Raw genomic sequence first — 109,802 nt, 5'->3', positions numbered from 1 at the left:
TGCATAATATTCCATTGTGTATATATACCACCTCTTCTTTATCCATTTATCTCTCGATGGACATCGTGGCTCTTTCCACAGTTTGGCTATTGTGGACATTGCTGCTATAAACATTGGGGTGCACGTACCCCTTCGGGTCCCTACATTTGTATCTTTGTGGTAAATACCCAGTAGTGCAATTGCAGGATCGAATGGTAGCTCTAATTTCAACTGTTTGAGGAACCTCCATACTGTTTTCCAGAGTGGTTGCACCAGCTTGCATTCCCACCAACAGGGTAGGAGGGTTCCCCTTTCTCCACATCCCCGCCAACATCTGTCGTTCCCTGACTTGTTAATTTTAGCCATTCTGACGGGTGTGAGGTGGTATCTCATTGAGGTTTTGATTTGGATTTCCCTGATGCCGAGCGATGTTGAGCACTTTTTCATGTGCTTGTTGGCCATTTGGATGTCTTCTTTGGAAAAATGTCCGTTCATGTCTTCTGCCCATTTCTTGATTGGATTATTTGTTCTTTGGGTGTTGAGTTTGATAAGTTCTTTATAGATTTTGGATACTAGCCCTTGATCTGATATGTCATTTGCAAATATTTTCTCCCATTCTGTCGGTTGTCTTTTGGTTTTGTGGACTGTTTCTTTTGCTGTGCAAAAGCTTTTTATCTTGATGAAATCCCAATAGTTCATTTTTGCCCTGGCTTCCCGTGCCTTTGGCGATGTTTCTAGGAAGAAGTTGCTGCGGCTGAGGTCGAAGAGGTTGCTACCTGTGTTCTCCTTTAGGATTTGGATGGACTCCTGTCTCACGTTTAGGTCTTTCAACCATTTGGAGTCTATTCTTGTGTGTGGTGTAAGGAAATGGTCCAGTTTCATTCTTCTGCATGTGGCTGTCCAATTTTCCAAACACCATTTGTGGAAGAGACTGTCTTTTTGCCATTGGACATTCTTTCCTGCTTTGTCATGGATAAGTTGACCATAGAGTTGAGGGTCCATTTCTGGGCTCTCGATTCTGTTCCATTGATCGATGTGTCTGTTTTTGTGCCAGTACCATACTCTCTTGATGATGACAGCTTTGTAATAGAGCTGGAAGTCCAGAATTGTGATGCCGCCAGCTTTGCTTTTCTTTCTCAGTATTCCTCTGGCTATTCAGGGTCTCTTCTGGTTCCATACAAATTTTAGGATTATTTGTTCCATTTCTTTAAAAAAAGTGGATGGTATTTTGATGGGGATTGCATTGAATGTGTAGATTGCTCTAGGTAGCATTGACATCTTCACAATGTTGGTTCTCCCAATCCATGAGCATGGAACGTTTTTCCATTTCTTTGTGTCTTCTTCAATTTCTTTCATGAGTATTTTATAGTTTTCTGAGTACAGATCCTTTGCCTCTTTGGTTAGATTTATTCCTAGGTATCTAATGGTTTTGGGTGCAATTGTAAATGGGATCGACTCCTTGACTGGTCTCTCTTCTGTCTTGTTGTAGGTGTATAGGAATGCCACTGATTTCTGTGCATTGATTTTATATCCTGCTACTTTATTGAATTCCTGTATGAGTTCTAGCAGTTTTGGGGTGGAGTCTTTTGGGTTTTCCACATACAGTATCATATCATCTGCAAAGAGTGAGAGTTTGACTTCCTCTTTGCCGATTTGGATGCCTTTGATTTCTTTTTGTTGTCTGATTGCTGTGGCTAGGACTTCCAATACAATGTTGAATAAGAGTGGTGAGAGTGGACATCCCTGCCATGTTCCTGACCTTAGGGGAAAAGCTCTCAGCTTTTCCCCATTGAGAATGATATTCGCTGTAGGTTTTTCATAGATGGCTTTGATGACATTGAGGTATGTACCCTCTAACCCTATACTCTGAAGAGTTTTGATCAAGAAAGGATGCTGTACTTTGTCAAATGCTTTTTCTGCATCTATTGAGAAGATCATATGATTCTTGTTCTTTCTTTTGTTAATGTATTGTATCACGTTGATTGATTTGCGGATGTTGAACCAGCCTTGCAGCCCAGGGATAAATCCCACTTGGTCGTGGTGAATAATCCTTTTAATGTACTGTTGGATCCTATTGGCTAGTATTTTGGTGAGAATTTTTGCATCCATGTTCATCAAGGATATTGGTCTGTAATTCTCCTTTTTGATGGGGTCTTTGTCTGGTTTTGGGATCAAGGTAATGCTGGCCTCATAAAATGAGTTCGGAAGTTTTCCTTCCATTTCTATTTTTTGGAATAGTTTCAGGAGAATAGGTATTAATTCTTCTTTAAATGTCTGATAGAATTCCCCTGGGAAGCCATCTGGCCCTGGGCTTTTGCTTCTTGGGAGATTTTTGATGACTGCTTCAATTTCTTTCGTGGTTATAGGTCTGTTCAGGTTTTCTATTTCTTCCTGGTTCAATTTTGGTAGTTGATACATCTCTAGGAATGCACCCGTTTCTTCCAGGTTATCTAACTTGCTGGCATAGAGTTGCTCATAATATGTTTTTATAATTGTTTTTATTTCTTTGGTGTTGGTTGTGATCTCTCCTCTTTCATTCATGATTTTGTTGATTTGAGTCATTTCTCTTTTCTTTTTGATCAGTCTGGCCAGGGGTTTATCAATCTTGTTAATTCTTTCAAAGAACCAGCTCCTAGTTTCGTTGATCTGTTCTACTGTTATTTTGGTTTCTAGTTCATTGATTTCTGCTCTGATCTTTATTATTTCTCTTCTCCTGCTGGGTTTAGGCTTTATTTGCTGTTCTTTCTCCAGCTCCTTTAGGTGTAGGGTTAGATTGTGTATTTGAGACCTTTCTTGTTTCTTGAGAAAGGCTTGTATTGCTATATACTTTCCTCTCAGGACTGCCTCTGCTGTATCCCAAAGATTTTGAACAGTTGTGTTTTCATTTTCATTGGTTTCCATGAATTTTTTTAATTCTTCTTTAATTTCCTGGTTGACCCATTCATTCTTTAGTAGGATGCTCTTTAGCCTCCATGTATTTGAGTTCTTTCCGACTTTCCTCTTGTGATTGAGTTCTAGTTTCAAAGCATTGTGGTCTGAAAATATGCAGGGACTGATCCCAATCTTTTGGTACCAGTTGAAACCTGATTTGTGACCTAGGATGTGATCAATTCTGGAGAATGTTCCATGGGCACTAGAGAAGAATGTGTATTCCGATGCTTTGGGATGGAATGTTCTGAATATGTCTGTGAAGTCCATTTGGTCCAGTGTGTCATTTAAAGTCTTTATTTCCTTGTTGATCTTTTGCTTAGATGATCTGTCCATTTCAGTCAGGGGAGTGTTAATGTCCGCCACTATTATTGTATTGTTGTCAATGTGTTTCTTTGCTTTTGTTATTAATTGCCTTATATAATTGGCTGCTCCCATGTTCGGGGCATAGATATTTACAATTGTTAGATCTTCTTGTTGGATAGACCCTTTAGGTAGGATATAGTGTCCTTCCTCATCTCTTATTACAGTCTTTGTTTTAAAATCTAGTTTGTCTGATATAAGGATTGCCACCCCAGCTTTCTTTTGGTGTCCATTAGCATGGTAAATGGTTTTCCACCCCCTCACTTTCAATCTGGGGGTGTCTGGGGGTGTCTTTGGGTCTAAAATGAGTCTCTTGCAGACAGCATATTGATGGGTCTTGTTTTTTAATCCAATCTGATAGCCTGTGTCTTTTGATTGGGGCATTTAGCCCATTTACATCCAGGGTAACTATTGAAAGGTATGAATTTAGTGCCATTGTACTGCCTGTAAGGTGACTGTTACTGTATATTGCCTGTGTTCCTTTCTGATCTATGCTGCTTTTAGGCTCTCTCTTTGCTTAGAGGACCCCTTTCAAGGTTTCTTGGAGGACTGGTTTCGTGTTTGCAAATTCCTTTAGTTTTTGTTTGTCCTGGAAGCTTTTCATCTCTCCTTCTATTTTCAATGTCAGCCTAGCTGGATATAGTATTCTTGGCTGCATATTTTTCTCGTTTAGTACTCTGAAGATATCTTGCCAGTCCTTTCTGGCCTGCCAGGTCTCTGTGGATAGGTCTGTTGCCAATCGAATGTTTCTACCATTGTAGGTTACATATCTCTTCTCCCGAGCTGCTTTCAGGATTTTCTTTCTGTCTCTGAGACTCGTAAGTTTTACTATTAGATGTCGGGGTGTTGACCTATTATTATTGATTTTGAGAGGGGTTCTCTGTGCCTCCTGGATTTTGATGCCTGTTTCCTTCCTCACATTAGGGAAGTTCTCTGCTATTATTTGCTCCAATATACCTTCTGCTCCCCTCCCCCTTCTTCTTCTGGGATCCCAATTATTCTAATGTTTTTTCGTCTTATCGTATCACTTATCTCTCGAATTCTGCCCTCGTGATCCTGTAGTTGTTTCTCTCTCTTTTTCTCAGCCTCTTTATTTTCCATCATTTGGTCTTCTATATCACTGATTCTCTCTTCTGCCTCATTTATCCTAGCATTTAGTGCCCCCATTTTTGATTGCACCTCATCAATAGCCTTTTTGATTTCGACTTGGTTAGATTTTAGTTCTTTTATTTCTCCAGAAAGGGTTTCTCTAATAACTTCCACGCTTTTTTCAAGCCCAGCTAGTATCTTTAAAGTCATGATTCTGAACTCTAGGTCCGACATCGTACTAATGTCCGTATTGAGTAGGTCCCTGGCTGACGGTATTACCTCTTGTTCTTTTTGCTGAGGTGATTTTTTTCGTCTTGTCATTTTGTCCAGAGGAGAATAGATGAATGAGAGAACAAAATGCTAAGAGGTTTACAACGTCCCCAGCAAATATACTGTATACAAATCAGAAAAGACCTGAAACCAGGGTAAAAGAAAGGGAAAGAAAGAAGAAAAAAAAAGAAAAAAAGATAAAAACAAAAACAGAACAATACAAAAAAAGCAGAATATGATCAAATATGATCAGGCTAGTGCATAGATCAGTGCCACACACTAGATTTTGGGTGTATTTTGGTCTGTTAGAAAAAAGTGCCTCCTAAAATTTTAAAGGAAGAAAGACATATATGTACAAAATAAGGGTTGATACAATGAAGGGATGGAAGATGACTGTAAAGATGAAAATTATAAAAGATTTTATAAAAGGACTTGATAAGAAGTTGTTTGAAAAAAGAAAGAAGATTTAAGGGAAAAAAAAGGAAAAAGGGAGAGACTGTGATCAGGCAGGAGACTAGAACAAAGCCATACATTAGTGATTTAGGGTATATTTTGATCTGTTAGAAGAAACTGTATCTCAAAATTTTAAAGAGAGAACAACTTATATATATATATGCCAAAAATAAGGGTAACTACTATGAAGGGATAAAATATGACTCTAAAAATGAAAAATAAAAAACGTTTTTTTTTTTAAAAAGGATTGATAAGATGTTCGTTGCAAAAGGGAAAAAGAAAAATAAAAAAAAAGTTAACAAAAATTAACTTTGATGAACTAATGAATCATGGTAAAAAAAAAAAGCCATGAATTCTATGTGCAGTATTCCCCTAGCGCTGGAGTTCTCCCGTTCTCCTTGATCGGTAAACTTGGTCTTGGCTGGCTGTTCGTGCTGATCTTCTGGGGGAGGGGCCTGTTGCTGTGGTTTCCAAATGTCTTTGCCGGAGGCTGAATTGCCCCACCCTTGTCAGTCCGGGCTAAGGAAGTTGCTCGGGTTTGCTCTCAGGAGCTTTTGTTCCCTGCAAGCTCTCGGTACAGCTTTGGAGGACCAGGGTGAAAATGGTGGCCTCCCAATCTCCACCCGGAGGAGCTGAGAACTCGGGGCCCGGCTCCTCAGTGTGCCCCCAGAGAAAAGCAGTCACTCCCATCTCCCCGGTCTCCAGCTGCACTCCGTGCTCACCCGGCCTGTGATCGAGCGTTGCTATCTCTGGCACCCTACCCCGTATGGAGTCTCCAAATCCAGCAGATCCCTGCGGTGCCTTCCCGCGCCGCTCCTCCCCGGGAAGGAAGGGGAGTCTCCCCAGCTCTGCTGCTTGTTGGGTCCCTGCTGGAGGCGCAGTGCCCCGACTGGGCCGCGGATCACAGTTTATGGCCACCCCGAGCTGAGAGCCCGCGCCTCGGCTCCGTCTCTGCAGCCGGCTTCCCCGCTCTGATACCTGTGAGCTCTGGTGCACTCAGGCACCCCCGGTCTCTCTGTGACCCCAAGGGTCCTGAAACCACACTGTCCCGGGAGGATTCCACCCCCCGCTTAGCCATTGCAGCGACGTCCCTCAGCAGAGCCGACTTCTAAAAGGTCCGATTTTGTGCTCCGCGGGCTCTAGCACTTGCCAGAAGCGGCCGACAGAGGCCCCGCCCCTGCCGTCTATCCTCCCGAATATTGCCTCGGATACCCTTCTCCGCATGTCCTACCTTCCAGTAAGTGGTCGCTTCTCTGTTCAGAGAGTTGTTGCTACTCTCCTCTTCGATCTCCTGTTGAGTTCGTAGGTGTTCAGAATGGTTTGATCCCTATTCAGCTGAATTCCTGAGACCAGACGAAATCCAGGTCTCCTACTCCTCCGCCATCTTGCCAAAGAGCCCACACGGGATTTTTAAAAATGATCTCACCATTGTTTTAATTTCCCTTCCTTTATTTATAAGTGTGGTTCAGCAATGCCTTTTGTATTTCTGTAAATCTCTCACTCATATTTCATGACCGTTTGCCCTTGAAACGCAATGTGTGCTGGATCCAGTGTTGTTAACAGTAGCTTGAAAGCAGCCATTGTAGGAATATATACAACATTAAAATCATCTAATGCTGCGGGTGCCTGGCTGGTTCAGTCAGAGGAGCGTGAGCCGATCTCCATCTCCGGGTACTGAGTTCGAGCCCCATGTGGGGTGCAGAGATTACTTAAATAAGTAGAACTTAAAAAAAAAATCAACTAACCCTGCAAATAAGGGCCCTCACCAGTCCCCATCCCCTCCAAAAGTTGTTAAACGTTTGCCAGCATGATGCTACTCGGATTGTTTATTCTTTTTTTAAAAATATTTTATTTATTCACTTGAGAAGGAGAGAGCACAAGCAGGGGAGCAGGAGGGGCAGAGGGAGAGGAGGAAGGAAGCAGGCCCCCCGCTGAGCAGGGAGCCCAACATGGGGCTCGATCCCAGGACCCTGAGATCATGATCTGAGCCAAAGGCAGGTGCTTTACAGACTGAGCCACCCAGGTGCCTCTCTGATTGCTTATTCTTGCTTTATGTTTTGGAATGAGTTCCTGTAATGAGGAAAAATGCATTTTGGCTGTCATGTGTGTTGTAATAAAGATAATTCTTTCTGTTCCCCATTTGTCTTTTTTTAAATAATAGTTTTATTAAGATACAATTTACTTACAATAACATGTACATATTTATTTATTTATTTATTTATTTTTAAAGATTTTATTTATTGAGAGAGAGAGAACATGAGTGGGGGTAGGGGCAGAGGGAGAAAGAGAGGGAGAAACAGACTCCCTGCTGAGCCAGGAGCTGAACAAGGAACTCAGTCCTAAAACCCTGAAATCATGACCTGAGCCAAAGTCAGACACTTAACCGACTGAGCCACTCAGGCAGCCTTACACCCTTTTAAAATGCACAATTCACTGAAATCATCACCACTAATTTCAGACATTTTCATCATCCTAAGAAAGAAACCTGTACCCATTAGCTTTCACTCCTCAAATATTCCCTTGCCCCAGCCCGTGAAAACCAATCATCTATTTTCTATTTCCATGGATTTACCTATTCTGAACATTTAATATAAATGGAATGATATAATATATGGCCTTTTGTGACTGGCTTTTTTCACTTAATATAATGCTTTTGAAGTTCATCCATGTTGTAGCATGTATCAGTACTTCCTACATTGTTGGTGGGATTCTAAAACGGTGTAATGAATTTGGAAAACAGTTCGGCAATTGCTCAAAATGTTCAACAGAGTTACTGTACAACCCAGCAATTCCACTCCCAGAACATACCCAAGACAAATGAAAACATATATCTACAAAAACCTTTATAGGAGTGTTCATAGCACATTATTCATAATAGCCAAAAAAGATGGAAGCAATTCAAATGTATATCAACAGAAGAATGGATAATCAAAATATGCTATATCCATTTGTAAAATCCATTTGTCTTTTGATGTTGTTTTCCCACATTTTTGGCATAAAGAAGTTTTTTCAATTTTAAGTAGCCAAATTTATCACTCTTTCTGCTTTCTTTTACTATAGCCAGTTTAGAAAGATTAAAATTATATTGATTCATGCTTCTTATTTTAAAAGCTGTTATGGTTTCATTTTTTAATTTAATTTTTTATCCAGCTGGAGTATATTTTGGGTTTTGGAAGAAGTTAAAGAATTCTCCTTCATCCTAATGATAAGTTTACCTTAATAGTTACTGAATAATCCTTCTTTCACTCAATAATTTGAAAAGCCACTCTCATAATAAAATCTCCCAGGTTTGTGTCTTATTCTAAACCTTTAATCCATGCCCACATATATTTCAATTAAAATCACATTGGATTGGGGCACCTGGGTGGCTCAGTTGTTAAGCGTCTGCTTTCGGCTCAGGTCATGATCCCAGAGTCCTGGGTTCGAGCTTCCTGCTCCGCGGGAGGCCTGCTTCTCCCTCTCCCACTCCTCCTGCTTGCGTTCCCTCTCTCACTGTGTCTCTCTCTGTCAAATAAATGAATGAAATTTAAAAAATAATAAAATAAAAAATAAAATCACATTGGATTGATAAAATAATTTAGTGGAAATTAACAAGTTTAGTACATCAAAAATTCCTATTCAACATTATATGAATTTCTTTTAATTTAATTTTACTTTATTTACATTCAATTAATTAACATACAATGTATTATTAGTTTCAGAGGTAGAGTTCATCTATTCATCATTTCTTATATTATACCCAGTGCTCATTTCATCACATGCCCTCCTTAATGCCCATCACCCAGTTACCCCATCCCCAAGCCCCCACCTCCCCTCCAGCAACTCTCAGTTTGTTTCCTATGGTTAAGAGTCTCTTTTGGTTTGCCTCCTTTTCTGATTTCATCTTGTTTTATCTTTCCTTCTCTTCTTCTGTGCTCCTGTTTTGTTTCTTAAATTCCACATATGAGTGAATTCATATGATGACTGTCTTTCTCTGATTGACTTATTTCACTCTAGTTTCATCCATGTCGTTGCAAATGGCAAGACTTCTTTTTTTGATGACTAATATTCCATTGTGTGTATATATATATATATATATATATATATATCACATCTTCTTTATTCATTCATCTGTCAGTGGACATTTAGGTTCTTTCCATAGTTTGGCTATTGTGGACATTGTTGCTATAAACATTGGGGTGCAGGTGCCCCTTCGGATCACTACATTTGTATCTTTGGGGTAAAGACCTAGTAGTGCAATTGCCAGGTCATAAGATAGCTCTATTTTTAAACATTATATGTGTTTCTACTTACTACAGACTTATTTTATGTCTCAGTGATTTTCAGGTTTTCTTTATTTACAACTTGCCTATTGTATATTAAACTTCCATTGTAAATGGAAAGGAGAGGGGATTTGGGGAAGATATCTTCCTTTTTTTCCAATTCTAATCTGTCCCTTGTGATAGGTATATTCTGAGGTTGGGAGGCAGCTTGGTGAAAGTAGGGTCCTGAGTTCTAGAGGGATACCAGCAGAGTAGATTTCTCCTTTATGCATCAGGCTGGAGCCTGGAGATCAGTATCTAAGAACTCTGAGACATGATTAAAACAAAGTGCATCCAGGAGAAAAATAAAATATAAGAATTTAGCATTGATATTAAGAAATTTAAAAAAAAAGGACAACAAAATAAATAAAAATAACTTAGAAAAAAAGAAAGCTGAAAAAAAAAATAAAACTAAAGACAAAGATAAAAATATAGGAAGTAAACAAGCACCCATATTAAGACATATAATATTGAAATAAATATAAATTGAAAAAAGGGCATTGATGAAACTAAAATAAATAAAATATAAAGAAAGTATAAAAGACTTGGTTTTTTATAAAACCCAAAAAATTCCTCAAGAGTCTGATTAAAGTAAAAAGGTTAAAAATAGGACTAGGAATGAGAATGTGATGATAAAGAAGAAAAAAAAATTTTAAAGAATAACCACCCAGGAATCCCAAAATACCTACTATTTTAAAAGTCACCTCAGTGATACGTGCTTATAGGTATTTTATCTTATCTATTAAGAACAAACTGTTTCAGTCTTGCTCATGTTTTTCCAAACCGAAGAAAAAAGTGAATGCTTCTCAATTCAGTGTGTTAAGCCACCATGACATTAGTACAAGAAGAGAAAACTATAGACCAATCTCACTAAATGACCTTAGAGGCAAAAAAACAAAACAAAGGCTAAATGTTAGCAAATACATTCCAACAAGGTACCAAAATATTATGTATTATGACCAAGTTGGATATGTTCTGAGAGTATAAGGGTGATGATTCAACATCAGGAAATTTATCAATGTAATTCAAAATCAAATAAATATACTAAAGCAAATTAATTTATGATCATATCAATAGATACTAAAATGTCACTGAATAGATACAGATAAGACATTCAGCCAAATTCAGCAGCTGTGCTTTATTGTTTTATTGTTTATAAGGAAACTAGAAAACAGAAATAGAAATTAAATTTTGAATAAAAATACTAAAACTTAAGGCAAACTTAAAAACAAAAGTATATATTATTCCTCTTGGGGAAACACCAAAACCTCTTCAGTTAAAACCTCTTCAAGTTAAAACTTGACAACTTAATGAAAACTACTATTACTTTTACTATTTACCACTGTCAGGATAGTCCAAGCAAATGCAGTGAGAAAAAAAATTTAATAATTAGTATTAACACTGGAGAGGAAGATATAAATCTATTTTTATTGATATCACTTAAATGTGAAAATTTGGTGCTATCACTAGTTACCAGACAAAAAATAAAAATCAAAAGCTTTTTTTCAAAACATGGTCATATGTATACATAAAGAAACTTCACAATCAGTTCCACTTAGTAATGAGGTCACCCATTTTTATGTGATTGGCATATCTTCTGTTTGCTTTAAGCTTCATGCTTTCCCAGTTGGGGGCTGAGTCAGGTAGAAAGTCTAAAGTCAGAGAAAAAGGAAACTTAAACCCTTCCTCCCCTTTTGCTAACTGCAGTTCCTGATTGTTCCACATGTTGCTCAGGGAGAAAGGAGACAGGAAACTTCTTTCTTGACTAACAAGGTCACATTGATTTTGCTTCGCTGCCCTCTGGATTTGGCAAATATTTAAACCAACCTTGCTTATGGGGCACTGAAATGGGTTCTCTGGAGACCTCACTGTTGGTCATCTCTCGCAAGCAATTTTCTTTGCCATGGGAAAAGGCATCTTTGTTCCATTTCGCTGTATCGCCAGGCATCTAGTGACACCTCCAGCGTTCCCTGCTGAGGGCTCTTCACCTCTTGAGGTGGTTCTTTTGGTCAGAACTTAAGAAAATCACCTCTGTGTCTCTGTCCCACACGTGACCCACATCAGACCCAAGGCAAACATGTCCACCTCTTTTTGCCGACAGCCCTGGGAAGTTGACCCATCCCAATCAAGAGTCAGACTCTCATCTGCTCACTCCCTCAATGCAGCCAACCAGTCTCAGCTCTCAGACTTTCCAAGCAGGAGTCGGTCCACTGTGTCCCCTCACCTCAAACTTCAGAAACACACTTTCACTTCTACAGGTTATGTTCCTAAAACCCCTCTCTCTTGGTTTGAGGTGAAAAGTGAAGGAAAGGGACTCTTAAGTCTTCCATACCCTCAGCTGGTAAGAGAGTCACCAGCTGAGATTCACCAGCTGATTCACTCCCCCTGTTTGTGTTCTCTCTCTTGCTGTGTCTCTGTCAAATAAATAAATAAAATCTTTTTTTAAAAAAATCCAGTACAAATATCTTTTAAAGATTTTATTTATTTATTTGAGCTAGAAAGAGAGCAAGCTAGAGAGCGGGAACGAGGGAGGAGACGGAGAGGGAGAAGCAAGCTTCCCACCGAGCAGGGAACCTGATATGGGGCTCCATCCCGGGACCCTGGGATCTTGACCTGAGCCGAAAGCAGACGCTTAACGACTGAGCCACCAGGCGCCCCATCCAGTAAAAATATTTTAAAGTGAAGAAATGTGAGGACAACTTGCCTTGCCAGATAAAAGAATGCACATTAAACCACCATCATCATCATTAATATGGTCGTGCCCTAGTAAAATACAAATAGGACGGGAGGACAAAGAGACAACCCAGCAAAAGATCCCAGTATATATGATAATGCAGTAGATGACTAAATTGCTGGTTTATTCGATTCTGAGAGAATGTCTTACGTAATAAATGGAGCTGGCACAACCTGTTCTCCAACCGGGAAAAATATTAAGTCGGACCCTCTCTTACATTATGTACTAAAATGAAATCTAGAATTATTAAAGACTTAAATATAAAATATAAATCAGTAAGTAGCTTAGAAACGAATCTTGGAAACTACACGTACAATCTATGGATGAAGGAAGTCTTCTTAATTAAGACAGAAAATTTTGGAGCTGTAAAAAGAAATATTTGGGGCGCCTGGGTGGCTCAGTCGGTTGGGCAAATGCCTTTGGCTCAGGTTGTGGTCCTGGAGTTCTGGGATCGAGTCCCGCGTCGGGCTCCCTGCTCAGCGGGGAGCCTGCTTCTCCCTCTGACCCTCCCCCCTCTCATGCTCTCTCTTTCTCATTCTCTCTCTCAAATAAGTAAATAAAATCTTTAAAAAAATATTTGGATAACATTTAAAAAAATAAACTTTTGAGTTGCAAGCAGTATCATATCTAAAGTCAGTAGAAAAACAATAGATTTGGAGAAACTGTTTGTAATGTGATAGAAAAAGAATATAATATTGAGAGAGTTCTTAAGAATTCTGAAAATAAACTCAAAAGAAAAAATGAGGAAAGGATACTAACATATTTCACTAAAGAGTACACAGATAGCCAACACGTAGAAGGTGTTCAAACTCACCAGTAATTGGAGAAATGTGATTGAAGTAATGTCTAGACAAATCACTCTCATCAGACTGTCACAACCTAGAAAGAGCAATGACACCTATGACTGGAAGGGATGTGAGAAAAATATTATACGTATTTTTGATGGAAGAAACAAGAGTTGTTAGAGGATTTAGAACGCAATCCGGCTGCATGTGGAAATGGCTTTGGCAGAGGACTCTGAGGCCATGCAAGGCTTCAGCATTGACTTTGCTTAATACGAATGACTCAGAAGTGGCCCTTCTGACTCTTCATTTTCCAGGGGCTGCAAACAGTCCTGACCCTTGATACAGTCTCAGCGCTGAAGGGGGACCACCCACCCAGCCACCAGTGGTAGGTTGATTACGTTGTAGTAATGGCAAGAACTTGTCCTATTATCCTGATCATTTGCTCTACCAGTCATGCTTCTTCCAGCATTTCTACTGATAACTCAGTCCATATGGTGTGAAACATCATGGTATTCTGAGCAACAGTGTTTCTAATCAATGGATTTTTTTTTTTTTTTTTACAGAAAAAGAAAGAAATCAAGTAATGACAGATACTGGTCTTATGAAACTTAGCATCCAAAAGCTGTTGGGTTTTTTTTTTTATATAGTTGACATGGAATATTCATTCATTTCAGGCATACAGTGCAGTCATGCCACAAGTTTATACATTATGAAATGCTAAACCACAAGTGTAGCTACCATCTGTCACCATATAACACTGTTAAAGTATCATTGACTATATTTCTGATACTGTGCCTTTTATCCCTGTGACTTATTCATTCTGTCCTGGAAGCCTGGATCTCCCGTGCCCTGTCTTCCATTTTGCTCATCCCCCCATCCTTCTCCCCTCTGACAACCATCAGTTTGTTCTCTGTATTTATAGGGGTGATTCTTCTTTCTGTTTGTTCATTAGTCATTTGGTTTTTTTTTAGATTCCACGTATAAGTGAAATCATACGGTATTTGTCTTTCTCTGGCTGACTTATTTCACTTAGGGTAATACTCTCTAGCTCCATCCATGTCGTGCAAATGGCAAGATTCATTCTTTTCAATGGCAGCATAATATTCCATTGTGTACATATACCACATCTTCCTTATCCATTTGTCTATTAGTGGACACTGAGGTTGCTTCTGTATCTTAGTTATTGTAAATAATGCTGCAATAAACAGAGGGATACATATATCTTTTCAAATTAGTGTTTTCGTTGTTTTCAGGTAAATACCAGTTGTGAAAAATTGGATCGTATGACATTTCCATTTTTAATTTTTTGAGGAACCTCCATATATTTTCCACGGTGTCTGTACCAATTTACATTGCCACCAACAGTGTACAAGAGTTCCTTTTTCTCCACATCCTTGTTAACACTTGCTATTTCTTATCTTTTTTTTTATTTTAGTCATTCTGACAGATGTAAGGTGATATCTCATTGTGGTTTTGATTTGCATTTCCCTAATGATCATTGATGTTGAGCATCTTTTCATGTGTTTGTCGGCCATCTGTATATGTCTTCTTTGGAAAACTATCTATTCAGATCCTCTGCTGATTTCTTAATCAGGTTTTTTTTTGGTGTTGAGTTGTATAAGTTCTGTATATATTTTGGATATTAACCCCTTATCAGATATGTCATTTGCAAATATCTTCTCCCATTCAGTAGGTTGCCTTGTTTGTTTTGTTGCCTTTTTTTTTTTCACTGTGCAAAAGCTTATTATTTTTGCTGTAGTCCCAATAGTTTATTTTAACTCTTGGTTTTTTGAAAATGGCAAAATAGTCTATGACAGCACCACCCGGGCCACCTTTCAGGGTCATGATGCTGTTTTGCAAGATGCCATGTATGCTTTGAAACCATGACTGATACGTAACGCTCTATCTCCTACAGCCATGTTACACAGATTCAGAGACCATGGGGTTGCAGAAGGCTAATCCCTCTCATGATTACTCCTGAAGACCTACTCACAACTTTTCCCTTTTCCATGAGTCTGAGCTCCACTAGCTTAGAAGCTTTTGGCCTCCAAAAGAGAAAAGCTCTTACCAAGAGACCCAGTGATGTTCCCATGGAATTAGAAACTACAATAGCCACCTCCTACTTTAGGCTTTTCATGCACTTTGTTCATGTACAAAAGGATTTTCCTTCAACTGAAGATGTTGCCCAGAGTGACTGATCACAATAGGCACAGAATGGAGATTCATGCATCCATTCAATACATGTGTATAGAGAGCCCATTATGTGTCAGACACTTTTCAAGTGTTTGGGACACAACAGAGAACAAAAATGAAATCCTTCCTTTCACTTTCATTCCATTGTGGAGTGAGACATGCTAGGAAATTGTTAAAAGATAATGAGTACTAAAGGGCAAACAAACAAAACAAACAGAAAAGGAGAGAAGAAAAAGAGAGAAAGGAAATGCCAGGGAGAAATCAAGTTGTTTTATAAGATTTAAAGATTTTTTTGATGATGGATGGATGAAAGGTGGAACTTTTGGCTATTTGCAGCTCCAAACAAAAGAAGGTTGTTACGCAAGGCCACACACTGGGTTGTGTACCAAGGACAGAGTACCAGCAAGCCAGAACTAGAGAAGACAGTTTAGCGACGTCTGGGGTGGCTCAGTCATTAGCGTCTGCCTTCGGCTCAGGTCAGGATCCCAGGGTCCTGGGATCGAGTCCCGCATCAGTCTCCTTGCTCAGTGAGGAGCCTGCTTCTCCCTCTCCCTCTGCTGCTCCCCCTACTTGTGCTCTCTCTCTCTCTCTCTCTCTCTCTCTCTCTCTCTGACAAATAAATAAAATAAAAATCTTCAAAAAAAAAGTTAAAAAAAAAAAGACAGTTTGTATGTGGCAACTGGGGTGAGTTGGATTTCAAGGGTGCCCTGTGGATTGGCTATCTTGAATATAATTTCTTGGGCTTGTAGAAACAATGGCCGTTCCTATTATCTGGTACCTGGCCCCAGGGGATTAGGGTGATACGTAAGTGGTCTGGAGCCCAACGAGAGAAATGTTTGCGAGTGTGGACTCAGCTTCTCAAGAAAGGAACTGACTAGCCTCGAACCAGGGCCCCAAAACTGGGTCAAGGCAGCATTTTTAAAGTTATATGGCACAGGGGAAAGGTGCAATTGAATATAGTGGGCAAAGAAGGGGAAGATAGACCTTAGTAAGAAGGGAACGTTTAAGCCAACACGGAAGTGGAGAATTAGCTCTCAGGTGAGGGAAAGTATTCTGGTAGAATTCGGGCGACTCTCTAGGTCAAAGAAGCTGTGAATGTGGATGAGGAAAAAAGAGTACATCTTTTTACCACCTCCAACAAAAATTTAACAAATTCTTAATTATGAATGGCAGCAACAAATCACAGTAGTATCAGCAATAACTGTGACTTTCTCGCTGAGAGAAATCAGATGTTTATATTACAATTTGTTGTACACTATATTAAAATAGTTTTGTGTGCCTCACAATCTGAAATTGCTGGGGTTATTATACCTGCTGCTCGGTCTTGTTATTTATATGCATTACGAAAGAAGCATAATTTTACTTTGTTACAAAGTTGTTATATTTTATCAAGTATATTTCCAAAAGGTGGCTTATTTTATAATCCTATGTATTTTACTTCATTAATCTAGAAACATTATTCTCCCTTTTTTAGATTTTTATTTACTTGAGAGAGAGGGGGGATGAGTGGTGGGGAGGGGCAGAGGGAGAGGGAGAAGCAGGCTCCTCGCTGAGCAGGACCCCCACCCCCACCCCCACCCCGATGCGGGGCTCCATCCCAGGACCCTGAGATCATGACCTGAGCTGGAGGCAGATGCTTAACCGACTGAGCCACCCAGGCGCCCCTAGAAACCTTATTCTGAGGAGTATTGCCATTGGCTTCACTAGCCTGCTACTGGAGGCCATGATGTAGGTGTGAACACACATGCACACACACACGTGCACACATGCAAAAGTGAGATGTCTGCTTTGGGGTTCTGCCTCACACATCTAGTGTTAAGAGTTGACAGAGGTCTCCTGAAGCCCTCGACAGCAGGCCCACCATGGCTGGGGCTCTCAGGAATGAAGGCTTGCATCACCACACCAGGCATAGAATTTCATCCGCGTCAAGGCTCCTGTAAGAACACGGAGGAAAGAATTTGAATTTGTTTCCCCTACCTGAAAGGAGACAGCATTCAAGGAGGGGAGTTATAAGACCCGAGGTGGCCTCCTGACCAGTTCTGGAAATAAGGACTGTAGCCTCGCAGTTGCTTTCATGGCAATGTGTGCCGGTCATTTGCCTGTTTTCTCTGAGAGCTATGCCTCAGACATGTGCAGACTTCATTTTCCCTACCAGAGGAAGAAGACCGGGGGGTAGGAGGAAGAGAGAATCCAGAGTATTTATCCCTCTTCCCCTGCTTCTGGTGGCTTGCCTACCAGTAACCATATCCGCTATGGTTCCAGGCCTCCCCACCCGTGGTCCCTTGTCCTGAAGAGCAGCCCGAGTGAAGGCTCCAGCTCCCACCAGGTAGTCTGGCTCTTGGGATTTTAACAACACTGGGTCTTCCCCTTGTCCTGTCAGCCTTAGCGATGGCAGCCACCTTCAATTGTTCAGCTGTCGCCAGTGTCTGGGTGGCCTCACCATCCCCATTTGTCTTTCTGGTTCCCCCATTATAATTAGCTATCCATATCAAGTTCCTTCCTGTGGAACCCCTCTGTGGACTCTGATGCACAGCAAACCACAGCAGTTTGAGCAGCACCGTTGATTTTCTCACCAGGAAAAATCACACATATCATTACAATGGTCATGTGCAGCCTGGTCTCTACGGAAAGTACTTGGGTTTAGTAACTGTTGAGACCTTATCCATAACAGGATGGAATCACAACATAAAATGAGGAGAAATGGCCACTCTGCCAAGATCTTGGACTTGGAACAAAATGCAATAAAAGACAAGACTTTAAAAAGACTCCATTTTGGAAAAGAGAATGGCTTTTAAAAATTATATAGGATTGTTGCATTATGTCAGAGGAAGTTTTTATTTTGCTTTGCTTTCTGTTTTTATTGAGATATAATTGACATATAATACACTATTTCAGGGGTACAGTGTAACAGTTCTGTGTCTGTATATATTGCAAAATGACCATCACAATAAGTCTAATTAACACCAGTCACCATGCATAGTTATAAAATTTTTTTCATATGATGAGAACGTCCAAGATCAACTCTCTTGCCAACTTTCAAAGATGCAATACAGTATTATTAACTGTAGTCATCATCCTCTACAGTACATCCCTGTGACTTATTTATTTTATCACTGGAAGCTTGTACCTTTTAACCCCCATTCACATGTTTTGTTCCCCTCCTCCTGCTTCTGGCAACCACCAGTCCGTTCTCTGTGTTTACGAGCTCGGTTTTTGTTTGTTTGTTTTAGATTCCATACATAAGTGAGATCAACAGTTTTTGTCTTTCCGTGTCTGACTTAATTCACTTAGGTTAATGCCGCAGGATCCATCCATGTTGTCACAAATGGCAAGATTTCCTTCTTTTTTTATGGCTGAATAATGTTCCATTGTACATATATACATCACATTTTCTTTATCCATTCATCCAACAATGGGCACTTAGGTTATTTCCGTATCTCGACTATTATAAATAATGCTGCAGTGAAATGGAAATTGGGTCTCCTTTTCAGTTGGTGTTCTCATTTTAGAATTACTGGATCATATGGTTAGTTCTATTTTTAACTTTTTGGGATGCCTCCATGTTGTTTTTCATTGTGGCTTCACCAATTTACATTCCCACCAGCAGCTCACAAGGTTGCCTTTTCTTCACAACCTCGCCAACACTTGTTAGTTCTTGTCTTTTTGATACCAGCCATTCTAACTGGCATGAGGTGAGATCTCACTGTTGTTTTGATTTGTATTTCCCTGATTAGTGATGTTGAGCACCTTTTCATGCGCCAGTTGGCCATGTGTATGTTTTCTTTGAAAAAATGCCTATTCAGGTCCTCTTGCCCAATTTTAAATCAGAAATGTTTTTTTGTTATTGAGTTGTATGAATTTTTTTTATATATTTTGGATATTAACCCCTTAACAGATTATGATTTGCAAATATTTTCTCCCACTTAGGAGGTTGCCTTCTTATTTTGCTGATAGTTTCCTTTGCTATGCAAAAGCTTTTTAGTTTGCTGTAGTCCGGCTTGTTTATTGTTGCTTTTGTTGCCTTTGCTTTTGGTGTCAAATCCAAAAAAATCATTGCCAAGACCAATGTCAAGGAGCTTACTGTCTATGTTCTCTTCAAGGAGTTTTATGGTTTCTGGTCTTACATTCAAATCTTTAATTGATTTTGATTTTATTTTTGTGCACAGTGTCAGGTAGTGGTCTAGTTTTGTATGTGGCTGTCTGGTTTTCCCCGCACAATTTATTGAAGAGACTGTCCTTTTCCCATTGTATATTCTTGGCTCCTTTGTCACCGAAGGAAGTTTTAATTTGAAAATGCAGGTACTAGAGAAAGAATGCAGATTGACACTGGGTCCCCAAAGGTCTCTGAGAGACATCTATTGGTTATTGTGTTTTGTTTTTGTTTTGAGCTACACAGCACTTCCTTCTTGTGTGCACACACATGACCTAGGATAGGCCAATGAGATACCCCAAGATACAAATGTTAAGAAAGTCATCCAAAGAGAGAGCGATACTTTGAAATTATTTGTAGCTGAGGTCGCCACATAACTGTCCCCAGTCCTAGAGGTGACAATGACTGCATCCTGATGACACTGTTCACACAATGTGAACTTGAACTGCCTAGATTCCTTTATTTCAGCCTATTTCTACCCACTGGTTCTCCAGTCTTCCCATTGATTCTATGAGCTAGCCTATCACCTTCCCATAAATTCTTTTCCTGCTTAGGATAGCCAGGGTTGGTTTCTGTTGACTCTAACCTTTAAGAAACCTAATAGGTAAGTTTTATTCCAAGTATTTCATGCTATAACAAATAAAATATTTTATTTCATTATGTTTCCTGGTTGTTGTTAGCATACTGTGTCTCTAATTCTTAATCTTCTAGTCCTTTTTGTAGTTTTGTTATATACCATTATAGTTTGAATTAGGCACCTGCTTACTATTAGTACATGAAGTCTTGGGGCTTTTATATACAACAAGATCTTGTCCATTCAAAAATAATATTCCTGTACAAAATTTAAATCCCACAAATTCTGGCTGATGATTTTTATTTGTTTTATTCGTAATATGACTTAGAATAATCTCTCATGCCATATTTATTAATATAAAATCTTTCCTTTATTATATGCGTTTGAAACATCATGTGTAGTGGTCCCCAGAAATAGGTTAGTATTTTGCAGTATGCTGCTGCTTTTTTCCAACACTTTAACAGCTAAACCACAGATGTCTTAAAAATAGTTTCCCACTATATCTCTAGTACAAATTTCTTAATTCTCTTTCTCATAGAGTACGTCAGCCTTTTTATTTTGATAAATCAGTTTTATTGATAAATCATTCTTATTATTTGGGTCCTTTTTAGATTTTGCTTCTTCTAAGCTATTTCTACACAATACAACAAAATGAAAATTATAGTTAATTATCTGGAATATATGTGTGTGTGTCTGTGTGTGTGTGTGTGCATTCAAACACTTAGAAAACTTTACAAACATAATCTTTTTTTTTAAGATTTTACTTATTTATTTGCCAGAGAGAAAGAGAGAGAGAGAGAGCACAAGCAGGGGGAGCGGCAGGCAGAGGGAGAAGCAGGCTCCCCCCTGAGCAGGAAGCTCGATACGGGGCTCGATCCCAGGACCCCGGGAATCATGACCTGAACCCAAGGCAGGCGTTTAACTGATTGAGCCACCCAGGCATCCCAACATACTGATCTTTTTAACCACTATTTTTCACTTATATTCTTTGCATATTATAAAATAATTAAATTCCTATTCAAACTTATCTATTGATAAATTCACTGGTATATATTGAGTACCAGTTAAACGGTTGGCACTGCAAGGCAATTAAATGTATTTACATTTCTATTAAATATGGAAGAGGGACTATAAGATTACTGCCTTTTTTCATGAGTCCATGGACCAAGACTTGGGCAAGGAAATAAGACAAATTTGTATGAAATCAATTTGAGTACAAACTTTGATAATATAAATATCTACCAATAGCTTTTAATCAGCCAACGTCATGAATATCCCAGCCACCATCAGAAAGAACACAGAAGGCTTTGGAGTCAGATGAATTGGGGTTCAAATCCTGACTCTGCCATTTTATAGCTGTGTGACCTCACCTCTCTGAGCCTCATCTATATGATAGAAATACAAGAGTAGGGCACCTGGGTGGCTCAGTCAGTTAAGCAACTACCTTCAGCTCAGGTCATGATCCCGGGGTCCTGGGATCGAGTCCCACATGGGGCTTCCTGCCAAGCAGGGAGCATGCTTCTCCCTCTCCCTCTGCTGCTCCCCGTACTAGTGCTCTCTGTCTTTCTCACAAATAAATAAATAAAGTCTTAAAAAAAAAAGAAAGAAATACAAGAGTAAGAACATCTCATGGGGGCACTCTGAGAAATAAAATAATTCCGAGAGGGCACCTAGCAATTAGAATATAGGAGCTCATATCATTGCTGTTGTTTTTATTACCTTGGAGTATATAAAAATATGTTTATATATCCATAGCTTAAAAAATAATAGATTAAAAAGCTTTTTTAAAATTTCCCCTGAACTTGAATGATGACCCACTCCAATCTTGATGTGTCTTAATTTCTTAACTAAGAATCCATTAACATGAAGAAACTCACCACTTAGGAATGAGAAAAGTGTTCCAAACACATCAGTTCTCAAATATTCCATGTGTGGACATCTGGGAATTTTACTTTATCACAATAAACTACAAAGCATATTTAATCTGGGATAAATCTGCATTGTTTATGTAATGTGAATGATAGATACAGGATGCCCGAGACCCTTCTCAAAGTTTATGCCATAAACTGTAACACAGATCTACAGTGTGACCCATATCTTTTGGAGATTTTTCTTCTTCTTTGACATTTCATGGTACTGTGAAAAATCTACCATTATCTGGTTTGGATTGAAAGCAGTACTTTGAGAAGCCAGAAGATGGCACTAATTTCTAAGAATTACACATCTAAAAAGAATGTGCTGCTTTGGATTCTGATCAGTTACCATTTCTTTTGCTGGTGGAAATAATGATGCTCCATATTTTCATCAGTTTTCTTATCTTAATGTAAAATTCTGTTTGTTCTTAGCTTTTTGCTGACAATTAGAGAAGTAAGAATGGTAGAATTCTGTATCTACACAGAATGTTTGAATGATTTAGTATGAGCAGGAATTGGCAACCAATGATACTTATTTCATGTTTATAACTGAGGGTGAATTGAATATTATATATCCATTTGAATAGAGAGCTTGATTTTATTCATGTATTGAGTATTATCTTGAGTTCAGAAAGAATAGGCAAGTGTGTGTTTTCTGTACAAGTCACCATCACCTATTACTGTTAATAACATCTTAGAAGAGACTTATTTTTCGCTTCCCTTTAAATGAAAATCACATTTGTAGGTTACCACTTTTTTTATTTCTGAATGTTAATGCTGAACAGTATGGAAGCATGTTTGACAAGGAGCTTATTCAACAACAGAAATAGAAACAACAGTGATCATATATATGGTTTTATACCCTAATTGCACTTATGCAGGATACTGAGCTAAATCTATTGCTATCTTACTAAGAAGAAGTTAAGAACAAAGAGAGAAGAAAGATGTTTACACTCAAATCTACAAAAGAAAGCTGGAGAGGTGAGCAGTGGTCTTGTACTTTTGCAAATTTACCCATCTGCCTAAGGGTATATGAATTTTTTCCTGGCAGAGTTAAATGTGTATTTCGAGGTAGTCTATGCTGCTAAACACCATGCTTGCAAAACTGGCATACCGAAGTCTTTCAAAATCAGCAGTTTCCAGGGGAAAATCCATCTACCATCTGCTTGCTTCATTAAAATACATAATAGAGGAGGGAAGAACTGAACTGCAGTTTTACTAGCTCAGCGCTCCCTGGTGTCCAGTCAGCTAAGGTTATATACAGCAGCCTATATAGAAAACAGAATCCCAGTAAAAATCAACCACAGTTTTATTTTGTTTCCTTCTTGTCTTTTGTATTGAGCAATGAACTTTATTTCCGAAAAATAGATTTAGACAAGACCGTCTATCCTGCAAACATTGTACATTTTCAAAAATTCTTTAATGAACTTAAGGAACTTGAGATTCTCAAGTCCATACTGTAAAATTTTAAACAAGATTGTGAGGGAATCATACAGATATTTTGTCATGTAAAAGCCAAAAGTTTCTGTCAAAAACTATCAATTGCCCCAATGGTATTTTTATCTTACGAGTTCAAAAGACATTATTATCAAATATTAAACATAAAACAATTTTAAAAGAAAGAACTTATGAAATTATAGTTATATTTATTCAACTTAGTTATGAAAAACAACTGATTTGTGAAGTTGGGGGTGTCTTCCTTGATTTTCAGTATCAACATAGAATATATTACTTGAATTTTTGCCCACCCTTGAAAAATTAAGATTCTAATATCTTTGCAAAAGTCCAGAGATATTCTTATTCTTTAGAAGCAAATGACTAGAAAAATGAAAAAAAAATCAACCAAGCAATGGTTAGCATTGGTGTCGGTATAGAAATTCTTTTTCCCAACTTCATCCAACAGATCAGGTTCTTTCTTTTGTGACATAAGAACAGAACAATAAGATATTAAATAAACAATAACAGCAGAAAAATTACATATCAGTGTCACCATTTTTTCAACACAATGGTAAGCCCCTTATATGTATCCACTCAACCATTTGATAAAGATGTATCCCATACCCATGTGAGTCCAGGCACTGTTGTACATCCTGGAGTTGACAATGGACAGGCAAGCTCTGTGCCCTGATGAGCCCTACAATCTAGGGGATTGAGACAGTAAAAAAATTAAACATAATTGGGGAGAGAGACAGTAAGAAATAGACAAATAGCACATTATGTAATTAAGCTGTAGTAAGCACAGCAGGTTAAAGAACTAGAGAGTGATGGGGGTAGGAGGAATTAATAATTTCGTAGGGTGGTCAGGGAAGACCCCTGTGACGAGGGGACACTTGTGCAGAGTCTTGAAAAAAGTGAGGGAGAATATGTTTCAGGCACTGGAACTAGAGAGCAGAAGCCCTGACCTGGGAGCATGTTTGGTTTAAGAAACACAAAGAAGTTAGCAAGGCTGGAGCAGAATGAGCAAGAAGAAATGCAAATAAAATAAATTCAGAGAGTAGGGGTTTGAGGCTATGCTAAAGAGTTGGGTTTTTTTTTAATTTCAAAATTCAAGGGAAAACACTAGAGGATTTTGAAGTATGCAATTAATATTTAAAGGCCACACCGGCTACAATATGAAAAAGAAACCGCAGGGAGACAAAGGTGGCAAAGGAGACCAGTTAAGAAACCAGTAGTAGTCTGGGCTAGAGAGAATAGTGCAGTAGATTTTGGTGGCATTGATGGAGGTGATGAGAAGTAGTGAGATTCAGGAGATATTTTGAAAATGAACAGGATTTTCCAGTCAACCGGTTGACATGGCAGAGAAAGAAACAATTTAGGTTATGATTAGTTTTTGTTCTGAACAAAGACAGAAAAGATTGGGGAAGAGATGTGGTTGGAAGGAGAGGTTATAAGGATATGAGAATAAAGAGTTCTGTCTTGTGTATGTTTAGTTTGAGATTCCCATTGGTCATACAAATGTATGTCAAATATCTAGTAGGTAGTTGGATATATGAGTGTGGAGCTCTGAAATGAATAGAAAAAAAAAAGAAGTCAAGGATAAAGATTCTTATTTAAGACTCATCTTCCTGTAGGTGGTACATAGGAGGAGATAGAGAGTGATGGCAGATGGACACAACTGAAAGAAAAGGGGAATGGGGAGCAGTTGAAGGCAGGAAGAATGCTAACGGAGAATGATACCATGACGATCAAGTGAGGGAAGCATTTCAAGAGAAAGAAAGAATCAACTGTCAACTGCTCCTGAGATAACTGAATAAGAAAACAGAATCGGCATTGAATTTAAAAAGATGGTGGTCACTGGTGACCTTCACATCAGAAGTTTCAAAGGAAAGAGAGAAGATGAGCTGACTAGAGTGAAATCAAGAGTGAATAGGTGGTAAAAAAAAAAAAAGAAAAGAAAAGAAAAGAAAAGAAAGAAAAAAAAAGTCAACACAGATACTTTTTAGAACACTCTTACTAGGATGATAGGTAGAAAAACAAGGAGCAGCTAGAGAGGACTGTGGAGCTGAGGAAAGCAGTTTTTTCAGATGGAGATATCTCAGCATATTTGATGTTGAAGGGAATGATTCAGTAGAGAAGAAGAATTTGGTGTCTCACCTGGGGAAATGGGAAAGAATTGCTGAAACAATGCCCTTAAGTAAATGAGGGGTGGATCTGATACCCAGGCAGAGTCAGCCTTGTAACCAGAGGGAAGGCAGAACATCTCAATCAAAATGAAAGATTTGAGGCGGGGAGGGTCTGATGGCCGAGGGATGGGGTAGTTCTCTGTTTTTAGTTTATTTTCCTCCGTGAAATAAGAAGCAAGATCATTAATTGAGAAATGATGAATGTTAGATGTTGGAGGGGGAAAGAAGAGGTATAAATTAGTTGCCTTAGTGACTTGACTGGGAGAATGTAGTAGAATTACAGAATTTGTGCAAGAGGCTTGCCCACTTGAGATCTGTGATTAGCTCAGATGTGTTTCCTTCAGCCACCTACTTTTCTCATTCTTCACACAAAGTTGGATATTCTTACCATCCTCATTTTACACATGAAGAAACTAAAACAGAGAAGCTACCTTGCCCAAATTTACATAGAAAGTGAGGCAATCCAAAATGGAGTCCGAGCTGGGTGCATCCAGCGGCCTCTTCTCAATCACCGTGACGTTTAATGCCTCATACGTCGCGGCCAGTGGGCTTCAGGAGGCATCACTGGTCGCAGAGTTGAAAGGAAGGTGTTCTGTAGTCTGAGCTCTTATATATGTCTTCTTCCCACATCCCAAGAGCTCATCTTGGTCACTTCTATGCATAAAATGTCAATAATTCAGGTAAGAGGACTAACCACAGAGTATTTTTAAAAGAAAAAAGTACAGTTACATTTAAAACATTCAAGTGCTATATCTCTGTCCCGATGGGGAATGAGAAAATTTTGCCATAGTAAATTTTCCAGAAGACAGAAGTTTATACCCTTTTTGTGGTAATTTTTGCTAAGATGTACTCTGTGAGCATTGTGATATGTTGTGCAGAGATTCCACATGGAGCCTGCAACCGAGCACTATATTATAGAAAAGGTAACGACATTTTCCCATCATTGAAAGTTTGTAGAATTTTTAATGACCCTAAATGATGTTGAGATACATAAGGCTTTTTGACTGCCTGAAATGTTCTCAGACTGCTGTTAGTGTTTTTGATTTTGCTCCCTTCTTCCACACACTAAATAATTAATATTCAGTTCAAATCCCAACATCCCCCTTCCTTCCTCATGGTCCCAATCTATTGCTGTAACTGTAAAAGAACTGAAGAAAAAAATGCAAAAGTTCACATATGGAAACCATGAGGCAACTAGGGATTACAAAAGGAAAAAAAAAATCACTTAATAGCCCTAAAATATTCCCATTACAATCTGTTCAATCTACTAATTTGATGACGACTGACGCTTCTAGAAGTCTGATCTGGGAATTCGTGTAATAGAGTAATCAAATTAACCAAATGTTGCCTGGTTGAAGATCATAAAGGGCTTACTTTCAAGAACTGAAAAGAATCATTTGTAAGGTTGAAAGTCCCCTTTCTCTAACCTGGGTCCCTCCACGTTCTCCTGCCTGACCCAGCGGGATGAGGGGGCGGGTGAGGGCAGGGAAGGGGGTTGAGGGTGAGAACACAGGAGACTCTTCATAGTGGGATGGACGTTCTTTGACCCCTTCTCCTGATTCCTCCTCTTCCCCTAAGAAACCCTGTCTTTTCACGGCTCCTAGAGTTACCAAAAGACAAAGCCCCTTGAAGTAAATCACAACTAAGGGTCTAGAAACTCACTTACCTGCCCAGAGACTGGGGGTTCTCTCTGCAGTGTTCTTCAGTAGAGTGTGAGCTGCCTATGTAATTATGTTTTTTAGTAGCCATGTTTTTAAAAATAAAAAGAGACAGGTGAAATTTATTTTAATAATATATTTTATTTAACCCAATATTTAATGCGTATAAAATATTATTAGTAAGATATTTTACGTTCTTGGGGCTCCTAGGTGGTGCAGTCTGTTAAGTGTCGAACTGTTGGTTTTGGTTCAGGTCATGATCTCAGGGTCATGAGGTCGAGCCCCACATCAGGCTCCGTGCTCAGCACAGAGTCTGCTTGAGACTCTCTCTCCCTCACGCTCTGCCCCTCCCCACTTCAAGCGCATGCTCTCTCTCTCTCTCTAATAAATCTTTTTAAAAAAAAAGATATTTTAAATTCTTTTCTCCATACTAAGGCCTCTCAGTCAGCCTAGCCACAAGTCAGTACTGACAGCCACATGTGGTGAGTGTCTACATTATTCGACAGTGTAGCTTTAGGCTCAGAAATGCAGAGTGTGACAGGCCCTTTCCTGTGTGCATGGTTATCCTCAGTCTTCAGTATACATTGTACTTCTTTCCAGTAGTATGAAATTGTGTCATAAACTTATTCTGATTGGATACTAGCACCGATAACACATTTCTCCTCACTGTTTAAATAAATATCACACTGTTATCTTTTTCCATGACTGACCCATAAATTTCCTCACATTTACAATTCAGTGTAAGCTTAGCTCACTACTGGATTTCTTGGTATCATCAAAATCCTCATTTTTGTTCTTAACAAAAGTTTGGTCCTCCAGCTTTCCCCATCAAATCCAGCCTTCACATTTCATCCCTGGAGTGGTATTTCTAAAAGGCAACTCTGACTTTGACCAACCACTCAGAGATTATGGAGAAAGTATCAAGCCCTTCATAATTGGACCCCTGTCTGACTATCTCATTACATTTGCTTGTACTTTTCTTTTTTATACTTCATTCTAAAAGTGACGTACTCCATGAGTTCCTTGAGTATGACACGCTGTTTGGGCCTCCCTACCTGAAAACATGCTCTTCTTTCAACCTGAAATTATCTTTCCTTTTTATCTGCCAGGTGAATTGCTGCTCATCAGCTTTCAATTCAACTTTCCATCCAGTTCATTTGGATCAATTAATTGACCACACACTAGTTCCTTGAGGGTTGGGATGGTGCTTTATTATCTTTGTGTCACCAGTGTCTAGCACAGTGTCTGACAGTGAAATACATATAAGGTGTGTATCTTATATGTATTTCATATTGTATGTATATGTATATGTATTTCATATTGATTTAACCTGAATGTACTACCAAACTTTTAAGTAGACCCAGTTATTGTAAACTATTAACAGGAAGAAATATTGTTTAAAAAGTCATTCCTAAAAAACAACCCCCAATTCCTCTATTTTAGTATTAAATTTAGTTGAATTCTATTGGTTTTTTTTAATGGCAGCATCAAACACTGTCAGTTTTTTATTTTGTTTCAATTCCACTACATTTCATTTCCTTCAACTATCCTATCTATGGGGCTACTGCAAGTGAAATCCCTGCCAGAAAGAGCCTAGCCTTATTTGTCTTTGGAACACAAACCATAAATTACTTCATTAGATAAAAAAATAAATGTAAGAGGTGGAATGTGTCAAAATCATGCTTCAGATTTTGATGAGTTTTGAGAAAAAGAACACTTATCCTAGACCATACATCCCAAGGAATAAACTGGTAAGATTTTAACAAAATCTTATTCTGCTGATTCCACACAGTCACCCTACTTGAACTGTATATGAAACAAACCGAAATAAATCCTCTGATAAGTAGAATCACTTTTCCCAGGATAGTACAATTATTTGCTGTATAAACAATTATAACCAGACATAACAAGCTCTTTTGTTTTAAGCATTAGGTACCAGAGTGAAGATATTTCTTAAGGCTTATAAAAATTCTAGTTTTACAACTTCCTAGGAGAGGCAACGTATCTAGAGAATAGGAGAGCAATATAAGGTAATCAAAACAAGCTCTTCTTCCCTCTGCCAAGCTGTCTCAAACTAATAAAAATAGATCCTAGGAACATCTTTTAATCTGGGAACACCATCCCTAACAGACCGGGATAGGGATCAAGGGCCCCCTTCCTGTTTCCTGTGACCCTCTCAGAGTGGGGGAAATAGAAGCCAGTTAGGACTATTTACAAACAAAACAGAGCAATCAAAGAGAAAAGTTGGAAGCAAGATTAGAGGCAGGACGAAAAGAGCCTCGCTGGCTAACAGGACCCCTCAATTAAATTCTGTTCTGTCCACACTGGCTCTTGAACTTCTTTTTTAACCATTTCCTGTTTCTACTAAATCTCCCTATAGTTTCAGTCCTATCGAAACCTATGCTTTCATTTTTTTTAACAAGCATCTTAACAGAGCAAGAATAAACGTATTTTTTTAAACAAAGATTTCTACGAAAAGAAAAGTTCTGGTCATTAACAAACAGCATGGTGTTGGAAACTGACCTGTTGCCTGCCCATGTCTTGGCCTTCCCACCCCGACCTATGGCTTTGGCTTTTCCAGAAGGGCAGGATTCGAAAAGCCCAGTTTCAAAGCTGCAAGTTCCTCTCTAAATCATGGTCAGTGTTCAGATGCCAAATCACGTTTACAAAGCACCTGGGCAAGCACTTTGACCACCAGTGATCTTTCTTATTTCGAAAATTACTCTTCAAATATAGGGTTTTGCTTTTTAAGTCAATTCTTCATTATGTAAAAAGGGTATGCGAAAGCTTTATATACAGGACCTCAAAACACTGCACTTCCTTTGTTCTGGTTTTGAAACTCCCCATTGAGTCACTTAGTTGCTCAATGCTGAAGGGCACTTAAGTCTAATTAACGTGATAGTAAACAGACTCTCTGGCCAGATGCATCAGCAAAACATAACCCTCCTTTTACAAGTACATGCCCAGGTTTATTTTAACTATTTGGTTTGGGTTTTAACAGAGCTATTGCAATTTCTCAGCCCAGGTTCAGTGGCACAGATGCCTTTGGATACACTTCATTCCTGGCTTATTCACGGATCCCAGACATCGGCTCCGGTTATGAATTCCACTTGAAGTTTCGGCTGGCAAATAATCACTCGGCACTGCAAAATAACTTAATATTTTTCACTGGACAGAAGGGCCATGGTAAGATTAATTGAACCCTCTAGGACTTGCTTAGCTTCTTTTAAGAGTACTTTAGAAATTCTTCAGGGATGCTCTAATTAGCTTCGGATAAAGGACCCATTTGCCTAAATGCAGCCTCCTGCCTCGAGCATGTTCCCTGTAGTCCAAAGTGTTCAGACGTTCCCTGACTCTTTCCAAAGCCCTGTTCACACCAGGGCTGCTGCTTCTCATCAAGGACAAGAATTCCGGCAGGGCAAACGTGAGGGCAGAGAAGGTGAATACGTCATGTGAGAGGTCAGCTTATTGACTGTCCTTTCCTCTGTTTCTTTCTGTTTTCATACAAAAGGAGAGAAGGGAAGTTCTCAGAAGGTATTTCACCATGTGTTGTGAAATGGGAATGGTTGCCCTGAAAGGAAAACCACTCCAAATTAAAGAAGTAAGGAATTAAGAAAGTGCCAGGCCTGTAATAAAGTCCTCCAATGCCCTAGAATTGGTGGGAAATCAACCTATAAGTTAAATTTGTCTGTCTTAAGTAGAAACCAGTTATGCTTCTGTAGAATCAAGGAAAAGCACATATATTTTACCTACTTTCTCTGAGTTCAGTATTCTCATCTGTGAAATCAACATATTACACCAGAAAAGAACCTTTCTCACAACCATCAAGAGTTCTCTTATGCTAGGGTAAATAACAGACTCTCTTTTTGACTTGTTCAGTGACTGCCTCTAATTCTGAACAGTGGTTTCAGTATTAACAAGTGTCTGAAAGGAGTGCACATCCCAAGTGAAGGGTGGTGTGCCAGCCTCCGACCATTTCCTGGGGCGGGGCGGGGGAGCACTTCCATCATGTGAACTGCTGTTCATTCCACCGCCAAAGTCCGTTCGAATCTCGGCCCCATCTCTCCTGCCAAACTGCATGACCTCCTCCAAACTGATCTCCCTCCCGCTGTTGCTGCCTGCAGATCAGTCTCCAAGTTACAGCGAGAGTTACTTTTTTAAAAAAACTTTGCTTAAAACCCACCTGTGACTTTTCACTGTACTTAGAATGCAATCCAGACCTCCCTACCGTGTCCTCAGGGGGCCTTCAGGATCAGGCCCCCGTCTCCATCTCCAACCTCAAGCTCTCTCAGTCTCTGTGCTCCTCTGGTACACGTCTTCTTCAGTGCCTTAACCGTCCAGCCCTGCCCTGTCGCAGAGGCTTTGTGCGGGCTCTTTCCTCTGCCTTGACAAGAGATGGCTGTCAGAGGGGTCAAGAGAGCAGGCTGTGGGGCCCAGGCATATAGACTTGGATCCAGTCTCCACCACCTACAGATCATGTGTCAAGTTACTTAATGTCTCTGCCTCAGTTTCCTCACTGGCAAATGGTTTAGTAATGGTACATTCTCTAATGGAGTTGTGAGGATTAGCATAGCTGATACAAGAAAAGCACTTAAAACAGAGTAGGACTCGGTAACACGGCAGCTTAGATGTTCTCAGGGAGGCCCTCCCCAGCCACTTTCACAAAAGTAGATGCTATCACACTGTACCCATTCTCTACCCCAGTTTCTTATTTATTTTCTTCAAAGCCTATACCTCAATTTATAATTTTTAATCTATTTTTTAGATAATTTATTTTTGTCTGTCTCCGCTAAAAGAATGGGAGCTCTATGTGGTTGGAGACCAAGGCAGTCGTCTCCAGCTTTAGACACCTACATGTAGCACACTGCCTGACGCGTAATCAGTACCGAAGGAACGAATACGAGAACCACCCGAAAAACAGATCATTGTATGATGTGTAAGACAGCAACACAGTTGCGCAAGGTTTTAAAAAGTAGCCATTTTAGAGGTTTCCAGTCCAGATGGCATCTTCTCCGTTAGGATCTTGCCAGTGGCCACCCTCTTCCCACCACTACGGGCAATCTCCCCTGCCTCTGAGCCTTGATAATCGCCTGCCCTGCACGTGGAGCACAGCCCCTCGCGTACAAACTTTGGTTGGCTAAATTTCTCTCTTCCTTCATAAAAACGGTGTCCCCGGTATCACTACTTTGCCCACGAAAGCTCTCAGGTGGTTTTAATAAATATCTGTTGAGTGTCTGCCAGAAGGCAAGGAGGAAGAAGGGGAAAGAAGGAATTTTTACCCCTGATTCTTTACTCCACACATCCTTCATCCTATGTTTATCGATTATATCCTTTTAATTAGTACCCCCTCCCACACACACAAGAAACCAGCTAATGAAAAATTGAAATGAGCATTGAAGACCCTGGGTCTGTCTTGTTTTAAAACAAATCTTCTAAATTCTGAGTGACTGAAAAGGAGAACCCAAGTAAAGGATAAACACTTGGCCCATGAAAATGCTGCCACCAAGTAACTCTTCAGTACTCTTCTATGAAGAGTCCTTCAAAATTCTCAAAAACAAACAAGCAAAAAGCAATGTTTTAGCCATAGCATTTGTAAATTATGGAATCTTTCTTGTGACATTTTTTGGTCTTCTCTAGTCATCTGCTTTATAAGCAAGGAGCTGAATGTTCATGCTGCACTGCATTTTTAGGTTTATAAAATGGTTAAATAAAGGCTACGGAACAGGTAGATAAATTGTGGAGCTCTGTTGTCCAAAGAGTGAAAATAGGAAATCTGAAGTATGCAATTCCACATTCGACCACCTGAGGGGACAAGAACACCAGCTTAAAAATGCAAGTAGCACTAAAAGCAGTGTTTTCTCTAAGTAGGACTTCTTCACGCCTGTCTCAGAATCACATGAGGGTTCTTGTTAAGATACTAATTCCCAAACACTCTTGCATCAAAAAATAGAATTTTATCCAGCACATTAGGTGCTTTTTAGGTAACTAATATTTGAGAGCAACTACTCAAAACCTCCAGGGACCCACTAAATTAGACCATATCTGGAGATCTAAGGTACATAATATTGCCCATAATGTCATGTGTTGGGATGATTCGTCAATTTATGTCACATAAAGTTACTAATTAAAGAAATACCCATTCCTTTAAAACGTAGTGATTCTGATTAATATCAACCATACAATTTGCAGTTGTCCATTCTATATAAGAAACTATGATCTAAGTCAGTGTTATCTCCATGCTTAGGTGTTTTTCTTAATCATTTGGTCATATCCATCTCTGATCTGCTTATTGGTTGTTACCACTAAAATCACCATTTCCTATGCTGCCTTTATCTTTCTCAGGTTAAAAGATTCACAAAGGCGCAGAGTTTGTATAAATGAAATGTAAGCCAACCTCTCATTTCTGACACGTCCACATAAAGAGGCAAGGGACCTTAAATGCCCAACACTGATGACATTACTCCCTGCGTTCCCCAAAGCTGAGCACTGGTTTTGCCAGATTTCATTCTCATTGAACGCTCTGGACAAATCACCCTGTCAAACATTTTAGCTTGATAATGTCTCACTTGACTTGCGATGGTGACCTAACCTAATCCTATTCCTGTGTTTTTGCAGTCATATTTGCCATTTCCTTTATTAGCTCGTCTTCCTTTCATACCCCCCACTTCCTTATAGTGTATGTCTTATAGCTTGGCTCTTCTAGAAACCACCACTATGTCTCACAGTGATCCACGGGTGATTACATTATCTTCCCTTCCTGTCTCCCTTCTGCTGGCAACTGCCATTAATAAACATCTGCTTCAGCTAGAAGCCCAGGAGTCATCTAGATGTCTCCCTTTTATTCATTTTGATAAATATTTGCTGGGGCCCTAGATGAGGCATTCTTCTAGGTACTAGAGATACACTTATGAATAAGACAGACACGGTCCTTGCCTTCTCTTCATTTTGTCACCCACATCCTACCCAACACCAAAGTCTGTCGTTTTACCTCCCAATTGCTTTTTGTATTTTCTCCTTTATTCTTTCTTCTCCTAACCATGCCCAGTCGGTCACAGACTGTCGCGGCGGTAGCAGCCTTCGTCCCGGTCTCCCTGCTGGTCATGCCCCTCTTCCCCTCTCTGCCCCACTTTGCTGCAGGGGATCATTCTAAACATTCAGATCCAAACTTATCTTACCTAATCAGCACGCTTCATCACAACGTACCACCTAGTAAGATCCTTGGCCTGCTATGTGCAGACGTTTACCCAGCCCCTGCCTCTTGCACAACCTCATTTTCCCTCCCTCCACCCTACAGCCGGCTGGCACTGGACACGTGGACCTTCTGCGACGTGTCACCATGTCCTCCACTTCGGTGCTTGCGCCGGGCTGTTGCACCTTCCTGAGCCACCCACACTTCGCTTTCCTGCCTCCAAAACACTTCTATCCTTTACGCCTCAGCTCAAAAGATCATTCTTCTTTGAAGTCTTTAACCCTTCCAGGAAAATTTAAGAATCAATCTTGCTGCGGTTGGCTGGAAACCGATATCCTATCTTCTTTAACTGCCTGGATCTCTTTGGGAGCCAGAACAATGGCTTTCCTTTTTTAAAACAAGAGTGGCTTTCACATATAGACACTCATTACATGTTTTTGAAAGAATAAATGCAAAATCCCTGGTCCTTGTTACACTAAATCTTATAATCGATTCAGGGAGTCACAACATACGGACTTAAAATTTTGTCACCTAACAACACTAAATCAGAGCTACGAAGCCATGTCCAGTGCACACAGCATCCGTCACAGCGTCTAATGCGTCCCGGGAACATAGACATCGCTGCATGAAAAGAGGCACGTAACTGATACAGAAGATGGAATTCAGAAAGTAGAGCGCTCGTCCGAGGAGAACGGTCAGGGAATTTCTTTCCGCTGGCGTGTTTCTCATTCTGTGCCTCCCATTTCGACCAGTCCTGTACAGATAGGGCGCCCCGCTTGCGTTCCTGGTCCCATCCTCTCCGCGCCCGCGCCCAGCGAGTCCCCAGTCCGCCCGCTGCGTCAGCAGCCAGCTTACTCGCCCGCGTTCACTCTCCCTTCCCGGCTTCCTCTCGCCTGGAATGCCTGACCCAGTTCTCTTTCCCTTTTCCAGTACTGCCCAAGGGCCTCTGATGAATTTAGGGCTCCTTACAGCTATCGACACAAAGCCTATGTACAACTTGCAGTTTATGTCCCGTAATTTGCAGTTTATAACCCACAATAATAATATACCGCTTTGTCTTTCACAGTCACGACTTCAAATCATACGAAGCTACCATATTCATAAATCAAAAACACTAGAATAGTGGCAAGTTCGTAATCTTAATCTTGCCCCTCGGCAAGATTCATCTTAAATTCCTTTTAGACAACCCACGCCTTCAATATCTTTTGTATCCCCAGCTGCATCATTCACAGGATTGGTACTGTGTGAGAAATCAATAATTACATACTTATTGATTCTTTCACTAACTGAAAGACTCTCTGAAGACAGAGACTATCCCGGTTAGCTTGTAATACTGTATATCGAGATCGATGTGGATGGCAGTGAAGAAGGTAGGACCTAAATAAAGGATAGAGGGGGCACATGTGTCTCTCTGTTCACATCACTGAAATATAAGTTAAAATCTCATCATTAGCCTATATTATGAAGGTATAATACAGTGATAGAATTGTTCAGAAAAAAATATAGAACTTCCTGCTTATTTGATCTATGTACAAGTGCTCTGTGCACATAACTTTCTGTCAGTCCCTAGCTTGTAGGTCTTCTGTGCTGTGGTAATTAACTATGAAAGGTTACCTCATATTTCATGCCAAATAATTTCTTATTTACTTCAAGCCCTCGGTTATTAACTGTAACAGAAATAAGAGCACGTAAATATAGCTTGATGTTTTTCTGGGGGGAAAAATGAAATGAATGTCATCTACAGTACAGAAAAAGAAAAATGAAGGGGGGGCGTGTCACAAAATCCAATCAGCTCAGCCTGTTCTTTATAGAACCTTGATTCAGATGGGGCAGAAGGAAGATGCCTGATGAATGAGAGAGCAGGTTGTAGCCAATTCCTCAATATAACACATCTCCCAATTTCGTAGTACTGAGGCATTTTGTAACATAACTGACAGCGTATGCTCGAACCCAATATTTTCTCCTATAGAAGAATGTTCATTATTTTCTTTGGTAATCACGTCAGAGTGATTAGAAATTGTGAGAATTTCTTCCTGACAATCTAAAACCAGCAAATCTTAGCTTTTGTGAAATTAAATATCCTGGACTGTAGTGTCAAAGTTGTCTAAGTTGTTAAATAATTTGAATTCTTAAGACTGTCCAAAAAAAGTTAAACTAATTCACTTTACTGACTTGAGAAATACATGATAATTGCCACATTTGACCAGTGCTTTGAAACAGAGTTGAAATGACAGAAATATATAGATCCTTGCAAATCCTCCCTCCTTTTTATTTTTTTATTTTTTAAGATTTTATTTATTTATTTAGAAAAAGAGTGCACGTGCCAACAGGGGGAGGGGCAGAGGGAGAGAATCCTCAAGCCAACTCTGCACTGAGCACAGAGCCCAACGCAGGGCTTGATCCCACCAACCCGAGATCATGACCTGAGCCGAAATCAAGAGTCTGACGCTTAACCGACTGAACCATCCAGGCGCCCTCCTTTTTTTATTTATTTATATGGAAGGGAATATCCATCTATGCATAGTTCAATGGGCATAACCTTGATCTCACAGAAGAACATCCAGAGGACAAAAAAAAAAGAGGAGGGGCCAAGTGCCAATCTGTCACCTACAAGCCCACATTCTCACTCTTTGTTCTACACCACACCTCCAGTGGGCACTTTATGGAAATTCAAGTGTACCCACAAACTGGTGCTCACATCCCTTATTTTCATGATCTCATCTCTGACAGCAAACAGCAAGAGAGATCCAGACCTCCCACTTTTTCTAGCCTCAGCTTTTTCAGTTCAAAACATAGAAAAATATGTGCTATATGTAGCCTTGGGAAATGTGGTTTATCAAATTATCATGTGCTCTGAGCACAGCATTGCATTTGTTGTTGCTGTTGCCCTTCCCTCACTGCTTCTTCACCAGCACAACTGTTAAGTCAGGACATCATCTTGACTTGGTCACAAACAGTAGCCAGTTTACATTGCCCACATTTTAATCATTTAATCTCCTGAAGTAGAAACCACATGGTCTCCACTGTACACAATGGCTACCAAAGAAACATCGTGGACATGGCTGTGTATGGTTCTGATGCTTTCAAAGCTCTAGAATGTCCTTAGTTTAATGGTCATATCTGCAGAACAGGAAGCTGAAAGTTTGCCACTATGATTAGAAGCTGTACAGTACAGGGGCACCTGGGTGCTGCAGTTGGTTAAGCGTCCGTCCGACTCTTGGTTTCCACTCAGGTCATGGTCTCAGGGTCCTGAGATCGAACCCTGTGTGGGGCTCCATGCTCAGTGGGAGTCTGCTTCTCTCCCTCTCTCTCTCCATCTGCCCCTCCCCCCCACTCTCTCTCTCTCTCTCTCTCTAAAATAAATAAATTTTTAAAGAAAAAAAGAGAGAGAAGCTGTACAGTACAGATCTTAAGATAAACCGAGAGTATATGCTCCTTAAGAGTTAATTCAAAAGCCTCCAGTCATCTTTTTTTTTTTTTTTTAAGTAGCAATGAGGGGTGTGCTCACTTCGGCAGCACATATACTAAAAAAGTAGCAATGAGGGGTGTGAACTCACAACCCTGAGATCAAGACCTGAGCTGAGGTCAAGAGTCAGATGCTTAACCAACTGAGCCATCCAGGTGCCCCAAAACCTCCAGTCATCTTAATTTTAGTTTAGCACCCACTAAACCACATACCATCATTACATATGGAGTAAAAATGGCCTGAGTGCCTAGAATCCTGTACCACTTAATACATATTGTTCCAGTAGGTGAGATTTTCATTCTTTTAGGTCTTATTTCTCACACATCAAGCTAGACATATTTTTGCTTTGCATCACGTTAGCTTTGATTTTAATTTCATAAGCTTCTTCCATTATTTTCCTGAAATCACTCACACCTGTCTAACTCTTTACTGATGTCTAATTGAGCTTCCTCTCTAAAAACTGGCTATACCCTCTCATGACAATTTGAACAGTCAACTAAAGCTTAGTTATGTTTATTTGGTGTCTCTGTGTCAGCATCAGTGTATTCCAATGTCAAGAGTATTTGACTGAAAGGCAGTTTCCTTCTTTCAGAAATCTAAAAGTTTTATAGGCCCTGGAATAATAGTCAAAGATACTCACAAAGTGTCTGTGCACAAGGACGGGCTTTTCAGAAGGGAACTCCCACCAGTAATCAGGAGCCATTCACCATGCAGGGTTCAGTGGGCCAGAAAGTCACGGCATCATCCTGGTGGCTCCTCTCCCATCTTTTCTTTCACTCAGGACAGGAAAGGAAGAAGGAGGAGGAAAAATCCACTTGTCACTTAGAATTTCTGAATCCATTTGCAAAGATTTCATAAAACACTTTAAGTTATTGCTAGAGACAACCCTGTGTTAGTATTATCATCACCATTTTTTCAAAAGATAGAAGAGGAAATGAGCAGCCAGAAGTTCAATGAGCAAAGAGCCCAAGATTAAACTCTCGTGCCTTTGTGATACCTGGGGCACTGCTTACCTCTGTGGGTTCCAAGTACATTATCATTTTTAGAGAGGTAAATGAGATTTAATACATAGTAATACTTCACCATATTGGAAGAATAGTTTGAAGAAATAACAACGAATCGCATTCACTCTTTCTGTAGTTATAAATCAAAATTTCATACTTCAGAAAGTTTTTCTTTCTACTGGAATTAAAAGATTGTTGGACAGCAGAACAAGAATTATCATGCTTCTGTGACATTAAAAGTCTCAATGATAAACTTTAGGCCTGGTGAGTGCTGAAAGACACAGGGATTTTAGGGCACTGTCTCTATACACATTTTAGATTCCCAGTATGTGCCCTCAGAACAACCAAGGAACAGCCCAAGAATCCAAGAAACAGCCTTACAACAGTTCTGAATCTCACCAGGGCACCTGAGAAGGAGCTCCTGCCTCTTCCCAGGCAAGTGGTTCTGATTTCTGGGTCTCCTTCTAAGCAGACCAAGTGAGAGCACATGCACGTGCAGCTTTATGATTTACGACAAACAGTGACTGATCAGGATCAGTGAGAGAAACAGCAGAACAGGTCCTCCCAGAAATTCTCTCCAGTGCATAGGCCTGGATTAGTTCTTTCATACACGAGTCTTATTCTTCCTTTTAAGGACTTCGTTGATGAATCAATGGTTCCAACCGCTAGCTACTCTTCTCCAGGCGTCCCTTCAAGGTTAAGCTAATGAGACCGACTCTAATTACTGTTACTGAATTTGCATGGTTTTTTCCTCATAAAAATTCCATTACAGTCACCATATGGTGTGCTGGGATGCTGCCAAGGTCTACCTATTTTCTTTGTTTTTGTCTCTCTCTTTTTCCTTCAGGTCAAAGTAACCTGTATGATTTCTCCTGGGCTGACTATCTGAAACCTCTGGTACCCTTCCTCCCTCCTTTATAACGGATTTCCCCTTCCTGTCCATACTTGCCAGTTAATCAGAGGCTGTACTGATACGGTCCCACCAGGTTGGAGAACTGCTGGTATAAATACTAAAACCCTTAGGCTTAAAAACAAACTACAAACAAACAAATCCAGTAAAGCTCAACCTCTTTGATCTTTCTTTCCAGAATATCCACAGGGGCATCCTTCACCCGTGCTACATTAGTTTCAGGTGTGCAACATAGTGATTCATACGATTCATAGGTTATGCTGTGCCCACAAGCGTAGATGCCATTGGTCACCATACAACGCTAATACAAAACCATTGACTATATTCCCTCTGCTGGCCCTTTCATCCTGGTGACTTATTCATTCCATAACTGCAAGCCTGTACCTCCCACTCCCCTTGACCCATCTTGCCCATCTCCTCATTTACTCCCCTCCAATAACCACCAGTTTGTTCTCTATATTTAAGGGTCTGTTTTTGCTTCTTTTGTTTGTTTGTCTATTTTGTTTTCTAGATTCCACATACAACTGAAATCATGTAGCAATTGTCTTTCTCTGCCTGACTTTATTCACTGAGCATAATGCCATCTAGGTCCATCCATGTTGTTGAAAAATGGCAAGATCTCATTGTTTTTTTATGGCTGAGTAGTATTCCACTGTGAATATGTGTATATGTGTGTGTGCATATATATGTATCACATAATCTGTATCCATTCATCCATCAATGGATGCTTCGCTATCTCACCCATTGTAAATAGTGCTGCAATAAACATGGGGGTACAGGTATCTTTTCAAAGTAGTGTTTTCATTTTCTTTGGATAAATACCCACTAGTGGAATTACTGGATCATGTAGTAATTCTACTTTTAATTTTTTAAGGAACCCCCATACTGATTTTCACAGTGGCTGCATCAGTTTGCATTCCCACCCACAGTGCACAAAGGTTCCTTTCTTTCCATTATTTATCATTGTTACCCTGACCACCATCTTTCCCTTCACTTAGACTGAGTCCTTGCTTCTGTTGCTAAGTCACTGTTCTCTGTCCATTATGAAGCCGGATGCTTTTCTGACCACAGCATCTCATCTTCTTCCCCCATGAGATCTTCTATAAGCAACATTATGAGTTATTATAATCCTAAATATGGTTCACCACCACACACCCACTGCAAAGCTCTCTGCATACCAATATTTGTGGAACTGAGTTATGTTATCTTCTTTCTAGCCAATGAGAGACCAAGGTTGTTTTGTTTTGTTTTGTTTTGTTTTGTTTCTGTACATTCTAAAAGGATTTTTATTCACTTCCTAGATCTCGTTATTCTTAACTACTGTTCATCCAAAGTCATCACCTACTGTTTCCTTCCTCCCCCTTTACCACTCGCATAACATAATCTTGCTAAATCCGTCCTTCTTAGGACCAGCTCCTAAGTAATATCCAACAAATATCCCTTGCTTTGTCTGAAAATCTTCTTCCTAAGCCTGGTTTCATTAAGATTCACTGTGGCCTTGTGTTCGGCATGCTAAGTGAGCTTAGTTCCAGCTCTTTTCATGAAAAAACTCACTATATCAATCACTAAAAATCTCTATCTTATAGTATAAATGTCAATATCATCTGTAACTTTGTAAATTGACAAATGTAAAAATAGAAATTGCCCATATAGTTCTCAAAGCTACTCACAGAACAATGTTATAAAGGAACACTTAAATTTGAGGATGCAATTAGTGGTGGTTGTTTGAAATACATCATTGTTTATATTATGTGCTTTAAGGCAAGAAATTTTCACTTCAATAAATTACAGGAAAGTGACATAAGACATATAAATGGACGCTAACAAACCATACCTTCAAGTCACTTCACTTCACGTCCATGGTTGGCCCTCCAAAAAATTTTAGTTAGATCAGAGTAATGCACTGAAGCAATCAGGGCTATAGCTTTAAGAAGAAGAACAAAGAGAAAAATTCCACAGTTGTCCCTGACCCCAGAGGTTAACTGGGAGCAGATGCGTGCTCCAGCATGCGGGCCAGGAATACCTGCTTCCCGGGCTTTGTATTAATGAAGCAGGAGAAGAAAATGAGATACTCAAAGCTAAGATGAGGCCACAGTCAAGGGGAAATGAAAAAAAATCATGCATCTATTGGAAACCTACCGTGTGCTGGGTTGGCACTGCGCTGATACCTAGACACTAAATATCACTTAATCCTTAGAAAACTCCTAAGAGATCTTATTCTTCCCCTTATTCCTCATAGAGGAAACTTCAGGAAGGGTTGGTGGTGGTGGGAGGTGGCACAGCCCCACCAGACACAAGCTTCTCTTTCTCTGCCACAGGGACAGAGGTTAAGAGCCCAGGCCATGGCATCAGGCTGACTTCAGATGCAGGCTGTGCCACCAGCACTTCTGTTCTTCCGTGGTCTCTCAACCTTTTATGGTGTCTTTAGTTGCTATTGATGTCAGTTTAAGTTAAGAAAAATTAAAATATTAAATTATTAACATGACTTTTATCATTCATTTTTGTATCATGAAATGCCAGTTTAAAATGCAAATATCAGAGCTTTTAACACATATGCAGAGTCACCAAAACTACACAATTAGTATTTTATAGCTCGTCCCTGCGTGTGTACTTCTTTCTCACCAGAACACTAGAGCTGCTGCACAAAATTAAGTCAACAGTCTTCATTTCATTTCTTGATACACCCACATTCTGTCAACACTTTCTCCCCTCAGCTGACTGGGGGGTAAGGAAGGACTGAAGAGAAAGGTATCTATGGACTTCCCTCTCTTTCCCTTTCTGTCCATGTCACCATTTTCAGTGTAAATGATTAGCCAACGCAGAGAAGTAATGGGAGTAAGAAAGGAAAGCTGAGACTCTTTGATCTTTCAAGTTTCGAAATCAACATTGCCGTCCTGCGCTGAAAGCACGTTTGTGGTTCAAGTGGAAAGCATAGCCTCTTGGTGTGGTCGGCACCACACCTACGCAGTCTTTAGACGCAACGCACTTACCTTGTACTCAGTCTGAGTCTCACCAAACTCCCAGTATTGGGGGGATTCTAGTCACAAACACTACATGTGAATGGGGCGGCAAGAAACAACAAACGTGCATTTGTATATATGCATTGCCTCTGTTCCCGGCCATGCTCCATTGTCCCTCGGACTTCACCTTCAACTTACAGTTCAAAGAATTTCAAAAAGTAACAACAAAGCATGAATTAAACCAAGCATGAGGCCCTTCTGAACATGAAGCCGTGGGTGACAAATGGGTCATGTGCCCTCGCCCTTCCAGAGTTACTAATATTAGTCAGGCTTTGTAAACAAACAGATGGGGATGCTGTTAAAATATATATATTTCCAGGCCCTAGCTTCAGAGATTCTCCCACAGGTGCCATAAGGTCAATCTAGAATCTATTTTTGACAAGCTCCCTGAGTGATTGTGGTGGACTTCCAGATTCACAGAACATCACCCTAGAGCACTTCCAACTCCCTGAAGTAACGGTCACCTTCCAGGCACCAGCTCTGGTAGTCAACTGCTTTCCTTTCTCTTATCTCCTCCATCACTCACCGTCAGGGGTTACCAGTGAGGAAAGGTCCAGAGTGAAAGGTGTGGCAGAGAAAAGGAAAACAACCCTGGTGGACCCATGGTTTGTCAATAAGAGGCGATCATCTGTTTGACAATTTGATGAGCTCCCTGGCTCTGCTTATCCACACCTGTTGGTGCATCCTTACTTCTATGCTCTGGGACAGGTCTGTAGGCAGGAGTATCCATAAACTGAAGTCAGCCTCTCTCCCCACCCTGCCCTTGCCAAGGCTCCTATCTCCATAACTGACCCTGTCATTCCGTGTGGTTCTTTAAACCATACTCTTTGGAATCCCTTCAGCTCTTCCTTCTTCCTCAACTCTTCCCTCCAAAGTGATCTGTCCTTTCGGATTTTCCTTCCAAGTCACACACAAATTCCTCCTCTTTTCTAAAACTATTCCCTCTGCCACTGCCTTGATTTATTTGGACCTTAATCTCTTCTCTTGAGTCACTTGAACGACCTTCCAGTGAGATTCCAAATCTGCCTCTCGGTCTTGCCCTCAACATTGCTATGAGAGTCTTCTAAAATCTAAGACTAGGGGCACCTGGGTGGCTCAGTCAGTTAAGTGTCTGACTCTTGATTTTGGCTCAGGTCATGACCTCAGGATTGTGAGATGGAGCCCCATGTCGGGCTCCATGCTGGGCATAGAGCCTGCTTAAGATTCTCTCTCTCTCTCTCTCTCTCTCTCTCTCTCCCTCTGCCGTTCCCCCTTCTCTCTCTCTTTCAAGAGAGTCTCCAGTAAAATATTCAGCTCATTCATTGCTGTATACTAGGCCTTAAAGATCTTTCTGCCATAGACACTAAAGGCCAGGCCAGGCCCAGCCCCCAGCAGGCCTGTAAGCATTCCATGCCTTCGGCCTCTCCTGCGATGTTATTCCCTCTGCTTCGAGCGGCCCTCTTCAGAACCTCCCCTTTCCTCATCTACCTAGTAATTTCTTATTTGTCACTTTCTGGGTTAGCTCAGAAACCAACTCAAAAATCACCTCCTTTTGAATTTCCTCACTGTCCTTCCCACCTTGTCATGATGACTGTCCCCACTGCTGCTCTTCCTCAGATCCCCAGGGCACTTGAGACAAACTTCCTATCTCCTCCTAGCCAGGCTGTAGGACCTTGATGATCATGTTTTCTTGGCATGATACAGGCTTTTGATGACTTAAGGAAGGAGGATTAGCAACAGGACAGAAAGGACAGAAGGTTATGGCTCAAATAAACTGCTCTCCCACCACCAGTTCCACATGCAGAATACCATCTCCATTCCAACAGTCTGAACAATTGAAAAGACAATTCAGATGCCCACTAGAATTCCTTAAAAAAAGATGCCCACTCACAGCCCACAGAAAAATCTCTTAGAATTCTTTCTTCAGCCCTCTCTCCCTGTGTCCTCTAAAGTCCGACCGCTGCCTGAGAGACTTCAGTCTCTGATGGTTTTTCTCCTTTCTGCTGAACTGCCTTCCTGAATCTGTTTTCTCCTGGGAGTTCTTCCTATTTAAAATTTGTACCCAGCTAAGCTGTTGCAACAGTGCAGGGGGAAGAGATCACCTGAGAGAGAACGAGATTTGCTATGAGTTCCCAACATGTTTAGACAGCGGTATGGTGCTTAACACAGTGACTCTCAACCCTGGCTGCATATCACACTCGCCTAAGGAGCTTCCAAAATAACCCAGCTCAGGGCCCATGGCGGACCCATTAGAAAAGCATATTTAGAGAATCAAGTCTCTTGAATATTTGTCTTCCATTTCCCAGTGCCTTAGGAAGCCCACTTCCATACGCTATCTAGAAACCCCCAGCCCTGAAGATCTTTCTCTCCTTTACCTTGCTTAGCCTAACAGAAGCCAAGGGAGCATACAACATCACCCTTAAGAGTGTAGGAGGGGGAGGTTGTACACACTCACAACCAACTTTGTCCATGTCCAAGGACTCACTTCTACTTTTTGCCCCCTGATGAAGCTTCTTACTTCAATCAGGCCTCATATTCTTCCTCCGAGCAGAAATCCTTGCCTTCGTTTCCTACCTGCAAACCTCAGTATTAAGGTCCACAAACAGACCTTTCAGAAACTGGATGATACATTTGGGTCCCTCCTCCCTGCAGACAGGCCTCTTGTCTCCACTTAACTCAAGAAGCTCTGCCTTGACCTATGTGGGCTCTGCCCACCTGCTGAGAATGACACTGTTGACCATCTCCAATCTTCCTAATGTCACCAGGCATACCACCAGGACCCTCCTCTTGTGTCTGATGCTGGTTCTCTCCCACCCACCTTCCCCCTTTTCCATGGGTCTACATGAGCTGTATCCTGAGTGCTCTGGGTCCTGCAATTCACTGTTTTCCATGGGTGGTCCTGAACTAATGGAGGGAGAATGAGAATAGGGAACACAGAAACAACCCACCTTTAAGTGGTCATGGGAGTATGGTCAAGAGCTTTTGTAATAGAATAATTATAGCATATCCTGAGCAATTATGGAAATAACATTTTTAAAACTTCAACTCAGAATTTCAAAGCTGAAGCTCGGTTATCTCAATCTTTTGAATCTCCTGACCTATCAGAGCAGTTCAACTCTATTATAAAGTTCTACATCAAAAACTAATGATGTAATGTATGGTGATTAACATAACATAATAATAAAAAAAACGTTCTATGTATTGTAAAGAGCACACTGAATTTCATTCAGACAAAAAGGACGTTTTAATCCCAACTTTTTAGGTATTGATCATTCCCCTGGGTTGATGAGAATCCTCGTGGCTTCAAAGAAAAACTTTTAGTGTTCACATAGTTTCTGGGGGTGTGAACAACAATTCCCAGACACATGCATACCTGAGTGCCGGTGAGAGGCGGCATGTCTGTTATAACTTCCTGTATGCTGGTCTGTACCTCAGAACTAGACAATAAATTGAAGCTGACTAGACTCCTGAATTTTCTCGCAGCAAGCATGCCCCACATGTCTTCTCATTCCAGGGTTGAACAGCGATGACTTCTTGGCCGTGGGTCTGCTCAGTGGCAGTGTGGTTTACACTTACAACCTGGGATCAGGTACAGCAAGTCTCAGCAGTGATCCCCTCCACCTGAGCCTTGGCATCCACACGGTCCGTCTGGGGAGGCTCTTCCAGATGGGCTGGCTGAAGGTAAAACGTCATCCCTTCATCTGTCCCACAGCTTTGCTGAGCATAACCATATACCATCAGATCTGTGCAGTAGGGGCCAGAGGCAACAGGCCCACGCTGCCTGCCCCACGCAGTTCACAGACTAGTGCCCACAGCTGAGGATGAGAGGCATGCTTGCAATTAGGTGGTGTGGGGATAAGTAAGAGGGATGCCTAATGTAGATAAGGTGAGAGAGATGGCTCAGGAAATGCTCCCCCCCAAAAAAAGGTGATGCTTGAGCATAACTGCAAATAAATGGGAGTTCAGAAAAACAACAGTGGCCAGTGTGGACTTGAAGAATGTGAGTAGTTCATGTGGCTTTCACGTAGGGAGGAGCAAAACAGGTAGTTAGCTGGTAGACCAGGTCTATATTATCAAAGGACTTAGATGTCACGCTAAGAAGTTAGATTTTTTTTTTAAGATATTATTTATTTATTTGAGAGAGAGAGAGAAGAGGGCATGAGCAGGGGTCAGGGAGAGGGAAAAGCAGGCTCTCTGCCCAGCAGGGAGCCTGACTCAGGGCTGGATCCCGACTAGAGGCTCAATCCCGACTCAGGGCTCAATTCCAGGACTCCGGGATCATGACCTGAGCCGAAGGCAGACACTTAACTGACTGAGCCACCCAGGTGCCCCAAGAAGTTAGATTTTTATCAAGAGCAATGGGGGAGCTGCTGAGAAATTTTAGAAGGGGGGATGGTTACCGCAATTGACTTTCTTTGATAAATGACTCTGGTGGTTGTATTGAGAATGGAAGGGGAGGGGCCAAGGCTAGATGGAGGAAGACCAGCAGGATGCTAGCTTCTGATCTTTGGAGAACTGTGATTTTGATTGAAATGCAAAACTATGATTGCTATATTAATATATCCATGGTAACAGACACCAGCAGAGAAGCAAAGAATAGAGTGGTGCGGTGTTTTTTATTTTTTCAAAATTCAGGTCTTTGTGAATTTTTCATGCCAAGTTAATGGAAAATAACAAAACAGTATCTTAACAGTTCACCCTGGGGAATTAATTCCTTTTTTAATATCTTTTGAATTCTTTTCCTTTTAAAGGTAGATGATCATAAAAATAAATCCATCATCTCCCCGGGAAGACTGGTTGGTCTCAAAGTCGTCAGTCAGTTTTATGTAGGTGGCTACAGTGAATATACACCAGATCTCTTACCCACTGGAGGCGATTTTAAAAATGGCTATCAAGGTAAGGCGTGGATGGTTTTTACACTCTACCTACCAGTTTCAAATTCTGAGACAAGAAAAAACTTTAAATAATATACTTCTAGTTCCAAAACCAGAAATATGGATTGCTTTCTAATCAGACTTGACCAAAGTTTGATTTTAATAGAAAGCATTCAATCACTTCCTACCTATGTACTACGTGTGTAGTATGTTTCAATGAAGAAAACAAAGATCCCCCTACTTGTGAGTGTACATTCCAGTTGCATAAAGGCAATAAACACTAAAAATGATGAAGAAATAAAACGACTATAAGAAAATAGTAGTATAAGCTGACAAATTCTGTAGCGGGAGAAAGGAAAAGTAGAGCATAATATGGGGGGATCAGGGGCATGACTAACTTTTTTTAATATAGGGTGCTTTTTAACATAGGGCAAATAGGGTAAACCTCAGGGAGTCACAGTAAATATTGAAACTCCAGCTAACTTTGGAACCTACTTGATGTACAGGTGAGAGATAGACTGCAGCTAACTGATCCATACCACCAACAGGTGGCCCACAACTCAAGAGGGTTCAGGGGGAACATTATGCTTGAGCAAGTGATCGTATTGCCATAGTCTATCTCTCTGTGTTCAGAAAGGGAAATAGACTCAGACCTTCTCCCATAAAGCTGATTCACAGCAGAGTTGTGAGATAAAGACATGCTTTGAATTGTTATAATAGTGCATTTGGTGAAAATAAGCTTTTTGATGGATCCTAGTCTGAGAATGTTTGCTCAAGGAGCTGTTGGTTATAGTGTCCTCAGCCACCCACCCATGACCCGCCTGCTCCCCAGCAGAAGTCAAGGAATAGGGACTAGGATGTGAAGCACATCTCTACAGCACAGAAGCCGCCATCAAGAGCCATGTCAGGCACTTGAGTCCTCTACCTGCCTGGCAGTACCCTTCTCCCCACCTCCACTGACTTCTGCCTAAACACGGATGCAGGAGCCTATGTACGTGAAACATATGAAAGCAACACAGCTACCCAGCATGATACAAGGTTATCTTCCAGTAAAATGAGTTCCTTCTGCCAAGGCTGTCCAAGAAACTTTTTCCTTGAATATGTAACCAGTGCTGATTTTCAGAAGGGTGTCTTATAGAAGAGTTTAAAGCATACTAAGGCACTGTGCTAAATGTAGTAACTCCACAGTCCTTACAGCAGGAGATAATCTGAAAAGGAGTGTAAGGGCAAGACAAATCAATGAGTTTTTAAAAACACTATATCCAAGAAAAGGGGTGGGTAAACTTATGAATGCGAAGAAGCACATCTTCCGCTCAGCCAGGTGGAGACCCTGGGCAGGGTCATCAAACCTTGCTGTCATTTATTCACGGACACGAGGCTTACACAAATACTCCGGGAATAGCATCAAGGGTAAGAGCATGGACTCCGGAACCCAACACAACCGACTGGGGTATGCAGCCCGGCTCTGCCACCTCCAAGCCTCAGGACCCTGGCTAGTCACCTCCCTGTGCCTCGCTGTGCCTCACCTATAAAACGGAACAAGAACAGCACTTCTCTTGCTATGTAGTTCTGAAACGGAGGGAGTGGTGAGAGAACACAAGACTGGCGCCTGGTTTCCAGTGCCCGCTTTGTGTCAGCGATGGCGACGGTGCTGCTGGGGGCGGGGGGCACAGCTCCTCCCGGCCCCGGCTTCTCTTTCTCCGCTACACGTGCGGACGCTGGATAGGCGCACAGGCTCTGGAGTCGGGGCGGCTTCAGACTCAGGCCCTGCCCGGTAGCTGCTCCCTAACTTGTAGCCTGGCCCTCACACGCTTTGGAGCTCCCATTTTCTTCTCTTTTCTCCTCAGAGGAGAAAAAGATCTACCTCATAGGGTTCTTCTGAGTGAATCAATTAAATAAAATAATGATAGTAAGGGCTTAGCCCGGAAACCAATACATGATAAACACTCAGTGCATGTTTACTATTATCATTCCAACCTGTCGTCGTTGGATTTGATGTCCAATTGATTGAAGGCCAGTGCTTCCTGAGGTTTTCTTGTGTAATTTTCTCCCTTCTATTATGAATTTTCTGTACACCTTGCTAATGAGAACAGAGGCTCTCCTGAGACCTGTCATCTTCCCCGTAAGTGTGTCGGTGAGCTGAGTGCAGCGCGCACACGGCCGGCCCTTCCTCAGACAGAAATGCTAGGATTGCGCGGCAGCTGCCGCGGCGCTCAGGATAGAAGTCTTGGGCAGGTCAGCTTAGCAACTGCCCCTTAATCCAGTATCATGGAAGTTCCATGACCTTGAAAGCCCCTAATCTTATCACTTGTCTCTTGAATCCTCCCCTGATGTCTGCCTCTCATCCATTATTAACTCGCATTCACTCTGTTCTGAAAATTTTGGACACTTGTTACCAATGTACCCTAAGAACCGGGTCACAGCAGGACCACACACCTCCAAAAGCTGAGCTCTCCCGTCTGTAAGGAAGGATACAGGATAATTTTCTTAAAATGTAGATTTCTGGACCCTATGCTGGAAATACCTCATCAAAATATCTATGATGGAATCTAAAAATTTGCATTGCAATGAATGAATGAATGAATGAATGAATGAATAGAAATTTGCATTTCGATAAGCCTCCCCAGATTTGGAAGCCACTGTATTAATTAACCATAACAAAACAAATACGGAGTTTCATGAAAAATTTTAATAGACTAAGGCTACCACATTTGTCTTTAGAGTGGTAATTACACATAGTAAAAGATTATATGATTTAGGATTTCATATTTTTATAAATACTAGTGATAAATGACTCTAATCCAGAAGTTCTCAGTCTAAAATATAAATCCTTACTGTTGATAAAGCCCATTTGTTTTTGTTCTGGAAATGGTTTCTAATGAGCCATTACTTCCCTATAACCTTTAATACTTACGAAGATCTTGAGGTTTAAATAACCCTTATCCAGAGTAATAGACACGCCAGGCAGAGAAGGCCTTACTCTCTCACCTGCCGTAAGAAAAATTCTGTCCTCCTCTCCAAAGTTACATCTATTCCAAAGCTGCAGGGTTCCCAGCTTGAGGTTCCTGGATGGGATTCAGTGGGCCCTTGAGTCTCCTGAAACCACACCTATATAACTGCCTGTGCCCTCGTGCATTTTTATGGGAAGAAGATCCGTCGCTTTCATCAATGTTCTAAGATCTGTTGCTTTCACTGACAGACCTATTTAGTCCTGATGTAGAATTAAAAGTTACTTTCGGTCAGTGTGAACATGGGGAAATCTACTGTCCCATTTATCTATTATTCTAGTGTTACAGCAGCTCAGGTTCACTGATGCTGGGATTACTAAATATTTATTACTCAACTGAATATCAGAGTGAACATGAAATAGATTCAGATTCATTAACAACACTGTAAAGAACATGTTATTCCAATTAAAAGGACCCTGCTCTGTCAGTACAGTTTCTGGCTAGTTCTGCTTTTTCTCTCTCTCTTTTTGATTGCGTGGTACTTTTCAAACCAGAACACATGGCGGGGCGGAGGGGGAGAAAGGATTTATTGCAACAAGTTAAACATTATTTTACTGTCCAAAAAATGCTATCACTTATGTGGAACCTAGCCAGTCTTACTTTCCAACATACACATGGCTGATGGCTTCCAAGTCTTTATCATAACCACTTTATCATTTGCAGGAAGTATGTATTGAATACCTGGTGCCTGGTGCTATACTTTTTTTTTTAAGAATTTATTTATTTATTTGAGAAATTGAGCATGAGCAGGGGGAGGAGCAGAGGCAGAGGGAGAAGCAGACTTCCTGCTGAGCAGGGAGCCTGATATGATCAGGCTCCATCCCAGGAGCCCGGGATCACGACCTCAGCCGAAGGCAGACACTTAACTGACTGAGCCACCCAAGTGCCCCTGCATGGTGTTATACTAAGCAGATTATACTTTGCTGTATTAGTAATACTGAAAATATACAATATATATTCTACATATGGCTTCCACTGTAATTGCCTGTAAACTGCATATGTTGACTGACATGAAGCATCTCTCTCTAAAATAAACACATTTAACTATCTGTATTAGCCAAATGTTTCTCTAAATATAGCATTGCCACATTTTTAGCCAAAAATATATTTCAGCAATTCCTCATAACAAAAGCATTTCATTTATCTATATAAAGCAGAAGTGGTTTTAAATGAAACATTTCAGAATTTAATATTTGTTATAGTCATTTACAAGTTTTTTTCAGTGCATGATTATAAAAACTACAAAAAGCTCAATTTTTGCTAAAAGGAAAAAAAATTTATAAAGGTGGTAAAAGGCTTGAGACACTGAGGTAGACAGGGTAGGATATGAGACCTACTAGTTGCCAGGGATTACACTGGCCAGTTTATGTATATTAGCCTATTCCTCTTAACTCATAGTATAGTTATTCTTGTCCCCATTTTAAAAGTGCAAAGATTGGCACTCAGGTTTGGATCATCTACCCATTATGTGGCAGAGATTACAACTGAACCCAGACCCACCTGACTCCATCCTGTACTTATACTTTTGCTCTCTGCTGAGAGCATTTCACTCTGCAAAAAACATGGGAAACGCTGCTTTGTTAATTGGGTTACCCGGTTATTCTGTATAAAGCTGATAGCATTCATTAATTTCTTCATTTCTGCAGTGCTTTTTTTGTGCAATAGCAGATGGCAGGACTTGGAGAAATAACAAAGGTTAAATCTGAGGAAGGACAATCACAGTTCTCTCACAATAAGAAAATAGCAGTGCCTGCTGAGAGTGGTGCTCGTCAGCGAAAAGGCCAGTGAAGATTAAGTTGGAAAGTAAAGTCTTGACCTTTCAAAACTGAACCCATCTTTTTCACCATGAGGAATTATTCCATGCTTTTAGCTCCTGAAAGTTTCAAAAATAAAATCCATTCTAGCCTTTATTTCCTCATTTTAAGGACACTATTTATAGCCAATAACCGTATTGACTTAAAAGTACTTTAAAAACAAACTGTAAGTGCTGAAGGAGAGGAGTAAAATTATAATACATTTCAGGATCCCAAACAGTTCCATATAAAGTCTTTGTTGAGCTGCCCTTTTTGTTTGTATTTTCCTAATCTTAGGATGTTAAAGATCTTTCTTTTCCCAGCCCTGCTAAATACAATTGACAAATAAAATAGTATATATTTAAGGTGTAGAAGGTGATGATTTAGACTACACATACATTGTGAAAAGAGAACCACGGTCAAGTTAACACATTCATCATCTAACATGGTTACCTTGTATCTATGTGTGGTAAGAACACTTACAATTTACTTTCTCAGCAAATTTCAGGTATAGAATACAGTATTATTAACTAGAGGCACATGCTTTGTATTGGATCCCCAGAACTTATTCATCTTATAAGTGAAAGTTTATACCATTTGACTAACATCTCCCCCATTTCTCCCACTCCCAGCCCCTGGCAACCACCATTCCACTTTGCTTCTATGAGTTAGACTTTTTTAGATTCCATATATCAGTAAGATCATACAGTGTATACCTGGGAAAGACCTTTCTAAGGATATATGCAGACAAACCCTTGAGGGGAAAAAAGAGAAATGTGACAACATAAAAATTATAAACTTCCCTACATAAAAAAATAAAAGCTTCACCATAAGCAAAATTAGATGGCAAATAATAAACTGAAGAAAGTATTAACAATATATGGCAAACAACTAATACACTCATTATGTAAGCAGGTCTTCCGAATTAATGTTTAAAGTGGTGAATAGAGAAAAAAATTATATAATAAACAAATGAAAAGTAAGAAATACAAATGGCTAATACATTTATTAAAAGGTTTTCAACCCCAATTAAAAATAACAAAAGAAAATTTTATTCTTTGTTTCATTTTAAAATGAAGCATAATAATCTCTTGCATGTGGTGATTGTGAAGAAGCAGGTGTTCCAGTAGCGAGTGGGGGAGATAAAATTTGTGCAAAATATCTGTGACACTGGGACACCCTTCAAAGCATCCATATCTTTTGCCTTAGTAGTGTTACTGCTAGAAAATAATACTAAGAAAATAATTAGCAAATACACAAGGATATCCGTATGATGTTAATCATAGCATTATTTTTAATAGCAAAAGAGTAGAAATGAGTCAGTTGCCCAATAATTGAAAATTAATTAGATATATTATATAAAAGAACAGTATGCCATCATTTAAAAATAGTTAATGCTATGAAAAAAGAGTTAATAGTATTTATGATATACAAATGCTTGGAATACTAGATATTACATAGTTTAACGCAGGATTCTATTTTTGTTTAAAAGAAAATAGAGCTAAGCATAGAAAAACTGCTGTGTGTGTATACATGTTAATAATTAGTGGTATATCATACATACCAAAATGTTAATAATTGTCTTTTCTAGGGGTGCCTGGGTGGCTCAGTCGGTTGAGCAGCCGACTCTTGGTTTTGGCTCAGGTCATGATCTCAGGGTTCTGGGATGGGGCCCTACATCAGGCTTCCCGCTCAGTGTGGCGTCTGCTTGAGATTCTTTCCCTCTGCCCCACCCTTGCTCATCACCCTCTCTCTCTCAAATAAATAAATAAATCTTTAAAATATATAATTGTCTTTTCTACAGTGTTGATACTGTAGATAATTTTTTTATTTTTCTCTCTGTGCTTCTCTGTGTTTTTACAGTTTTATAGTCTTTTCTTAAAAATTGACATGTATTACTTTATGTTGAAAAAATGCTGCTTTAAAAATGAAAAATAATTCTCTTCTTGTTTTGTCTGTTTCTTCCAGTTTTTTAATATGAAGTGTTTTTGCCTTTCTCCAAGGTTGCATTTTCACTATGCAAGTTCGCACTAAGAAGGGCCATTTCAGACGCCTGGGAAACCCTGAGGGCCACCCAAATGCTGGGCACAGCGTTGGCCAGTGCGATGCTTCTCCCTGCAGTTTAATGAAATGTGCCAATGGTGGGACATGCATAGAGGGTGGATCTGCTGTTTAGTAAGTATGACATTATTCAGAAAGAAACTAGCAGGTTATTTGCATGCTAAGCAGTACTCCACTCACACAAACAAACACAGACTGATGCTCACATTTAAAATGTTTTTATGTGGACTTCCTAGGTGACTGGGCCACAGATAAAAGCAACTGGAAAGGGTCGGTGCAACAGTCATGCTATCTTCTCAATACTTTTAAACAATGGAAATGAGTCACTACATCTCATTCCAGACACCATGGAAAAGAATCTTAAATTCATAGCATTGAGAGTGTTGCCAGAAATGTTAATCATACAAGGGTTTGCCTACTGGGATTTGCTCTCATATTTAGGCTTGAGCTCCATCAGAAAGGGTCCTCGCGAGGTGGACCCTAGCAAAGCTGTGTGATTTGACTTCCGAACTACTTCAGTATGAAACAAAACATGGACCTGTTGAATGGGAACAACAAAGGAATGTTGTCTTGTAAAGAACTTTTGTTGAGCATCTCTTCTGTGCATACGTAGTCTAAGAGGGTGTTCTGGGACTATGCCAAAGAAAGAGGAAGTAAGAACTCCGTCCTTCCATTTCTTCCACTCTAGCTATTCAGTTCAGTTCCTTACATCCTAGCTATTCTCTACATGTATGAGACAGCCACAAAAGTGATCGGTCCACGTTGTCCCACAGGGCATGTCAGAAGGCACGATGCACTTCACCACTCATGCTAGCTCCCTGCAGAGCAATTCACGAAGTAGGAAGCTCTTATACCCTACAAGACAAGGGTAGAAGAGCACCCAGTTTTATAAGGCCTGAGTGAGTCCCTTACCTTCCCTGAACAGTTCCCCTCGACCTCCTCGCCGGAAAATAATCAAAAGCAAAGGGCAAATTTCAAACACCTGCTAATTGCAGTGCACCGGGTTGGTGAGGAAAGGCTTCTTGTTGGGGGGTAGAGGTGATAGAGAGGAGACTGTCATTAGATCTTCCTACCATTGTCTCCTTCACACCTTGAAGAGTTGCCCAGCATGGAATAGGCATTCATTAATTATTTGTTCAGTTAATGAACCAATGAGTAGCTATTCAATGAAAAAGTAGAAGGAATCTCTATTCCAAAGGTTCTAAGCACAAGTGCAAATGTAAGGACAAGCAAGGTGACCCCATGATGATCATGAGAATGAAGCCAAACTGACTAAACAGAATATTGTAATCGATTAGCTATGAGAAATGGGATAGATGAAGTATAGAAGGATGAGACATTGACATGACAGATAACAGATTTGATTGTCCTCAAGAATGAGACATAAGCAGTGTTCTGAGCAGGAAAAAACCATGGTAAAGACAATCTTGTTGACATCCTTTGCAGCATGGGTATATTGGGGAATCACCAGGAGACAGTTTTGGAAAATCTAAGCACATTATGAAGGGCCTGGTTTTAAGAAATAGCCATAAAAAAGGAAAGAATTAATTTAGAAGATATTAAGAGAAATATTCATGGTATATTATGACCTATTGATTGTGATGGTAGGAGGAATGTCAGTGGGGAGTCAAATCTAAATTAATCCAAAACAAGTACGAAAAGGCTGGATGTGTTCTGGGATGTCCAAGACATCTAATGTGCTAATCAGTAAGTTAAAAGAGCTAGCTGAATTTTATGGAAACTTGTGAAGAAAAAATGTGTAATGTGCTCAAGCCCATGGAAGTACTAAGGACAAAACCTGATGCTTAGGATGCCACCATCATAAAGAAATATATGTTTGAATTAGCTTAACCATTATGATTTTATTCTACTCCTTTACAATTTTTAATGAAACCTTTAGGTTTGTTTTACAACTTATGCATTCTAATTTGCTCTATAACCAAGCTTAATTATTCAAAAGATCAAATTTACCTCACTTTATCTAAAGAAATGTGGTCATTCTTCAAGTCACCTACGAGGTGTTTTTGTTATCTTTTAATGTGATAATAAATAAACTGACAGTAATAAAGAATACAATAATAAAGAATGGGAAGTGACATTAAGAAAGCAGAGGAAATTGAAGGCCCAGGTAGGAAATTCACTCCAACTCGTTATTATTCCGTATGGACTAAGGGCCTAACTGTTTCCATTTAAAAGCCACAAGTGTTTATCTTGGAAAATATAGTGTCAAGTGTAGATAGACACTTAGAACTATTTGCAGATTATTTTGATTAATATAGATAATTTCCTTGATTTGTGGTAATAAAAGTAATACCATACAATTGCACAGCAGTTTGTGGCTAACGGAGCATTTTTTGCATACATTATTTCCATTGCTCCTAATCACATACCTTCCTAAATTAGTCAAGGCAGATACCCTAGTCCAATTTAATGGATGGGAAACCAAGCCTCAGAGATTACGAGTGAATCAGGAGGATAAAACAGCACCTTAAAAGTAGTACAGCAGGCCCCAAAATCAAATCTTCTAGTTCCTGGATTAAAATTCTCTTCAGAACCTAAATAACAAGAAATGAATTTAAAAGCAGCTAATAATATAGATAAGGTAACAGAAGTGTTAAGTATCTCTTTAACTGCAGGATGTAATCTGTTCATCTATTCTTAATTTTTTTTTAATGAAGTTGTCTTCAATTGACATTTGATATTTTCTCCAAATTGGAAGTAACTTGCCTCATAACACAGGCCCTGGGGGTTTCATCAACTCCTGTGTGAGTGGAAAGCTCTTTCTCATGGTCTAACATGAGAGCTTTGACTTGAATAACAAATAAACTTGATTAATCATGTACAATGGGAACGACACCTCTGACAAGTTCCTTTATAAGATTCTAAAATCTTTCTTATCAAAATTGGGACCACTGTTTGGGATTTCCTTATTAAAATAACAAAATATTCACCATAGTAACTACATGTGAAGCACTGCTATACTGTCAGAAGTAGCTCTTGTGAGTATTATGTATAATGACTTATTAAAGTACAGTTCCCTGAATTTAAAAAGAGGTAAATTTTATGGTATGTAAATTATAGCTCAATAAAGCTGTTTAAAAATACTAAGGTTCCTGTTCACGGACATTCAGCTCTAGTAGCAGTTTACGGAGAATTTTACTCCTTTTGGTAAGTTTTGTAATTCTGCTCTAATCTCAATAATAAGAATCCCTTTTTAAAAGAAGATGTTTTCTTTGTAATATACTTTTCATTGGTGTTTAAGACGTTTTCCTCTATGCCAAGCTTTTAACTTTACATGGCTCCACGCTTTTGTTTTTTACCTGAAGCAGAGTAATATTAAATTGAATTTCTAGGTAACAGGATAGACAGATCAAAGCTAAAGTTTGGTCTTTTTCTGAAAAATAACTAAGACACATAATAAAATATTTTTTAAATGCTCAGGAGGCAAGTCCCAGCCCAGAAGCATAAATTTCATGGTGTTTGGAACAAATTTTAAATGCAAAATCTCAAAGCTGGTCAGAATGTCTTACCAATGCTTAGCTGGATGGTATAAATTTTCTTAAGAAGAACTCAAAATGCTCCCTTTGGTTCCCTGACTCACAGCTGGGAGTAGGAGACACTGTGGATACATAAGGGGAAGTGTTGTGCCAAGTAAGGTGGGAGGTCAGGCTTGATAAGGCGGGGACTCAGGGCTCTGTAAACCCTGCAAGCCCTGCTTTCCTGCTCCAAGTATGTCAGCATGCACAGATCCAGCCGTGTCCTAATGCAGCTTCTCAGATGAGGGTATAATTAAGACAGAGTTCATGTAAGGCCTTCATGCTCCTGGGATGCACTCTGATGTAGCAGAGAACCAGCAAGCTACTTCTGTTGTTAGTCAGCAGCCAAGGCTAAAAGAAGAGATTTGTTTAGTTGTAACTTCTCCATATATGTACATGTGCTTTGTGCAACAGGTTTTTAAGCAGATTTTACTTCGTTTAATTTGCCTTTTGCTTGACCTTTGTTAAACACAAGGCAACAGGCCCAAAATGGAGTTGCTTATGCTCAGCCCTGCATCACCAAACTGAGACTTAATTACAGTTTAGGCTGTCCCAGAAGTGGAATCTGAAACCAGTCGGTCAGGAATCGTCTGATCAGCGTGACTTGGATAATCTGCCTGATAGGCCCCTGTCATCCCCTAAAGGAAAGTGACCTTGCCATAACCAGTCTGCTTTTTTGCCAGTATAACTTCCTTGTCCCCACTCCCTTCTGCTGGTGAAAGTCTTTCATTTGCTACAGCTCCTCAGAGCTCCTTCCTATCTGCTAGACTGGAGGCTGCCCGGTTCAAACCAATCTTTGCTCAAATGAACTCAAAATGCTTAATATGCCTCAGTTTCTTTTAACACCTTAAAGTCATATTGTGATGATGACTGAGGGTGATATGAGGCGTGTTCCTTTAAGAAAAGTACAGGGTAGGAAAACCGAAACTTACAAAAACAAGCTAAATGTAAAAGTGAGCTGCAGACAGTAAGTACATAGGCGTTCAGAGAGAATGTGGCTGTAAGAGGTGAAAGGCGCCTCTTTAGATTTACACTGGGTTCGTAAAGGAGGCTTATTTATAACATAAATCCATCTGTGAGCACAGAATCTCACTGACCCTGGGTTTCCTGATTATTTTTTGGCTCACAGATGTCTGAGAATCAGGTGAAATCTAAAAATCCTTTCCTCTGAAAAATAAACATGTTTAGGACACAAAAATTTGCATAAAATTTTGGAGGTTCCCAAACTCCATAGTGCCCAACCGTACACCCTCTAGCATCCCCCAAACTCTCCAAATTAAGAATTCTTTGCCCGTTTTGTCCTCTGGCTTCACCCAGCAGTGTTAAGTGCAGTCTACTGGTCCCCTCTGCTGGATGCGCCATCGTTTGCCAACTATTACCCTGCTCCCTCTGAGTCTTGCTAAAAATTCTCCTCCCGTCTCTTTCCCGCTCAAAATGTTCCTTAGTCTCTCATTGCCAGTGCAGCTAAACGTTGAGTTCTTTCTTCTGTTGTTCAAGGTGTGACAGGGCCTGCTGTCACCCTGTCGCCCTGTCTGCTCCCTGCTGTACTTTTCTCCCTGCTCAGTATTCCAAAGAATTGTACCGCTCTCTCCAGCCCCTCAAGAAACGCCCGTCCTGCGAGCAACTAGCCGGTGTAGTCAGCTGGGTAATGCACTACCGCGCATTTGGTTTTCTTCCTCCCCCTCACTTTGCTCTTCTCTCACTCTTCCATGCTAGGCAGAGTACCCCTTCGTTTCCGTGGAACAGCTTTTTTTTTTTTTTTTTTTATTTGAGAGAGAGAGCACATGAGAGAGGGGAGGGTCAGAGGGAGAAGCAGGCTCCCCGCTGAGCAGGAAGCCCGATGCGGGGCTCCATCCCCGGACCCTGGGATCATGACCTGAGCTGAAGGCAGTCACTTAACCAACTGAGCCACCCAGGTGCCCCCATGGAACTGCTTTTAGCCTGTTTTCTAGGGATTCCAAGTTAAGGCTAATACTTTTTCTTACCTTTGAGATTAAGAAAAAGTTCAAAAAATTGTCTAATCTAGTGGTGAGGCTGTAGAGAAACAGACACTGGGGTTACCAGAGCAAACTCTCTTTGTTTCGACACAAGATGTGCGTCACTGTGTATCTGATTGGTAAAGCTAGAGAACATTTACCCAACAGAGGACATGGCTATAAAAGTCTGCATATGTTGCTATGTTGCTGTGGAGTGATCCTCAGGATATAGTAAGATGAAAAAAGTAGGGTAAAGAAGCATGCAAGAAAAGGGAAAGATAGATACAAATAAATAGATATTAATACATACATATAGATCTGTGTATTACATATACACATACACATATGGTCATGTTTTTCTAAGAAAAAAAACAGAGGAAGATTATAGAAAAAAAATTATAAACGGTCACCTGTAGAATGAGGAAGAGAACAAGAAGTGATGACAGCTGGACTTTTATTTACTTTTTACTTATTTATTTGACAGAGAGAAACACAGCGACAGAGGGAACACAAGCAGGGGGAGAGGGAGAGGGAGAAGCAGGCTTCCCGCGGAGCAGGGAGCCCGATGCGGGGCTCGATCCCAGGACCCTGGGATCACAACCCGAGCCGAAGGCAGACGCTTAACGACTGAGCCACCCAGGCACCCACTTTTTTAAATTTATTTTTTACTTTTAAAAATACAATCTGCTTCATAGTTTTTATTTGGAACTAGGTCAATGTTTCACCTGGAATATAAAAAAAAGGAGTAATTCTTAAGCATTGAAAGAAAATAAGGAAATAAATGAATCTAACTGTATTTCAAGTTGGTGGCATAACCTAAGAGAGAAAGTTTAATTCAATTGGTTATAAATTGACTAAATACAGTGGGTTATATCCTAAAGACAAAAAGAACCATAAAGATAATTTATATTGCATCTTATAGTCTTCATGTTAGTGGTAGCATTGGTATTATTTTGGAGCTACAGATAAAGATAAAAATAGCTAGATAGCAAGATAGCTTGATGGGAGGATGAATGAATGGATGGATATAAACCAAGGGAGTAATTATATTAATATTTCTCATTAGGAACCAAGATTTTCAGCATAAGAGAAAAGAGATACAGACATAAAATAAAAAAAGTAAAAATCTTCTCACTTTTAATTTGAACTAGAAATAACATGAATTCATGACTTAATTTTCTCCTTCTAACATACTTATTTCCTTTTTTTTTAAAGATTTTATTTATTTATTTGACAGAGACGTAGCAAGAGAGGAAACACAAACAGGGGGAGTGGGAGAGGGAGAAGCAGACTCCCCACTGAGCAGGGAGCCAGATGCAGGGCTTGATGACCCTGGGGTCATGACCTGAGCCCTGGGGTCATGACCTGAGCTGAAGGCAGACGCCTAACAACTGAGCCACCCAGGCACCCCTAAAGTACTTATTTCCTAGCTATGTCCACTAAAGAATCTAGAAACAACAGTAACTCCGGAGAAATGAAAACTCTAGTACCAAAATTGTTACCTCCAAATAACATTTTCCACAAAAAATAAACCAGGTCTTCTAAAAAAAATACAAATAAAAATAAATAAACCAAAACATCTTGTATAATTGGACATTCGACTCTAGGGTAGGAAATGTATGATATGATCCTAGGTGTCTTTTTGTGCCTGAAAGCAGGAGAGTTGTCAAAGACTACTAGGGCAATTTTAAAAGAAGACAGAAGCCAACTTAAAGAGACTCCCACTGGCCAAAGATGGGACCATTTCAGAATCCCAGAGAATAATGTCTGTAAAAGATTTAAACGTGCCAGTATATAAAATACATGTAGTTGTAATGATACTCCATACACACATTCCACCAAGGAATTAAAAAAGAAACTTGTCACCTACGGAAATTGCTAGTGTACCACTCATTATTCTGAAATTCGACTAAAGCAAAAGATGGATAGGTTCAACCTTCTTTTCCTGTAAAGAGTATTGTAGCCAGCCTCCAAGTGGCCCTCCTAAGAGACACATCCTTCTGTAGTTCCTTCTCACACGGAAGAGGGCTGACCCCGTATAAATAAAATAAGATATTCTGTAAATGACAACTTGTGACTTCAAAGCTAGGTAAGAAGTCATTAGCACTTATTCCTTCCTTAAATTGTGAGACTTAAGGATTAAATGATTCTACCACTGAGCAGTTTTAATAATGGTCAGGCTCTATTTTATATAGTCCCTCTGGCAGTTGTATAGAGAATGAATTTGCAGGTGGCAAGCCTGAAAGCAGAGGAAACTATTATGAGTCCGTAATAACAATGAATGGTTATTATTGCCTTGAACCATTAAGGTCTGGAGTAATTTATTATGCAGCAATAGGTAACTGATATAAAATAATAGTAACTAGCCAGATAACTGATGAGAAGTAGTTCTTATTAGAACTGAGCTAATTTAGGAGCACCTGGTTGGCTCAATTGGTTAAGCGTCTGCTTTCAGCTCAGGTCATGATCCCAAGGTCCTGCTTAGCAGGGAGCCTGCTTCTCTCTCTCCCTCTGCCTGCAGCTCCCCCTGCTTGTGCTCGCTCGCTCACTCTCTCTCTCTCTGTCAAACAAATAAATCAAATCTTTAAAAAAAAAAGAACTGAGCTAATTTAAGTGCAGGATAAATAATAGAAATTAGAAATATCACCATTTTATAACCATCAGGGAAAGTAATGGCTGCTTGAATCATTTAATGAAGGGTTGATAAAAAACTGTAAAATGGTTGGATCAAGCTAACACCCACCACTTGAACCAACTGGCCAGTCACAGTTAAATGGGGAGCAAACATTATACACCTCCTGATATGATGTCATTACCTACACAGTACCACCTCTAACGCATTAAAAAACCTGAACATGAATCTAATCAAGCCTCTATATCTACAAGACTCTGAAAAATCAGGGCAATAGATGAAAACAACTTAAATGATATTATAAGGATATAAACAACCAAATCTAGAATATGGTAAATTCTACTGGACAAACAACACAAAAAGCATATGGATGGAAAGATGCAGAGGAAGAATTTTTATCTAGGTAACAAGCCTTAAGACACATACTATACAGATGCATTTGTGGAACTTGTTTGAATCCTTATGAAATGTCAAAAAAAAAAACCCAACAAAGAAACTTTTTTTGAGATAATCATAATTAACTGAACACAAAAATTAGATGATCATGAGAAATTAATGTTATTTTTATTGGGTATGATACTAATATTTGGTTGTGGGGTTTTTTTAAAAAGTTTATTATCTGTTAGTGATATATACTGAAGTATTTACAGATAAATGGGATTTGCTTCAAAACACTTTGGCCAAAAAAGAAAAAGAGTAGACAAAGAAGCAAATGAAACTAAAGAGCTAAAAACTGATCATTTGAAACTGGTTAAAGAAGTTGATTAATACTATGTTTTTCTACTTTTGTATATAGTTGAATTAAAAAACAATAGTACATATGATATACAGTTTGTCTAATTTGTAAAATTCATAAAGTATAAAATAAAGTATAACATGATTCTACCAGTTATAGATAACTTTTCTTTTTTCTTTTTAAAGATTTTATTTTTAAGTAATCTCGACACCCACCATGGGGCTAGAACTCACAACCCCGAGATCAAGAGTCACATGCTCGACCAACTGAGCCAGCCAGGTGCCCCCCTCCAAGAGCTTTTTCTTTCTGCTCTCATCTCACAATGATGATTCTAATAATTTGCCCTCATTAGCCTCAACATATATAAAAGAGTCTCTCTTATGCAAAGCAATAAGAATCTATGTGCTAAAATGAAAAAGTAGCTTAGGCAGGGGTTTTTTTCTCTGTTTTTTAATACCACACTGAAAATTAATAATTGCATTTACCTCAGAGGGTTAATATGGGTATTAAGTGAGTTACTAGCTACAAAGTACTTAACATGGTGCCTGGCACTAAAGTGAGGCCCTAATAAACTCTGAATAGTATATTTTACATATATCATATACATTTCAAACAAATAATTTGTTGTAAATAAATTATCATAAAGCCCTTGGGAAGCAAAACCATGTTTTCTGCTTCGTATTCACCCTGGTAACAAATGGGGAGTGGTGCACTATATTTCTCCTTTGGCGAATATTTAGTAAGCAAGTGAATGATGTTTAAGTGCTTTTCAAACACAGAATATTAAATCTTCCATCATCTCATTTTCAGTTAACTTTTATATATCAATGTTCATCCTAAACTTCAGAAGTCTTAGCATTGCCTAATTACAAGAAAATTAAATTCATCGTGTTGAATATCTATTGTAACAAGAAAAAATTAATCCATAGATGTTTCTGAGCTATAAAATTGGCAATAAAACCCAGTTTATCTGCAATTTAGAAATTTAAATCAGTTTCGTTCTAAATGCACAGATGTAAAATAATTAACTATCTTAGTAAAATACTCTAAGACTCAACTCTCGATTGCCACTGTGACCAGCTGTTACCTATATTTCTAAAGTGCCTAATGCTTTCTTCTGTGTTCTCATGTCTCCGTGTTTAGAGGCAGAACCCACAAACTATTCTTTATGTGTTAACAATTGAGGATAGCTAACATTTTTGGAATGGACTTGAGAGAACAGTTCTATGTATAATATCAGTGATTCCCCAGGATCGTTGGACTATTCTTAGCTTATATAAGAGATGCTTCAACCACTTGTCTGCTGTTCTACTTTATCACAACTCTGTCTTAGGTCTCCTCTTCTCATCAAGTTGAAGAGCCATGTCACTAGATACTTAAAGGAAAAAAGCCCTTTTATCACCTGCTGTCACCTCCAACTCAATGTAGCTAAAAGATTTTTATATGTTTCCATTAAACTATATTCTCCAGATGTCCCTGTTCCCAATAATGGCACCATATACTTTCAGTCATTTAATTTTGAAACCCCAAAGATTTCCATAGATTGAGAGACACAGAACAGCAGTTAAATGCATGAACTCCCTCAGCCACAAATCGCCACGCAATTTGCTTAACTTCTCTGTTCCTCAGGTTCCCCCTCTGCAAAATGAGGATGATAATAGTATCCTCCTAATAGGATCATAAGGAGGATTAAATGAATTAATACATTTAAAGTGCTAAGAACGCCTGGCACATGGTAAGCCTCGGTAAATGTTTGCCATTACTATAACCTTCCATCTTTCAGACCAACGTTTACCAGATGTTTGTCACATCTGCTTCCACCTCTCCATCCTCAAAGCCATTTCCCTGTCCAGGTCTCTGTACCCATCCACTTCCTTGTGCCCCAGCCATGACTCATTCATTTACTGATTTATTTATTCCCCAGATGCTCAATGAGAAATTACTGTATGCCAGGAACTGGTTTAGGCCCTGGGACTACGAAAGAGAGCAAAACAGACCTGATCTCTGCCCCCATGCAATTAAGGATCCAGTGCAGGGGTCAGCACACTGTGGCCTGTGGGCCAAATCTGATCCATTACCTGGTTTTGTGGATAAAGTTTTATTGGGATACAGCCATGTCCATGCCCTTGTGGATTGTCTGTGGCTGCTTTCAACAGTTGGCAGACTTGTTGCAACAGTATCTGTATGGCCACAAAGCAAACTGTATACTGCCAAAGTTTGCCAACCCCTGTTCTAATGGTAAAAATAGTCTACAGCCATACCACCCTGAATGAGCCCAATCTCATCCAATGATAAAAATAGAGTAAGATCTGGGGTGCCTGGGTGGCTCTGTCGGTCAGGTGTCTGACTCTTGATTTCGTCTCAGTTCAATATCTCAGGGTTGAGGAACTGAGCCCTATGTCCGGCTCCATGCTCAGCAGGGAGTCGGCTTGGGATTCTCTGTCTCCCCCTTCCCCCTGCTCTCTCTCTCTCTAAATGAATAAACAAAATCTTAAAAAAAAAATAGTAAGATCCCACTAAGGTTAAACTTACATCACTAGAGAGTTCATAGTTACACCGTAGGGTCATCCTATACACACCAAATTAATATTTTTTAAAATATGCCTCATCAGTCATGTCATTCCCCATATCTGTCACTTAAAAGTTAGACTATCTTGGGGTACCTGGCTGGCTCTGTCAGTACAGCATGTGGCTCTTGATCTTAGGGTTGTGAGTTCGAGCCCCACACTGGATACAGAGATTACTTAAAAATTTAAAAAAAATTTATTTAAAAAAACAAGTTGAACTATCTCAGCCTGTTATTCAAAGCCCTTGAGCTCAAAGCTCCTTTTCCAGCCTAATCTTCTACAGCTGTTCCCTCCTGAGGCACTCATTCATGTAGGCAAATCTCACTTCAGAAGCCTTTCCTGAACTCACTAAAGTTGCTTAGGTGTCTTTCCCATGGGCTCTCATAGTATTCATCTTAGCACTTGTCACATTGTATTTAAATTGTCTGCTTATGGGGCGCCTGGGTGGCTCAGATGGTTAAGTGTCTGCCTTCGGCTCAGGTCAGGATCCCACGGTCCTGGGATTGGGCCCCACATCGGGCTCCTTGCTCAGCATGGAGCCTGCTTCTCCCTCTGCCTGCCACTCCCCCCTGCTTGTGCTCACGCTCTCTCTCTCTCTCTCTATCAAAATAAATAAATAAAATATTTAAATTGTCTGCTAACTAATCTGACCTTCTCGGAAAGAGCAAGTCCATGAGGCCAAGAATGGGGCCTTATGTGTTGTGGAATGCTCAGTGCTAAGCACAGTGGCAGACACTTAGCTTGTAAAAAAAAATAAATAAAATAATAACAAGCATTCTTTAAATGAATGAATATCTACCTCTCTCTAGTTTTTTTTTATGCTTTTTTCCACTCTTTGGACATCCCACCTCACACACATACCTCTCCAAAACCTGTTTTTCTTCAAGGAAAGTAGTAAATATGTGGTTAAAGGAAGAAATGTTAATGAATTAATTTCAAGGCTTAGAAAAATATTGTCATCCAAAGTGGAGAATAAAGAATAAAGATTTGAGACTTTTTATTATCTACCTTTCACAGGGTGTTAAAAAAGCCAGGGAAGGAACAAAAAGAAAAAATTGATCTTGCATAAAATCATTATGGTGAAAAAAATCTCTTAAAATATAATGTAACAAAGTAGTATATGGTATTTGAATATAATTTTTTAAATCTTCAAACATAAAGCTAATTGTTTTGGACCTAAAAATTCTGAGCACCCTATCAGCATTTTTTTTATTTAAGATTTATTTTTCAAAGAAGTTTATAACATCTGTATTATACTATGCTTAGTGTGATTTAAGCTGTATTTAATATAAAAATAAATATTTTACCATTGTTATGTCTGTCTATAAAACAATGATTTTGTTCTTAGCTTTAAGTTGATAATAATGACCCACTAGATGGCGCAATCATCATAAAAAAGTAATGATACTAGCGTTTTGTTTTTATATAAAAATTCTTATACTTTATTTCTTTTATGAAATTGGTAAGATAGTCTATTTTGGTTTGAGTTTTTATTTTAGAATTTATTAAATAGGAAATCTGTCAATTTGAACAGGAGGAGAAAAGCAAATTTTTTTTTAAATAACATTTACTGGAAAACAACCAAAAAGGCATATAATGCCTGCCATGCCTCCCCTCTGTCAGAAAGCAGTTGGAAAGGCATCTTGTGCTAGCCCAGGAAGCTCTGCACACACTCTAAATTCCTGAATTCTAAACTCCATTTTACAAAATGCCCCTTGAAACATATATCTGAAACCATCCAGCCAAAGCCGTTTTTCAAATCTGAAGGTCCATAGGTACATTTAGAAGGTTGCACACAGCAGAATGCCTGTGCTGACCTGGGTCCCCATGGGAGGACAGCAGCTCCCCCACATGAGGCATCCCTGTGCAGGCCACCAAGCATAGGGGCCATCCCTGGGAAGGCCGCAGGAGAGGACTGTGAGCCAGAAGGCAGTCTATTTTTGTAGAAAAGGTCTTTACATATTTCATGCTCTTTGTGCTCTTCAAACAATAACTTAAATTAATATGTAATTTTGTAGCAGATCAAGTCTGTATTTTGTTTCTCTCTATTCTGGAGAACCTGAAGCAACTTTTCAAACTTTTTTTTGCACAAATATTAACTTAGATACAATAATCATATAAATTTTCTTTCATCAGAACTCTGCTAAACACTCTACTTGATGAAATGGCAATATCCTCAGAAACTGTGGTTTGCTTTTTTACCATTTTATGTATGTGCCCAGGCCTCTATCTATAACTTCCAAATAGACAAGAATTTTTGTTTTGAACTCCCCCCAGCACCAAGTCTCACAGTGCATTGGTGAACATGTGGCGGCAGTGTTAATTTTTGCTCCCTGAGTTATTCCCGTGCTGGTTTCTGGATCTAGCAGCATTTCTCTGAGCCACTCACTTGGTTCCTTAGCATACGCAGCCCATGGTGCTTTGCTCCAGCATACCTCACCTCCGCCAAGGCCACAGCTCACTCCTTACACATCTTCTGCCCATCCTTTATGACCTATGACAGTGCTGTGCACATAGTAAATACTAAAAAAAATTTTTTTAAGTTGATAAAATGAATTTTGTTGAAGCATCAGTGTGATTAGACTGCCAAATAATATAGGAAAATATAGGAGTTTGAAATGAATATGTTCTTGGTAAATATGTATAGGCAAACACTAAGTCATTTTATTTGAAGAAATAATTATTAGGTCAATAAAGAACAAGAAGCCTATAAAATAGTTCATATTTTTGAGTATATACACTTCTATTATTTTAGGAGCATCTCATTCACTGATGATGGGAATGTAAACTGGTAGAATTATTATGGAGGGCAGGTTAGAATATGTGTCCAAAGCCTAGAAGTCATGATGATATTTAAATTTATCCAAAAGAAATGATCAAGATGTGCACAAAGATTGAACTATAAGAGTTTTGACACTGTTGTTTGTAGACAGTAAAAAATTAAAAACATAATATCTCACAAGTGACTATAAGAATAAAGTATATCTGGGGCTCCAGGGTGGCTCAGACGGTTAAGCGTCTGCCTTCGGCTCAGGTCATGATCCCAGCGTCCTGGGATCGAGCCCCGCATCGAGCTCCCTGCTGAGCGGGGAGCCTGCTTCTCCCTCTCCCACTCCCCCTGCTTGTGTTCCCTCTCTCGCTATGTCTCTCTCTTTCTCTGTCAAATAAATAAATTAAAAAAAATAAAAAGTATATCTTATCACTGAATTGATTTCAATTCGGTGAAATAACATTTAACCACTGAATGTGAGGTTGTGGAGGAGAAGTTAATGAATATGGAATAAAGAGTTCTGTTTGTGGACTATGCGGTATTATACATCTTGAATGACCCTCCCAAATGAAAATGTTGAAATCCGAATAAAATATAAGGTGCATACATTCAGAACACTGTTACCTGAAGTAAAAACAACACATCTATAGATTCCAAATGAAACAAAAGCAAGACTCTAGAAAGTAAGCATCAGAGTTGGCTTTTGCCCTGAGTTCCTGCTAAAATGTATGAACTTACGCTTTGAGGGCTGCACAGGTGACAATGGACCTGCTTTAAAGGCTAAGAACTGCCTGAGGTAGGGGATCTAATAGTGGACTCCTCACAGGTCTGGGACTCCTAAGAGCCACACTGTCAAAGAACAAAAGTAAAATGAACCTTGTTTTAGACAAGGAGAAAGCAAGGAAATTTGCTTATTTTGAACCTGGGATTAGTTTGAAGGGAAAGATGTACAAGAGCAAAGAGCTAAGAATAGACAAGACACTCCTGAACAGAAAACAAGATAGCAGAACTTGCCATTCTAGTTATCAAGACCTATTAGAAAAGCAGGAGAAATTAAGACAGTTGGTATTGGCGCAAGGTTATACAGACAGACTGATGGAACAGGATAGAGAGGTATAAGACAGTCCACCAAAGGACAGGGCTCATGAGTGGAAAGGGTGAACTTGTCAGTGAAGAAAGCTAAAACTATTGGTCATCCATAGGAAAACTGTAATTGAATCTCTAACCCCACATCAAACACAAAAATAATTTCAGATGTATTAAGACTTAAATGTAAAAGGAAAAAAACTATAGTAGTCTGAGAAGACATCATAAAATAATAACTTTCTAACCTCGAAATAGGGAAAGCTTTCCTAAATAAGTCATTAAAAATTGCGAACCATAAAGAAAACATTGAAATTTCAACTACACAAAAGATATGAACTTCTGTTCATCAGGTATAGTGTATTGACAGTTAATGCAGCAGCTACATGCATCAACAAGAGTGAATCCCAAAAATGTAGTCCTGAATGCAAGGCAGTAATGTCACTACATTTATATAATGTTTTAAGAAAAGGAAAACTAAAAACTCTGTTTTCTTCTAGGAGTTTTACAGTTTCAGGTCTTACATTTAATTCTTTAATCCATTTCAAGTTAATGTTTTTAAGTGGTTAAAATAGGAGTCTAGTTTCATTCTTTTACGTGTAAATATCCAATTTTCTCAGGACTTTTTAAAAAAGATTTTATTTATTTATTTATTTATTTATTTATTTATTTATTTATTTTTAAAGATTTTATTGACAGACAGACACACAGCAAGAGAGGGAACACAATCAGGGGGAGTGGGAGAGGGAGAAGCAGGCTTCCCTTTAAGAAGGGAGCCGGGTGCGGGGCTCCATCCCAGGACCCTGGGATCATGACCTGAGCCAAAGGCAGACGCTTAATGACTGAGCCACCCAGGCACCCCTTTTCTCAGTATTTTTAATGTTAAAATTTGCTTAGAGAAAATTGTGGGAAGATACTTGCCAAGTGCTAAAAAAATGTCAGCCTCACCATGATCAGAAGTTACAAGTGATTTTGATTTTCTTCTTTTGGTTTAGTCCCAATTTTATGAAGGTCTTACCTATTGTTTCTATGAAATGGTAAAAGTTGTCAATAATGTTTGTAGAAAGAGTCTCCTTTGTCCTTACTTCCCCCTCCACGTGGCATATAATCTGCCATATGCTGATATTGACATGTATTGTCATGTACTGGTTGATCCACATAGAGCAGACTGCATGAGCTGCCTTTAATCCTCAGAATCTGTGAGGATATTTCCAGCCTAAAGAAAAAAGGGAACTAAAGATATTTCTGTATTCTACCTATCTTATCTTGACTTGCTCACTTTAGGAATTCTACTATTGGTGATGCTTTCAACAACCCGTGCAGTGCTGTGAATGTCATCTGTGTCTATAGTTTGCCATTAAGTAAAAACCATTGTAGTGAACTGAGGACAAGTCAGTTTGATCCTGGACTCATGGATGTATTAATAAAGAAAAAAAATTTTTTTTAAACCTGCTTAGGAGTCATCCTTTTCTTGGACTTAGATTTAAAACATGGGAGGTCCGTTGAATTTTCTGCTCCAACTTAACTAATAGACACTTTAATTTGCAAATATACTCTCAATTCATTAATTCAAAGGGTCCACTTCAAAATACTAACAACACTTCACTTTGCATGACTGTTGGCCTAAACTCAACCAGGGCTTACCACGTGAAGGAAAGGTCTCCGAAAGAGGTGTGATCTGTTACTGGTGTCTTTTCCCAGTCTAGTGGTTTCTGACTCTGTGCCACACACCACATCCTGGAATGGACTTCCTTGATTTGCACCATTGTCTGATGGTTTAGTGTTCCCTGGGCCTGGCCGGGATGAAAATTAACCCTTTCTCTCATGTGCCCTTTGTATATAGGGTTGCCAGATTTAGGGGGGGAAATACAGGACACCCAGATACATTTGAATTCCAGATAGACAACAAATAATTTTTAGTATATCTCAAATGTTGCTTATCTGAAATTCAAACATTGCATGTGACATACTGAAAAGTTATTCATTGTTTACCTGACACTCAAACTTAATTAGATGCCTTACATTTTATCTGGCATCTCTTCATTTAGTGGGTCCCTCACTCTCCTATTGGGATCTCCCCAATATCACTCTTTAAATCCAGACACAGTCTGCCTTCAAAATGGAATGTCCCCTTTATCTCTCAGATTCTGCCCCAGGTATATACTAACTGGCTCTCACTGCTGAGGTCTCTTCAGCTACCAGGATACCCTCTGGGCAAATCCCTTTTGTATGTCTCCAAGCTGATCCCAACTCAGAGTGCCACAACCCATCCCTGGGATTCACTGCCATTTGCCTTGCCTCTGGAGGAGTTCACAGTTCCTTTTGCAGCCCCAGGAATTGGACCTATGTGTTCACCAAAGTGAGGGAATGTATAGCAAGCTAAATTTCTTTTCTCTAGGCTCAAGTTTAGGAAGCAGAGACTGTTCATAGCCTTTCCCTTAGTGGGGATGTCAGGCAGGGAGAGGGACTTACAATGCTGTTTTTTCCAAAGAAATGATTCTCTAAAGTCTCCAATTTCCATGTGCTGAACCTTTTTTAATTTTTTTTATGTGGAGTCCAGTAATCCTATAATCAGTTATTAGCTCTTTCCTTTGACAGTTTGGCTCTTGGTAGTTTGACTCACAATTCGCTTTGATGTACAAAATCTTTTCTATCTTGGAACCTCAGTCAAAACTGCCAAGTTAACCTCAGCAAATATATATATATCCATATCTGTTCAAGTGTTCAAACCATGTGACTTTCTTTCTCAACCTACAGCTGTGACTGTGCCACTGGGTGGAAAGGAGAATTCTGCACGGAGACCATTTCCCCCTGTGACCCTGAACATGACCCTCCACAGCACGGTAGCAAAGGGGCAACTTGTGTTGCATTGCCTCACGGATACACCTGTTACTGTCCCCTGGGAACCACTGGAATCTACTGTGAACAAGGTAAGGCAGAATTTCAAGTCTTGATTGTTCACAAATTAACTAAGTCAGTTTTCTTTTGGAAAAGTAAAATGAAAAATATATAATAATCCTGAACTTGCATAAGATCTGGATTTCCTCCGCATTACAAGCACACTACAGGGTGGGAGGGAGTGGGAGGAATATGGCAGTATTGTGCTAGCCATCATAAATAGAGATGAACCAAAGTCATTCCTCTGCTGTGCTCCTTGTAGCCGCATAGCATAAATTCGTCTTCATGGACTACCACTCAGCTAACTAACACTGGCAGGAGAAGGAGTGTGGTTCTCTACCCCCTATCATCCCCAAATTGCAAGCAAGAACTCATGCTACATTTCAAGCTTTCATCTCCTCCTGCAACTTCCCTGACCACCTTCCCCTATTCCTGCCCTTATAGGCAAGACTGATGAGAGGGTTAATAAAACACTGCCATCTTCAAATCTCCTCAATCACACCACAATCCTCTGCTAAAGCTCTAGGAACCCGTCAGGCAAGAGAATCCCTAAGGTGAACAGTGACCACAAACACAAGGTCTAAATGGGGACATTGTAAAATGAGTCTCCGGAGAAAATCAGGAAAGCATATGCTGTTGAAGGTCTCAAGTTCTGCATCTTCCAAAAATCAATGCTTCATATTTTATTTTGTCATATTTAGTGTAGTTCTAAATATCACAGTAAAATTCATATAAAAGAAGACCTCCATAACACCATGCTCAGAGCCCTAAAAATTCAGCTGTGTAACAGGTACAGTTGTGTTACTCTAAGGCTAACGGAATGGCCTGAGTGAACCTGCCCGGCCCATCAGCATCCAGTGGCACAATCCAAGTGGGTCCTGCTCCTACTTCAGCTTGCTGCCACCAGCTGGCTTCTGTCCTTTCCAGCTTGAGTATCAGTAGGGATGATTCTGGGTCTTGGGGCTGGCTAGGACTTCAGAACAGTGTGGCAGGGAATCCACGTAACTCGCAGTTAAGGAATCTCAAGAGATTAAGCTAGAAAATAGGGGGTCATGGAGTTTTACCTGCTATCTCCTGGCTTCCCGAGCCTGGATAATCCACTATTACTCTCTCCTACCTCACCCTCCACCTGGAAGATAAAGCTTGAGCCTCTACTTCTCCTATGTAGGAACAGAGGTTGCTGTAGAAGGCATACAGGAGCCAATCACCAATTGGGTTATATACACCTTTGCACAATATGCAGGGCTTATTGTAATATCATATTCATATGTGTGGTAAGAACAAACAATCTCTCTCAGATCACTTTATCAAATACACTAATGCAAACATTTTTTATCCTATATTCTTTGAGACTCTATGTGTGTTTAACTCTCCTCCAAAAGTCAAAAGTGTTGATAAATGGAAGACATTGGAGGCTTAAAATACTAGTGACTTCGTGACAGAAATTTTAATCATGTCATAAGGTGTGACAATGAAATAATGAGATGGAGTTTTGTGTCTGGCTTATTATGGAAATCAGTCTTTTTCATAATGACATTAGAGACAGATCTTGATCTTTAAAAAATGGCAGTTCTTAGTTCCTGGAATATGCCACACTCCATCCTGGAATAGGGATTTTTGTCATACCCTTTCCTCTGCCTAAAATGTTCTCATGTTCCCCTCTACACTCAGCTAACACTTATTTATCCTTCAGGTTTCAACTCAGACCTTACTTCTTTAGGGAAGCCTTCCTGGGTTCTCTGTCAGAGAGCTGAGGACAGTGACTGTGCCTGTTTTTATTGTTGTTATCACCCACCATATAGTGCAGAGCAAATATATATATATATACACACATATATATATATATATATGTATATATATATATTTATCTGGTATATACATTTCAACTTACTGGCTCTAAAATAATAAAAACTGATTGTAATAGTTTTCAAGAAATCGTTCTTGACTATAGTGAACAGCAAAGTACTCAAAATTTTACCAAGATAGTGTACCTCTATTACTCCCCAAAAGATAGCTATTAGAAACTGAAAGAAATAATAGGACATTTTAACATAAGGACTAGTGACTAACAATAGGGCAAGCTAGATTTCTGAAGCTTAATAGCTCAAATGATGAAAACCTGGGGGATTAAGCCAAAGTTTGTTTGGGGGTGTGTGTGTATGTATAAATAAATGATATTGCTATGTATATAAATAGATTATATAGGGAGATGGCAGATAGAGATGATAGACAGATAGATAGATGATAGATAGATGATAGATAGGTAGATAGATAGATAGATAGATAGGCAGATGATAGATAGAAATAGTGACAGCAATAAAATTATTTCATAGAGAGTCTACAAAATATGATAAAAGCTGCCAGAAAACTTGTGTCATCCTCATAGAATTCTGAACAAAAAGTTAACTAATGATATATCCTGCTGTGCTATAAAATGAGTTTGGTTCATTTTAAAAAATAAGTCATAAAAAAATCATATCCTTAGATGCTGTTGTTTTGACAGGATAAATTATTATGTGGGGGATGGGACTATAGGTTTTGGATTCCCAAATGAAAGTTATTTTCTATAGTAATTTTTATACTAAAGTTGATTTTAAGAACTATAAACCATATTTGTGGTGAAGTAGAAATAATGAAGAAAGTCTGATCCAAAATGACAGAGAGAAACTTTAAGTCTAATTTTAAGTCTGTTTTTTTAAGTCTCCATTGACCCATTGACTTTGCAATTTTCCAACATAATAGCTATGGTACTAAAAGTTAATTTAAAAAACAAAATAAAGAGCAGATAGCACCCCGGCCTCTGAAACCAGGCCTTAGGGCATTCCTGTGTCTTGCTAGTAGTTGCATTTTTCTTATTCCCAGACAGCTTGTTCCCCGTTGCATCATAACCATTACCGTTGATGATGCCTCATAATTTTTAGTCAGTTATGGGCACCTAGAATGTAGAAGAAATGCCTGGGGTTCAATTCACTTTTGTTATACTTATAAACTGGTGTAAAAATTATCAATGAATTCAGTACCAGCATCCTTAAACTCACAAATGCCGAACTAATAAGTCCTCTTTTCCCTTCTTCCTTCCTACTTCCCCATTCCAAGAAACCTTAAGTCTTTGAAGGAAAATTAATTTGTACATAGAACCCCTGACTTACAGCTTTCACACTTACCTAGTTTTATGACCATCTTTATTGTAAATAAGCCCCACCCCCAATAAGAATCAAAACTCACGTTTATAATTCCTGAATGACAAAACAAGATGCAATTGATTGGCAAACCTGATGATGCCAGAGAGGGGAAGGACGGTGGAAGGGTGTCACTTGCCTCAAAATACAGTCAAGCACTGGTAATCTTTGTTCTTTTCTCCCTCCCTTGGAGTAGTGCTCATAGTATGGATTATTCACTAACGTATTAAGGTTGTTTACTATTTCCAGACTAAGTGCTGGGAATACTCCCTTAAGAAGACAGACAGCTGCCCTGCCTTTGCAGGAGGTTGCCTGCAAACACCATATCCACCAATCAGTGAGGAAAAATACAGATTGAGTTAATGCCAGAAGGGAAATAAAGAGGAAATAAAAACACCCTGGAAGAGTACATTTTAGTTGGGACGGTCAGGAAAGGACTCTGTAAGTAGGGACGTTTGAGCTGACATCTAGTGAGAATTAGCCAAGTGTGAAGGCATGTGGGACAAGTACTCTAGGCAGAGGCTAAACCTGGCAACAGGAAAATAATATTACATATTTGAGGGAGAGAAAGGCAGCCAGTATTCCCAGAATAAGAGATTGTGTTATAAGATGAATTTGGAAAGGCAAGCAGAAGGCAGACCATATAGAATCTTGGAAAAGATGGTAAAGAATTTTAATTTCATGCTAACAAAATAAAAAGCCTGTGAAGACTGTAAACAGGAGCCTAAGAAGCAGAAAACTTGCATCCTGATGCTTCTAGTAACTAATGATTTTGTTTCTGCTGTGTCCTTTAACTCTCTCAGTAATGAGATAACTCGTTATCTGAAAGTGGCAATAGTAAGTGTGTCACCTATTTTCCATCTGCCCCCCCTTCCCGGTTCTACTGTCACCCCTCATGAGGCCCTCTCAGGGGATTGCAGCAAGGGGCTCCCCCTCAGTCTGCCTCCAGTTGAGTTTAGCCAAGGAAGTCACCAACAGGCAATCAAAGGACAGGAGAGCAAGACAGCATATTTATTTCCCTAGATTCCTTGCCACTAGGCCGCCAAAATCTACCTTTACCCAAGGACACAGTTTCTGTTGGGAGATCCTCACCTACCCCAACGTCAGGCCAAGGAGTGGAAACAGCTCCCCGTTGAGACGAACCCCAGGGCAACACCCTGTCTCTCGTAGTTTCCCTAAACCCTGCCCACATCTTTGTAAATGATCTTTTCATTCCCTTATCTTCAAACTACCCTCTATGAGCATACCATCTGTTCACTGCTAGGACCCTCACTGATATAATAAGTATTATTTTCCCTACCTTACAAAAGTCATAGAAGGTACTGTATATTAAGTTCTTTATTAAGTATAAAGTGCTATAAAATACAGAGTATTATTTTCTCCTCTTGTTCTCAAGATCCCAAACTCAGACCAACACTCTTAAAAATATAATTCAGCTATATTATGAACTAAATATACATCTTGGTATAGGGAGTTCCAGCAGTGTAGAACCATAGGACATTACCAATCATCTTCTAGTCCAATGGTATCAGTTTATAAATGGGGAGACTAATGCTCATAGAAATTAAATAATGTACCAAAAGTCTCAGAATCAAGTCTCTGGACTCTCAATCCAATTGTTAGTAGTTGTGTAATAATTAGTTAATAAATATAAACACAGTAGATAATCTATGAGTTCACTAACACTCTATTTCTAGATCTTAGCAGTCCCTTATAATAGCCATTCCATAACTAAATATAGCATAGGAACTAATGATGTAGAGGTAACATATTTATCAACAAACATCATACTCCAGTTATCTAGGAAAACCTAAAAAAGGGGCAGTATAATCATTAAAATTCAAATAACTTCAGAACTAAGCTTGGTATTTAAATGAGTCATCAAGGGCTAGGATTGAAAAGAATCTTAAACTTAATCCCAACTCTTCTACTTTGAAAGAGGTCAAACTCTGCATTAGTGGGACTGAGAATTTAAGCCTTCACACCGCCAATCCAGTGAGTTTCCCATGACACTGTGTTGTTTATATTTCACAATCAAAACATGAAAACTACCAGTCACATGAAATGAGTGGAAACCTGTGCAGCCTGTGGCATGCAGAACTGGTTAATAAAATGCCCTTGTCCCGATATTTTAAGTAGTCTGAAATATTTTAAAGTGCATGTATGTATCTGAGAAGAGAGTGGCGGGAGGAGATTCTCTATCCCAGAGTTACAATTTAAGTGGTGAAATTTGACTTTGTCTATCCCTTATTCTTAAGATATCTGACTGATGGGGAAAAGTGATCTTTCAAGTCCCTTAAAACATTTTTACCTACAGCTGACAGGAAGAAAAATCCATTTAAGAAAGAGGAGAATTCCTGATTGGCATAGCTCTTCTTCTCACTATGGCCTCACCCCAAACTTCTTAGGAATTCCACTGAGGTATGGCACTGTGATAAGGAAAATATCAAGAGACCACTTGAATTGGATGACTTTCAGGGTCATAGCCACCAAAAATGATTCAAAATATCTGAGCCTAGTTCCAGAAGTACAGGAATCCACAATGTTCACCAGGAGGGCCCTAAACTGGCTCTAAAAATTAAACTGAAGCTAAAGCAAGCAATGGCATCTGGGTTTGACAGTTCACGGGACTATCGATCTTAACCTAAAAAGAAATAACAGGTTAGGGTAAATATTTTGCAATCCAGTTTAGTCATTAACATATTCTATTTCTAGCAGAACTCTGGTTTATTTATTTTGCGAGAAAGACAATATGCCCAGTTCCTTTTCTCATACACTCAAAGCTTGTTCATTTGCTCTTTTTTTTCGGTTGCAGCTGTATTTCCTGTTAGAATCTATGGTTTACAACTACACATATAACCTTTACTGAATCATAAAATCTCTCCTCTCGATTTATTTTTCCCACATTATTGGTAAATTGCTTTTTTCTTGGAATATTTTTATACCACTAAATTTTAGCTATTGCATATTGTTGACATTTAGCCAAATGAGATTCTGTAATATGTGTGTTTTTAACTTTTTATCCTGGAAAATATTGAAAATGTTCCCATTTTTCTTACATTCTTTCCATCCCTAGTGCAATTGTTGTCCACTCATTTCTCATTCCCTAAGGTACAGAAAACCTACTCACATGCTGGCATTTTGAATGAAACAGACAAATGTTCAAGCTACTTAGACAGTTTTGATGCCAAGGATACTTTATTTATGGTCCACCTAGCTCGAGGTTTCATTGAAATTAATTCAAGCTAATGGAGAAGTTCAGTTCTTCAAGCCTTCCTGACTCATAGGGTGCTTTCTTGCCAAGTCTTTGGTTTTTCTGATAGTAAAGGGTCCACAACACTTACAGATGGCAATTTCAGGAATGTTTGCCTTATTTTCACGTGCTCCTTTCCAGGTGCATTTAGCCATGTGAGAATAGAGTAGATAATTCACAAGCTTTCTTCATAGAAAAAACATGAATTTTAGTCTTTATTTCCCCTACTTTCAATCCCATCTTGATAATTAGTAAGGATGTGTTTACATGTATACTAGATCCTCTATCTCTACAATTTTATAATACATGTAAAAACTAAATAGGAACTAGTTATAATTCCTAGGCACACACATTTTAGTTCTTCTGTCTTCTTTCTGGGTTCCTCAATACAACCTGCTAAATCATAAATGAAACTCAGTGAGAAAATGAATTATATATAACAATTCTAAGGTTTATATGAACATTAAGCTTTTCAAGTGTCTAAAAGAATAGAAGTTGCAGATGAATCTTAGTAGAAAGAAACAGAAACAACTGCTTTTTCCTAACCTTGGACTTTAAGCAAGTAATTTAACTTTCCTGAACATCGGGCTGCTCAAGTGTGAAAAGAGAATATGTTGAAATCTCTGTTTGGGGGAAATTTGGGGCCAAAATCCCTGGAGGGTCCATTCTCTTTGTCAAGTCCTGAATTAATGATTACTAATTTTTATAAGGTAGTGAGGGAAAGGTTAAAAACTCTTAAGAGACAGACATCTATAAAAGGTTTCTCTTCAACAAAGTCCTTTTTATTTTCTATTCAAGATAACATTAAGTAATGAACAAAAAGCACTCACATTAAATTTGTTGCTCTCTACTACTAATGTTTCCTCCCTTGAAATATTTCACATGTTGAAACATAAGCCCTGTCCCCCACCTTAAGAAGGCAGGAAAAAAAAGTTTGCTTACAGTCAATTTCTTGTTTTTTTAATAAATTTTTTTTAAAGATTTTATTTATTTATTTGACAGAGAGAGACATAGCGAAAGAGGGAACACAAGCAGGGGGAGTTGGAGAGGGAGAAGCAGGCTTCCCTGCGGAGCAGGGAGCCCAATGCGGGGCTCGATGCCAGGACCCTGGGATCAGGACCTGAGCCAAAGGCAGACACTTAATGACTGAGCCACCCAGGCGCCCCGCTTATAGTCAATTTCTATGGACAGGACTTGGTTGCCTCTTCCCCTGAGGCAGGTTTGCCCACCTTTTAATCTGAAATGAATGACAGTGATAGGATCCAACCACAAACTTTACTTTCGAATTTGGGGAACTAAGAAACAGGCTCCCTCTAGTTTCTAGTAGCAATATTGAAAAGTGACAAGCAAACTACAAGTTTCATGATCATGAAAGATATAAAGATTGCAAAATATTATTTCATTTTCTTCTTTTGTTAAAATCTGTGTAATTTATGTTAGGAAAAATTTAAAAAGCAAACATTCCTGTACCATGCTATTCTAGTGATCAAGGAATATGGCACAACAAACCGTCAAGAAAGCCATGTGGTCTGAGAGGCAGAATTGGCTAAGAGTCTCCTAACACACTCATAAAATTTATGATGGGGAGTCACTGAAGTCAAGAGGCCAGCACAGTGCCTGGTACACAAGAAGCACTCCATAATCAGCCTCCTCCTACAAAGGAAGAAAAAAGTATTAGATTACACTTGTGTTAAATGCAGGCCAGGTCCACATAGACAGTTTGATCAATTTCATTTTTAAAATATGGGTTAGTTTTAAAATGTTTTTTTAAGATTTTATTCATTTGACACAGAACCAGAGAGAGAGAGAGAGAGAGAGAGAGAGAGAGAGAGAGAGCAAGCGCAAGCAGTGGGGGGAATGGCAGGCAGGGGAGAAGCAGGGTCCTTGCTGGGCAAGGAGCCCAACGTGGGGCTCGATCCCAGGGTCCTGGGATCAAGACCTGAGCCGAAGGCAGCTGCTTAACCAACTGAGCCACCCAGGTGCCCCTATGGGTTAGTTTTAAATAGACGCTTAAGTTAAAATATTTTAGACCACCTAGTTTGAAAAAACAGTAGTTCTATTGTATAGAAGATGTTTTAAAATATTTCAAACCATTATGATCAACATAGTAGATACTAACTTTTCAAAATGACCAAATAAAATATTTCTTAAAGAAACTCATTCTCTATAAAGTATAGCTTATTATCAAATTATTTTAAAAATACATTTATTAAGAAACCACTCAAGCCACATGAAGAGATCCAAAGCACTATCAGATAGAGTTGTCCCTCCTTTCAAAGAGCCAATGATTTAAGTGGAGACCAGGCAAAAGTCTGTGAAAATCAAATCAAAATGTATAATTTAAATCACAGTTCAGAGAAAAAAGGAAGAAATTGCTTTAAATATTAAACAATGACACAACATGTGCATTATTTCCCACTACTAAGGCTTGAATAGGCAATAGAAAACAATGGAATTAAATTAGGTATCAACGCATAGGTAAGATTTGGATAGACTCATATGGGGTAATAAGGTAGCTTTCCCAAGAGTGGAGCCCCTGTAGGAAAGCATGCAGAAGAATAGAAGGATGTACTTGCAAATGTGAGTAAACCTCTTCATCTGAAAAGGAAACTTATGCCAGATAAAGTCTAAATTATTAAAATACCTCTGAGAATAGAAAGGAAGAGACCAATGTAAGGCACAATGGATTAAAAAGTCATCAGGGGACGCTTACTGAGCTGGAGGGTGTGCATTTCTCATAGACGGTGCTCGATTAACATTTGTGAAGTGAATGATGATTATTCGAGGTATAACCATGGATTGCATATGCATATAATCAATATAATCTCCCAGACCTTCTGTAAGTAAGCCTTTGGGACTCCTGAAACAGCCATAAATCTTCCTACACAAGATACCTGACTCAATGGCTGACTTTATTATTAATAACACTCCAAGTAGCATAAGGAAGAGCTCACAGTAAAAAAATACATATATTTGAAAAGTAGCTGAGATAGTGGTAGAAAGATAAATTATGCCCTTCTCTCAAGGAAAGAAAAGGAAGAGAAGAGGGAAGAGAGGAGAAGGTATGGAGAGGAACAAGAAGGGCACACCAAGCAATACAAGACAAAACTATGTCTAAAACACAGCGTGCAACTGAATGTAAAATTAGCTTTAGATTTCCTGGAAATCAAAGCGAAACATAAAATACAAAGATTGCTACTCAATTATTGCCTAATAAAAGAAAGCATACCGGTCATCACATCAAGGACACAGAATTATGCCCTGGCACTGAACTCTAATGAAAACAGATTGAGTAAGCTCCAATTAAAAAATGAAATTAGGGGCGCCTGGGTGGCTCAATTGGTTAAGCGACTGCCTTCGGCTCAGGTCATGATCCTGGAGTCCCGGGATCGAGTCCCACATCGGGCTCCCCGCTCAGCAGGGGGTCTGCTTCTCCCTCTGACCCTACCCCCTCTTGGGCTCTCTCTCTCTCACTCTCTCTTTCTCTCAAATAAATAAATAAATAAAACTTTATAAAAAAATGAAATTAAACAGCAAAATATATGTTTGATGACAATTTTCTAGAAAATGAAGAGACATTATGTATATGGTCATTTCTCATACACACACTAAAGGCTAAGGGCATAATATAAAGTCATAGATATAGTCATATAAAGTCATAGGCATTTTCTTTAAACCATTACTTTTGGATATAAATTGTGTCAGCTAAGTTTTTGATAGTCAAGGCAAAGCAAAAAATTAAAAATTAAGATCTCTGTAAAAAGTCTAGGTATCCTGGTTATTAATTGAATTATATGTTATTTCATGCTTTATTTCATTTACATGCTTTATTTTTCAGATTTATAAGTAAAAAAGCTGATGTTTTTGTGTGAAAATTAAAAAGTTTAACTTGGCCTCAGTTTAAACCCCCAAATTCTGCTCCAAAAAACATGGAGTAGAATACCTCATCCTAGATTTTGATAGCAGGAATCACCAGATGTCACTAAGTATCATAAAACAATCTTGTGATTTTATAGAATACTTAATTTTTAAGCGACACTCCATCTTCATGGGCCTCCAAAGATCATTTAGAACCAAATCGCCACCCAAATAACTAAATGAGTTAAACAATTAGTGTTATTCAGCATTATCCATATGGGTGCCAAAGAAAGTCTGCCTAAAGGGATGATTTTATTTTTTTGATAATTGATACTTAACCATTCCTTCTGTTAGCAATTAGCCAACAGGTTCAATTGCTCATTCACACCACCCCCAGTAGACTCTAGTAATAATCCAACAAAGAGAAAGGATTTTAGCTTCCATTTTTGCTACAATAACCAAGTGTGTACTTAGTTAACCTAAACTTTGTCCAGCTGCTTAAGTTGAGATGGAAAGGCAAATACTTAAGACTTCACATAGTTAAGGATGGAAAAAAAGTTACTTCTATCCATTAGATTCTAACAAGATAAGAAGCTACATTGAAGTCATATGCACTTATCCATAGACCTTAAAGGCAAATAATAAATTAATAAATACTACAAAAAGTCTTAAATTATTTTTATCTCATTGTCTTTACTAACGGAATAAAACATAGCTGTGGTACAGTAGAAGAGCTGTGACTAAAATCAAAATATTTTGCATTAAACATAATGAAATTGAAAGTATAAAATGGATAGCCCTAAATCTATAATTTGTTGAGAACACAGCAGATGTGCATCAGTGAGGAATATCTGTTTAACTTCATAGGTTTATATATGTGGAGATTGAGAACTTTTGTTTATTAAATAGACTATACTTTGAGTCCATCATGAGGAACAGTGTTCTGGGAATTAAAGTAATCTATTTTAGGAATCTTGAGGTCACCGCTAAGAACAGAAACATTTGGTAGTAAAACAACCTTCAATGGGACTTGTTCAATTTAAAGTGATTAGAGGTGTGTTTAAAAAGGGGGGAAACACCTGGGTGGCTCAGTCAGTTAAGCATCTGCCTTTGGCTTACGTCATGATCTCAATGTCCTGGGATCAATCCCCGTGTCAGGCTCCCTGCTCAGTGGGGATTCTGCTTCTCCCTCTCTCTCTGCCTCTACCCCCTCTCTGCTTGTGCTCTCTCTCTCTCTCAAATAAATAAAAATTTTAAAAAATAAAGAAAATTAAAAAAAGCAAAACAGTTGCTGCATCCAAGATAGGGAGGTGATGAAATGTTTAATACATGAGGGGAATATTGCAGAGCTTTAAGTTTTAAGAGAAATTTATGCATTTAAAGCAGAGATGTAGGTTAATAAGATGGCAGAATAGGAAGCTACAAGCTCTCTTTCCCCCAACAGACACCAAGTTAACAACAACAAATGGACAATCATACCTCTGTGAGAATTCTAGAGATCAGGTGAGAAGCTACAGCACCCAGGCCATAATTGTGGAGAGACTGGTAGGGCTGGATATTACCATTTTGCATCCAAGTAAAGACTTACTTGGGCTAGAATCATCAGTGAGTGTTAAATCTACCAGGTAGTTTTGATGAATAGCAGATATATGTGGTGTTACAGTATCTCCCCACAAACAGCATATGAATTGCAAGAAAAAATAAAGCCACAGTTATACAGTGGAATATTATACAGTAGGAAAAAATCAGTCAACACCTTGACCAAGGTGATCAAAATTAACTTCACCGATGAGGGACAGATAGATATAATGTGTTTCCATATGTGATACCCTGGGAAGAACCCATCATCATCTATGAAGTATTTCAGCCAAGAAAGCATAACCTGAATCTAATTATGAAGTAATATCAGTCAAACCCACAATGATGAATATTCTTTTCAAAAAACAGAGGAGGAGGGCACCTGGGTGGCTCGGTCAGTTGAGCATCTGACTCTTGGTTTCAGCTCAGGTCATGATCTCCAGGATCATAGAATCAAGTCACATGTCAGGCTCCCTGCTCACTGGGGAGTCTGCTTGAGATTCTCTCCCTCTCCCTCTGCCCCTCCCCCTGCTCATGTGCATGCTCTCTCTCTCTAAAATAAATAAATCAATCTTTTTAAAAAAATAACAGGAGGAAAATATTCTTCAAAAATGTCAAGGTCATGGGGAGGAGTTAAGATGGTGGAATAGTAGGGAGACCCTGGGCTTGCCTTGTCCCTCAATTGCAGCTAAATCAACATCGAATCATTTTGAATAACTAGGAAATCAATCTGAGGATTAAAGAAGCAATCTGCACAATTGGACAGAGAGAACATGGGAGATGCAAGGTTTGGAGACGTGAATTGGAGGAGAGAAAAGCTACAGTGCCGTGTAGGGGAGGGAGTCCTTTTCATGGAGAGAAGTCAGGAAGAGAGGGAGAGAGTGGGAGAGAAAGCAGCGTGTAGGGTTTGTGCAAGACACCGTGGTGTGGGCATCCCCTGGGTCACACTGGAAGAGAATACTCCCCCTGATGGAACACATTTGGAAGAGGGTATATTGCCTCTTCACAGACAAAAGGCCCGCTGGGTGCCATTGGATGTCCATTCAACAGCAGGGGACACAGGCACACATGGAGGGCATATAACCTGGTTGCAGCTTTTCACTGCACTTCACTATGGACTCCTAGAACCTACACAGGTGATGACTGCTTTTCTGGGACAGAACGGTGAGGGTGGCCTCTGGGGTTGAGGAGTGGGTCCATGCCTTGTGGGGTCCTTTAAGATTTGGAGTTTTGAATCTCAGCCACTGACCAGAGATAAAACACAGGAGAACTGTGGTGCCAAGTATGCTGATGGCTCAATCACAGACAGGTTAAGGGCAGGGATCTGACAAAAGCCTGGGACACAGGAGGGGAGATTTTTTCACTCTTCCATGAGGGCCTCCTGAATAGCAGTGGCCACGAGTTCCCCTCTGCAAGGATGAGGGGGGGTGACGCTGTCTTCCACCCCTCACTACCTCCCCCACCACCACCCCCACACACACACCAGCATGGTTGGACTTCAGGGAGAAACACAGCACCTCCAGTGGAGGCAGGAGTCACTTATGCCAAACCCCACCCCCAGGGTTCAGGCCCCCACATGTCCAAGTCTACTGATAATAGAGTGCTCCAAAGCACCAGCTTCAGTTCTGGTGGAACTAGGACCAGGCTTTCCTTTTTTTTTTCTTTTTTTTTCTTTTTTCTTTGGAATTATGCTTATAGTTTTTTGTTTGTCTATTTGCTTTTCTGTTCCTTTTCCTTTTCTCTTGGATCAGGTTCTTTTGTTTTTTTGTTTTTTTTGTTTTTGTTTTTTGTTTTGGGTTTTGGGTTTTTTTAGCAGGCTTATCTTAACAAACAGAGCACACCTAGTTAAGGGTCCAAACACTCACCACTGCAAGCAAGAAGGAATTCTGCAGAGGACTGACCTGTGGGAAAGAGCAGCCAAAATGCAATAGCAGAGTGCACACAGTATACACCAGAAACACTTCTTGAAGCACCAGGCCCTGGATAGTGTAGGACTACCTCTTAATATAGTATTACTCTCAGGAGTAGGAAATATAACAAGCTTTCATAACATGTAAAAGACAGAAACCTAGACATAATGACAAGACAGTGGAATTCTCCCCAAAAGAAAGATCAAGAGGAAATCACAGCCAGGGATTTGCTCAAAACAAATATAAACAATATATCTGAACAAGAATTTAGAAAAACAGTCATAAGAATACTCGCTGGGCTGGAAAGAAGCATGCAAGACACCAGAGAAACCCTGGCTACAGAAATAAAAGACCTAAAAACTAGTCATGCCAAAATAACAAGTGCTATAACTGAGATACTATAACAAATCAGGCCTCAACTGGATGGAATTACAACAAGGATGGAAGAAGCAGAGGAATGAATAGGTGAAATAGAAGATAAAATTATGGGAAATAATGAAGCTTAAAAGAAGGAAGGAAAAGTACTGGATCACAAATATAGACTTAGGGAACTCAGTGATTCCACAAAGCACAATAATATCTGTATTGTAGGAGTCCCAGAGGAAGAGCAGGAAAAAGCAGCAGAAGAAGTATTTAAACAAATTATAGCTGAGAACTTTCCTAATCTGGGGAATGAAATAGGCATTTAAGTCCAAGAGGCACAGAGAACTCCCCTCAAAATCAACAAAAACAGGTCAACACAGGTCAACACAACACAACACAAGACATAATCATAGTGAAATTTGCAAAATACAAAGATAAAGAGAGAATTCTGAAAGCAGCTTTAGGGACAAAAGGTCCTTAACCTACAAGATTGCCAACTCAAGGTTGGCAACAGTTCTGTCCACAGAAACTTGACAGGCCAGAAGAAAGTGGCATGATATAGTCAACGTGCTGATGGGGAAAATATGCAGCTAAGAATACTATATTCAGGAAGGCTGTCTTTCAGAATGAAGGAGAGATAAGGAGTTTCCAAGACAAGCAAAACTAAGGAAGTTTGTGAACACTAACCCAGCTCAGCAAGAAATATTAAAGGGGACCCAATGAGAGGAAAAGAGAGACCAAAAGCAACAAAAACTAGAAAGGAACAGAGGCAACCTACAGGAACAACAACTTTACAGGTAATACAGTGGCACTAAATTCATATCTATCAATAATTACTCTGGACTCAGTGCTCCAATCAAAAGACATAGGGAATCAGAATGGATTAAAAAAAAAAACAAGACCCATCAATATAATGTTATAAGAGACTCATTTTAGACACAAAGACATCTCCAGATTGAAAGTGAGGGTGTGCAGAATTATCTATCATGCTAATGGACATCAAAAGAAAGCTTGAGTAGCCATACTTGATCAGACAAACTAGATTTTAAACCAAAAACTGTAATAAGAGATGAAGAAGGACACTGTATCATAATAAAGGGGTTTATACAAGAAGAAGATCTAACAATTGTAAATATTTATGCCCCCAACTTGGGAGCAGCCAAATATATAAATCCATTTATAACAAATTTAAAGAAACTCATTGATAATAATACATAATAGTAGGGGACTTTAACATCCCACTCAAAGCAATGAACAGATCATCTAAGCAGAAGATCAACAAGGAAACAAGGGCTTTGAATAACGCATTGGACCAGATGGACTTAACAGATATATTCAGAGCATTTCATCCTAAAGCAGCATACACATTCTTTTCCAAGTGCACATGGAACATTCTCCAGAATAGGTCACATACTGAGTCACAACTCAGGCCTCAAGCAGTATAGAGATTGAGATCATACCATGCATATTTTGAGACCACAACACTATGAAACTTGAAGTCAACCACAAGAAAAAATTTGGAAAGACCACAAACGCATAGAGATTAAAGAACATCCTACTAAAGAATGAGTGGGTTAGCCAGAAAATTAAAGAAGAAATTTAAAAATACATGGAAGCAAATGAAAAGGAAAACATGACAGTCCAAAACCTTTGGGATGCAGCAAAGGTGGTCAAACAAGGGAAGTATACAGCAATACAGGCCTTCCTCAAGAAGCAAGAAAAGTCTCAAATACAGAACCTAACCTTGCACCTAAAGGAGCTGGAAATACAACAACAAACAAAGCCTAAAACCAGCAGAAGAAGGGAAATAATTAAGATTAGAGCAGAAATAAATGATATATAATTCAAAAAAGTAGAACAGATCAAAGAAACTAAGAGCTGGTTCTTTGAAAGAATTAACAAAATTGATAAACCCCTAGCCAGACTTATCAAAAAGAAAAAAGACCCAAATAAATAAAATCATGAATGAAAGAGGAGAGATCACAGCCAACACCTTAGAAATATAAACAATTATAAAAGAATATTATGAGCAATTATATGCCAACAAATTGGGCAATCTGGAAGAACTGGGTAAATTCCTAGAAACATATAAACTACCAAAACTAAACAGGAAGAAATAGAAAATTTGAACAGACCCATAACCAGCAAAGAAATTGAATCTAACAATAATCAAAAATCTGCCAACAAACAAGAGTCCAAGCCCTGATGGCTTCCCAAGGGAATTCTATCTTTTTTTTTTTTTTTTTTAGATCTTATTTATTTATTTGACAGAGAGAGACACAGCAAGAGAGGGAACACAATCAGGGGGAGTGGGAGAGGGAGAAGCAGGCTCCCTGCTTAGCAGGGAGCCTGACATGGAGCTCAATCCCAGGACCCTGGGTCTGTGACCTGAGCTGAAGGCAGATGCTTAACTACTGAGCCACCCAGGTGCCCCTCTATTGAACATTTAAAGAAGAATTAATACCTATTAATTCTGAAGCTGTTTCAAAAAAATAGAAATGGAAGGAATACTTCCAAACTTATTCTACAAAGCCAGCATTACCTGGATTCCAAAACCAGACAAAGACCCCACTAAAAAGGAGAATTTTCTTTTTCAAGATTTCATTTATTTGAGAGAGAGTACACAGCAGGGGGCTGGGCAGAGGAAGAGGGAGAAGCAGGCTCCCTGCTGAGAAGGGAGCCGGATGTGGGGCTCAATCCCAGGACCCTGGGATCATGACCTGAGCCAAAGGCAGACACCCAACTTGACTGAGCCACCCAGGGGCCCCTAAAAAGGAGAATTACAGACCAATATCCCTGATGAACATGGACACAAAAATTCTCCACAAGATACTAGCTAATTGAATCCAACATTACATTAAAAGGATTATTTACCATGATCAAGTGGGATTTATTCCTGGGCTGCAGGGGTGGTTCAATATCCACAATCAACATAATACAACACATTAATAAAAAAAAAGGGTAAGAACCATATCGTCCTCCCAATTGATGCTTAAGAAGCATTTGACAAAATACGGCATCTTTTTTGATAAAAACCCTCAAGAAAGTAGGGATAGAAGGAACATACCTCAACATCATAAAGGCCCTACATGAAAGACCCACAGCTAACATCATCCTCAATCGGGAAAAACTGAGAGCTTTTCCCCTACAGTCAGGAACACAACAGGGATGTCCACTCTCATCACTGTTGTTCAAGATAGTACTGAAAGTCCTAACCTCAGCAATCAGACAACAAAAAGAAATAAAAGGCATCCAAATTGGCAAGGAAAATATCAAACTCACTCTTTGCAGATGACATGATACTCTAATAGAAAATCTGAAAGATGCCACCAAAAAATTGCTAGAACTGATACAGGAATTCAGCAAAGTCGCAGGATATAAAATCAACGTATAGAAATCTGTTGCATTTCTATACACCAGTAATAAAGCAGCAGAAAGAGAAATCAAGGAATTGATCCTATTTACAGGTGCACCAAGAACCATAAGATACCTAGGAATAAACCTAACCAAAGAGGTAAAAGATCTGTATGCTGAAAACTATAAAACACTGATGAAAGAAATTGAAGAAGACACAAAAAAATGGAAAAACATTCCATGCTCATGGATTGGAAGAACAAACGTTGTTAAAATGTCTATACCACCCAAAGCAATCTACACATTCAATGCAATCCTGATCAAAATAACACGAGTATTTTTCAGAGAATTAGAACAAACAATCCTAAAATTTGTGTGGAACCAGAAAAGACACTGAATAGCCAAAGGAATGTTGAAAAAGAAAACCAAACCTGGAGGCATCACAATTCTGGACTTCAAGCTCTATTATAAGGACATAATCATCAAGACAGTATGGTACTGGCACAAAAACAGACACACAGATCAATGGAACAGAATAGAGAACCCAGAAATGGACCTACAACTATATGGTCAACTAATCTCTGGCAAAATAGGAAAGAATATCCAATGGAAAAAAGACAGTCTCTTCAACAAATGATGTTGGGACAACCAGACAGAAACATGCAGAAGAATGAAACTGGACCACTTTCTTACACCATACACAAAAATAAATTCAAAATGGATGAAAGACCTAAATGTAAGAGAGGAAACCATCAAAATCCTAAGGAGATTATAACCAGGCAATAACCTCTCTGACCTTGGCCACAGCAATTTCTAACCAGACACATCTCTAGAGGCAAGGGAAACAAAAGCAGAAATAAACATTGGGACCCCATCAAAATAAAATGCTACTGCACAGTGAAAGAAACGATCAACAAAACTAAAAGGCAACTGATGGAATGGGAGAAGATATTTGCAAATAACATATTGGACAAAGAGCTAGTATCCAGAATCTATAAAAAAAAAAACTCATCAAAATCAAAACCCAAAAAATAAATAAGCCAGTTAAGAAATGGGCAGAGGACATGAAGAGACATTTCTCCAAAGAAGACATACAAATGGCTAACAGACATATGAAAAACTGCTCAACATCACTCATCATCAGGGAAGTACAAATCAAAACCACAATGAGATACCACCTCTCATCTGTCAGAATGGCTAAAATTAACAACTCAGGAAACAACAGATGTTGAGCATGTGAAGAAAGGGAAAACACTGTTGGTGGGAATGCAAACTGGTACAACCACTCTGGAAAACAGTATGGAGGTCCCTCAAAAAGTTAAAAATAGAACTCCCTTATGACCCAGCAATTGCACTACTAGGTATTTATCCCAAGGATACAAAAATAGTGATTCAAAGAGGCACATGCACCCCAATGTTTATAGCAGCACTGTTCACAATAGCCAAAATATGGAAAGAGCCCAAAAATGTCCATCAACTGATGAATGAATAAAGAAGATGTGGTGTATATGTATATGGTATGGAATATTACTCAGCCATCAAAAAGAATGAAATCTTGTCATTTGCAATAATGTGGATAGAAGTAGAGGGTATTATGCTAAGCAAAATAAGTCAGTCAGAGAAAGACAACTATATTATTTCATTCATGTGGAATTTAAGAAACAAAACAGATAAACATAGGGAAGGGAAGGAAAAATAAAATAAGAGAAAAACAGAGAGGGAGGCAAACCGTAAGACTCTTAACTATAGAGAACAAAGTGAGGATCGCTGGAGGGAAGGTGGGTGGGGGATGGGCTAAATGAGTGATGGGCATTAAGGAGGGCACTTGTTGGGATGAGCACTGGGTGTTATATGCAAGTGATGAATTGCTAAATTCTGCTCCTGAAACCAATACTATATATTTTTTTTAAATTCAAGGTCATAAAGATAATGAAAGACTGTGGAAATTCTCTAGATGAAAAGACATTTAAAGAGACATGATGGGGTGCCTGGGTGGCTCAGTTGGTTAGGCAGCTGACTTCAGCTTAGGTCATGATCTCAGGGTCCTGGGATTGAGCCCCAAGTTGGACTCCCTGCTCAGCAAGGGTCTCTTCACCCTTTCCCTCTGCCCCTCCCCCTGCTCGTGCTCACTCTGTCTCTCAAATAAATAAAATCTTTAAAAAAAATTAAGAACAAAAAGGCATGACAACTCAGTTCAACATCTCATTTTAGATGTAATTTCATACTCTAGAGGAAAATATTATAAAGGATATTTGTATCAACTAAAAAAACTAGAATATGAATGTCAGACAAAAGTATGGTATTAACATTACACTAATAACTGTACTGTGGTTATATATAAAGAGAATATCTATAAGTCGTTAGGTGCAAAGAGCCATGATGTGTGGAACTTACCCCCAAATGATTCAGAAAAAAAAAAAATCATATAGATAGCTAGATAGAGCTAGATAAAGGGGTTGAAAATTAGCAAAAGACAAATATGGGTACAATATTCTTTGTACTAGTTTTATTTCTTCGATTTTTAATAAATTAAAAACTACTTCCAAACAAGAGAGTAAAAATAATTTTTAAAAGAATATGCAATAATTTGATTAAAGTGGTAATTCTCTTCTCCTAGATTGGCTTAATATTGGTTTAATTTTGTACATTGTTTTCTTCCTTTGAGACATAATATTCTAAAATTCTTTAAACATTATTCACAGAGAATCTTCAGGCATAAATGTGTTTATTGGCAAGGTATTAAGTCAGAGGTTATTTGACTCACTGTGCAATGAGATTTGACTTTTCTGGTTGTCTGTTTCTGCTGAGGCCTCAAGGTTGAAAACAAAAGATGTCATATATACCCACAAGTCTAAAAAGAGTTTATAGACAATAAAATATCACTCTACACTTAAAACTTAAGAAATAGAGACAATACCAAATGCTGGTGAGAATATAGAGAAATTAGATCTCTCACACATTGCTGGTGAACTTGTATAGCCACTTTAGAAAATAGGTGGGTAGTTTCTTAAAAATTAAAATGTTGCTTGTTTTAGAAATCTATGGTTTCCCTAAATTAGATGGAGCATCATTGCAATCCAAGTGTTTTTACTTCCCTAAGCAGCCCATTCTACTTTTTTTACCAGCTTGCACTGGCCTGGTGCCAGTCAGTGCCACAGCTTTTAAACAGTGGTAAATATAAATATTAGTAATTTCTCAAGGAATCCTATTTATAATTAACAAGGTCATAAAAGTGATGGTCAGGATTGAAGTTTGTGTAATCTGGAAAATCACTTGAATTATTAGCTATTCTTCCTCTCAGAAAACTATCCCTTCTGTAACTGCCCCTCACACTGACCATCCCTGAGGCTGTTGGTCAGAACCCAGTAGATCATTTATCCAAGAGGGGTGTTGGTGTTTTCTTCTTAATTAACTACATTGATTAGTAAAATCTCCTAAAGATGACTCACTGTCAGAACAACTTTGTGTCACTGAAAAACCTGGACTTTTCCCAAATTCTCCCTTTTTTCAAGCCACAGTTCAAGTGCCCAGACTTTCATGAAGATTCCTATAGCTCTTAGCATGTTCCTCCCTTATGTCATTTGTTTTGCACTGTATTGTGTTACTGTTCTTTGGGAACCTGCCCTTGCTCTGCCAGCTACTAAAAGTGACCCAGGACAAGTTGCATAACATGTCTGATCCTCCATTTCCTTCTCACAAAGTAGAGGTGATAATAGATTTTACCTCAGTGTTTTTAGGATTAGGTGAGATTACACGGGGCTCTGTAGTTTGTAGTTTGCTATAAAATGTTAAGTATTATCACTTCCCATAACTGTATCTCTTCCCTTACCTCCCAGCCACCCAACACAAGTCATGCTGCCCTGACTCTCTGACCCACCACAGCCCTGCATGTTGGAGGCTGAGTTCCTCACCTGTGCCCATGCTGACATACTTTCATGTTAACCAGAAGGAAAGCACCTTCTCTGATGTTGTAGCTGAATGTACATTCAGTAGGAGACAAATGTACGTTATGTAGAAAGATTTGTTTCCTGTTTGAAAATAAGGATGTACTAAGGGTAACATGGAGTAATTGCAGCTTCAAAGTCCAAAGCCAGGAACATCATGACTGCTGTCCTGATTATATTACAAATTTAACAGTCCCTGGAAGTAAATGGCTACAAATAAAGCTATTGAGATTTCTCTACTGAAAAGATGATTTTGTCATTGTTCACTGTTGTAATGATGATATCCCAAAATCTAATATTGGACATAATCCATTAGTTGACTATCATATAGTATATGGTCCTCAAGGGATCTGAACTCCTGTTGCAATTTCTTCTCCATGTCTCATTAAGTGCTTTTGTCTGGTTTGGCACCAGATCATGTCTGAGTGACTTTAAAGTGAAGAAACCTGTCAAACACAAATATGAGCAGGTAATCAAAGTTAATATTATCAGTAGTGAGGTGGGCCTACATCATGTACCTCTTTCACGTGCACAGAATCATTTTCTGCGAAGATTTGTGGTATTTCTGATTTCCGCAAAGATTAAATGATTTGAACCTGGTCATGCAGAAACATCAGATGGATCTAAGTGGAAGGTCATCCTATAGAATACTGTCAAGGGTATGGAAAACAAGTAAGATAGAGAAACTGTTCCAGATTGAAGGAATCTGAAGAGACATGACAACCAATTTGCTGAAAGATCACACATGAGAAGGAAGAAAGACAGGAGTCCAAGATAGCTGCAAAGTTTTTATCCTGAGAAATGGAAGGATAATGTCACCATTAACTAAAATGAAGAAGACTGTGGGAGGAACATATTTTTGGAGAAATGAGGAGCTCAGGTTGGGCACAGTTGAGGTGCCTTTTAAACTTTCTCAAGGGAGTAGTTGAATAGGCTGATAATGATCTGGAAATTGATAATAGGTCAAGTGACAGAAGTCAGTAAGGAATATAGAAGATTTAAACAACATAATCAACAAGTTTGATATAATGAACAGAAAGAACACAGCACTTCCGGATACACATTCTTGTCAAAAACATCCAAAACATTTACAAATATTAACTATGTTCTAGGCCATAAGACAAGTCTCAATAAATACCAAGAGAATGATACTACATAAACATTTACAGGTTTGCAGAAAGCTATAATTCAGAGGAAAAACAAGTTAATCCTCCCTGACCATCAGTAACAGGTAGCACTAGGTCTTATAATGATCAGTTTAATCTTCACCTTTGAGGCTTTTGTTTTGCTTTGGGTTTTTAATTTGCTGTACCTGAGCTTATTTTTGAGGTGTTTAAAAAGTCATTTTGTCCAATAAACACAAAATGTAGTTTTAAAAAAAAAGGTGTATAATGAAAACAATAAGGAAAATAATTTTTATTTATTATTTTTTAAGATTTTATTTATTTTTTGACAGAGAGAGACACAGCAAGAGAGGGAACACAAGCAGGGGAAGTGGGGGAGGGAGAAGCAGGTTTCCCACAGAGCAGGGAGCCCGATGCGGGGCTTGATCCCAGGACCATGTGATCATGACCTGAGCCAAAGGCAGACACTTAACGACTGAGCCACCCAGGGGTCTCGGAAAATAATTTTTAATAATTACTTTGAAATAATTCTTAACTTACAGAAAAGTTGCTGTAATAAAAAGAATTCCTATATCTCTTTCCCCCATACTCTCTAATTCTTTATTGCATTTTCTTCTCTGTGTCACACAAACATGCCCATGCAGCATTTATCATTAGTACTCTTTTTCTGAACCTTTTAAGAGCAATCTAAAGATGTGATGCCTCATCGTTTCTAAACATCCTTGTGGTTATTTCCCCAAAATGAAAGGCTATTCTCTTATATAACCAACACACAAACCTCCAGATCAGGAAATTAACATTGGTACAACACTACCATCCAACTCATAGACCAGATTCAAATGTCCTCAACTGCCCCAACAATGTGTTTATTCATTTTGATCCAGGATGCCCTCTAGGGATGTATGCATTTGGTTGTCATGTCTCTTCAGATTCCTTCAATCTGGAACAGTTTCTCTATCTTACCTGTTTTCCATATCTTTGACAGTATTCTATAGAATCATCTTTCACTTAGATCCGTCTGATGTTTCTGCATGACCAGGTTCAAATCATTTAATCTTTGCAGAAATACAAAAATACCACAAATCTTTGCAGAAAATGATTCTGTGCACGTGAAGAGGTACATGATGTAGGCCCATCTCACTACTGATAATATTAACTTTGAAACAAAGAGTTTGTTTCCTGCTTTGGAAGACAGAGATAGTGTCTTCCTTCAGGGCAAAGAGCAGGCATGCTCACTGCCAATTATAAAAGACTTAGACCTCTAAGCTCAGATTTCCTTTTTAAGCAACACACAATATCAATTGTTTCCTCTCACATTTTTCTAAGAGAATAGGGGTTCCTGGAACTGACAAAAAAAAATTCTGATACTCTTGTTACTGCTTTGCTGTAATAAACTGTCCTTTGTCTCTGACCCAGGTGTTTCATGTTTTCTGCAATTATCTATGAAATGTGGCAGGCTCTTATTAGCTTACCAGTAGGTAAAATCTCAAACACATCACAATTTTTAACAATGTGATCTGGCCCCATAACCTCTTTGACCTTCTTTTTAAAAAATCTCCCCTTCTTGGGGCACCTGGATGGCTCAGTGGGTTAAGCGTCTATCTTCAGCTCAGGTCATGATCCCGGGTCCTGGGATCAAGCCCTGAGCGGCTTCCTGCTCAGCAGGGAGCCTGCTTCTCCCTCTACCGCTCCCCCACCTGTGTGTGCACTCTCTCTCTGTCAAATAAATAAATAAAACCTTAAGAAAAATAAAAATAAAACTCTCCCCTTCTTTATTGCCCCTTCCGTCACACTTCCCTTCTTCCTGTTCCTTGATCATGTCAAGAAACTTCCCACCTCATGGGCCTTGCATCCATTTTCTCTCTCCCCATAGATCCACAGAGGTCATTTATTCAACTCTGTGAGATCTTTATTCTAATATCACCTTCCTTGACTTCACAGGCATACATCCTAATTTTTCTCTTTAGGACGTATCAACATCTAACATATCATACCACTACATACCGTTTTAGGCTAAAATACAAAACACTGACAACACCAACTGCTGACAAGGGTGTAGAGCAGCGGGAACTCTTACTCATTGCTGATGGGAATGTGAAAAATGGTGTAGCCACTTTGGTAGAGACTTGGACAATTGGAAAGATGTTATAAACATCTTTCATAATTGCCAAAACTAGGAAGAAACCAGGATATCCTTCAGTAGAAAAAATGAATAAATTAAGCTGTGGTGCATCCATACAATGGGATATTATTCAGCACTAAAAGAAATAAGCTATGAAGAAATGAGATATGAAGACCTGGAGGAACCTTAAAATACAAGTTACTGAAGAAAAGCCAAGCTGAAAGGGCTACATGCTATGTGATTCCAACTATATGACATGCTGGAAAAGGCAAAACTATGAAGACAATAAAAATATTGGTGATTAACAGGGGTTGGGGAGGAAAGGGGAGGGAAAAATGGGTGAAGCACAGAAGATTTTTAGGACAGTAAAGCTATTTTGTATGATACTCTAATGGTAGATACATGCCATGATACATTTGTCACAATCCACAGAACATACACTGAAAATGACACTTAATGTAAGCCATGGACTTTGGATGATAATAATATGTTAGTATAGGTTCATCAACTGTACACTTACAACTCTGTAGCAGGATGTTGATAGTGAAGAGGTTATATATGTGGGGTGGGGGCTGGGGAGTATATGGAAACTGTACTTTCTGTTTGGTTTTCCTGTGAACCTAAAACTTCTCTAAAGATGGTTTATTTTTAAAAATACTGTGCGTTTAGAAGAAGTAATAGGCAAAATATGCTAACATCAGAGTCTCAAGATAGATAGTTGAGTGAAAAAAATAATAATTATTTTTTAAATGATTTATTGATTTGAGAGAGCGCACATGCATGCGAGCTCAAGCAGGGGGAAGGGCAGAGGGAGAGGGAGAGAAAGAATCTCAAGCAGTCTCCTTGCTGAGCATGGAGCTTGATGCAGGCCTAGATCTCATGACCCCTGAGATCATGGCCTGAGCTGAAACCAAGAGTCAGACATTTAAGTGACTGAACCATCCAGGTGCCCTAAAAGTAAATACATTATGCATAGTTTGTATATAGTATGGTTTCTTTTATGTGAAATAAGTCAGGTGCTAGATATAGACACACATCAAGTGTATGTGCATCAGAAAATAAAGTCTGGCTACATACTCAATAAACTGTTTACAGTGGTTCATGGGAATTAAGAGAGGAAATAGAACAATGGAATTTCATCTTTTTTACTTTACTTTCTTCCATACTGTTTAAATGTCTTATAATGAATATGCATTACTTTAGTAATATTTACAAACACAATTCTAAAAGGACTCTCACTTTAACTATCCCTGTATTCTTAAACCTTAATTCAATGTTTATGAAAATATGGTCCAAGTAACACCTATGTCAGAAACACCTGGGTCTTTATTAAAATTTACTTCCCAGATTCCATCTCAGCTTTATTAAGGGTCTGGTCTAGGAACAAGATATAAGACTTTACACTGTTAGGAATCATACTGGGTGATTCCAACCTCTTCCATTTTGAACTACAATAAGTCACAATGAATGATGTATTGCTGAATAATCAGCAAATGCCAACACCTCTTGGATAAACACCTACCAGTTGCATATCAATCTGAAAGTGAAGAACAACAGTTAGTTACAGTCCTGGTCTAAAGGGAGAAAAGGCAAAATAACTAGGTCAGTGGTTCAAGACATGTGGTGAACCAACATATACTCTAAGAAGCACTGTCATATAAAATGAGGCACAAAGAATCTATAGAGATAAAGGCTGCCAAATGTTCAGAACTTTCCTTCTTCCCTTCATAAACACACAGAAGCAACAAGTAATATCTGAGGGACTATAAATCTATATAATGATTCTACTTCAATTCATGTTGAAATGAATTTATTCAGATTTAACATGAAGGAAAACCCAGAGGTTAGTACTTTCTGAAGAGATATGGATCTAACTTATTGTCAAGTAAACTGATACTTATTTCCATTTATATAATCACTTTAATCTTATCTTGATTTGATTACACTCTACATTTTAATCAGAAATATAGAAACTAAAGAATAATTCATATAGTGATGTCTTCTACCTCCCACAATTGGAATCATCTTTTTGAAAGCATTGTTAATGTTAAGCATTCCCAAGAATTTCTATTTCTTGAGATAAGAATAAAACATTCTCAGAATCTATGCATCTGATGCCTCTCTATAATATAATCCAGAGCAGAGGGTCTGTGCCTCACAGTACCAGCCAAAAGGAGCATAGTTACCACAAGTAATAGGTGGCTTTTCAATAATTGGCTCCATTACAAAAAGCCTACGGTTAGTGGGATTAGAACAGATTTACCATGGTTCAATGTATTTAGCGAGGAACAACTCTTGGAAGATAAGGTAAGTTCTTAAATGATAAAATTATGTAACTTTACTGTATTTATGAGCAGTACTGTTTTCTTAACTCATTTTGTTGTTGTTGTTGTTAGTTTTATCTATAAGTGATCCATCTTTCAGAAGCCATGAATTATCCTGGATGTCTTTTGCTTCCTTCCGTTTTCGAAAAGACACATATTCAATTGCAGTTTCAACCTCTTTCTGCAGATGGCATCTTATTTTATGTTGCACAACACTTAAAAGCACAATCAGGTAAAGTTGGCAGGATGTTTGGGGGGGGGAAATCCTAACGAATTCCCAGTAGTCTATTAAGTAATGTGTAATGGAGTATTTTTATTTTTTTAAGTCACTGAGCCTATAAAAAATGTACATACTTGATACTTGTATGTTCTATCACTGCAAGTGTATGTTTATGAACTGACTCTCTAAATATAAATTTTAATAAAATAGCAAGAGATTTAGAATTAAAGTTAGCAAAAACCAAATATAGTATATTCTCAACTGTATAACAGTCCCATCACAAAAGAGGTTGAAGCCAAGCATAATAGTCCTATGTCAAAAGGAACAAAATATGTATATAAAAGATAAAGGAAAGGAAGGCATGATTGATATATTTCCAGTAAATCCATCCACATTTATAGCTCCAAAAATTTTCTTTAAGCTATTCAATATATTGTCTAAATAGTAAACCTAGGATTCACAGTCCAAAATAAGTTTGTAAAAATATGTTTAACTATAAGAGTAGCACAATTATTGCAAAACAATATGAAATAAAAATATCCATGTAGTATATTGCAGTTTAAAAATTGTTTTTTAGTTTTTATTATCTTACTCTTGATTTCCATTTTCATGTATCTTTCTCCAGAATTTTGATGAAGACATTTGCATTTATAGTTACATTTTTATTGCAAAATATTTATAAATTTTACATTTGGCTTTTCTTTCATCTTGTTTCTCAGAAAATGAAATTTTAGTATTGGGAAATAATTAAATCAGTTTTTTTCCCCATAGTCAACAGAAATGGTACCCTGATTTTCGCAGTCTAATCTAAGTAGCTCTTTTGAAGATGTCTTAATATGCTGCTAAATGATTAGAATATCATTTCCATGTTTCCATCTCAATGCACTGGTGAAATACCTTTAAAATAATTTCAAGGAGAAAAGATAATTTCAAATAAAAAAAGATAACATGATTGAACTACAAAATATACCTTAGAAGAGATTTGTTTTCCTGAGATTTGATATTTCATTTTAAATTCATGATTAAATCTCCCTGTGAAAATGCCAAATTAAAGAATTGTATACAAATGGAAAATTTCTACTTCTAAATCAAGAGACATTAAAAAACAATCAGCTTTAGTTACGTTGCTCATTAAAAAACTCAGGATTAACCTTTGCATGATAAGAGCATAAAATCAAGATTTTGGATCAAGATTAATTTGGAACTACACTGGCAAAGAATGTTGTCCTATAGCTTTATAATTAGTGTACTAGATACCTATTTATGTTTACATATGTAAAAGAAAAAGCTCATACACATTAACACATATAGGAGTCCAAGAGCATATTTTTCTTACATCTGTTATTAAATGGCACTGCATTTCAATTCATGTCAGTCAAGATTTTCCTTTTTTTCTGCCTCAGACACTGTTTACAAAGAGAGATGAAAATAGATATATTAGTTTCATGTCATGGTTGGTGCTACATTTGACACTTATGTAAGGAAATCATGAAAACTTTAACATATTAAAAACCTAAGCTTTACATTCTCAGACTTAGATTAACCTAAAGGTATTTATCAGATGAAAAGCATAAACTTATTTATTAGCATTCAGTTACTGTAATGAAGTGGTAAAGGATGTTTCATTTATTTATGGTTGCATAAAATACAAGTGATTTCTTGTACTTTGTACCTTCTTTAAGAGTTATGTCTGATGTAAACATTAACTAAGACTCATAGCTGATTCTCGCTGAGAGAAGCTTTTAGTAAAAAATGCTCACTTAACACACAATGTAAAAAAATAAATTTAGACATCAAAAACCAGTTAAGTTTTCATATGTGAAAAGCCGAATTTTCTGTTAACAAGGTATCTCTATCTCTTTAGAGGTTAATAATTTTAATAATCTCAAATAATATAAAATTACAACAAAATAATTTCGAAATTATCTTCATTGATTTTAGATCTTTGATTTTGGAAAGAGATTTTAAAGAAATAAACCCTTGGCACCTGTTTATCCATTGCTGTTAAGTATTTTATACCTTAAAGTGAGTGTTTTTATACATAAAAGGTATCAATATTATATTAAGCACAAATTAATCACAGACAGCCTGAATTCATCTTGATATAGTTATAATCCTCATTAATATGTTTTTTAAAAAGCCTGGTCATCCACAATGTAACTAATGTTAAAGCATATTCAAACAGTGCAAGATAAGTAAGTATTACCTTCGTTTTCCTTTTTGGGAGATAAAAGTGTATAAAATTTCCCTAATACACTTCTTCTATAGTACCTTCACGAATGTTAGATCTTAAAAGGTTGCTTTGATCTCTGATGCATGGCTGGGGTGGAGGTGAGGGGTGGGGGGCAGTGGCAGCACAGATGAGGGAGGGAGGGCCCTAGACATGGTTAAACAGGCATTAAATAGCCAAGGTGAATTCATTTATGATCTTCATTCCATATCTGAGCTCAGTTTCTTAGAAGGACTGTCCACTAGAAGTCAACTTCTAACATATACTTACCCTAATGCCAGTCTGTACTCATGACCCATGACTACAGCCAGGGCCCATATTCTAGTCTCTAAAATAAAGGTTTGCATGACAAAATCTGCTAATACAGTTACAAGAGCAATTTTAGCTTCCAGGCACACAGAGGGGGAAAAGAAAAACACCTCTTTTTGGGTCAATTCTTCACAAGACAAGAATGTACCAGCAAAACTGTGTTAAAATAAGCCTTCCTTGGCAGAAGCTATTCCCTTTGCTCTTAGAGTTGGAAACTTGACCAGTGATTTTATAGATCACAGCTTTAGCTTTCCTAATCATTTTTTAGATACTTTATATTCCAATTGTAGCCCTTCACTATAACACTGTTTACCATAGGACACTCTATGAGACAAGTAGCAAGAGAAACTTCTTCCATAATCTGGTGAGAGAATTTGTGTCCACTTAGAGGCCACAAAGTATATTCAGAGTGTTATACATTTTTAAAACTTAGTATCAATTATGTTTCATTGTTCTAGTTTCTTATGGTACAAAAATTTAGATGATTCAGTCCACATTTAATTTTCTTTTATATAACCTAAAAGTGCCAATGGTGCTTCTCTCTCTTTAGACTTAAAATACTGTTCATGTTAGAAAATATATGAATAAAGCGAATTTCTTCCTTTTGTTGAGATTTTTTTTTAAATTTGCTCATCATTACAGGAAAAAGATGTTTTAGTTCTTGCTTTCAGCCTCAAGCTAGTATTTGAGAAATACTCTGAGTCCTCTCACCCCACAACTATACAAAGGTGATTTCTTAACTCAACAATTGTTTATTTAGCATCTAATTATGTGCCAGGAACTGTGCTCGGTGCTGGAGATCAACTGTTGGGCCAAATCAGACACAGACCCTATTCTCATCAAGTTTACAAGCTAGTGGATGAGGCAGCTGTTAATCAAATAGTCACAGATGTAATGGCAGATTATGTTCACTAGAAATTCTCTGAGGAAAATGATTTATGAGAACCATACTTTGCATGGACTCATATAGTTTTCTCAAGTGGAAATCATAGGTGTAGGGCTGTAGAACTGCTAAGTCTCCCACCATTCTCCCACTGGTCTGAAGTGGACCACAAGGGTGAATAGAAGAAAAGGACACTATTTGTGGGAGGGAGGTGAGGTAGTGTGGCACTGCCCAAGGAGAAAAGGAAGCAACAGTAGCATGTGCCAAGAAACATCCTTGGATAAGAAAAGAAATTTTTATTGGTTGTGAAATGTTAGGGAGAAAGGAAAATGCTGTCTTAAGGAAGATAATGTCCATACTTTGCTAACCTCTTACATTGAAGGGCTGCATTCTTTTTCTAGGCACAGAAAGTTGCATTTACTTTTCCTCTGAATGCCTCACTGCAACTTCATACACATGCTGGATCATATTTGTTCAGATTTGTTTGCAGATGACTGTCTAATTTTAAAATGAGATAAATATTGTGAAGGAGAGAATCATGGTGCAATTAAAGTACTAAAAGAAACAAACCTGACCAACTTTGGGGAATCAAGGAACGCTTCTCCGAGGAAGTGGCATTTGATCTCAGACCTAAAGGGTAGTAGATGAGGTGGAATGGGGATCTGGTGGAGTGTTCCAAGAAAATGAAAACATGAACAAAGGTTCTGAGCCAAGAACAAAGTCAGTGTTACTGGAGTAAAGAGAGTAGAGGAAGAGGGAGAATACACTCCAGGTAAAGCTAGAGAAAGGGGCTGAAAACCTCCAGAGCCTCTATAGATGTTAAGGATTTTAGGCTCTTATCAACAACAGTGAATGCCATTAAAGGGTAGTATAATGACCAGATCTTTTCATTTGAAAAGATCATTTTAGCTTCAGTGTAGATTCTAAAATCAATTAGAAAGGAAGGCTCCAGCAATAGATTAAGATAGAGATGACAGTAAACCTAATGAAGGTGGCATAAACAGATAGAATAAGAAGTTTACAGTGAACTAAAATGCTAGTAAATCTGTTTCATTAGAGACCTATCTTTGATAGACTGATTATTGTGGAACAAAAAAACATATGGAATCAGGGATCAAACCTAAATTTTTGAAGAACTGGAGGATGAGGGAGTGACTCACTGAGTTTGGAAAGACTGGAAGATGCCAGATGTATCAGAGGAAGTTCACAAACTGAGATATGAACTTTGGGATTTGATGTGCCTTTAAAACATCCAAGCAGAGATCTCAACTAGGGATTTGTGTAGTTGTAGACAGAACTTGATGCCAAGGCCATGGCTGAAACCTTGGAGAGCACGTAAGAGGTGTTCATGGCACCTGTATTAACTGCTCTGAATTCTTTCTTACTTCCTCAATCTCTGTCAAAAACAGAATCAGCAGCTTGGAGTAAAACATCTAAGTTACCAATTTTCACACATTCATCCTTAACCATATAAAATCATTAAAGGAAAACCTCACTCTAAGTACCACAATACTCAGTGTGAAATATTTACAACTAGGAAAAACTTATGTGGCCAATTCCTGAATAATACAAGATATATGTATGAAATACATACACATATATTTTTAATCTCTAAATGGAAACAAAATTCTCTAACGTTATTGTGATTGAGACTATTGCTTTTTTTCCCAAAACCAGAACTTACTCAAATGGCCAAAAGGGCAAAAGTTTTTAATGTAGCAACATTTTACCGTTACTAATTAACTGGTTTTCTTTCTCAACAGGTGATTTTTTATGTATCTCCTTAGTAAATGGCTCTGTTCAACTTCGCTACAACCTTGGTGACAGAACTATCATTCTAGAAACTCTCCAAAAAGTAACGACTAATGGAAGTACTTGGCATGTGACTAAAGCAGGAAGAGTTGGTGCAGAAGGCTACCTGGATCTGGATGGGATAAATGTAACAGAAAAAGCCAATGCTAAAATGAGCTCCCTGGACACAAATACCGACTTCTATATTGGAGGAGTGTCATCCTTAAATCTTGTAAATCCTATGTCAATAGCAACTGAACCTACAGGTTTTCACGGCTGTGTCCGAGAAGTTATTATAAATAATCAAGAACTACAGTTAACCGAATCAGGAGCAAAAGGCAGTTCAAATGTAGGTGACTGTGATGGGACACCCTGTGGGTACAAGGTGCGCAGAAATAGGGGTGAATGTATGGTAAATGGCACAACTTTTTCTTGCAGATGTTTGCCACTTTGGGCTGGAAATACATGTGACCAGTCTGTGCACTGTTTGAATAATCTTTGTCTTCACCAATCTCTATGTGTACCTGATCAGTCATTTTCTTACACTTGTTTGTGTGCTTTGGGTTGGGTGGGAAAGTATTTTGAAAACAAAACTTCATTTTCAACTGCAAAATTTATGGGTAATTCTTACATTAAATACATTGATCCAGATTACAGAAGGAGAAACCTTCAGTTCACTACCATATCCTTAAATTTCAGTACTACTGAAACAGAAGGCTTAATTGTATGGATAGGAAAAGCTCAAATGAAGAAAATGATTTTCTGGTCATTGGGCTCCATAATCAGTCCTTGAAAATAGCAGTTAACTTAGGAGAAAGCATTTCTGTGCCTGTGACCTAGAACAATGGCACATTCTGTCATAATAAATGGCACCATGTAAGAGTAATTCAAAATCAGACTCTTATTAAGGCCTACCTAGATGACTAGGTAATTCTAATTCTAGAATTAGATTAATTACCTAGATGACTAGGTAATCTAATTCTGAGGATATTGACCCACACAAAAAATTTGTTGCTCTAAACTATGATGGCATTAGTTATCTAGGGGGCTTTGAATATGGCCAAAAGGTAAATAAAGTGACTCGAGAGATTTTTAAAAGAGATCTTGTTGGCAAAATTAAAGATGTATTTTTTCAGGATTCACAAAGAATTGAGCTAATTAAATCAGAGGGATACAATGTTTTTAATGGAGATGAACAAAATTATACAAACTAGTACTTGTGATTTTAATTTACAAAATATATATGTAAATGTTAGTTATTTCGATACTCATTTCTTTGGCACATTGTAGTCTAAATGCTAACACATCTTTTTTATAAGTTTATAAAATATAGCTAAAGAAATGATTTTGGTTGTTTTCCTACATCCAATATATCTGTAAATATGTTGATTCCAAAGTTTTCACTCCATTTAGTGTTTGCACATCTGTGAATTGTTAAGTAAAATTTAGGTGGGATAAACGATACAAAGAAAAATAAAATAAAAAAGCAAATTAACCATAGGAAAAATAAAAATCATATAAGAAAAATATATAACCATATTCTTTTGCATGGCTCAGCTATGATTATTTACATGATTGCAATAATGTGAAATTTAAATATGGACTTAAACCAAAAGTTTTTCCATGAATGTGGGAAGGCAGAAGGTGGAGGAAAGGAGAGTTGGCTGGTGAGGGTTAAACACTTACCATCCATAGTAAGACATTAATAGTTACAGTTTTTGCAACTTTTTTTTAAGCATATAACACGTCACAAATATGAAGGCAAATATCCTAAGAAATGGCTAAAAGAATCGAAAATAGTTACCTCTGGAGAGTAGTGCAAACACTGTTGGGTTTTGTTATAAACCTTATGGACTTACTTTTTAAACCATCGAATTATATAACTGATCAAATATAAAAGCTAAACTTTATTTACATTTAACTTTTCAAGTCTACAAGTCTCAAAATTGGGCATAAAGCAGGTTCTGAATAATGCCATTGAAAAGTTGTCATACTGATTCTATCTCTACCATTCAAAGCATTAACTTGTGAAAGTCCGTTTTACCCAACCACCCGTTATTAATATAACTGTGAATAGGATTTTCTCTCCCCACCCCACTCCACCACTGCAGATGGGAAAGTAGTTACTGCTGCTGTTATTTAGCATTTTTAGAGTTTAATATTTATGATAATTTGGCCACTAAGAAAGCTACTGACACCACCACTGACACAGTGCAGTAATAGGGAGGACTATGTGGAGAAAAAAAATTATCTTGGTATAAGCAACTTGTAAAGTTTGAAAGGAAAAATACATAATTATCTTATTAAATGGAGAAGAGAGTTTACAAAAAAAAGGACTGGTGCATGGTTAACGTCTCAATGCTATTAAGCAGAATTTGGCATGTGCAGGGTCCAGTCTGTATAAAGAAACCAGGTAAGTAATTTATCATTTGAAGGATTTTAGATTTGGGGGGGGTTTGTTTCTGCCACCATTGCAATCAGAATGCTGTAGATGCCCTTGGAGGGCCCCAGAACTCAAGTTAAGACCTTTGGAACCACTCAATGGGACACAAATTGCCCCCAGGTGTATTCAATTAGAAAACGTGAGCAAAGATATAATGTAAAACTGCAGAATATTCTCTATATAGATTCAAAGTAGTTTTTTTTTTTAAACAGAAACCATGCAAGAAAACTCTGTCCAATATTTGCTGAAAAACTGTGACCTAAATTTGTTTTGGTCCATACTGTTTAACTTTGGTGATATTAAAATCATAACTGCTCTTAAATTGTTTTGATGGCTGATAATTAGATCTAACTTTAAAGATACACATTTTATGTATAGAGGCAAGAAAGTTGTTCTATGTAAGGCTACCAAAGCTTCAGTGAACCACACCCCCATCACAGCAGGCTACATGTTCTCTCATAATAAACGCAGAGCACCTATCCTTAAAGCAGCGCTTCCCAACGTTTGAGGGGACCCCTGGAAGCCCATAAATCTTCTGGGGATCTACAGAGTACTTCTTTCCTCAATGACAATTCCATGTGAAGCCAGATTTTCTTCATGTATTTCAAACAAAATGACATACTGCGAAACACTGAATGCAGAAGCATATAAGAGAATCCCCGTCTTAAGTCAGACTTCAGATGTGCAAAAAGGAAAACAATGACATTCTAAGTTTAGTGTAAGTTATTTTTCATACAAATGTCACATTAACGTAATAGGTAGATTACTGTCAAACATTTTTTAAATTGTAACATTTAATTTCTAAATTGCTAAGTGATATAATCCATAAATATTTAGGGTTCCCAGTAATTTTTTAGATTAAAAAATTGGGTCCTGAACCCAAAGTTTGAGAATTACTGCTTTTGAGCTGCTTCTGACAGCTGCACTTTCACATTAAGATGTGACAGCTTGTCTTCTACACTACACTGCAAGCTCCAAGAGACTGGAGGCTAGCTAATGGTAAGAACTTAAAACTGCTACCTAGCAATTTCCTGTAAGTCAAAATGACTTGATGAAAATCTAAAATTTCATGTGGTGAATTATCACTATTCATTTTTGCTATCCTTGGGATGACAGCGTTGAAGATTTCCTATGATATGCTTCTCCAAAACAAAAATTGATACAGAGTAACTTTGTTACAATGCTTCTGAAAGTGTTGAATGGAAACATGTTTTATTTATTTTAAAGATTTTATTGATTTGACAGAGAGAGACATAGCGAGAGACAAGCAGGGGGAGTGGGAGAGGGAAAAGCAGGCTTCCCTGGGAGCAGGGAGCCCGATGCGGGGCTCGATCCCAGGACCCTGGGATCATGACCTGAACTGAAGGCAGACACCTAACGACTGAGCCACCCAGGCACCCCATGTAAACATGTTTTAAAGTAAAGGTGAAATATCTACTAAACCAGGTGATGGCAATGTTTACCTTTTTCAATATTTTTTTATTTATTTGACAGAGAGAGCACAAGCAGGGAGAGCGGCAGGCAGAGGGAGAGAGAAGCAGGCCCCCAGCTGAGCAGGGAGCCTGAAGCGGGGCTCGATTCCAGGACCCCGGGATAATGACCTGAGCCAAAGGCAGACGCTTAACTGACTCAGGCACCCAGGTGCCCCAAAGTCTACCTTTTTAAAGATTTTTTTTAAAGATTTACTTATTAGATAGAAAGTCCAAGCAGGGGGAGGGGCAGAGAGAATCCCAGCAGACTGCCCGCTGAATGCAGGCCTACTGTGGGGCTCAACATGGGGCTCCATCTCACGACATCATGACCTGAGCCAAAACGAAGAGTCCAACGCTTAGAGCCACCCGGGCGCCCCTTAAAGATTTCTTTTAAAGAAGTTGCTGCAAAAAATCATTACTTTGCAGGGTATTCTTTTAAAATAAGGAATATTTTAAAAATACAGCTTGGGCAGATATATCCATCCACACAATTATTTCACAGAAAAAGCAAAGGTATTTGGGGATATTCGTAGTAATACTGAATTCACTGCCTTTTCTTTAAGTATGTATGTTGGAGTTTCCCCCCATGACTCTTCTGAATCTATAAAGTAGACTCATGTTTTCAAGACACTTCTAAGCTATTAACCTAGTATTTCTTGCTCTATACATGAATTACTGAAATTCTTTATGAAGCAGGAATCAAAGAATCAGGGTCGGCACCTTTTAAAAGAAGTAACCAATTCTATTCATGATTTCGCTTGGGAGACAAAAGTCAATAGTTGATTATGTATATTGCCCTTTGTTGTCATTAGTTAAGTGGTAAACTGACCAAATGTTTTAAAGGGATCCGAGACTGGAATAGTGCAACTGATATATTTAAATGCTAAAATTAAGTAAACTATTTGCTTTAATAAAATGATTCATTAGCTC

The 109,802-nt window shown here is 38.8% G+C and overlaps 1 protein-coding gene and 1 long non-coding RNA gene across 2 annotated transcripts; one reads left to right on the top strand and one right to left on the bottom strand.

The window, feature by feature from the left end:
• Positions 1-25,223: 25,223 nt before the first annotated feature.
• LOC112837896 (uncharacterized) lies at positions 25,224-29,731 on the bottom strand. Its single transcript, XR_003211842.2, has 3 exons — positions 29,537-29,731; positions 27,022-27,076; positions 25,224-26,009 (listed from the first exon to the last, which is right to left on the bottom strand). It is a non-coding gene; the product is annotated as an uncharacterized lncRNA (long non-coding RNA).
• Positions 29,732-30,209: 478 nt separating this feature from the next.
• LOC141374779 (protein eyes shut homolog) lies at positions 30,210-106,929 on the top strand. The gene is made up of 8 exons (XM_073904933.1): positions 30,210-30,472; positions 46,096-46,262; positions 47,333-47,477; positions 54,260-54,431; positions 72,375-72,547; positions 99,625-99,756; positions 104,930-105,369; positions 106,888-106,929. The coding sequence occupies exons 2-8, from the start codon at positions 46,248-46,250 to the stop codon at positions 106,927-106,929; spliced, it is 1,119 nt and encodes a 372-aa protein (XP_073761034.1). The 5' UTR covers positions 30,210-30,472; positions 46,096-46,247.
• The last annotated feature ends 2,873 nt before the right edge of the window (positions 106,930-109,802 follow it).

This window comes from Callorhinus ursinus, unplaced genomic scaffold, assembly GCF_003265705.2.
Source record: "Callorhinus ursinus isolate GAN/ISIS: 27379988/994484 unplaced genomic scaffold, GSC_fseal_2.0 scaffold22, whole genome shotgun sequence".
Classification (NCBI taxonomy): domain Eukaryota; kingdom Metazoa; phylum Chordata; class Mammalia; order Carnivora; family Otariidae; genus Callorhinus; species Callorhinus ursinus.
Note: the sequence above shows the minus strand (reverse complement) of the source record. Positions and strands in the feature narration are given on the sequence as shown.

What these genes read in the sequence shown, in the direction of transcription:
- LOC141374779 (XM_073904933.1), top strand. An exon ending in ACACTTAAAAGCACAATCAG is followed by an intron (nt 99,757 to 104,929) that starts GTAAAGTTGGCA and finishes CTTTCTCAACAG; the next exon opens with GTGATTTTTTATGTATCTCC. An exon ending in GAAATAGGGGTGAATGTATG is followed by an intron (nt 105,370 to 106,887) that starts GTAAATGGCACA and finishes TAACTTTTCAAG; the next exon opens with TCTACAAGTCTCAAAATTGG.